This window comes from Diadema antillarum, unplaced genomic scaffold (genome assembly GCF_040938485.1).
Source record: "Diadema antillarum isolate AM-2024a unplaced genomic scaffold, OU_Dant_1.0 seq00000759_RagTag, whole genome shotgun sequence".
In the NCBI taxonomy this organism is placed as follows: domain Eukaryota; kingdom Metazoa; phylum Echinodermata; class Echinoidea; order Diadematoida; family Diadematidae; genus Diadema; species Diadema antillarum.
In genome coordinates, this window is record NW_027271650.1 from 934,353 (window position 1) to 1,078,531 (window position 144,179).

A 144,179-nucleotide genomic window follows, 5' to 3' on the forward strand; every position below is an offset into this window, starting at 1 on the left:
TGTGTCTTTTCCTTATTTCTTCTCTTTTCAGCTTTGCAAATGTTTGCTAAAATGCTGATTTATGTTGTGTGTTATCATTGATATGCCATGTTCATGGTTTCTACTTCTTCATAACTACATGCATCATAGACAGACAGAGAGGGGGAGAGAAAGAGCGGGGAATAATTTTCCCGATATTGCATTGCAATTTACTATGCATTTTGAATATGGCTGCTATTCAAAATTTCATTTTCGCAGCAATTTCATCACGTAGAGTTGTATACCATTTTGTTCAAAATAATAAGCCCATCAACTAGGATTGCTATTCAATTTGGAGAAGGGAAATCATTCTCTGCAGAGACAGACAGACAAAAAGACAGACAAACAGACAGACAGGTATGATGAGGAGGATATTTGTCTTTTATCAACCCAGTTGCAATGAACAGTTTTGGTTAATTTGTCATTTCCCGAGTGTGCGACCTTGGCGTGCCGCCGAAACATTCAGGTAATTTTCAGGCATCGAAAGATGTAGACGAGGGTCGAAAATTGCATTTTTAAAGCTCGATTCATGTTTGCAATGTACAGAATGTTACATTCATGTATCTGCTGGTGACAAAAAGGGTTTTCTGAGACTGTCATCGCACTAACTTCTCCTGCATGCATAGAACTGCCATGTTGGCGCTTGTTATGACTGGGACACGGTGTACAAGGAATTGGAAGGGATGTGAAAATTCAGGTTGGTTTACTGCTAAAATGTGTGTGTAGGCACACAAATTTGTATGCATCACAGAGACTTTGAATGCAATGGCGTGACCCACTTTGGCTGCGATTTTTTTTTATTTTTTTTTTTTACTTTCTCGTGATCCAATGCTGTAAAAAAAAACTTTGTGTACTCAGGGCAAAGTCTAGCAAGATCTTTTGCTCTTTAGACACTCAAGACCTTCATACTCACTTACCTTCTATAGTAGATGTCTTTAACTTTGAAGGTAAGGACATATTCTACAACACGATTGCTATCAAAATCCTCTGTAAGTATTATCTCCCTGCTGCATGTGGTATATTTGAAGAAATGATACTGGAATACTAGCAAATGGATTTGCCAAATTCAAGCCATGTTTTTTCTCTGAATCATATTCATTTCATTTATTTTCCATTTCCAAAAAAAAAATGGAATTATGCACAGTCATAAACACAACTTAATTGTCTGAATACAAAATACTTAAAATATCTACATCAACATGTGAATTGTTATAGAAGATCAATGAATGAATGAATGAATGTCAATTTATTCAAAAACGAAACATAAATAACAAGATAACACAAATGGCTGATACAAAAATTTACATGGTTTTTAGGACCCCGAAGAATTGATCAGCCTTGTATCAAATAATTTGTGATCAAATAGGCTGTTGGAAATAGAGGGGACTGCTAAAAAGCATAGCTTGCATATTGTAGTTCCCTTAGAGAGAGGAAAGAAGTGTAAGTGGTTAAACTGCAGTTTATACTGTAAAATTGCAGTTTAACTATTTTTCTTCCCTTGCAATCCCTTTTGCCAATTCTTTAATGATACTTTTTTATCTTTGCAGTTGTCTCACTCATGAGTCTGTTTCGGGTTATGAAGCCTTGCACGGTTTCACAGAAGTCATACGATGAAAGCCTCTAATCTTGTTTTTGAGCATTTCTGGTCGCATTTTGTCACACTATAAGCAAGGAACGCTTCGTCAGGCGACACGAAAATAGCAGTGGGATATTGCACGAGGGGGGGCCATTACTTTGCACTCTGCACGGCCAGTGGTAAACAATTACCTCCCTTCGAGATACCGATGGGATTCCTAGAGCTACTTGGGCCTCTGTTGCGGGACGGGATAGCAGAGATGCAATCATACTGGGATTGTCAGCTATAATTTCAGTGCTGCTCACTATTATGGGGATGGGGGGGCAGGCTGCATGGTAAAGCAGAATCGCGCCGACATCTCTCGGTGTTCTTGGGGGATCGGATGCTTCTTATCCAGATTCCAACCTAGTGGTCAAATTCTTGACCCTCATCACTGACTAATACCTCACCTTCGTCCATCCCCTTGTCCTTCCCACTTATTTTTTTTCTTTCACATTCTCAGTAACCTTCTGCCAGGGTTGAATTGGGGGGATGAAAGATTTTTTTTTTAGCCCTATTCACGTCCCATTGGGAATTCTTTCTAAAAGACTTAATTTTAGCTTCCAATTTCGTTTCCATCAGCCCCCATCCCCTGCTCCTCAAAACCAAGACTGGGATATCCCGGGATGACTCTCCCCAGAGGACCAGGGGTGATTAGAGTAGGACAGCCAGGTAAAATTCTATCCTTGGGTGCATGGGGTCATGCAGGGTTCATGTTCTAAAGCTTCCATTTCTTGTTAGCTGAATGCAGGATACTTTCTCTTCTATGTTCCATCATCTGCCTTGCCTCAACTCTTTTTTCTTCTTTTTAATTTTAATATCAGTTATGGCATAAATATGGTGCAAATTACATGCTTTGTTGAAACTTGCAAGGAAAAACAATATACACTTTAAGTTGAACCATATGGCAAAAAAAGGATGCTTTCTGTAATGAAAATTATTTCACATCTGCAATGCTTTAGATATGAAGCAGCATGAATCTATTTCACAAGGCTTTATTCTGCAACAGCTATCAGATGAAATGTCTCAAAACATGCAAAATACCCCATTCTTTGTTTCTTCCATTTGTGGGCCAAATTACTACGCCAAGTGCCATTCCATGCTTTAGGAAGATGGAGGAGAGAAAATTAAGTGCATGCAGAAACCTGTGCGGTATTAGTGGTTACAAAAACAAACAAACAAAACAAAACAAAAGAGATGAGGGCATAATTGTAGCTGCAGAGCTTGCGTGACAGGGGATGGATTCAGAGAAAGAGAAGGAGAGGATGGTGGGCTCATTGGCATAGATGCCCAAGATGTTACAAGCCCGAGAAGTCTCTCTCCACAAGCGGAATACAGTACCTTCTTTCTCAGTGATGCAGAAAGTGCAGTAAAGTGGGTCATTTACAGCCAAGGTGCATTTTTTTTTTCTTCTAAAAACTAAGTATGAGTTCATGAAATATGGTACATCACATTTATACAGACAGACAGACAGACATGAAGACAGACAAGTAAGGTTTGATGAATCGTACCAGGCAGGTGCGAATGATCAAGGCTGGTGCAGTAATAGTCTTCCAGTTGGATGAATTCAGGGCCCATTACGAGGCTCACAGCAAGCTAAAATAGGTCACATTATCTAGTGCATTGTGGGATACCTTCTTCTGTGCAAATTGATGTTTATGACAATCATGTTTTGCCTTGTCATGTGTGTTTGCAACCATGCAGTTTTCATGTAGTTACAAGGGAGGTGGGATGTTTGATCAAGCATGATGAATTCTAATGCGTGGCATATCACAATACCTGTTCATATCATATTAATCAGTTTTGATCAATTTTGCATGCTTCAGTTGTCACGTCTGGCAAAACGTAGCTTGCTTAAAGATCTGAAGTTAACTGGAATAGCCCTCATTTCAGAATTATTCTTCAGGTTGAATATCCTAGCAGTGAATCTGATCCAGGTATCCTGGAACTCGTCTGTCTGCTAATCGATATTCAACGTGATGCATCCATCATGGGGATTTGAAGTATTAAAGTAATGTGGTTTTTCAGTGGATTTATGGTGAGTCGTGATATTTACGCATGATACTCCACCACATGGCAGCCGGTGCAAAAAACATGTCACGCTGCCCACAGCATGAGTCGGGATGAAAGTCGTCAAAACATCTGCTGCAATGCATTATTCGCTTCAGAGTTTTGTATGGATATATTTTCCGTCTTTTTTTTCTTTTCTTTGCTCTTTTTTTTTTTTTTAGGGGGGATAGGGGTAGGGGAAAAGGTATGGGAGATGTACATGGAGAAGGAAAGAAAAGAATGGGAGAAATAAACTTTCTTTTGAGGATTCTTCACATGCAGGCTGTCATCAGAACATGTGCTCCGATTGACGTCAGCCGCTCATTCCCCTGTTGCATGAAAAGTCACAAACAGAGAAGTCTCAATCTAAACATTGCGTCAGCGTTACATACACATGTTAAGATTCCGCAAAAGTAGATCGATTGTTCTTAGCGCTCTCATTTTCCTAGTCCTCCTGTCCTGAAAACAGCGACAACAACATGAAAAAAGCGACAAAATCTTCCACAGGTAGCAGGTTCTGCGTCGTCTTTTTTCCCCCTTTTTTTCCTCTCTCTCTCTCTCTCTCTCTCTCTGTTTTGCGCTGATGTGATTTTTTGTGCACTCTCCATTTCTGTTGCGTCGTCCCACTCTCTCAAGTACGGGTTTAGTCTGGAATAAAATCTGACGTTGCACAAGGGGTTGATTATTAATCCCAAATTGATGTCGGTGTAAATATTTACCACGCTGTTTATCCAAGGCTGTCCGTTCGGCCAACAATACATCATGCACAACCAGGTGGGCCTCAATTATTTCCCACATTTTCTGATCTGAAGGGAGAGAGGGAGGGGAGAGAGAGAGAGTTTGATAGAAAAGAAAGAAAGAAAAATCATGCTCACTATCAATTTTATCTCGCCTCTCTGTCTGTGCCGCTCACGAGGAAGATGGCAATCTATTTCGTGATGGATGTGATAAAAACATCTTTTTGATCACGGTAGATTTGTGACCGCCGCCAGGAATTTACAGGTGATACTGCACCTCATTTCCGATTTGCGAGTAGAGAACAAGTCTTTAACTCCATCCTCTCAGCTGAACTCCTCCCTACCCCCTCCCCCCCCCCCCAAAAAAAAGAAAATAAAAAGCTGTGATACCTTCATGAGCAAAAATCGAATCTTGCCCTCGCTAATCAGCGCAGCGGGGCGGAAAGATGTCGTACAAATGTCGCCCATGTGAGATCTGAATGGAGTGAAGCGGCAGACTGTGAAATAGATTTTTTTTCGGTGGTGTAAGAGGGGCGGGAGAAGACCCTCATGCTGGGAGGGTTAGAGTGCGAGGGTCTCGGGTGGACCTGAAAAAAAGGATCGGAACCACAGGGGCTTCATTAATAGGCCCCTTGTAAGTTTTCATCCATTAAGCTAGCCACATATGGAGAGTGACACTGGTGAAAAGGCCTGAATACACAGACGGAGCATAGAATTTATTAAAAGGATGGTATAGTATTCGTTGAGATGAGGATCCAGCCTTTAACTTTTTGCAAGACGCTCTGAAACTACTGTATGAAATGTTAAAGAGCGTACTATTCTAAGAGGAATTCATTTGATGAAAATCAGTTTTGAAATGGCTGAGATATATCCAAAAACAAAATAAAGCAAAGCAATTCTAATAAAAGATAGGTCCCACATTTTATTAGGATTGCTTTGTTTTGGATATCTTAGCCATTTCAAAACCAATTTTCATCAAATAAACTTTGAATTCCTCTTAGAATTATTATGTCCTTTCATAATTTGTAAGAGGTTTCTTGTTATCTCAAAAACCATGATTAAAAAAAAATAAATTAGTGACCTGTAGCCCCATCTCAACCAAAATTGTACCATCCCTTTAATGTTCGTTTTTGTGCCTGTTCATGCGTAAGAACTTTACTTACAATGGCACCAGTGAACTCCTCTCTGCATGCAGCTTATGGGAGAATACTCCCAACAAACAGCATGCTGCCTGGAACCATGTTTTGCAAATGTTTTATTCTCCTTTTTCAATTTTGAAGTTGAAAAAAAAAATAAGTGCATGAAAATGAATAAAGAAGAAAGAGTGAAGCACAGAGCAATAACTCCCAAACTCCTTGATACAAATAGAAAAAAGAAGCCATATATATAAAAAATGTACAATCATGTAGAGGAATCAGGAAAAGTGCCATTTTGATTTGATTACCTGCTGACTGACAAACACTAATTATATTGTATTACTGCTAGTTGTTCAGAATTTCTTTTTGAGCAGCCTTCATATATTTTTAGTAAATGCATCTTTTTTAACCTTTCCTGGGCTTGTTACTTCAGTATTATTCAAAAACATGAAAGAGAGACACAAAGAGTAAATAATTAAGTGAAGCCATGAAGAACATGGCTTCACCAATGCAATTTATATTAGATAGATGCACTGAAATAAACATAAGGATTATATATTAGAAGAAAAAAAAAACCTAATGGTCATCACTGTACCTTTTCTGTCATTGCCATATGGTTTCAGAGTAAAATATAGACTGTAGCATTCATTATCTTATACGTTATGGCTTCCATAATGATTGTTTTTCAGGAAAGATCTCGCTGAATTTATCCAGGAAAATGTGACCAGTGAGATACGTTGACACGAGATGAAAGATTTTTAGTCCTGGAAGAGAACAGTATCAAGAATAGGTTCATATCAGCTCGATCATGCTTTTGTTCGCTACTCAGGGAAAGGTCCTACATTTCTGTTTGTTTGTTTGTTTACTTGTTTGTTTGTTGACAAGCTTTCACTTCGATTCAAGTGGATCACTTATAGACATATATGATATATTTTGCTATCACAAGCAAATAGTTCCTTGCAATGTGATGTGGGCAAAATGACAGATCTTTACTCCCCGTCCCCCCTCCCCTCCTTCACCATCACCACCACCACATCCTGCCCCCATACTGAGATGTAGTTTGTATAGTGTTTTGTTTTGTTTTGTTTTTTCTGTGGGGGATAAAGGTTTCAGGGGCCAAATTAGGATAGATACCTCGTTTTCAGCCTGAGCATTTTGCTCAGGTATCATCTTCAATTTGCACACCACCTTGTTTACATCGCAGATATGACAGACATCACCCTTGTGTGACGGCCGGGCTTTATGTGAAAGCAGCCTGGCAGTGGATGGTACGGCCAAGGATAGATTAACCCATTGAGGACAGGCTGATTTTGCTACAGCACACATTTCCCATGAACACCTGCCCGTGTATACTCGAGACTCATCCTCAATGGGTTAAGTTTGAAGAGACAAATTTGAGGAGATGCAAATTTATACACCATTGATAGTCTATGGAAGTGGCTATTCCTCGAATAGAAACCATCTGTTATGAAAGCCATTTAATGGATTTGGCGCAGTGCAAATTACAGCGATTACTGTCATTACTATCTCAACAGTTAGACTGTTAGAGACACCCTTTTTTTTCAAAAAACCATAGAATGTCACAGAAAATTCCTGCTATGTACTCTGCAGTGATTGCCATAATTACTTGCATAAAGGTCAATAGGCCTTTAGTCATTGCAGGATATATGCAGTTGACATATGAAATGGAGTAAAAATAAGAGGTTTATTTCCCAGAGGCACGGTGACCAAATCAAGTCATGTTCACAGGCACAATTGAGACAAACAAAAAACACATTAATTACAATCTGTGGGGGTTGGCTTCAGTAGATCTATATAGTGAAACATGAAGAAGAGTGGTAGGTTCTATAGCCACTGTATCTCCACGGCTTACTCATTTTTGTTCTACATAGGAGAAAAAAAAATATTTGAAGGGGCACACCATACCATCTTCAATCTGACTTTTGACCCCCCCCCCCTCCAAAAAAAAAAAAAAGTTTACTAGTACAGTACACAGACAGTTAGATTACAATTGAGCAGAAATGCACTTTAATTGAATTTAGATGTTTTCATATCTTTATGAAATGGTTACAGTCACCATGTTATCTGCAAATATCTATGTGGCTATAACACCATCACATCATATCCTTCTATTTGGTATCCACGTAAAGATATAAAATTTCACTTTTTTATTAAAATGTACCAAATATTTGCCTCTCTTTTTAACCCATGGAGGACGGGCTGGGCTGATTTTACTATAAAACACATTTCCCATAGACACTTGCCCAAGTATACTCCAGACTCATCCTCAACGGACAAGTATGTTATGATTGAAAGATGTTATTTTTGAAAGATCATGACACTCGAGAATGATTTGATGTAAAGAATGAAATCTATGTGGAAAAAAGATTGAAGTGAAGATTTGTATGATAGTAAATGGAAAAGTTGTAAGGTGAATGGCTTCGATCATAACGTCATTTATTTTGTGCTTGCTTGTGATCCATATTGTTTCGGGAGAACATCTGAAATTTATATTTTCAGATGATATTATGACTTTCTTATCTTGTCTGAATCATATCACACCTCTGTTTATTTGGTCGACTTCAGTCAGACTTTAAAATCAGCTTAAACCCATTGAGGATGAGCTGATATTGCTATAACACACAATACCATAGACAGCTGCCCGAGATTACTTGGGATTAGTCTACAGAGGGTGAAAGGGTGTGTACAGTTCTGGTCGAGGTGAAGATTTAGCTTTTAACGTTTTGCGAGATATTCAGAAACCACTCAATGAGATGTCAAAGAGCATGCAATTCTAAGGGGTATCAAAAGTTTATTCGATGAAAATCGGTTTTGAAATGGCTGAGATATCCAAAAACAAGGTGAAACAAAGAGATCCTAACAAAAGGCGTGGCCTGTCGCCTTTCATCATTATCACTTTTTTCGATATCTCAGCCATTTGAAAACCAATTTTCATCAAATAAACGTTGAATTCGTTTTAAAATTACATGTTCTTTTATATTTCATAAGAGGTTTCTCATTATCTCACTGAGAAATGTTCAAAACATGAACCCCCACCTCAATCATTACTGTACAGTCCCTTACAGTTCCTTTAACATGGAGTTGGAAGTGTTGATGCCTTCAAATCTGTTCACAGTGCCTGCACACCAAGCGTAGAAGGGAAAATAAAATTCAAAGCTTCGGCTCTGTGGCACAGAGGGCTCAATCTAACTGAACATTTTTTTTAAAGCATTATGCTGGAGGATGCAAGTCTATGAATATTACTTAAACACCATTGATTGAGATGACTGAATGGTTTGATTTTATGATTTCGGGTTCCATTCGAGGGTATTCGAAGGGAGATTTGCCAGAATTTTCATGAAAGGATAAAATTTCTTCAGTAATGGTGACCAGATGGTCGATATATGGATATGCATTTTTGTAAGGCTTCAGTCTCAGTGGGTTTAGAATGTGCTTTCTCTCTCTCTCTTGCTCTCTCTGTAAAGCGGGAGTGTTTATGTTCTATCCCGGCCGAGACGTTCAGATTACGAGTGGGTATTTGGGTGCGTTTATCTAAAAAATTTTCCGAGGCAGAAATATGATCCTAAACGCGTTCAAAGCATTTGGGGGCAATAGATAATGAAATGCCATTCAAAGGGCAATTTGAAATGTATTTGAGACCAGGATCACCTTTCTGCGAGTAGATAAATGCAGTGCTGTTTTGAAACGCATCTATATCCCCCAAGCTGTCAAGGTCGACTTCTAGTATACACGCCGTCGGTTACAAAAAAGCAAGGGCCTCAGTTGACCTCTAATTCCCTGGTCAAACAGCGGAAAGCAGCTCCGCAGTGACAGAACTTGCATCGCAATCATAATGTTTAGATAAACATGGCACCCCGAGAATCGCGTTGCAAACCATGTTCGTAAAATGCCTTTTTGAAATGCCTTTTGAAACGTGATCCTCTCTCTCAAGTTAGATAAACGCAGCCTGAGTAGTAGATGTGTTTATGCTCTATTCCGGCTAAGACGGCTCATATTACGAGTGGGTATTTGTCGCACTGCAACAATCAACTTGACGGCAACGACCAATATTTGGCATGGCTGAGATGATTTGGATGGATGCCATGGTTGCATACTCGCTCTTTATAACTCCCCCCCCCCCCCCCCCCCCCCCCTCTCTCTTTCTGTCTCAGTTTCGGTCTCTGTATCTATGTTTATCTTCTTTCTTCTTTGTTTTTTCTGCTAATGTATATTCTTTCTGCTGCTTCTTCTAATTTAGTATTTACTAACACATTACTCTCAGATTCCAGTAATGTGTTTAGGGTCTATTATCCTTTTCCCCTCCTGTCAATACTGTAAAACACGATATTTTCACGGCATGAAATTTTCATGAATGGGAGCCAACAGCCTTATTCGCAGCATGAAATCTTTGTGAGTTGCTTCTAACATTCAATGCATATAGTGTAGACAAGATCTTTAGCGTGCATTTTAGTTTCGCAAAACTTGGCCCTTGCGAAATTCGCGAAGATTAAAATGCATGTGAACATTCCTCGTTTTACTGTATCTTCTAAGTGTCATAACTGTATGTACATGTATATCATATGCTTTTTTCATGTAATGTATACACACACTTGATATATATTTGAACACAGTAGGTCATTCAAAGCACTGTTTTAACATGCTTCGTATGTTCAGCAAAAAGAACCTTTATAGACTAATATTCAGATAAACAGTTTAAATATCAAACTTTTTAATGTTAGGAAAAAAACATGAAGTTTCTTACTTGATAGCCAAACCAACTATCATGCAGTTTTTCATGGCTGAAATGCCTAGGATGCTGCATCTGTATCTGTATATTTTGATATATCTGGGCCCTGTTTTATGAAGAGTTACAATTGATTATATAATTGATTTCAACTGTAAGTCTATGGCAGCCTGTGTTGTAAGGAAATTTATAATCGATTATATCTTTTGATGAAATGGGGCCCAGAACTTTATTTCCTATATGCCGCTTCAGCGCATGGGAAAGTCACAACAAAACAGGTCAGTGTCACTCCCAGTGAGTCCCAAATGTTACAGGGTGCGACACTCGACGAATCAGAGTGATTGAAAATACGCCCTCGCTGGCCCGCTAACAAGCACTTTCACACCCCATTGCTGATGACATTTCGCCGGGTGCATGGCTCCCCTGACGCCTCCCCATAAACCTCGGTGATGAGCACCTCGACTACTTTGCCCACCCCTCCTGCTCTAATTGAGATGAGAGTCTTTTGCCACCCAGCAGGGAAAGGCAGAGAGAGAGTGTAGTTTCCAGGATTAAAAGATGCGTTCACACTGTTGAGTGCACTTCGCCTGAAGCGTATGTAGACGTAATACTGTAAAACCTGACTTTTTTTTCTTTCGAGTGCATGAAACTTTCATGAATTTTCCCCCGAGGAGCTCAAATTCGCAGAAGTGAATTACACGTGAAAAGGTTTTGTCTGTACAATTTTCCTTGAATGCCAGTGGCAACTTGCGAAAGTTTTATGCCGCGAATGTTTCTGGTTTTAAAGTGATCATTTTAGCTCACTTCTACTTCTCTGGGAACAGCACATATTCTTCCCACCCTTGCCGTCTGAAAAATAAATAGGATTATGGATCGGATACCCAATGGGGTGTATTAAACTGTTGAAATCTGTGCCAATATTCATATCAGGTTCCGTAATAACGAAGCAGAATTGCAGTTAAGGTCTGCAGCTGGAGCTTTATCAGATTATACAGTACATGTACATCCTTTTTTGTCATGACAAAGAAACAGTCATTATTTGTTGGATAGACAAAATCAGAGTAGACAAGGAGAAGGATTAAAGGAAGGTAGTGCTGTTGTCACGTACCATTTTCAGTGATGATCCATGTCTAATTTCCTCAGGTTTAGAGTTTCTATCCCATATCAGAGCTGTTTTCTTTTCTCCTTTTAAAGCTGCATATGCTCATTTTCTTTTCTTTTTTTCTTTTTTAAAAAGTTCTTATACATGTGTGTTATCGTAATATTCCATCGATCACATCAGTGCCAGAAATTTATCATAACCCATGACTGAATTCACAAGGGAATTCTTCCAATTACCATCTTTGATTAGTGAAATTGTTTCGAGAAATCTGTGAAAATCTAAAGTTTGCTCTCACTGATAGTCTCACATGAAAATTATAAATATTTCGATATTCATTTTGTCTTTAAATGTAACAAGCCAAATCCTAGACTGTAGGCGCAGAATAAAAGTTGCAAAATCAGACAATGAATCCCCCCCCCCCATATCACAGTGTGGAGCACATGCCGAGACATGTGATCCATGATACAATTAGTATTCATTAAAACAGAAAATCATTAGGAATAATCACAAAATGAGAAAGCAGACAACAAAACAGTTAACAGAAGCACCCCCATTCATTTCATTAAAAATCTATGAGCGGTGAAGATGCCTCCTAATATTGTATGCAGCAGAGCACGAATTAATCACACCTACACAAATGAGAAAGAGAGAATGAAAATGGAGAGAAAATGGAGATTATAAAAAAGATAGCGAGATAGATTGTAAGATAGATGGTAGATATATAGATAAGTAAATAGATATTTTATAGATAGGTAGATAAACAGGTATCTAGGTACAATGATATATAGATAGATTGATATATAGATAGATAGATAGATAGATAGATAGATAGATAGATAGATAAGTAGATAGATGGATAAGTAAATAGATATATAGATAGGTAGATAAACAGATATCAAGGAACATACAAAGATAGATAGATAGATAGATAGAGAGGGATAAGGGAGGAAGAGAAAAGGAGATATGAGCAGACAGAGTAGAATAGAAAGAGAAAGAGAGACAGATACAGTGGCAGACAGAATATGAATTTGGTAGGGGAATGTGTGAATATCATGCAGAGCAAAGTAGAAAGGTAGAGAGTCTATAGAATCCCACAAGACTGTGCAGCAGGCAGGGCCTCTCTTGGTGGAGAACATGTGGGGAGAAGAATGAGGTTTAATGTGAAAGAAAATAAAAATGAGAGACCGAGACTATTTTCCAGCTAGACCAGAATTTGTAGTGAAGGGAAAACAGAAAAGAGAGAAAAATATCACAAGAGAAAAGAGTAGGAATATATTACAAATTAAATGAAAGAAACTTATCCAAAAAAAAAGAAGAGATATCTCAGAAACACAAACAAAGTATCAAAGGGAGTAAGCTGAGAATTGTCCAAGGTATTACCAAGGGTAGATTAGAAAAGAGCTACGGCTGAGCCAGAAATTAAAACCCACGTGTACCACCGAGCTGTGATTGAGGGGAAGATATGGGGGGAGAGAGGGGGAGAGGAAGGGAAGCAGAGGGAACTGTGTATATCCTGAGCCTTTACACTTGCATTAAGGGCCTCACACCTCAAAAGCATTCATGGTACACACACACTCACACACACACAAGCTACACACCACACACGCACATACAGAGACATACATTAATATACATTCACACAAACTCCCACACAAGAGCTGCAACGGACACACACACACACACTCGCGCTGCAGTAGCTTAATCTCTCCCGCTTGACGTTGGCTGACAGACGCAGACCCAGCTTCCCCGAGATTCCCTCCCAAACAAGAGTCGTCTGCAGGGCGACTCAGACAGCGTCGCGTCACTGCCGGTGATGGATGTTTAGGAACGGATCACACCATCGGAGTTAATAGACTGCATCTTTCTCGAGATCCTCACATGTCTCGCGAAATCCTACGTGCAACTTCTACAAGCTCTCGGACAGCCATGCATCACCTGGAGTCTCAGTACTCTCATCACTAGAGCTAAAAGTTTGTGGGTGTCCTCATAGCAACAGGAGGAGAATTTTTGGAGCTAGAAGTCTTGAAAACATTGGTGGGAAAAAAGTTTACCAATCTGCTGACCTAATCTCATTTAGATCTAATCTGAAATCATATCTTTAATCTCCATTTGACTCGGTTCAGGATGGAAATCAAGAAGTACCTCGATATTTGACTGCTCATCTGTGGATGAAGCGAGTGGCCCGTCCCCAGTTCACCTCCGTTTCCACGGATACCTTTTAAGTTTCTGCCCCAATAGTTTTGCACTCCAGAGAAGTTGTGAGGGATCAGGAGTGTGATGTATTCTTGAGGTTCTTTTCTTCCATAGATGATAACAGCTCAACCTCCTCTTGCAGCTGTGATAGGAAAGTGATCATCATTGTGTTCATTATATGGGATAGAAGTCGCCTGTCCGTGCATTTGCATATCACTTGGAATCTTTATTCATGGAATACTGCAGTGATTTTTCAATACCGTTTTGAAGCACCCAACATCCTGGGATAACCTGGTCTTTGCTGGTAAGTATCTTTGCAAGAGAAACTCTATCGTAAGGTGATAATGTCGTTCATGGAGACATAGAATTTGCCTAATTTCCAGGCTCTCGCAAACACATCACTGTGAAGCTAACTTTCTCTAGATGGAAATGACATTCAGCTGTGTGCAATTTTTTGTTTTCTTGTAAATGTTGCCCTACGATTTGTTGAAGCCAACGAATTACGTATATGATTCAGGAGGGGGGGGGGGAGGGAAGGCAAAATTTGTACATTTTTCACTATTTCTCTCCCATTCTCCTCCCTTCTGTTCCTAATTCCTGCAATTTAGGAGTGCTGCTGTTAGAATATGAAGCATTTGTTGTAAGTTGCAGGGATTGTCTCCGACTAGTACAGTTTTTAGAAACCATAGACGTAGTAGGTCCATGTTGAAACAGAGCAATGGGCGATAAGCCTCGCCTCGCTTGTTTCCTTAACGACTCCTCCGGGACAGTGGGGGAAAAACTGGTGCCAATTTCTTGTGCGCCCAACCATATCTCTCTTCCTTTGTACAATCAGTTAAAACAAAGCTTTTCTTTTATCAGTCAAAACTGTCCAGCTCAGTAACAGAGATGTTATCTCTGCATCTCCTCTTACCCTCTCCCTCTCTTGCTCTTCCTCTCCATCTCTCCTTCTCTCTCTCTCCCTCTCTCCCTCACTCTCTCGTCTGTCTCTTGCTCTACATCCTCCATGTGTAGTAGCCGTATCAGGCGGATTCCCGTCGGTGTAAATTGAAATGTTTGTCATCCTCACCGAGCGGACAGCATCCATTTGGCTATCAAAACCATCTCGGAGCCAAGGCGGCACGTGGCGAACCAGCGGACGTGAGAGCTGCACAGAATTTTAGTACTTCCCGAAACAATTTTTTCTTTCTCTGATGTTGCCTCCCCCTTTTTTCCCTCTCCATCTTTTGCTCTATGATTGTAATGCAGCATTTCCCATGGTGGGAATGGGATTGGGAAACGCGAGCTGATGGTGCCGTTCCCCCTCATGGGGGCAGGCGTGCAGGTAAAATCAGTTCCAGATTTCCCCCTTGACAAGGATCGGTTTAGAGTCACGAAATATCCGCACCCGATTTGCGGCAGATGGGCTGATTTTGTGCATCCACTTTTAGATTTACAAGCTGCCAGCTTTATATAACTTGCTTCCCGCTTTGATTCAATCAGTTTGAAATAAAAAAAAGAACAGCATGCGCTGATGAGAATGGACATGACTTGCTTTCTGCTATACGCAGTCATGATTTAGAGGACAAATTAACACTGTTTTATGAATAACCCTTTAATGCCATTTCATAAGTTCTACTGTTCACTCTCAAGGTGCAATGTGGTGAATATTTAATGTAGTTAACTTGTAGAAGTGAAAATACTACATAATCTCAGGGCTATCTCGGTAATAGTTTTGAGAATGCATTAAATACAAGAGTGGGTTTAAACTGAAGGGGATTGATGTACCCAGCATTCATCAGATTTGTTTGGTGTTATCTCCTTGCATTTGTGCAAGTGGCAGTCTTAAGGTTGCATTTTTTTTCTAAATCACTCCATGAGAGTTTAAGTACTTGATTATCACTTGGGGGGGGGGGAGGAGGTCATTTATTGCAATTTTACATCATTCAATTCCTACTCGTATAGTCTATTTGCTTTGTCAAGAAACTTAGGTCAATCAAAGAGCACTGCTGCCCACACTACACCCTCACCTTAGGTTGCTGATGACATCTGCACATTTAGTCATGTAACTGCACTTTACTCATGTTTCTCCACATTTTTCCTCCTTCTTTGGGGGGGTGGGGGGTGGGGGAGGGAAGAGGGGGTCTTGGTTTGGAACTCTTGTATTGGACAGGAAGTGACACTAATGCACAATTAGGGAGGAAAAAAATATCCCATCCCCAAAGGAAATGTGATTTCTGGACCTGTCATGCAACCACCACTAATTGAAGTGTGCGGGCAGAAAGTGGTAAAAGCTGCTGAAACCCCCCAAAATAGACCCATCGTAGGCAATCCCCGCTAATCAGTTCCCTCTAATGACATCCAGGTATATTTAGCAAACGGATGGTTTCCATTTTGTGGGAGGGAAGGGAAAAAAAAGAAGTTTCCATAGATACAAACACATACACACACCCCTACAGAGCAGTGAAGCCTTTCATTGACGAATTTGTCATGAATTTTGGTTTTGTACAATTTAAGTGTCAATGATGTGATTTTTTTTTTCCAGCAAGGATTTGTGAAGAACTGTAGGAGGTAATCTTTTATGGCTAAATGATCTACAAAGGGGTTAGGGCAAAGTTGGTTGCATTCTGTTTCAGACAGAATATTTTCACAGTGTAGATCAGATGAACACTGCGGCTATGGCTAGACGGGGTTATAGTTTGGATTCAGTACAGGAATGACACTGTCAAAAAAATATTGTCATAGTCTTAACATTGTGGTTTCACTGTGCAACACAGGTTTATCACACTGTGGCCTCACAATGCGACTGCTCAGAAATACACAGTGTAACACACAACCTAACACACTGCGGCCCTCACAGTGTGACTGCTCAGAAACACACTGTGTAACACAAGTTATTCCAATGCGGCCATCACTCCCATTGTAATTGCTGAGTAAACTGCAGGATAAAGCTTAATCATATAAATCAGATTTGATTTTGTCATCATTTGGCATGTCAATAAAGATTGAACCAAATCAATCAGCAGTAAAACCGCAAGCAAAGGGCAATATTTACACAATCAGGTATTGTACTAAACCCTTCCGATACCACAACCGTAAAACATCACCGACATTTTACAGCTTGTAGTTGCCATGGTAAATGTAGAATTCAAACACAGATGAGTCATATACAAACAGTCTTGTTTGGGAATTATCGTCACACCCTTGGTGTCCTGGTACGTGCATGCCGTGCAGTGCACCAACACACACTCCCTTTGCTCACTTGAGCTTGAAAGCTTTCGAGCCATGTTTGCAAGACACTTTGCCTGTACATGCAGTAACTCAGGTGGATTGTAGAGATCAGTTATGACAGATGATGTTGCATCGGCTGCACACCAGGAGCAAAGGGTTGTCCTATCAGGAACAGGGGCTTTTCCGATTCAGGAAAAAGGTCCTAAAAGTGTTTGCCCTCATTTGTAAGTCATCTTGATTAAATTTGCCAAAGACATTTCCTTGTCTTTCCTTATTATTGATTTGGCAGGGCATAACATGACAAGTTGATGTATGAGGAATATGAAATTGGTGAGGTAATTCTGATGAGTTCAGGTTATAACATAATAATGTCCTTTTAAAAGAATTAGGCAGATATAATCTTGAGTAGGATTGTTTACTTCCAAAGTGGAAAGTATAGTTTAATCTATACTTGTACATCATTCAGTCTGGATTTTAGCATTTTGGTCTGCAATTTGATTTTAAAGCCGTGTGGTTAGTTAGTTTTTTATTTGTTTGTTTTTTTTTTTGGGGGGGGGGGTGGGGTGGGGGATGATTTGATTTAATGTTAGATAGGAGGTAGTTTGATATATACATTGACACATTAAATTCTAAAACCATTTGCTACTTGCATGGTACATGTAAGTTCAATCACACTTGTATGGGGGATTGGCCTACTTCTTTAAATGTTGGGGCCTGTTTTCCTTTTCAAAAGACAAATTAACAAATATTTAAAAAAAAAACACCAAGAGGATGAGATGACCCCCCCCCCCTTGGCTGACAAGTTGGCAGGAGCTGGGTTTTCTGCATCTGTTGCTAGCAGTATGAAGTGCTTTATATGATTAAAGCTGAATGAGTGATATCCACCTGAAAAGCTGCTTTTATCTTGTATTTTGTGTCTGGTGGGTTGGGTGTTGTTGTTTTTTTCTGTGTGTCTCTACCAACACTCTCTTTCTCTCAATAAAGAAAAGGATGAATAAAAACAAAAATATCACTAAGGAAAGGTTCTGGCTAGACTTCTCTTCCCTTTCACACTGAAACCCTGTTCACACCTGTTGTCGCTCCAAAGGTACTTTTCTACGGTGCTAACTTCCGCTGCTTGTGCACGATTCATGTTCTGCTACGAGAAATTAAAAGGGGGCTTGTCATTATTGAAACATCCGTAGGTTTAAGAGACCATTTTCGAAACACAACGCCCTCATCTTCGAAGTTTGGGGTCTCCTGTGAATGTTGTGCTATGCCTTGCCGTGCCATGAAGGATAGACTGCCTCGACGAGGTAGCTTGGAATGATGCTACAGCAGTCGAGGCAAGAGTTAGAAATGAAATGTCGCCCACCTGCTACTATCACATGTGATTGGGTCTCACAGTCTGGCAGTCTATAATTGGCTCAGACGGTCTCTATCTCGGGTTGCTAAAGATGAACCAAGAAAAGGATTTGGCACTTTTACCCTTTTACCAGTACCTCTCTCAGATGACCCAGATACATAGAATATGTTACTCACCTATTTGAATTCTGAGGGCTTTAAGGATGTAAACATTTTTTTTTTTTGGTTTCCTATCTATGGATTTATTTTGTATCTATTGATTAATTCACTATTTGTCTACTCATTTTTTCATCCATTCACATATCCATGAATCAGTCAGTCATTCGGTCAGTTATCATTTCATTTTGCATTAACATCTTTTCATTGATAATACTGAATCATTTGGGATTTACTTGTGTATGAATACATTCACTTGTGTATATTCTGCACAATTCAATCATTGTGCACATCTTTATCTATCAATCAATTCATTGATTAATTCATGAAGGACAACTAGCTTGTTCTTGCTCTCCCCCATGAAAAAAAGAGAGAGCAAAGGCTGATAATTTGAGACGTGGTTGAGATACTCCAGTGTCTGTATGAAGCCTAATTCACACAGAAATTTGAAATTGAGGTTGACAAGTGGCCTGAAGATTTATTTATTTTTTTCAGTTGCAGTGATCATGATGATTGTGCTTATATATGACGTTGTAATTTCTGTGTCACTACCAACAATACAATGATCATCACAGATGTGGAGAATGGTTAGAGAACATGAGATCACGTAACTGAAAAAAAAAAAAGAATACTTAAAAGAGAGAAAATTATGACCAGATTAAGTGTAAGTGTGAGCTGCCACTTTAAAGCTGTTGCACGCATTCTGTGCCACAGCCATCCAGCCACAATGCGCGTTCCCGCAAAGTCCCGTCGATCGATCGGCTGGGTGCAGAACGATCAGGTCTGGTGTTACAATTAATTATCGCCGCATCTTTGCGGAGGAAGTCGGCCCTATATTGTTTGCCCATCAACACATCCAGGGCTTGCCGAAGAGGGAGAAAGAGAGAATGGGGAGGGGGGGGGGGGGGGATAGAGTGAGCTTTATATAAAAAGGCACCTGGTATTTATGCATGTTTTGCCTTGCAATTTCTTCAGTCTCCCTTCTCCTTCATCCGTTTCTTCTACTATTTCATATTTTGCCCCTTTTGTTTTACCTCCCTTCTTATTTTTCTACCCCCTACCGCCCACACAGTGACATTGATAATCACACCAGCAGAGCTGCAGAGATTGTAGAGATGTGTATTTTATAGTATTTTACTCTTTTTGTAGATGTGGGGAAGGTAAAGACGAGAACAGACTTAACGTCATGTGTGCATATAAATACCACATCTGCAGAATCCAATGTCGATTTTTCCAGATTTTCTTTTTTTTTGTATTTGTAGGCAGCACGATTTGTCGTCTAAAAGAAGGTAGACGTCTACAGGCGGGCTGATGCAGTTCTTGCCCTTGACATTGGCATGCTCGCGCAACGCTCTGCGCTCGATGGATTAGTTCTTGAAAAAATATGCTCATCAATAGATTATTGCGAGGAAAAATATCTGCAGTGCTGATGAGAATTGACAGAAACACGGCTGTGATTTTCACATCTGGTTTGCCTCGTTAGCCGACTTTGTCTGGCAGAGGCATTGACGCATCTGCAAAGTTCCTCTACCTCCATATAACCCAGTCTCAAATGTCACATCAACATTAGGACTTGAAATGACATTCACATAGTTTACATTCTTTGGAAGCTTTTGGTCTCAATTTGGGGTTTGTTTGGTTGTTGTTGTTTTTTTCATCAATATTACTTCGAAATACATTCTGCTATTGAACACCTACATGTAGTGACAGCAGTTGTCTAGCTTGTTTTTTTTTTTCTGTGAAGCTTGTTGCTTGAAACAAACTAATTGTAAACTTGGGCATATTTTTTTCATGACCCCTTTCATGTTCGGTCCATCTGTGAGCATGTACACACTCTGTGTAGCAACCACTTCTCCAATACAGAAAAGAGTAACAGGATCACCTGCCAGATATGTGTACCTCCTACGTACTGTGACTAACCTGTCAGAGTCTAAAGAGGGAGTCCTTCAAAGTTAGCTGCTCTGTGTGGGGTATTTTTGGTGACTGTGAAGAGTATCACATCAGTTAAAACTGCTACTGTACTGCAGTCAACCCTTTCATAGTGGCCACCTGGATGCAGTGGTCACCTATTTCATGCAGCCATCGCAGAAATTCCTCTGGAGAATCAGAATGTGTTGAAGACCTCCATAGAGTGACCACCTCTTTGATGTGGCCTGTAGCTGTCCAGTTTGTCTCCCTTGGTTAGAAATTCATTATGTGATGTAGCCACAGTTGCTAGAATAGGCCTCTGTCTTTTCTTTCTGCCAGGGTTTTTTTTTTTTTCTTTATTTCACATAGCCATCTTTCTTTAGTGTCATTTACAATTGATTACTAAGATTAATAGAAAATAATACAAAGTAGTCCAAAGTACAGAAAAATGTCATTTCTTAATCTCAAAATATTGGTATTGTATACTTCAATTGAATTGAATATAATCATCTTAATCATTGCATCATTAGTCATAACCATCGCTTTTTCCAGGTCCCTAGAGCATGAAACCCAAACCCAAACCATAAACTGTATTGCAAGTCAGGAGCAATCAATGAATTCCAGACATGGACCAATCAGAACTGAGTATATTGGAAGTTGTAGTTCATGATCATATTCCAAAAATGTTTGGTGTCAGATGCAATTTTCTCTTCCTATTCATCTTCATAAGATTCTCATTTCTATCGAGCTGAGTTCAAGTTGTTAACTTTTATTCTCCCTTGTGGAGCCCCTCTTTGAAGTTTGGATTGATTATATGATCAATTTCATTCATCTCTTTTATTGTGTCCCCCCCCCCCAACTTGTTTTTTTATGCAGACTTCTAGGAGAAAAAACCCCAGCTACCAGAGACAGCAGTATCCCCTCCTCATGAAGGCCCAACAAAGATAAGGAAGAAGTCGACCGAGGGTATTTCTTTGCGAGGACCGAAAAAGTGCACTTGGAACTTTTCTCAAAGGAGGACAGAAGGACGCTCGAGAGAAACCGACAGCCAGCTCGGTACAAGATGCGAAGCGGAAACAACCACAAGGGCGCGCCCGGCCAGACACACGGCAGCCGGTCGCCGCGGTTGCGCGGGGCCCACGAGCGCTGGCTCCTGGCGCTCAAGAAGGTGTTGGGAAAGAATCGTCGCCTCCTGCAAGAGGTGACCGACACAAGCATTTCTGTAGGTGAGTAACGTAGGATGGGAATGATTGGCTACATGATCCGCACACCATCGTGAGAGATTGTAATGTCCAAAATTCATTAAGCCTTGCCGAGATCAAAATGCAACTTTTCACTTTTCTATTTCTTTTAAAACTGAAATTGGCCATGCATGATATACTGTAAGAGTGGATATTTTCACGCGACTAATTTCTTGCACTCGGCAGGGTGAGAAGAGTTTCGTGTGCTTTTAATTCCACGAAATCAAGACTTCAGCTATTGGAACATATGGGAAGCAAAAATATTAGCATGCATTTATTTTCGCGCTAGTTTCTGGTTGCATGAAATGCATGAAAATATCAATATGGTTAGAATTTCCACTTTTACAGTATCTCAGATTCAGGTGTAGCCCGAAGATGTTAGCATACTTTGAGAGACGGGCAGCCAGTTGTATTGAGTGTTCTTGGTGCTGCTGTCAAGTAAATGTCTGAATATTGCAATATCTAATCTAGCTAGTGTGCAGAGTGCATTATAACGCTTTGTCGTTTTTCATTTTAAAGAGAAAATCTTATGTTCAAATCTATTGCAGTAAAGTACAGTCAGACAATAAGCAGAGATGTTTTTTAATGAAAATTAATCTGTGAGCTAAAGATTATGGAATTGTAAAGTTCACAGGTTGTTATTGAACTTCTGATGTTAATCATAATCAGGTGTTACTTTAACTTCACTGGTTATTTTTGCTTAAAATGGTATGCTTTCATGACTCTGAGTAAGGTGAAATGTTTGCTGTATTTCATTACACCAGTTGTACATTTTGTGTGTTATCTGTTTGAATTCTTGGTGTGTAAATGTGCACTTGAAAAAAAACATGCTTCTCATGTGGACTCATGTGGACTTTGTGTGTGCATTTGTGTGTGTTTGTGTGTGCATGTCTCTCTTTTTGTGTGTATGAGCGGTTTGTGTGTGTGTGTGTGTGTGTGTGTGTGTGTCTGTCTGTCTGTCTGTCTGTCTGTCTGTGCCTGTGACAAGGAATGATGATAACATGTGTCTGGCTTTTACGACTCTGTCTCACCATTCTTTACGTGAACTTGACTGGAGACGGGCGTTTGAGCGTACGGGGAGGAAGATCATCATCTGTCGTCAATAGATATCGCGCGCCGACGCCTCATTAAACCAAACATCATGTACACGCAGAATGAAATATTGACAATGAAAATATGAGATGCAAACGATGCACAAACGACTTTAATTAGATAATGCAGATGGAATTGCAAGCCATAAAATGCGTCATAAAATGCCGGTATGATTACAACAGAATAGGGGGAAAAGGCAGTGGAGGAAAAAGAGAGAGAGAATGGAGAATTTCGCTCATTTTTGACATGTGAATTGGATATACCCTCAGGCAGAGGCATATGATTGGAGCAACAATTGACCAGAAAATGTGCAGTTGACACGATGCTACACACGTGAAGAGCGATGTGGAAAACAATGACACATGTGTATTGTTGCATCAGGGACTGTCTGTTGTTCTGCCATGCGGTAAACAAGACATGATGTCTTTGTTTTCTTCTTTCTTTTTCATGTGTTTTGTAGCTCTTTGTACAAGGTTTAAAAAAAAAATTGAGTTCATTTTAGTCTGCAGAAATAATCTCATTATTGTCTTACTGATACATTTATGCAATCCTTATGTTTACAGGTAATGAGGAAATACATACAGTAAACAAACCTATATGTTCCATAGTGAGACCACATGCGAAGTGGAAGTAGTACTTGTACTAGTAATATCATACTGTCTTTTTACTCCCTCTGCAGAAATAGATTAATCCCCATCTTTCAGTTTATAAACTATATTTCAAATTCAGTATTTGGAACATAGTACTTTCTCTATCTGTCTTGCTCTCTCTATATCTACCTCAATCATCAAGACTAATTCTTTTCTCATAGTCTTCTTTCTGTCTTGTGCATATCTGTCAATCTTTCTTTCTCTCTCTCTCGCTCTCTCTCTATCTATCTATATCCCTCAGTATGTACATATATTTGTTTCTCAACCATATTTCTCTCTCATTTTCACTCTGATTTTTTTTTTCAATTTCTGTGTTGTGGTGGTTGGTTTTTTTTTTTTCATTCTGTCAGCTAATCTGCCGACTAACCAATCTCCCATCTTTGCAGGAAAGAAAATGTGCAGCCGATTTAGAGCGGGCCACAAATAGATGGCGTCTTTTAGTTTCACAGGGGACCAGATTTCCCCGAAGCCGGGAGGAGGCGATACGCGATACGCGTGTAAGAAACGAGTCCCAGCAAAGCCAGTGATTGCGCAAGTCACGCAAGGCACGTGGCTCTGCACAGACACGCGTGCACGATTTCCTTCCTCCATGCTAGGTGTGTGCGCGTCATCGCAAAGGGTGTTTGTTTACTGTTTGTTTACTGTTTGTTTACTATCATGTTGCCACCTTAGTAGTTTGTTGCCATCGTTCTAATCTTTTTTTTTCTTTTAGGCCTGCCGAATATCATTTCTTTTGTGAGCTTTGAAAGGGGGTGTGTTTGAAATACTTGTAGTGCATTTGACAGCACAACCAACACATCACCTTCACCAAGGAGAATATGTTTTCCTCAGCGTTTGTTTGTTTGTATGTCTGTATCCAAAAATAACTCAGAAAGTTGTGCACAGATTTGGATGAAACTTGCAGGAAAATTTGGTAATGACACAAGGAATAGATGATTAACTGTTGGTACCGATTGGGGAATTTTTAAATGAATTTTTGAAGGATTTTTTCAATCTTTCGGCAGATAGGGTCAGTGAACTTGGGAGTTCAAGCTGCGCATATTTGAGGTTTGCATATGCCCCCTAAAGTGCTCGCTCTTCTCTGGTGAGGCACCGCGCAGCTTTCCTCTCTGAAAAGAGCAAAATGATGACCTGAATTTGTCAAAAAGTGCATTGAGAGCAATATGTTAATGATTAAGTAATTGTTTGCAAGAGGAACGGAATTAAATAAACTGTAACATGGATCGATGGTCAATTTAATTCAATTTGTTTATTCATTTCATTTTTCTGTTATTAAAAAACAACACAACAGTACTGAATTTTACAATACAGTACAAAAATTATCAATCATTTACATGTTACTGAAAACGAGAAAAAGAGAACGTGAATAAAGCCAAGAAGGCCTTGTAAAGTAAGTTCCTTTCTATGCATGCATGCACAAAATAAGTAACTTATGTACAAAATGTAAACATTGACAGAAAACAAACAAACAACAAAACAAAACAACAACAACAACAAAGGCAAAGACAAACCATATGATAGATAATGTGAGTGACTAAAATTTGGAAAAGATACTAATTTGAAATGTTTGTTTGCACATGTTTGATTAGAGTTTGTAGTGATGAATCGATCAACTCCTCCAGTTCATAGTTGAGCCCTTCTGTAACTACAAAGTGAGATGTTTATGCAAATGCAGCCTGGTGATGAACTAAAAAGTTTGAACACTCCATCAACTTCTCAAAAGCTAGTACTGTTGGGGGTAACTTCAGGACAAGCACAAGGCCATTTATCCACTTTGTGCTGCCTTTCTTGTTTCCGTCACAAGGTGGCGCTGTGCATCTCTGCTGCAGTGCGGTATTGATGCTCCACCCTGTGTTGTACTCACCTTACAAGTAGTACCTTCTTTCAGTGGAAACTATACACTCACAGCAAAGGAATGCAGCATGCCTATTGTGCTGTTCTGTTCTCTTCTGCTGTGATTGTAAGAGCTTGTCTTTGTTGTTTTAATTTCTCTTAATGTATATATTGGGACACAAGGTTCAGAGTGCAAAGGTCAGAGTACTTTTGTTGAAGTGATAATGAGTAAAATCTATGGTATAAGACTTTGCAAATTCCATCACCCTGATACTTTTCAGAGTGGTCATGCTGATGATGATTATATTGATATATGTATTGATTATAATTGATGTGTTGACCTTGGTCATGATCAAAATGATAGTGATTTGTGACAGAAATGGTGATGGGTGGATTTAATTTTTAATGGAAGAGATAGTGACAGTATGATAGTGGTGATGCAGAAGATTTTGACAATTTTCTTATCACTTTGTTACAATCACTATAGGTCCTGTTGCATTGTCGTCATTTCAATAATATTGCATGTTATATTTATCTTTCTATCTATCAATCTATTTATCTATTCATATCTTTCTTCATCTATTAATCAGTCCTTCTATTTATCTATCTATCTATCTCCAACTATCTAGCAATCCATCAATCTATCCTATTGATTTATCCTTCTGTCTATCTATCTATGAATAGATCGATCTATTTCTCCGTGAATATATCTATCTGTGCATATGTGTGAACATTATAACTCCAATACAGCATTTGTCTCTGAGGTTGCATTGCCAATGTAGGGTTGCACCTTTAATGAAATGTGCACACCAGTAGTCTGCTGCAAGCTTCTCATCGGCATCATTATGCATGAGCAGAGGCGCCGGGAATGAAACGCAGATGAACCGGCATGTTCAGGGGGGAACCATACACTACTTTGAGAGAGAGAAAGGTAGAGAGGGACAGAGTTAGGAGAGATTAGGAGAGAAAGAAAAAAAAAAGAAGAGGATAGAAAAATATCCAAGTGGGATAAATGACACAGACATAATTTCATCCCATCGAAGCGATGCGGAGCATGCATGGTTGGTTCGCAGCATCTCACGGTGCCGTCACGGAGCGCCGAGAGAGGTTGTCGAGTGAGGGGTCTGAGTAAACAGAGGTAGAGACACAAAAATGCTCCAAAAAGGGGGGAGAGAGAGAGATGAGGAAAAAAAAGGGGGGCAGGGAAGAAGGATGGTAAATAGAAGAATAAAGTATTGAAAATATGGGGGGGGGCGAATATCAGCAAGGTCTCTTACCACATACCTCTCTTGCAAAACTGATCAGCAGATGCAGAGTGGAGAAATAGTGAAAGTAATTCGTAGACACTTGCCTAAATGGTTGATCATCTTTATGTTTCACTTTCTTTTTTTTTCTGACTCCCTTCATTACCAATCCTCTAGCTTTCTCTGTTTTCTTTTCTGTCATTTTTTTTGCTCTCTCTAATTCCTCTTCATCCTCACAGGCTCTTCTTTTTTTGCACCCCTCTGTTACCCATGCTCCTCTTTCTCCTTCCCCTCCCCTCCCCTCCCCCCCCCCCCACACCCCACTCCCTCTTCTTGTGATAAATTGCGGGAGCGGCGCCGTTCAGCAAGCGTCAGTGTGCAATGGAGAGATGTAGCTAGGACCCCTGGGTCAGCCTCTCAAATCTAAACGCAAGGCTTTTTGAGGACACACTCTTCCCCCCCCCCCCACTTTATTTGGACGCACTTGCTTATGTGTGTGTGTATGTTATGCGGGGGTTGTGTTTATTCATGGACATTTGTGCTTTTAGGTGCACGAGTACATTGCTGTATTTGGGCTAAATACTTTTTTTTTCATTATCGTACAGATCCAATGCTTCACCTGCTAACTTCCTTCTTGTATACAGAACACACACATTTTTCTTCTTTTTTGTGATATTTGTGTGTATTTGAGGAAATGGTACAAACGTTTATTTGGGTTTATTTTAGGAAATAGTACAAATATTTATAAACCAATTTGCATGTATTTTTCAAACAGTTTTGGAACAAAAGTATCTGCAAGGCAACACCCACCTGTTTTAAGTGGGAGTTTTATTTTATTTATATATTTATTTCAGCAGCATCACCTTGCTTTGTAATAGGAAAATGCTGCAAGTGGGATCCCAGTAGAGATGGGTAATACCAAGCTGGACACTCAAATGTAAAGTAGCGGCTGTAGCGCCAGGGTTGTAGTAAGGGTGATTTGCATGATACAGCTCTGTCCTCGTTTTCTCTCCTGCGTCATCGATCTCATTGCGGATGTAAATCTTGAATCGAAGGTACTTTTGTAGTGTGTGATAGTGTTGATACTGTGCAAGAGATGTTTGAGTACAGGTCTCGTGTGTTCGTGTTGTACTAGACTTTGAGCTGATGTTAACGAGAGGTCAGTTGGTGAAAAATAGTGCAGTATAGTAGATTAGAAGTGGATACCACTGCTCAATGTGAAAGATGGATGATAACAGAGCATGGGGTTTAACTAGCATCAAACTGTGCGGAGAAATCATAATTAATTTGTGGATCTAGTCGATCTCAAGCTATTTTGGTCGACAGAGATAATCCCTGTCATGAGAGCATCGTGGATGGGATATGCCCCCTAAAAAAGGAAACCGAGTGGCTATTTTGAGCATTCATATCAGAGTCCCCAGAGGGGAGGGGATAGAGCCGTTGGAATCAAATATCTGAAGCAGCCCTTGTTGCGCCGCGCTATTTTGTCACGACAGAATTGTGGGGAATGTACCTTTTGTTTTGCAGCTCTGGTTCACCGAGTGGGATGTGCGCTATATTAAGGCGGAGCGATACCGGGAGAAGGCAGGAATTAATTGGAAGTTGCTTCGATATCAAAGAAGAGATGAGCAATGAGATAGTGTTACGCCGGGACTGTGAGAGCATCGGAATGTCACTCAATTTTCATTAATCTCATCCGACCGGGGACAGCTTTTCCCTGCTATATTCGCAGGATTTCGAAGGCCAGGGTATCTTTGTTCCATCTCACTTGTCTGACCTTGGTCATCGAATAGCCACAGCTACACTCCTTTCTTCCGAATATGCCTGTGAACTTTTTGTGTTTATGACACAGTTTCTGGAGGCCCAGTTCTGGTACAGTGTATGAAATCTTCTCTGTTTCCGTCCCTTTATTTCTCTCGTTGTCTCTCTCTGAACTCTCGCAGTAATGCATGGATTTTTGGAGTCAGAAAATGTACAAGTTACAACGAGCCATAGAGAATCAAAGTAGGGGTGAGGAGTGGTTGACAATTGCGAAAGATAGACAGGTTAATAGCCTGCTTAATCAGATTGGCATGTCGCATAATGCTGTGAGGATGCATACTGAATGTATGCTCCCAGGAGGAGCATTTCCCATCGGAGATTGACTCCCAAGGTGCGGTGGAAAAAGAAAATGGGATGGTGGATGAAGTATTCATCCTTTGATGGGCGTGCCAGATTAAAGAGAGGTTCATTTTTCTGGGTCTCTTCATCATTAGCATTTGGATGCGTCTCTTGTAAACATTAGTCTGGCAGTGTTATGATATGGAATAGTTGTTGGCGATATTTTGCCAGTTTGCTAGCAGGCTGTGGTGGAATTCGTCTCGGCAAAACAAACAACGTGCAGATGCGCAAGAAGATCGAAGACAAGTGTACCGTGTCATTGTGCAACTTCAATTATTAACTCTTTAACCCTAACTCTTAGCAGTTGCTGAACATGTTGAATATTGATAGGCCTTAGAAAGGCCCCCAAGAAAGAAAGCGCAGGCCTGTGATGTAATACCGTTCAGGGCGGCCGGATCCTGTTTTGACTAACATTTCAAAGACGTCACTTTTGACACTTCGACGTGCGACACCGGTGTGGTTCACCACCCTGGCAATTTGTGCAAGCCACGAGGGAGTGTGAGGGAAAAACTCGCGTCAAAAGTTTGAAGTCGGAGGAATATATGTGGATTGTGGAGAGAGCTCATTTTCAGTTCTCGGTGGCTGCTGCTCTCCCTCTCTTCATCTCTAAACCCACTCTCCCTCAACTACTCCCCCTATCTCTTTCTCTGTCTCTCTCTCTCGCTTTTACTCAGAGTTGAGGTTAAGGTCTCTGTCTCATCCTGGCTCGGGCTCTCTCATTGGCTCAAACATCACTGAGTGGAGTAAGGCACTGCGATGCCGTTGATGAGAAGCCGGCATCGCACAGACGGGCGAATGAAGCTGTTGTGTTAGATGTGCCAATATGAATGGAGTTTTATGGGACTGCCGTGGAGAGTTGTTTGCCCTTTTCTTCCTGAGAGATTGTGTGCTAATGAATATCATCCACGACAACAGGGATTGCTGTTAGTTCTTACCTTACCACTGTGAGATGGAATTATACTGAGAAGTAAAAAACAAGGATATATCATCTGTCGAAGCGCCACTGATATTGCCCCACCTTGAGGATCAGGGAAGACCATTGATGCGTCCCTTCCCTATCCGTCTTTGCGGAAATTTCCCCCGCGGTCGAGCAGACCGCTCTGGGACGATCGATTCATCTCTGGCACGCGTCCCTTGTCCTTTCCGATCCGGCGCGCCAGCAGAGAGCTTACCCCCGGTGCAGACGATTGGATCCCGCCTCGATGCCTGAGCCGAAGCGCTTCCCAACCACTCTGACCAGCAGCGGATGGCAAGTCGTCAAGCGCGAGATGAGTTTTCGGCGAAAGAAAAACAAGAAGCACATCCCACCTGCCATCAAAATTGCACCTTGTAAGTAGAAGAAAAGATGAGGGGGAAAGAGGGGAGTTGGAAGGAGGATGATGAAGAGGAGAATGATTTAGAGTGAAAAGCTCCATCATCTCTATGCTGGAATGGACATGTTTATAGAGATCATATTCCAATGTGTGTAAACTGGGTTGAAGGGCATCATTGTAACCTATTAAGTCGGGGGGGGGGGGGGGTGGGTATTGCTCATTTCATTATCAAATTGGCACCTTTGAATTTCAGTGGACATTTTAATATATAAGAGGAAGATTGGAGGTCACTTGTTGAATTTATCAATCTGAACTCTGAAAGAAATTCACATTAAAAAAAGGTTGCCAATTTGGGAGTCGGTTACAGCTATATTGAAAAAAAATGGTGACAGAAATAAACGATATCTGAACATCAAAGGGCCCCAAACCTTGTGAAGCACTGTTAGTGAATAGTAAACATTTCATTGAATGACACAGCACCAACCCACAAGGACTTTTTTTCTAGAATTTGATAGTTCAGAGGGTGTAAGGGATCCTTAGTAGTTGATATTGATGGCTTAATCGTTGGTCAAGAGTAGTAAGTGGTCGGGCGATGTCTAATCTTTCAGTATGGACACTCATGATTGAGCTGTGGGGTATGTTCTTGTTATCATCATCAAATCTACAGATTGAGATGATTCTGTGTTGATCTTAATCAATTGTTTCAAAGCGCAGCAACATAGGTTTTTTTCCCTGATGAAAGTAAGGATCTCTTCTCTTAAGATGTAAAAGGACATTGTATATGCATATGCCAGACGATGGTTCAAACATCTCGTAGGCATAGTAGTTAAGTCTGAAACACATTTTCTCAGTTGCCATCAATATTCCTCAGTTGACCGTTTGCTGAAGAAAGACAGCTACTTTTTGTACCACAACTGTAAGTTATAAAGGTGGTAATTTTACCGTACAGGCATTTATGTAATTGTGCATTATTTCCCCAATCGTGGTTTGCGATCGGCTGCCTGTGCACACTCACGTCAATGCATCAGTGTCTCATCAGCTAGTTATGCTAGTCTTTCCGAGTAGTGTAGGGTTCAACTTTTTTGAGCATAATAGAGATAAGCATACAATCAGTGACGGGATTTTGCATGTTCAAAAATATCTGTTATGTTTTAAGAATCAGGGTGTGTGTGCGTGTGTGTGTGTGTGTGTGTGTGTGTTCCTGGGTATCCGCAGGCAAGGCTTCCTCCAGAGCGAGCCGGCCGAATGTAACTCGCAATTGCGCACTTGACGTGACGTCAGCGCAATTCCCCGGCTGCCCGGGTATTCCTGTTTTTTTTTAATCTCCATTGTGTGGCAACAAGGATCATAGCAGACAAACATTTACGAGACGAGAAAGTAGGGGAGGATGACACGGGTCACATGTGGCATACTTCTCACCAAGATATCAGAGCAAATTGCAACGTCACATTCTCTGCAAATGTTCAAATCGTCCCACAGTTGCAATGGCATGGGGGGGGGGGGGGTAGGAGGGAGAATGCGGGCACGAGATAAATGTGTTCCACTTTTGTTGCAGTAAAGACTTTGTTTCTCCAATCTAGGGCTCTTGCTTCAAGTCAGTTTGATGAGATGTGTAGGGAGAGAGGGGGGAAGGGGAGGGGAGAGGAGATGGAAGGGGAGGAGGGGAGGGGAGGAAGAGGAGGAGGAGGAGGGGTATCGAAGCGTCAAGGGGTGCGTATCTGCATCAGTGTGAACTTTGGGATGCGTGAAAACATGGTTTAGACTGAGGTTATGCCCGTAGGTGCCATGTTTGGGGAGTTACGACCCTCTGCTGGTCAAGAAACCGCTTAAGTCCCAAAAGCTGAGAAATTGGAGACCTGAACATCTTAGTTTTGTTCAGATTCATATAGTTTTTGTGACAATAAACAGGAATGTTTTTTATTAGTGATCACCTTTTTGTCAAGATCATGGTAGTTTGTGGTTTCAACATGCCTTGTTCACAGAGTGTCAGCTTGAAGGTCTATGTATAACTTCTTCAAGAAATCTACAGATCTCTTAAAAATGTTGGGAGTTGGATGGCGTGGGGGAGGGAGATTGATCCAAGGTGGGGTTTTTTTCAGCTTGGAGCTGTGAGATTTTAAGGTACAGTCAAGCAATAAGCTACTAGTATATGTGAACAGACAAAAGATTACTAGAGCTGCTTGGGTACAATATCCTTGGATTCAAATGTTTGATTGGTTTGTGCTTATTGGGCAAAAACAAAGGATGTTAGCAACATGACCTACTTCTATCTTCTAGGTATATTTTAGGTGGTTGCAATCAAATACCATGTTGATTACTCATTTGAGACAACAACTGACAGGCTTTAGGCACTAGGTACTTTAGAATAACAAAACTAAACTGATAAGACTTCCTAGGCTCATGTAGAATCAGTTTCCTTTGAGGTGGCTCGAAACATAATTTCAATATTTATGAGTCCAAAACTTTGCTCAAAGAGGGAGTGCAGCATCATCATTCATATTCTACCCTTCAATTTGCCTGATAGTTAACCTGTGACAAGTGGGAGATTAAAACAGACAAACAAGCCAGTCTTGTTGACGAGACTAGTAAAGGGCGGAAAGGTTGCCCCACCCGGGTTCCTGGCCTGTGAGAACTTGCCCATCACTTTCCATGATTATCCCGGCGACCACGCCTGGATGACGCTTTTTGCGTTTTGCGGCAGGAGCGGCCGGGCAATGACGTGTGAGCCTTGATGAGATGGTTCATCACGAGCAAATTGTCATTAGTAACGCCAACTGTTTTATGACATGAAAGCGTCATCCATCCAAATACTAAACAGACAAGAAAAATGATGGAAGACTGGATTTTGTTTTTGCCTTTCTTCTTTTCTTTTCTTTTTTGCTGAGGAAAATCACACAGACCAGCATGTGCAAAAAAACTACAACAACCAAATCAAATAGGCTTCAAATTTAGCTGGAGACATGACGTTAAAGCCCCCGTTCCACTGTCACGATTTGGACCCCGATCTGTCCCGATCTAGCAGATCGGGAGAGAGCGGCAAAAGCGTACGGGGATCGGAAGCATCGTAGCAGCAGCGTGTGGAGGTCGGGGTTGGAGCGGGCAGTTTTTCAGATCGGGAAGAAATTTTGAACCGGTTCAAAATTTCTTCCTGATCTCCCCGATCAAAATTGACATATTTTTAATCGTACGGCAAGCGGGGAGAGCGTAGTGACAGCGTAAACGCAGCGGGGAGAGCGTAATGACGGCGTAAACGCAGCGGGATGAGCGTAACAAGGTCTTTCTGAGTGTAGTAACATCGGCACAAGAACGGGAAGTAATTTTAGCTGTAATTTTCGAAGAAGAAGAGATGAAGAAAAAGAAGAGAAGAAAGCAGCGAAGCAGGTACCCGAAAGGCGAAGAAAGAGAGACTGCACGTGATGCTGAAAGAGGAGGAAGAGGATATAGCAGAATTTTGAAGAATATGAAATCATCTACAACTGGAGGAAGACGGACTGTAAAAGCAAGGACATCAAGAAAAATCCTTTGAAAAATCAGCACGTCTTTGTTTATACAATGCATTGCTGCAAAAGAACCGTGAGTTGAGGAGGCTCTTCAAGTTCAAGTTCAAGTTGATTTATTTCATTTCCAACAAACAAATAATAAAAAATACAAAGAAACGCTCATATACACAGACGTCATGAAATCAGTACCACAATGCGATGAACAGAATAACATTGTAAAAGAGATGCAGGCAAATTATCAACAGAGATACAAATAACAGTTACGTCACTGTGGTAAATGCATACAAAATATTGCTGGAAATGGAGGGGACTGCTAAAAAGCAGAGCTTGTAGTATTAGAATGCAGTCCCCTCATAGAGAAAAATATATAATTGCAAAAACCAACAACAACAAATTTCCCTAAGCGGTAGCAAAAAAAAAGACAGTTCACCTTCATAAACAGAGTAATACACACATACATGCACACATACGGACGCACATTAACAAACACATGGCAGCTCTCTTGTAAGGAAAAAATTGATGAGAGGATAGAAAGATATAGTAGTGAAGAAGGTAGTAAGTCCGAGGTGGACAAGTCCGAGGGGGGGGGGGGGGGGAGGGGGAGAAGGGGAGAGGAGAGGAAAATGGTGGGTCATAACCAGGGCACTGGAGGCACAGAAGCACGGGCTCGCTGATGAAGAAAGAGTAGTGAGAATAACGAAGCAACAACAACTTTGAAAATCAAAAGTAAAAAAAGAAGAATGAATCTTCGAGGTCCACAGTATATTTCTTCGGTTCTGCATGCTAATAAGTTGACTGACTGCTGACCCACAGTCGAATCGGGGTACATCGGGGCACATCGGGCACTTTTCAGCTCTCTGAACGGGGGTAACAGCGTGATAAGATCGTATAGATCGTTCAGAGCGTAGATACAGCGTGCATTGATCGGATAACATCGGCAACATCGCACTAACAGCGTAGCTACATCGTTCTAAAGCGTACCGGCAGCGGCAGAGATCGCAATGTCTAAGTCCCGATCGTCGTAGTAAGAGCGTAGCAAGCACTTGGTAGTCGTAACTGCAGCGTACTTATAACGTTCTAACATCGTACTGTGTCCAGATCGGCTCAGGTTTTACCCGATCCTTCCCGACCTGAGAAAATTGTCAAATCGTAGCGAGAACGGCATAGTGGAACGGGGGCTTAATGATAGCCAAAGCAGAGATAAGCTGCTCGGTTGTTCAATTTTCTGTTTCAGTGATGGTGGGGGGGGGGGGTCAAGTCGTGGTCAAACCTAGTGTCATTATCACTTTATGTCTGTCAGTCAGTACCAGAAGCCTCTCGAGGAAAGCTAATGAGCACTACTGCAAATTTTATGGATATGAAAACAAAAAAACAAACAGGTTTTCCCCTCAATAGGAGGAGAGATGAGAGGGAAAATTTTATGATAAATAAGTTTTGTATTAGGGGATATTGCAGTGCCATCCTTTACCAGGTCATAATCTCATCGATTGATAGCATTTTTCTTGGCAGTGCAATCCATATTTAATTCCTGGCTTTAGCCAGACTCCATTTTGATGTGGAGCTCCTTAATCACTCGGTTGAATATTTATAAGGACAGCTTCTGACAGTTATTAGAATCATTTGTTCCTGTTACATTTTGATCCATGATGTAAGTATCGTTGATAAGTTAATTATCCATGCCATTCTCTTTGTGTTGCACACATACGCTCCTTTCTTGCCATTTTTATGCCAGTCATGTCGGGTGTATTCCACTCATAAGTCTGCTTCATTCGAGTTGCATGTTGCAGAGAGCCCTCTTTTGACAGCAAACAAAAAATGTGTCTTACCTGCTGTCTTGAGAAACTACCACATACCTCATTGCTACACTTTGCTTTAATCTCTGCCCAGAGGAAATCTTTATTCATATTGGAGTACAACGAGTACTGTGGGCAGAATTATTCTAAAGCTCAGTCCCACATAGACACATTGATGTTACTGCACCACTGGAGATACCACTGTTGTCATTGGTACCTTCAGCAGTAGATGTTAACTCATTTGCTGCTATTTAACTTTGTCAGTGATGAAACAGTGATTTGTGGGAAATAATTCACTCTTGAGGTAAACATGTAACCACATGAAGTTCATGGCTGTTCTTAAAACAGATTTTTTTTTTTTTGTGCATTGAAAGGCTGCTCAAAGGCAATTTAAACATTCAAGATATTATGATAAAAGTAGACATTTTTTCCCCATACAAACATTTTCAATCCACATTGTTTCACTTAGGCACACGAGCACCCATACACACACTCACTCACTCACACACACATGCATGAATATCTGTTGACAAATGCATGTACATCCATAGACACGTGCATGTACTTATGAATTCAAGCCTTTAAAACTTTACGAGCCATAACGATAGCAGTGATCCACCGGCAAATATCATCATGTCATGTTGACACCTCAGAAGCGACACATTTACCACATGTTGATTTTCATGTTGTGACACCTCTCCTCACGTATGTGGTGTCAGGGATGATATGATGATACAGTTTTTCCCCTAATGGGTGGTTGATCATCACCCTCCCCCCCCCCACCCCCCATCCACAAATGAGGCCGACCATCCGGGTGGAGTACGATGAGAGAAAGTGGTGTGAAAGCGGAAGAATCGTCATCATCCAGTACAGCCCGATGGTCTTCCCGCGATGTCGCCTCCTGGACTGATCTACCCGGCCGTGCGTGAAATTGGAAAAAGTCAATACAGCGATGAGCGTTAGCTGTCTCATCGTCAAAATTTGTGTCTTCTTCTCTCCCCCACCCCCCCCCCCCCCCCCCCCCCCCCCCCCCCCCGTTATCACTTCATTGCCAGTGTCAAGGTTTGAGATATACTTTTTAAGCAGGATTTGTGTCATTTGAAAGAAAAAAAGAAATTGTGGCAAGTTTATTGTGCTTAGCAGTGTCATTAGTTTCTGCTAGATGCTGTCCTCATTGGTTGAACCGCTCATCTACATTGTACCTCTTCATTTGTGACACACGGAGCGTAAAAGTCGGCGGGGTAATTGTACATGTTTGTGATTTATGAGTGTAATGGAAGAGGCCACCAAGGGAAGAAACAAGAAAATGCAGGAGAAATGTCTCATTTGCTGTAAAGTAGAAGGGAAGAATTTGATGTAAATTTTGGCATGCGCGCCATGTTGATTGCTTGCGAGGAATGGATTTGCGAAGCGTTTAGTGAAAATGGAGGAGACTTATTAACTCTTTGGCGTTCTATCAAGTTGGCAGTCCTGAGGGTATTAATCTTGTGTATAATCTTGTCTAATCAGAACATGATGGGCCCAAGTTCAGTAAGAAAGGAATTGGTAAATGTTGTGATTACAAGGCAGACCACCACTTTCTTTCACTATTTCGGGTTGTCGTCGTACTGCTTTTCCATTGTTGCTAATATTCTTAAACCCGGTTTTCATGCAGCCAGGCTGCCGTCAATGGTAGACTTTTGAATTTCTTCTCTTGTTTGTACTGGTACGTACACTCATATACTCATCAGAAGGAAAAAGAAGTCTGTTTTGAAGGACTAGGCCAGATTGCAGAGAAAGGTTGCTGGGTTCATTGTCGGCCAGTGGTCACTTGACCATCACGGCTCCTGACGATCTACCCTCCACGCCTGGCTGCCATGGCTAAATGAGCAACAGAGGATGTCGCGTACGCCTAATGAGATTGTTCATCACAAGCAAAGATTGTCATTAGTAAGGCAAATTTGTTTGACACCAGGCACAGCCATGTGTGAGTACCAACGTGGGAGAAAAGAGGGTGGGACTAAAGAAGGCTGTGAATTGTGACCCAAGTTTGTTATTACTTTTTTTATATCCAACCACTTTGTTAAGATAATGCATAGAGATTTCTCTTTTTTTTTTTTCTTGTTAGGGGGGGGGGGTTCAAAGAATGAGGTTGAAAATATGATATGTAGAAGGGACTGTTAATGGAGTTGTATGTGTTAAGTTTATTTTTTTTCTTGGGAAGAATGCATGTGTAACCTTGTTCTCATATGCATTTTTACTTTGCGAATCAGGACTTCCGAACAATTTTGCGAGTAGTGAAATTCACGATTTTGGTAGTATAGTAACGAAAGGAGATATGTACGCATGCACATAGCATTCATGCTGGGATCAAAGCTGATATTCTTGTGTGCTGTTAAATTTGTGAATGGCACCAAACTTGTGAAATTCACAAAAATAAGAACCCAACAAAGTATATGTCGTAGTTTAAAAGTGGAAATTTTTACGGTGTTGCATTTTTCACAAAATGGCACTTGACTTGTGAAATTCGTGAAAATAAAGTCCTACAGAACATATGTATGTCGTACTGTAAATGTGGAAATTTTCATGATGTTGCAATTTTTGCACATTTGGGGCAACCAAAAACTAATGTGAAAATAAAAGCACGCAAATATTTTTACTTGCCATATGTTCTAGTAGTTGATGTCTTGATTCTACACACACACACAAAAAATATTCACGCCTACAGTATACAGTAAGTGCGGAATTTGTCTGCTGCGTAATTATCTAGTGATCGTAATGCATTACTCTGCTCTGTGAATTTGAGGAATTTGTGGTCAGGTGTTTGTGCAGGGCAACAATCCTTTTTACGCCGTGTAAGTTTCTCCATCGTGTCTGTTGATGTAGGATTTGATGCAGTACTTAATTAGGGAGCAATCACAATATCATCCATCGGCAAATCCTTGATCTATTGTTGCTCACTTTTCCGTTTTCGTCACTGTCCAACCCCTTGCCTCTATTTCAGTTGGCCCATTTCCTGGACATAAATAGCATTCTTAACACCACACAGTTATTGGTCACTTCATCTTTTTTTTTTCTTCTTCTTTAAATGCACTTGTTTGTTTGTGCCAGTTTTATATTTAATCCATTTTCGTCACAAGTGGCCTTGTTTGTGCTCTTTAGGGTGTGTCTGCGTGTGTGTGTGAGTGTGTGCACGCCTGCATAGGTTTGTTTGCGTGTTTGTGTAACTGTGTGGTATTTTTGGGACATGGGGGCAAGCACAGATTGTCAACAGCTCTCAGAGGACAACAACGCAAATACAAACAATTTATTCTGGAATGTCTCTTAATACAGCCTCAGCGCCTAGCTGCTTGCAAGATCTCTCCGTACTGGGGCCATGTCTTACCTACTTGGCCTGAAAGGGGGGGGGGTTGGGGAGGGGGGTCCAAATGGTTAACTATTGACGACGGGCGAAAGTGGAATGTCTACACCCCACGTCAGAGCAGCTCGTTCACTCTCTTTGCGTGTGTTTTTATGCTGTCGTTGGTGTTGTTTTGATCTAGCGCTGAGATGAGCAACTCTGGCGTCCTAGTAACAATGATTCGCCAGCTTATGGTCAAAGCACAAAACCTAGAAGGGGGGCTATAGATATTGCAATGCCTTTCCTTTCCCTACTGTGCCCACAAATTACCCCTCTCCCTTCCTAAAAACAAACAAACAAACACAGCAACAACAACAAACAAAACAAAACAAACAAATTAATAAATAAACAAACACAAAACAAAAACTTGCTGCTTATCAGGGCATGTATGATTAGATACAAAGTTGAGAGAGATATAGTGCAAGAGATATAAAATGAGAGAAACAGAAAAACAGAGAGCTGTGTTGAATTGCTACATGCATATAGATATATATTATGATTTGCTTATTTCCAAATAAATATAGCAGTTTAGAACCAAAAGTATGTAAATAAACTACCACCAGTAATAGACTAATATTTAAAGGGATATAAAGGCAATAAGGAATAACGTATTTGATGTATTTGTTATATTTGTTATTCTTTGCAAATGAGGGAGAGAGAAAAAAAAGGTATATAGATAACAAGACAGATATAGGTAAATAGATTAATATGAAGATCTAGGTAAGTACATAGATCAATAAAGGAATAGATGGAGTAGGCATAGATGACAAGGTTGGGTTGCAGAGAGAGAAATAGAGAGAAGAAAGAGAGAGAGAGAAGATGTTTGTGGCTTAATAATGAAAATATCCCTGTTGTGACGTGAGATAGAATCCTGTCTTCAGGTGACGCAATGGTGCATTTTTGATGCATCACCCGGCTCTCTGGATGCCACACAACCTTTCCCTGCCAAACCCTCGCATCTCGTTTTCACACCCCATGAAAGATGCAACAACTTTTTCTGGAAGACGGGCAAGATGCCCTCCAACCGATGGGGGGGGGGGGGGGGGGGGGGGGGAGCATTTCATCTTAATTCCAGCTAGCACCGGGCAGAACGCACGACGAAGCTTGAAACGACACAGCGAGAAACAAACAAAGCACTCATTAACTCTCTCCCTCTTTCGCTCATTGACCGACCACGGGTGATTAAACCGCATTAGCCGTCAGGTGATATTATGACGTATTTGGTTGTGCGGACAGGTTAAAGGCCGTCAAGTGAATTCTACTCAGGGGGGCGTTTCATCAACAAGTTCGTCGGGGGTTTTCACCGACGAATTTGCAATCAGCCAATCAGACGCAAGGATTTACACTGACAACTGTTAAAAGCTAATGAAATCCTTGGTCTGATTGGCTGATAGCAAATTCGTCGGTGAAAACTCCGACGAACTCGTTGATGAAACGCCCCCCTGGTCTGCCATGATAGAACCCGTAGTTTAAAATTTGTTGGAGGGGGGGGGGAATACAAGCAAGGGTCACTGTAACTGTCACTTGTATGATTGATGTTTGCATTCTGGCAGTCTACTAAACACTGGGTGCTATTATTGTTGTACACTGTCTCTTTTTCCCCTCTCTTACTAATACCTAGAGGATTATACTTAAGTTGTTTTGCAGCATAGAAGTAGAGGACCTTGTCCTACTTGACCTGAGGTTCACTCAAGAGGATCCATTTGTGATGGCAATTAAAGAAGGATTACAAATTCATCTGATACTCTACTACAACAAACTCTTTCCTTTTCCTCCCCCCCCCCCCCCCCCCACAGCCTTTGGAAACTGGAAATGAGCGATATCATACTGTTAAGGAGATGGCGTTTATCTTAGATGAGCTTCCAGCTGTGCATCCCTATTTCGACCAACCCCCGGGCGAGGCCCCTCGTTACGCTATTGATAATTGTCGGCTCGTGCTTCATCTTGTTGGGAGAGTTCCACGGCCCCGCAAGATATAGTGTCGCCTGGAGATTTTGATGGCTCTCCGCACACGAGAAAAGGGAGACGCCGCGACGAATGCGTGCACCCCATCGCCGCGGTTTTATCTTTAATCATTAATGATGGCCTGGCCTATCTACGGAGGTTTGAGGGCGGCTGGATAACAATTATAAATCTTACCATGGTCAACATGGAGAAAATGCATGCATTTCTCTCACTTGAGGTGTTAACCCCTTTTTTCTTTTTTCCTTTTTTGGTGGGGGGGGGGGGGGGGGGGGGGGGGGGTGGGGAGAGGTGCTAGTTTTTTTTTAAAAAAGAGAAAGGCATGAATAAGGAAAGTATAGCTCATCTCATAGTTACGCTGCTGAATAGATTATCACTCCTTTTTCAGAATATCAGAGTTGATGTGGGAATACTGGACATAATTTTGAATTAAAGAATTATACCTGACCATCGAAAGAGGCAAGATAAGGAAATATATCTTTCATTGGCAAAAGTGAGTTTGTCTAGTGCAATACATTATAACAATTGGAAACAAGGAATACACTTTGAATACTTGTTTCAGCAATTTGCATGACATCATGATTGCTTTTTGTGATGGTTTTGTGTGATAGTTTCACAATCTTTTTTTTCCGGAAAGAATAGCGATCTGTAAATAGATAAGATATTGAACACAGGAAAGAATGGTGACATTTTACAACATCTTGACTAACAAACTGCCCAAGAAAAAGTGAAATACATAATCAACAGGAATACTTAATACTTGCTGTTACTAAGAGTTAATTCTCACCAAAACCGTAGAAAAAGTAACCCAACCTCCATTACCACACGCCTGATACACCAGTGAAATTTGTTTGATCGTCTGTGTAAAATCAACGATCACTTCCCAGGCGCGTCGGCACTGTGTTGATATGTCGTGAGAATGTGTAGTATGGAGTGATTTGATGTGTTTGTTCCTAAGGGTATTACCATGGTCATGGGTGTATTTATGCCTTGTGCGTCTATGCCATTACTTGGGAACCCCTTACATGTACTTCTTTATTTGTGTGTTGTATTCTATCCATGTGATAAGATAAGAATAAAACTTCTTTAATGCACTCCAGTCTTTCAGCTAATCATGATGGTTGGTCTGAAACTATTGTTCCACGTGTCATGTAAGATACAATTTTTGAGTCTGCATCTAATGAAATTAATTTCATGAAGGCCATATTGGTGAAAAAAAGTGGCAATTTACAAGCTCTTAAACTGTGGCATGCCATTAACGGGAGCCTGGTGGGGGAAAGAATGCGTTGGTCCATAGATTCTACCTCATTCAAGAGTATGGACCAGTGGCATTCAGCTGGTTTTAATTTGTCTAATGTTATTAGCGTCCAAGGCTGGGATAAAAGATTCATTGGACCGTTGGTAGTGGTTGCCTGGGAGGCATCACATAGACGTCGTTAGGCAGCAGCGTTCTGAGGGATTGAAGTGTAAAAATCATTTGTTGTGAGTGGAGTCGGATGTCGTACATACATTGGAATTTGATGGCGGTGTTACAAGATTGGGCAGAATAATTACCCATCCATTAATCGGCCTCGATACGAGGTCATCTTCACTGATGCCATCTACGGCCTAACTCCCCTCCTGGAGTTGGTGTCCTCCCCGTCATTTGCATACTTATGCAATTTTTCGTCAGTTTCATTCTCTTGATGCCGTATCAAAATAGAACTCTGTCAAATATACATTAGAAATTGAATTAGGAATTAGGAAGTGATGAAAATGCAAGAACTTTGATATTCTCTTATGGGTGTAGCTCTCAGAGGAAAGTGATGGACTTTTGCTTAATTAAGAAAGAAGAAGAAAAAAGAATTTTTATGAAGATGTAATGATCGATAGTACGCCAAATGATGAATAACTAATTGAACCTCACGAAGGTACAAGTCTAGATAGAGTTCTGTGTGATCAGTGGCTTTTTTTTATATCGTTGTACAGGTGCAGCATGGAGATTGGAGGATGAGGAGGAGGAAGGGTGCCTACCACACACCCCTTGTCTGGAGGACACGCCCTTTGCTCAGACGTCATCCCAGCTGTACTACCCCGTTCCCCCTCGACCCACGGTAAGAGCAGCTAACTTTTCCACCAAATTTAAAGTCGAATGAAACTCAAATCTACATGTGAGTCGAGGGAATGCCACGATATTAGTAAAACACATCGGCAAAGTTTGAGGGAAATCTGAAAATCTGTTCAAAGTTTAAATGAATTTATAAAGTTTTGATGCAGCCATGACTGAATGAGAAAACTACAATATTTTGTGACATTATGAATAGAAAACAATGTATTGGAAATTCAACATATTTCCACTTTTCTAGCAATATCAAGGAAAACTTGACTTTCCTCTTTCAGAAAGCAAGTGGAATGATATTACTCTTTAAATATTAATTTATTAACAAAGCCAAGGAAATGTCTACTTTTCATTTTTTTTAATGAAATTTTGTGGAATTCTGTATATATTTTCTTTATGTCATTTTCCATACATGATGTCACAAACTAATGTCTTCTCATCCAGCAGTGGCTGTACTGAAACTTTTCAAATTCATAACTTTTCAACAGATCATCCAATTTTCCTCAAACTTCGCTGATATTTTCTATTGAAATTGCTGCGCTCATTCAATTCATGTGTATATTTGAGTTTAATTCCCCTATAAAAGACCAAATACAATTTTTTTTCTCTTTTTAATGGATAGACAGACGATATATTAGCAACTGTGTAGCGTTGTCAACCATATCACAGAAACTTTTCTTTGCAAACTAGTTTTTCCTTTCATGATATCCACCCCATTTGCATCATAAAGGTGAAAAGGTATCAGCATCATTGTATGTTTGGCGATGGTGGTATGGGGGGGGGGGGAGGGGAGATGGGGATGGGGTAGGAGTTTTTCTTTCTGAATTTGATCTTTGTAAATGCAAAGTGACTTCCACTCTCGCAGACAGTGGGACCCATGAAAATTCATGAGAGTAGTGTACACGCAGTTCTTTCTGTCACTGTCATCATATATGACGCCTCTCCGTTGCTAACCTCCATTAAGTAGAGAGTGCGGTGTACCCTTCTCCCCATCGCCAGAGTTTTCCCTCTCAATGTTACCACGTTTAACCCCCACGGACCCACCATCTCAAAATGCCATTAGCAAGACACTAGAAACGACTCACTAGCGGTGATGGCAGACTTAAGCCCTGTTACCCCCGCTGGCAGGGCAGTAATGCAACAGTTCTTGCCTCGGTTGTGTCCTGATCATTTCTTTTCGTCTTTTTTGAAATATGCAATTTCCTGAATACTGTGGAAAGTGTCTGTGACAAATCTACACAAAATTGGGCTCGGAAACCTCTCATATCACATTCATATCTTCTCTCTTCTATTTTCTCTTGCTTCATCCTCATATTTTCTTGTATAATTTCCCTGATTTACTTAAAGCTCACATATTTTGTTTTTCCAGAGGCTGCCATGAAATATATAGCAACTGATGGGCTGTCTTGCATATTTTTCAATTATCATTTGCAAGGGATTAATGGCTTGATTACATGAAAATGTTAAGCATTGCTTGTAAGGCATATGATTATACAGTATTTGTTTCTCTTTTCATTAAATCATATTCACTGTGTATTGCATATATTGTTCCCTGTATTCAGTTACATATCCACTCGGTGCCATGTTTGAAAAATTCAGAAATAGAAAATAAACCAAACCAAACCAAATATATTGGTTTAATAGGGATATGTAGAACTATTCTTATTAGCACAATATTTTCCATGCATTTCCGGTGATATCAATGTCAGTGCACATATGCCTAGTATGGTTTCAGACACTTACCTAGCTCAGAACGTCTGCACACAAATGTATTAATGAATGTTTACATTTTTTTGCAAAGTGTGAAATGTTCTTTTCTTATGGTTTTCCCCCGGAAACAATTCATGTACTTTAATTGTGGTTTCCCATTTTCCCCCCACACATGGTTCAGACGCCCGAAACAGAGCGAGTGAGGACGAGCAGCAGCAATGGAGGCCTGGCCAAGCTGGCTCGTCGACTCAGCCAGAGGGGTGACCGGCGTGAGCGAGGGGAGAAGCCCCCATGCAGGCAGCGATCTGTCAGTGTGGACAGGTGAGAAATGGTCTCTCCTGACCCCCATTTTAAATGGATTGGACCATGAAATCTTAATAAATGTTTCACTCCAATCCCCTGTGAACTTCTCTCCCATTGCAATCATCAGAGAGGTTAATCTCCTCCTTTATTTCTTTCTTTATTCTTTGGGAAGCAAAAGAAGGTAAGGTTTGTTTGTTTTTTTAACTCTGGGACAAAAATGGAAGAGTCCACTTGTTTACAGAAAGCATACTAGTCATTTTATTTTTTTGTTCTTTCGTAAGCATGAATTTTGCATGGTATCATCATGAGCTTCACATTGCCTTGTCGACCTCTTTCTTCTCCTTACAGCAAGGCTGAATATTGCATGACCAATTATGCTTGCAGTTGGACGTTTTGGTGTTATTTTTGTGCAGCACTGTTAAAAGCATTTACTTTGATTCAATAATGTTCTGAAACAGAGATCAGTGCTTAATGTATATGCATGTATTTTTTTGTTTGTTTGTGTGTCTGTCACTTACTGGTTCAGTTATGTATATGTTTTTATACATTAAGTAAGCAGGGTATTACTTAATTCTTTTTTTTTTGAGGGGGGATGTTTTGCAGATCTGCTTTCTGAGCTTGCTTGTATATGCATGTACATGCACATTAGGCAGATTTGGAGTCCTTAAGGCTCTAGATAGGCTAAAGTGGTTCAGCATATTCAAGTGACACCCACACTAGCTGTGGGAAATGATTGTCAAAATATTTTGAGTTTTCGATGGAAGACGGCAAGCACCATGATGATGCATGTGAGCTTCCTTGTATTGATAAAACATTTAAGTTTGAGGTTTTTTCCGGAACCAAGTTCATTTGCAGGTAAACAAGTCAGGCAGGGCTCAGGAAACAGTTTGCAACAAAAAAATTGTGAGTTGCTCAATCAGTTATGCATATAAGACTGACGTGCTCTTCCTTTATATCAATGCTGTCTATCGCGAAGATAGGCCAGGTTTGAAAGTGGGCGTGGAGGTTAAAGATTTGAACAGCCTACACAAAAGATATCTTAGGAATGTCAGTGTTATTGTGGAAGTCGTCGAGCAGTTGGTATAGTATCATCAAGCTCTAATTATGAAACAGGAATTGGTCAAAAAAGTGCTAGCATAGCGGAGAGACAGTGATATAAGTGTAGGAAGGCGTGACAGGAAAAGGTAGGGCTATCTATAAAGGGACGCTTGCTCTTGATGTCTGTCACGTCGGCAAAGGCACTGTAAACTTCTGCCAGCAAGCTCACAGACAGATGCAGAACACTTACGCAGCGTGCTTTAATTTGGAGTCACGCGACAGCAATGACAAAATTATCCAAAGACTTCTTCTTCTTGAAGGTGTTTGTATCTAGGTATGTTACTGCAGTTACATATTATTTTTGTTTCTATAGTGATACAAAGGGTTTTGTTTTTTCAGGAATGTTGTTGGGTTGTGAGTAGAGAAGATTAGGGATAGAGAGGTGAGAATTGTGGGTAGGTATAAATTGTATGTTCTTGACGTAGCAGGTTATTGCATGCATGTGTTATTGTGTTACGTTGTACCCTCCGCGTGCAGCGACTACGAGTCTGACGTTGCCACAGGTGCCAATGCCATCCCCGACATGCTGTGGAGCCTGCTCCTCGCCGACGACCACGAAGTGCCGCGCAGAGTGTCCATGTAAGAGCGCCCTCATCACCATGACATCCTCCTCTTCCCTGGCTCCGCTGGGGGTCTTTGTTTTCATGTGATCATTTCTTGCTTTCTTGTGAAATTTTTGTGAGCCTTTGGGGGAAAGTCTGCTCTTGCATGGTCTATTAGCTGACTAACCTTTTCAGATGTTTACATCATATGCACATTAGAAGGATGCATATGTAGATTACATAAATGTGCTGTTCTTTACATTGTGTTTTCATCAATTTCCCTCTGTTTTTTTCTTTATGCATGATGATTTATCTGTGTATCGCTTTTACATCAAGTGTCATTTCGTTAGAAGCAGAAGGAATCATGAGACCCTCAGCTTTAATGACCTTTTGCTTTGTCATCTAGCAATACAGTAAAACATCATCCCATCCTCCGATATATATGCATACAAAATTAGTGTGGCTATGTACTAATGCTTGATAAAGTCCGTCTAACCTCACATAACGTCTTCCTCCTCTGTGTGCTCTTTGGACATAATTTCTGATGGTATTGCCAGTTTGGGAATTAATTGCTACCCTAATGAATCTAGACAACCTAAAGCCCAACCTGCCCCCAACTCGAACCTGGATTACATCAGAGAAAAATCGGCGGGGATATTCTGCTGGGCCGAGGTAGATTAGAGCCATGACGTGTTTTTCCCTCTCTCATCATGATCGTCGGTTCAAGACGATGACACAAACTCGCCCCTGATATGATGCTTGGCTCATTTCATGGAAGACTTTGTTGCACTAAATCTGCGGGGTCCAAGTGGCATTAGTCAGGAAGAAGCCTTGATTCTGAAAGGTCTTCCCCTTTTCTGATCTGTGAAATCATATAATGTTACAGAACTCAATCACTGCAGCAGTGATGCCAAATGTCATTGGCAGCTTCGAGTTTCAGTGTATCGGTCAGAATGGGTATTGATAATAAAAGTTTTAGATTATGTCATCTCCTCCACGAATAGGTCCTCAAAACTTTACTTCATTTTCTTTCTTCTATTAATCAAGAAGTATAAATAGTTAATGTGTCACATAGTGTGCTTAACTTTTATTAATGTATTCTTATTGTCATCATTTTTTTTTTATAATGCTGAATGTTTGGATTGTTAGATGTTTCTACTCTACGTTTATTTTTGATGATATCTGCTGTCTGTATCTTTGAGGGTGACTCGTGGTTCCAGAGCATTTGGCAATCTGTTTTGATATGATTAGCTCCAGCTGAACTAATATATGTGTCACTCAGTCTGAGTTTTGCTATATATGTGTGCATGTTCCTTAATATTCAGTTTGTTTTGCATTCTTCTTATCTCTGTTCTTCAAAGTGGGTAATTGGGAAGTTATCTATCTTTGCTTGTTATTTCTTTCCATATTCAGTCCCAACTAGTGGGTAAAAAGGCAGAGAGAGAGAGAGAGAGAGAGAGCATACTGATATGATTTTGTAGTCATTATCAAGACATTTTGATATTTTTCATTCATGCCCTTATAGGATGAATAGTCATTTTCTGTATATTTCTTTTCTATATCTTTCTGGCAGAAAAAAAAATCATACATAAAAAGCTATTTCCATGTAATCTCTCAATTTACAATTTAAGCGCAGTTGAGATATAAAGTATTTTGTACCAATTCTTAAAAGATTTTGTTTGAGATAAAATTAGTGAGATGTAAATCTTCACAAATTCACAAGTAAGTGTGCTCATTTCTTCTTGCATTTATTGTTTTGTTTTGTTCGTTGTACTTACTAATCCAAAGACAAACTTTTCAGCATCATGTTGTATTCAACTTTTTGAAGTTACTTTGTAGAGTTCCATCCACTGTGTGTACATAATTGTAGAATAGTAAGACAATTTATGTCAAGTCAAGACATTTTTGTCCCTTACCATCGTCTGCCGTTCTACTGCATCATTAATGTGACAATCTTGATACTTTCAGTCAGAAATTACCTTAATCCTTTCAATGTATGCATTTGTGTTTGTGTGAATTTGTAGGTTTGGGGTCGCTGTTTTTTTTTTTTTTATATCACCAAGAAACCATCATAAAAACATTAGCTCTAGCACTAGGAAATGGTGATATTTTATCCATATCTGTACAGTTTAGTCAGTTTGATAGAAAATGTGTTTTGATGTGATTTCACGAAAGCAAAATATTTCACCTCATCTTTAGATATGCTCATATATTTAATGTCTCACTGATTATATTTGCTTTTGGATCAAATTTCAATTGAAATCCATGTTTCCTTATATATATACAGATATATATATATATATATATATATATATATATATATATATATATATATATATATATATATATTTTGATTGTATGCCTGTATGTTTCCATCAGAGAATATAAAAGCAAATAAACTTTTTCGTATAATGTGAATCCTAAGTCATATGTACAATCCATGTATTTTCTGTACTTATGCAATTGTACGCTCAATATGTTGTGTAATTCATATGATCAATACTTACATTTATTTTTATGTTTCTAAAAGGTTAGGCATCTATGTTAATATATTTCACATATTCACGTAGGTGTATGTTATATCCTGCGTGTATGTGAGCATATGATTGGTGCATATATGTTTTTATGTTTATATGTTTATATATTTCCCCTGTTTATATTTGCCCCCTCCTCCAGTGGAGACGTGCGCAAGGCCCATAGCATGGAGAGCCTGGTGCCGGGCGGGGACAAGAGCAAATCCTCCTCCATCCCGCCATCCCCTCTGGCCCCCAACAAGCTCCAGCGGAGTCTGTCCGGCAAGAAGAGGGGCGCCAGCACCAACGAGGTGGACTCAACGGGCCTCGGAGGCCGGTCGGACAAGGACAAGGGCAGGCGGTCTTCTAAGTACATCAGTGACTTACAAGGTATGCTTTTTTTTTTCTTTTTTACCTCTGCCAAGGGGGGAGGTTATGTTTCGTTACCGTTTGTTTTTCCGTGTGCAAAATAACTCAAAAAGTTTGGAACCGATTTAGATGAAACTTGCAGGGGTGGTTGAGAATGATACGAGGAAAAAATGATGACATTTTGGTAGTGATCCAGAGACTTTTTATGGATTTTATGAAGGATTTTCGATATTTTGGTAGTTAGGGTCAATGAACTTGGGAGTTTAAGCTGCACATTTTTTAGGTTTTCATGCGCGCACTAAAGTGCGTGCTCTAGTTTCTGGTAGGGCGAGGCGCACCACGCAGTAGAGGGTTTAGGACATAACAAAGGCTTCAGTATTGGGAAATAGGGTGATTTTGCAGCATGCATACGTATGGGTGGAAATCACTGATTGCTATGGAAGAGCAAGATCATCAGTGGAAGTTAGCTGTTTGGCGTAGGTCTGCGCTCTCAGAGTGCTTCTCTAGTTTCTTTTTATTCAGATTTCTTGTCATTTCCAAGGTATCGACGTGACCACTTCAGCTTTATCTGCTGACAACTATCTCTTTCGTTTTCTTCAGGTTCCTTCTTTTTTTCCTCTTCTTTCATCAGTACTATGATACTCTTTCCTTTTACAGCCTCTTGCTATATCATCCATAGCTTCTTCAAAGCACTCTGCATCGATCTGTAACAACAAAATTGCTCCTAATATTACCATTCAAGGCACACATGTAAAGTTCACATATGCATTACAAAGAAACGGGGACGTCATAGAACAGTATGATATCTTACTGTGACGCAAAAGAAAATAAAACAAATTGCAAATGAGAAAAGAAAATAAAACAAATTGCAAATGAGAATACCTCACCTGTAAATTACAATGTAAATTGCTGGATATTTTCTCTTGAGTGAGGAAACCATTGAGGGTGATTATTTTCTCGCTGTATTTGAAAGCAGGCCTGCTGAAGTTGGGTTTTCCCCTTCTTTTTGCTTGGGTGTTGTTTTCCTCTCTCCATGTAATTTCTTTCTATTTTTGCATCGTCCTGGGCCTTGTTTGCTGCGTATCACTTTCCTCTGAGTGTTCTCTTTTATTCTACCCATCTCTTTGGCCTCTTTTTTTTCATTTGTCTACCTATGTAGCCATTATGTATTTGAAATTTGAACACAGGTGTGCCTGCACTCGAGTGCAACAAGGGCATATGTACACTAAAAGAAGTTAGAAAAAAGCAATGCCCCTTTGCCACTCAACAGATTGTTGAGTGGCTTTTTTTTTCTGTTCCTTTTATTTCCCTCTCAGCTTGATTTTTCCTCTCTCTCTCTCTGTCCGCTTCTCTAACTCATGGATTATGTAGTGTGCCTGTGACAAAATGGATTCCATCAGCAGCCACAATGTATATTACAGCTACAGAGCCTTTCTCCTTTGCTTTTTGGTGCATTTGCAGTCCTTGAAATCCCTATACGTTTGACATCCCTGGTTTTTTTTTATCCCGGCTACTTTCACAAATTAGTGAGCAGACCAGGCTTAAGTTGATTGAGTATGATATGACCAAAAAAAAAAAATCAATAATAAAATAAAGTAATGAAAAAGGAATCAAGTACAGACATACAAATATCAGAAAGAGAGATAGAGAGAGAGAGAGAAAGACTGACTGAAAAGACATGAAATGATACTGATAATATATGACATGCATTCCTTCCATGTTTAAAAAACTAAGGGGAGTACATTGACTTATGTAACCTTGGTCTTCCATCAATTCTGTCTAGCTTTGGAGGCGGGGGGGGGGGGGGGGGGGGGGGAGGGGGAGTAGGCAGAGTGGGGACATCTTTTTTGCAGCTTTCATGAATATTCTATGTGCACCTTCCAGTGCAGAGCCGGTGAAAGAAATGTCATTTGATGTAATGGTGCGATGTTGGAAGGATGATAGTATCTTGGTTTTGAGAACTATTTTTAGTTCATCTATGGACAATCAAGGCCGCAAGCGAAGAGATCTGCACATTAAAAAAAAAAAAAACGGGAAGGAATCAGACGTTGAAATTCATTTCCTGTGGGAATCTAATTATGGTTTTCATGCAGAAATATGCATCAACCTAGACTCTCCATATTTTTTTTTTTCTGTTATGGACAAGATTTTTCAGATAAAAGAAAAATCTTAACCATGAGTTTGAAAATATATTGGAAGTGTGCTGCACTGAAGTATTCCTGGTGTCTATTTAAAGAGAGGGTCAGCAGTACTTCAAGTGGGTGTCAAGAGATATAAGAGTCAGTACAAATTTTTACCACCAGCATAATGCACAGCTGGTTACGCATGCTCATGTAATGTATGGTGAAGTCTCCAATTTTGTCATGGTGTGAATGTGCTATAGTAACTGTTCACCAAGTATGATTGCCATAGGTGTCAGCTTTGTATATCAAGTCAATTCATTTAACTGTGAAGTCTATAGCTACTTCATTAAAGTTCTATTTCCAAAAATTGCAAGATGATTTGAAGTCAGTCTCATATATCTATTTCTTTCCTTATTATCCCATTTATCTTGCTCTCATCTCTGCTTTAAAGTAGCTATGCAGAATTCTCCACACTGGGGCAGCCATGGCTGAGAAAAATATATAAAACTTCAGATATATATTGTAAAATGTGTGATTAATTTCCTGCAATAAAGCTGAAGAAATGCCTCATATATCAAACATTGATGGGGATGGGGCTAGGAAGAGAAACCAGTGACATGGGGTGCATATCGATAGATGGAACCAACAAAAGAAGATGTACAAATGATAATGGCTCATCTATCTGTTTTCCAATGTGCTTATAAACTCCAAAATGATCATCATCTCCCCTCTCAGCTCTCTTTGAGGCGGTCGAGCACCAGGACCTCGATTCGGCCAAGCTCCTCCTCGACTCCGACGGTCTGGACCTCAACCAGCCCAACGGCGACGAGTTCACCCTCCTCGACATCGCGGTCATGACCAACAACATGCCCATGTCCAGGCTGCTGCTGTCGTACGGCGCCCGGGAGAATCCTCGATGTGAGTGAGGGAACGATGCTTTAAATGAGTGGTGATAGTGTTGATGGTGATTGGATTGTTCACGAACTAGGAACATCAAGATTCAATTTCCGTAGCAGGATCATTTTGGGCTCATTGGCAGCCTTGAGCAATCCAGTAATGATGATGATGATAATGATGCTGGTGATGGTGAAAAATATGGAGGTGAGGAAGACGTTATTGCTGATGATGGTATGATGTCGGTCATGGTGGTAAAGATGAAGGTGACAGAATATGTGATGAAAATGGCCATGGTGATAGTAATGATGAGCTATTCCTCCTCCATAAACAAGTTTTCAGTGTGATTATTCTGAGGAAATGTCTGAATTACCTACCTCTACAATGTATTAGCTGATAAAAGGAATCTAATGATCAGGGCTGCAAAAGGGATGCATGAACTTTAGGCTTCAGTCCTTGCATAACCTGCTACCTTTTACTCTCACCAGAGTCTCTCTCTTTCTCTCTCTCTTCTCCAACCACAGTCCTCTTGAAGGACGTCCGGTTAAACAAGCTGAACACCCTCATCAATGAAGCTGAGCAGGTCATCCAAGACCTGACCACGCGAGTGGTCAACGGTTCCGGCAACAACAACGCGTCCACGTCAAATTCCAACAAGGTGAAGACCGCGCGGCTGTGCTCATCTTTTTGTGGGCAATAGATCCACAGATTGGAAGAGTCTGTTTGTTTGTTTTATGCAGTTTAACTGAGTCACTGTGCCCCACAAAAACTCTCTCAACAATCTCCATGGTTGTTGAATCATGCCGTCAATCTAGACATGGAGGCATCAAAGTTGAATATGTTGGCATGTCATCCTACTTTCTCCCAACTACAGTGAGCACAGCCTGATTTTATTGTTGTGATTAATACCAAGTACCGGTAAATGTTCAGTGAGAGTATTTGGGGGTTTTTTGGGGATGTTTTTTTGATCGGGATGATTTTTTATCCAAGCTATGTAATGGAAAGGTGATGTGGCTTTGCCCACTTCATGAGTAATACTCTATTCTAGTTTATGTATTATTCATAAACTTTGTGATCAAACACACGCACACAAGAGCTGTATATATGAGAAATTGAGCCTTTTTTTTTTTTTTGGTTGTCTCCAATTATTGCAATGAAAAGCAATGATCACTGAAAATGGTGAAGTGTTGTTATTCCCGTCTGGTGCCATCTCGTGAAGAGGAGGCAAAGCGCCAGACAGATAGCAAAGTGAGAGATTGTGAAAGTTCTCAGAAAGATATGTCCAAGGGAAAAACATCATCAGATCTTTCAGTTGTGCATAAGCCCTTCTACTCCAATGGAAGCACATTTCAATCTCATGCACTGTGCAGAGATGGTACACCAGTGCACTCCACAAAGTTTAATTTCTTTCTACTTTTTAACTTTATTCTATGTCATGACTGCAAAAGATGTTTTTTAAACACACAAAATCTACTAATATTTTCCAGTCTGCTTCACATTTTGAAACCAATCATTACAAATATTTCATTCAAGACATGTACTGATCATGATGATAATGATGCTGAACAGCATTTATATAGCACCATTCATCTGTATAGAACATTCAGACGTGCCCTGCTTCCACAGTATGTCACACATTAATTGCTGGAAAGTTACTGTAAAGATAGGTCTTTCCAGTAGTTCAGATTGTGAGGTATTGAGGTCTTGTGACAATTCTGTAGATGTATTCTGTATAACCTTTGGTGTGAAGGAGATAAATTACTGTATACGCCAAATATTTCGTGAGGTTTTTACTTTCACGAATTTTGAAAGTCAGGCGCTATTAGCAAATCTAAGGACATGAGAAAATATTGACTCTGATCCCGATATGAATGTGACATGCACACTGTTCTGTACTGTACTCCACGATCGCAAATTTAACCCCTCATGAAATTGTTGGGAAGTCCTGATTTGCGAAAATCTAGACTCGCTAGATATATGGCATATACAATATGGGAGAGCGTTCTAGTCACTTTTCCGCATGTTTTCTTTTTGAATTTCGCAGGACGCAGATCGTCAGCTGATAGACTGGGAGTGGAGATACAGGTTACTCAAGAGAATGAAGACAGGCTTTGAACAAGCGAGTGAGTACTTTGCATGTATGAAAGTGTGTCTCTTTTGCTCCCACAAACATCCCTTGCTCTCTTTTTCTATCTCTTATTCTCTGTCTGTCTGTCTGTATGTCCATCCTTGTGTCCGTCAGTCTGTCTGTTCGTCCGTCCTTCCATCTGTCTGTCAGTTGCTGTCTGTCTGTCTCTTTCTATCTTTCTGTATCTGTCACTCTCTCTCACACGTACACTTACACACATACACCCTCTCTGCTACGCTCTCTCTCCTTCGTCTTTGGTAGGTCGCAGAAATATCACAGAAATGTCATTTTTGTGCCCTGAAGATGAATGCAGGGAAATGGAATTTGTGTGCATATTGCCAGTGTTGTGGGGTAAAACAGTCAGGAAAGCAAGCAGTGTCTGATCCGTCATATTGATATCTATATACATATCTTGTTATTCATGCTTTGACTTTTCATTTTCACGCGATGCAAGCACTTCATGGATAAGATGAAGGATTGTTTGTCAAATTTTGATAAGTTTAAGCAGTGACAGAATAGAATTATTTATGAGGCTCCAGAATACTAGCAGTTTTTCCTCGCATTAAAAATAGCACAAGTAGGAGTAGGAAGGACAGAAGTATGGGGGGGCAGTTCATGTTTGCAGGGTTTCAGCATTAAATTAGATTGATCTACAGATAGCCTCAACAAGGTACTTTGAGTATTAATTATAGGTGAAGGAGCAATTGATTGTGGCGAATAGAAGCTGAGAAGAGCTATTTTTGGTCACATGACATGCGCAGACAGAACGAGCCTTGGACTAGAATACTCATTTCATTGTCATCGCTCCATTTTCCCATTTTGATCTGGCGGTCCTGTTATCTCCTCGCACAACATATGTGTTTCCTCCCAATCTCTTCTCTTTCCTTGCTTTATATCTCCCTCATTCTGTAATGATGTCCACCAAGGAGATTATGTTTGTGCCAGTGTTGGTCTGTCTGTGTGTCTGTTTGCAAAATATTTCCAAAAGTTGTGAACGAATTTGGATGAAACATACGGGAAAAGTTAGTTGAGAATGACACGAGGAGCTGATGATTAGATTTTGGTAGCAATGTGGACCACTGTCTGGATCCAGGAAATTTAAAAAAATGTTCGTTAAGATTTATCATCGGCCAATAGGCAGACAAATGAGGGAGTTCAAACTGCACCTATGTAAGGTGTACATACTTGCACTGAGTACACACTCAAGGTACAGCATGCAGAAGCTGATGAGGTAGACTCTAGGAAGGCTTCTTTATCAGTTATAGGAGAAAGAAAAAAAACTGACAGATCAGAGGGGGGAGGGTAGTGGAGAGATATTGTTAATTCAGATAACTTAGACAGACTTGCCATAACACTTTGGCGTAATTGATGTTTTGTGGCTCATTCGATATGTGAGTGTGTATAATCATGCCGATTATGAAGTAATAGAGAAGTAATTGAGTAAATGAATAGATAAACGAATGATGAAAATCAATCCTGAGAGAAAAGAGGAGCGATAGAGAGTGGGCAAATTCAATTTGTGCGAGCAGACAAAGATTGACAAATGTACGACTCTGATTGCTGCATTTCCTGTGTGGACTCTGGCAATTATCACGTCTGTAAACTGCTTGTGACACGTACGGCAGTCACACGTACGGCAGCCACTCATGCAATTGATAACTTCCTGGATATATGAATGTATTACCTCCAAGCTTGTTTGTTTGGTTCGGTTCAGTTTTGTTTTGCCTTGTAAGTTGCATCTGAGCACCTTGTTATGCTGTGGGTATCTTAATGAAGGAAATTGATTGTATGTTCGGTATCTGCCACTACTTTGGCTTCTTTTCAGACAAGTGTTATTTTGTTTGGGGAATTTAAAAAAATCAACTGTCCGTTTTAGTTGCAATATTCTAGCAGGAAGTCACTGCCATGTCAATTCAAACCACAAGGAATTGAGAACTTTGACAAGAAATTCATCTCCATTTTATTAAAAAAAACAACTATACCAATTCTTTTTAAAGCCCCTTTTCTACATCTGTTTGATACTTAACAACTCAAGCAAGTTTAGCTAAGAGAGGTTGTGACAGTGTGATCTCACTGTCTAAAATCTTTTTTTTTTCCCTCGTATTAAAAATTTGTATGCTTTCTTAGATAAACTGCAGAAGCAAAGCACATGAGTAGCCACAGAAATGTAGAGGCTTTCTGAATACATTCAACCACAAAGTGAACTTTTGTTTGTGCCGAGAATTTAGAATCAAACTTACGGGTATCACCTTTCTCCCCCTTCCAGGAGTACCCGACGTACCAGCTGGTGTCAGAGTCTACACGGCCAGCAGCTCATCTCTGCTCGTCACGTTCGAGGAGCCGCTCAACATGAACGGAGCAGCGGCAACAAGATACAAAAGTGAGCAGCAACCTCCTTGTTTTATATCTCTCTCTTTCTTACCAAATAATTCCTTTATTTCTAACAGCCTGTGGGTGTTGTATTTGTATTTGTGATTGTAATTTTACCTTAGCCAAGGAAGATGTTTTTGCTGGTGTTGGTTATAAAGAGCTTTGGATGAAACTTGCAGGAAAACTTGATAATGACACAAGGAACAGATGATTGATTTTATCATTGACAGACAGGGCAAACGAATGAGGGAATTCAAGCTGCGCATACATATGTATATATATGAATATCCTCATCTCACTGTTTGTCTTTCTGTATGCCAGTTCATAATTATTTGTTCATTTTGTTTCATCTAAATTCTATATATTCATACATCTTTCTCTTTGTCTATCAATCTGTTGGCTCTTTCTCTCTGTTTTCTACCTCGATGTTATGCGTTTATCTGATCTCCATCTCTTCCTTCTAGTTCCTTCCTTTCTGTATCTCTGCTTTGCTCTGTCTCTCTTCTCTTCTATATCTCACTATCTTATCTATTTCCCTCATCCTTGTTCAGTCTGTCTGCTTCCTCTATCTCTCTCTCTCTCTCTCTCTCTCTCTCTCTCTCTATATATATATATATATATATATATATATATATATGTATATATATCTCTCATTTTCCATAATGTATCTCTCACTCTCTTTTAAGTCTCCAATACTTCTCTTTCTCCTCCATATACCTTTTCATATCTGTGCATTGTGTGTTCCCTTCCCGCCTGCCAGTCTGTTCTATTTTCTCACATTGTGTTTACAACATGTTTACGTTAATCTCTAGAGTCTAGGAGGAACATCCCCGCAGTAAGGGTTCTTGATGGGGTTTTTTTTCCCCACTTTCAAGTGTGAATGCTCAGCAACAATGTATTTATAGTTTCTGTTATCTTCATGTTTTTCTCCACTTTCAAGTTTCCTCTATTCCCTCATCATTCTAATGCTGCAAAGTTTTTTCTCTTCGATTAAGTTGCCATTTCTATGAAAAGTTAGACTGGAATGTGAAGTCTTTGCTACGCTTCCCATCTATTCTATTTGTATCAAATCATAGTATTATTCCCTTGTTAATTCCTCCTCAAGTACTCCTCACGAAGACTAGACACCCACACCACTAGCCATACCCCCGCACACTTGATGCAGAATTCTTGTGACGGTATTGATGCAAATCTGATCGACCCAATTCCTGGGGAACTCTCACCCCGCACCACTTCTGATATAGTGTGCCCATCTCGTGCCGGTCCCCACGTCACGCGCGAGTCAGGGCTGACACCATTTTTCTCACCCCCAATCGTGTCTTAAGAGTAGAAGAGCAACAAGCCTGTTTATATATATATATTTATTACCTGCCTCTCTTCTCTTACTACCTCCTGTTATTGGCATCTCGGATTTCTCCAAGTACTTCCTATCAGCCTCTGGTTGTTTTAGATTGTTGCGGCGGTGGGTAGCAAACAGCACTTGCACAAAAATAGTCCTTATTGGCCAAAATAGGCATTATCTGTTACTCTCTCTCTCTCTCTCTCCCTCTCTCTCTCTCTCTACATCTCCGTCTAGTCATCTATCTATTTATCTATATAGTTATCTCTCTGTCTATGTAGTTATCTATCTATCTATCTATCTATCTATCTATCGATCTATCTATCTATCTATCTATCTATCCATCCATTTATCTCTCTATTTCAATCTTATTGACTCGCTTACTTCATGAGACCAGAAGATGTATCCCAGATATTACCCTTTCCAGTCTGTGGCAGGTATTTTCTCTTTGTGAAATAAACATTGAAACAGGAATATATTTGCACCCCTGTTTCTTTTTTTTTTGGGGGGGGGGGGGAGGGGTTGCCCGTTCATGATGTCATTATTCTTGAAACATGAAATTTGAATAACAATTACAGAATATCACTGATGTTTCCACATTACACAGAATTTTGTGATATTCGTGGCAAGAGATTGAAAGAGAATAAACAACCTTGAATTCATATCATCATCAAAACAATGCTCAAATTCAGAGGCCCGTATTCTGCTAAAAACTTAGACCCGAGTTTAAACCCACGCCTGGGTCTAAAGTGGGTTTTTGGGGTTTAAACCTGAGTTTAAACCACCAGTTTAGACCCAGGTTTAAACCCAGGTTTAATTTGTATTCTACTAAGTCCAGCTGTGGTCTAAATTGGGTTTAAATTAAACCTACCATGGAGGAGGTTTATTTCGAGTTTAAATCGAGTCTAACGATGACTGGTGCAAAGGGTACCAGCACACGGATCAATGCCAATGGCACAAAACGAGTGGCTGGCTGCTGGCCACACGTACGCGAGTACACACGAGATACACCTACTACTCGTGTACTAGTATAGTATATACTTGTAGCAAATTGTACACTTAGAAGAGACTCGAGATCTAAATGGTAGCAATACTACTACCTAGTACTACCTGTACTAATACGTTAGTCTAGATAAGCTTTAATACGATGAAAATAACCTGAAGACTAGACCAAGAACTCAATGTAGGACTAGAGGGTAGAGCCTGAGGTCGATTTGGCATAGAATCTAGTTTCTGTTAGATCGAGAACCTAGATCGATCGTAGGACTAACGTTCGGACTAGTTAGTAGGAGTAGGGTCCTACTAACGTTTATAGTAGAACCTATTCGAATAGCTAGAGTACATTATTGTAACGTTAGGACTAACGTTAGATCTATTAAAAGTTAGGTTAGTGTGGTACGGTAGGTAAAATCTAACGTTAGGCCTACTTCTAATATCGAGACAGGGTTGATAGTAGATCTAGGTCTAGATTTAATTCTAAATTTTAGAATGGTTTCCATTTTTATTAACTGACAATCTTAAGAGAAAAGCTTTTATTCAATTTCCTACCTCAAAGTCCTGGTTTGATCAATTGCCTGTCCATTCCGAATTCACGATTCAATCAACATAAAAAGCCATGTCCCATCCAGCGCACACAGCAACTGTGCCGCCGGCCGGCGCGGCGCGATGGATCTGCTGGTACTGAGCATTCAAAGCTAGCTAGCCAAAAATATGATAGCGCTACGCTATTAGACGCTTACCATGTATCCTGAGATGTGCGTCGCACACGTACACAAACTGTACAGTATAATCACAGTGCTTCACGAGTCGTCGCAAGCAAAAATACAGCATGCCCTTATTCGACATAAATACCCGTAAAAACTATTCAAAATCCAAGAAAGTCACGCTCATGTGGCTGATACACTGCCAATAATAAATTTAAGTGGATTTGCGGAGAGAAAAGTACTCAGAGAGGGAGAATTTCTTCTTCCATAGAGGGCACCATGGTGGCTTGACCCAAGACTATTTCGGGTTTAATTTAAACCCGAAATAGACTTGGGTTTAACTAAACCTCGCTAGCAGAATACAAAATTAAACCTCGGGTCTAGCTAAACCATAGGTGAGTCTAAAATGGGTTTAAACCTTGGTCTACAGTAGAATACGGGCCAGAATGTTTATGTGTGTTTGTTGGTGCTGTAAGGGTCAGTGGAATAATGTCTTATCAGTTAAAAAAGCTAAAAATTTGTGCAGAATGTCATGAAAAATGGCATCAATAAGGTAAGCTATTGAAATAATTCCCATTCAAATTTTACATGACACTTTTTGTTTTTTCATGTCTCCAAATTTATGAGGAAATCATCTCAATTTTTGTATCATATTTTCTTTTTTTCAGTTGAATGGAGCCAGAATGAAGACTTCTGTCCTCTGTCTGGGGAACATATACTCTACCATTTCAGGAGCCTGAAATATACCGTACAAGGACTCTCACAGGTAAGAAATATATTCTTCTACTTTCTTCCCTCTTTCTTCTTCTTCTTCTTCCTGTTTGTGCTCTTCTCCTCTTCTTCTTCCTCCTCCCTCTCCTTTTTCTTCTTCATAATCTTCTACTTCTTCTTTTCCTTTTCCTCCTCCGCCTCCTCCTCCTTCTCCTCCTTTTTTTCTTCTTCTCCTTAGCTTCTACTTTTCACTATAAGCTACCAGGCATTTGCCTTCTTCGTTTCGTTCAGAGTTTTGTTTTGATTGTTCTTTTTTTTGTCGGTGAAATCTTAATCATTTACCCCTTTGAAGAAAATGACAAGCTAGAGTAGAGAGACAAGGTTTGAAAGAATGAATGATTTTTTGTTTCCTCTGTGTAAGAAATGATGTATGTTGTGTGTGTGACTGCAGGATTGCTGTTGTGAATTCACTCAGTTTCAGTAGATATGCATTCTTTGGATGTTAACTTGTTAATTCTGGATATTTAGTGCATAATTCGATTAACTTATGAAAAAATGTAGAGATGTTCTGTTTGGTTTACATGGATAGATGTCATTTCGTCATATGAAAAGTTTGATTGCTTAAAACTTATGTGGATTATCAATCTATAATGTGTGTGTTGTTTTTGAATTCTTCACCAGTAGATCTGGAATAATTTTACAGTGAAAAAGAGAATTTTTAAAAAATAGCTTTCTTTGATACCCACCAATGACATATTGTGCTCATAATCCCTTTGGTACAACATATTTAATTTGATTGAATTGATTTAAAGTTACTTGACTTTGTGCAAAACTTGAGGGAAAAATGCGTACATTCTCTCCAAATTGAATTGTAGGTGATCTGCTACATTTTTGGTGAATGATTTTTTTTTTTCAAAATCAGTTTTAGAGTTATGTGTAGATGAACTAGTATCATGCATTGTGCAAGAAGCCATTATTGGTATTGGATGGGTTATTGATCACAGCCTTAACTCGAAGAGTCAATCATTTTTTTTTTTATTAGCTGTTGTCTGGTGATGTTTGATGTACTTATTGAACCAGAAATTGAGTAACTGAATTTAATTTGGTTATACGCGACGTGTCAGATACGTAGAAGAGCGTGGACTCAAATAAAGAAGGGTGTGCAAGTTAGTTCTTTCAGGCTGAACAGGACGTTAAAAAAGTGATAATCCAGGAGAGCGGGTCAACATTGTTTAGAAGAGGATTAGATCATTAAACGAGAACCAGCCCATGTGGATTTCCTGTTGTCACTATGAATAGACACCACTCGGTTTACCTTCAATTAATTGTGGGCCCTGGGAGGTTCGAACACCAGCACTCGCAGCGTCTGTTAAAATATCACTGGCGAATATCACCGTGGTCCATTTTGCTATCTGAATTTGTAGAATTCTGCTGGTGCTTGTGTCTGTCCAAACACAATGCTGTGAGCTAGTCTAGGGTGAAAGTGACAGCTTAGACACATGTGTCCTGTTATTAAGCCCTTTGTCATGCTCCCACCCCCACCCCGGCCATCAAGCAAGTTACGCCCTTTTGCCACAGTCCTAAACTGCTAAGACTCAACTTCATCCTATCATGCTCTTGGTCCCTATCGTGTCAGTAATGCCCTTTTGCCATATATCCAAAGCTATCAATTTATTCTGTCCTTCTGTCATACATCCCAACACCCCCCCCCCCCCCACCAAGTCAGTAATGCCCTTTTGCCACATTCTCAAAGCTGTCGAGGCCCTACGTCCTCCTGTCGTGCTCTTGATTCCCATTGAGTCAGTAACGCCCTTTTGTCACACTGCCAAGCCAGTGGAAAGCGGATATCTCATTCCCTTTCCAAGAGCTGCCTCCAAAGAGCTCATCAGCTTATGACGTCTGATATTTAAAAAGAAAGGAAAGGGAGAGGGAGAGAGCGACTGTGTTCTGATCCCCGTCCCTCTAAGCCGCCTAAACCCATCATGGAAGCACCCTGGCAGAACGGGCCTTCTAAGTCATCCTGCGGCGCAAGATGATCAGCCGCAACAAATCTCTGCACGTGCGGCATGCACTTTGCAGGGTTGGGAGTCAAGATTGGCGCTAGTGTGCTGTGATATATTGGGACTTTGAAAAGGATGAGGAGAAACAAAAAAGAGTGCCCACCCATAGCGTGTAAAACCTCTCCCAGACATTTTGAATACCAATTTACTAAAAAGATTCTTTTCTTCTTTTGTTTTAATGGGTCAAGATGCATGGTGTTTGTAACGCAGAGCGCTAGCAAAACCTGAGAATATTCAATGTAATCAAATGTGAATAAGTTTAAAAGAAAATGAGCCTACCAATGTCATCAATAAATGTGACTCTTCAGAAATAGATTATCTGTTATATTTCACAGGGAGAGATAAGCCTAGATTCTTCATAAAAACTTTGCAATCAGAAAACAAGGGAGATATGTATATTTTGTGTCTGAGGGTGAAAATAATTCCAAGCTGTAATTTGCCATTTCTGCTGCTAATTGTGTAATTTTGTGATGTTGTTCAATCTGACTTGTCATTGCAAATGCTATTGTGGCAATATTAGAGTGCATCACAAATGGGTATGTCCCTTTTAAATTTTATAAAGTCTGTGTGACTGGTCGGAACTTTGAATGCAATTAATTCAGATACAGCTTTCTGCTTGTCAGGGCATGTTGGTTTCAAATTGCTGCCATAGCCTGATAGAGAAGATCATGAAAGCACTTAGAAAGTTTGTTTTTGACCATTTTTTATGCTCTCCTTTTTTGTGGGGGGTCACTCTCAGCACAGTAAATATAGCAAGGCAGTTTAATATTGGATCCCGGCTGCTTAAGAGGGCCAGAAATAGCCTCTACGATACTGGGGTCATATATCACTGCCTTCCTGTTTAGGTCGGGGTATCACTCTGACTTCTTTGATCTGTCCCATTGGAGACAGTATTGCCACCTTCGAAATGACCGAGCGTAAACAAACATACACGATTTCTCATCCGTCTTATGTTCTCGTGCGAGGATTTTTCTCTAGTCTCCTCATTAATAGCTGATAACTGTCAATCGATGAAATAACAACTTGCAATCCAACAGGTAATTTTGCGATGGTGAATAAACATTCAGATTTTTAAGAGATATTCCCACCTCGCTCTCGCCAGTTTCATGCAGACACCTATGCTCCAAGAAAATGTCTGGTCTAAATATAGTCCTATGGACGTTTGCTCATCTATTGCCAGGTTTGTCAGTATCAAGTTTCCAAATTTTGTGGGCTCCAAGTTGCACTTGGAAAATTTGACAGAGTGGAACTCAGAGAAATATTTAGATACCGAAACAGGGGGGCCCATTTATACTTACGATGAAATACAGTGAAATAAGTTGAAAAAAAAAATAAACGTGGAATTTGGGGTGGTAATTCAATCTTCACACAAACTATTCGCATGAAATACGCATGTCACACACAAAAAAAAAACCATCCACAATACAGCAGCATATTTCTCTTGTGATCTGACAAATTTCCTTTCTTCTGCCTGAAGGAGATATGTATATCTGTGCAGTGCTTAACTCAGAGGGATGTACTTTTGGGCCAGAAATACCATGGTATTTTGTCAATGAGAATGGTCCCAACCGAAATACCATGTGGTATTTCGTCACTGCGAAAAAGTGACAACAAATTACTGTGGTACTCGATACCACAGTAATCTTAATGTGAATGCAGCAATACTGTTACATGTAGACAGAAGAAGGAGGGGGGGGAAGAGAAAAGAACGAAAAGATGTGATAAAGGAAGAGAGACAGAAGGAAAAGAAGGAGAGCAAGAAAGAAGGAAGGAAGATAATGAGAAGAAGAAATGTAGCTGGAGAGAGACAGACACATTGAGAAATCTACCGAAACAACCTGCAAGATCAAAGCAGTCAGACCGGCATAGATTTTATCGACTGGTGGTTTGTGTCCAGCAGGCTGACTCCAATCCTTCCACCAATCCTTGACTGGAAGGGGTGAGCGACATCGTGTGCTCCTGAACGAGCGCTGTCTGCGAAATCTGTTGGGAGTAGCGTATTAAAAAGGAGGGGGGTAGATCACTCATAAGGAAGGCAAAAGGAGACAAGGTCTAAAAGCTTTGAATGGGCACAGTGGATGTCGCAGGCCCTTTTGGCTCACTATCGTTGGGTTTCCTCCATTGTTTGGCAGCTCCTTTGTCTGGCCCGGGTAGCTTTTGTCAGTGGTACAGGTTAGCCAACTGTGCCTTTCATCTGATGGAGACTTAAAGGAGAAAAAAGATCAGACAGGGGGTTTGGTGGCATTGATTGGGGCGAGAAAGCTTTTGGAAGGGTGTAGAAACTTAGGTAATGGGGGGAATAGAATCTTGTTGCAGTGCCAACAGGTGAGAAGAAAGGGCAAAATTGGTTTCTCAAAGGGAGAAGAGAGAAGAAACAAGATTACACTCTCAAGGAGATCGTTAGGTGTTATTAATTTTTTTTCTCTCTCTTTTGGGGAGGGTTGTAATCAGAGTGAACAAAATGCAGAATGAGATTGTAATGTGTTGCAGCCATTGATGGAATCTCATTTGTATTCGGTGCAGGTGAGACTGTAAGGTTTCAAGGGTTGGGAGTTGAAATAAGAAAACTGCTTTTAGGTTTTTACTGGTACTTCTTTTTTTCTCCTCTTTCCTCTTCTCCTTTTTTGCCATCTTGCTCTTATGCACCTCCTTCTTCTCTTTCTCATTCTTCTTATCATTCTTCCCTATCACCACCATCTTCGTATATTACTTCCCTTTTTCTTCTTCTGTTTCTTCTTCTCCTTCTCTTTCTTTTCCTTTTCCTTCTTCTCCTTCTCTTCTTCTTCTTAATTCTTCTCCTTCTTCTTCTTCTTTTTCTTCATCATCTTCATCATCATCATCTTCATCTTCTTCTTCTTCTCTTCCTCATGTTGTTCTTTCTCTTTTTTTCTTCGCCTTTCACTAGTGAATGTGACTACCTTGAAGGTGAGAGAAAGAGAGGTCATATAGCCAAAAGGCAAATCTGTCATGCATGTCTCATGTCGAGTAGACTACAATGCTGATACTTCAAGGTCATTTTTATGTCTGCGTCGCATTAAGCACTGCTTTGAGAAACACTCAGCAATGAAAAATATTTGTGGAGACAGAGAGACAATGGGTCGATGAAAGATGCCAGACAAAAATGTGTCAGGATCATGGTTGGCATTTGGCAAGACAATAGAAGGGAGTATATCATGAATCATAGTGGAAGGTGATGAGTTTTAAAAGAGAGACAACTGATGTGATAGTGAAGAAACCCTTAGAGATGGCTTAGGTAATCCTCATTTGCCATTGACCAAAAGGGTTGGAGAGAGGGCGACATATGATGCTATATTGTATAGAGCCATCTTAGCCGTGTCCATCGGTCCATGTCTAACCGATTGATTGGGTGCGGAAGAAGAAAAAGATAGAAGGAGAAAGAAAAGTGCCTCGGGACACGGCGATGGAGGGGGTAGGTCAACACAAAAGGGTGTAGTCACATAGGAACGGTGGCGTACCCTTCTTTTGTTCCACATTGCCACTCCACAGGGGCAGAGGGGACTGCGATGTGCAATATTTGTTGCCGAGCTTCAGCCCCACTCTTTGGAGGGGCTGTAAATGTCAGGCGGTAGTCGGCAAACAGTGAGTAACTGCTCACTGTGGGACGTTATTTTTGGCGAGAGCCTCGTTCCACATTTAGCAAATAGTGACGTTTGGCGTGTTTGCGCAAACTTTCAAAACTGTCGCCAACCCGTGGAGTTTATGCCTTGTACAGTGAGAGGAGGAGGAGCAACCCTTTGCTATTTTGGTGTGAAGTGAGGAACTTTTACAGAGCAATCGCTGGGAATTAGTTTGCCGGATAACCACACTCTCTTCCGAACATGGGAAGGCTGTGTATGGATTTTCTTTCCAGCAACGTCAAGTTTTTGCACACAGGATGAAGCGCTCAACGAGCTGGTCGGGAAAGGCAAGTAATGATTTGAATGAGCCAATGCTGAGACATATAATGGCATGTTTATTGTTGCCTTATACTCCCCCTTTTGAGGACTGTACATTGAGAATCGGCCATGTTCTGTGCCACACGTTTTTCCCCCATAGTGTGTTTCCATCGGTGCATGCATTATGATACCCAGAGGGAGCTCTATGTCACTGGTTGCTCAGCTGGACAATAGAAATCATCCTCTACCCCCTCCCCCAGAAAAGAAGTAAATCTTCTTAAAGATCAGCATCACCTTGTGGGCATACAAGTGTGCTTGTATCTGATGGTATAAAACTAAAGTGGGTCATACTTTCTGTACATACAAGATCTTCAAAACTTACTTTGGTGTCAATACTAGAGATTAGGCATTACTGTATTACATGCTCTTGGCCTTGAGTCTTCTTACCCTCGTTACTACTCAGCACGAACCAGGGTACTTTGGGATCCTAATTTGGCAGCCCTTCCAGGTAGCACAGTAATGGACTTCTGATTTCACAATGCTCTTTTCTTTTCTTTTTTCTTTCTTTGGGGGTTCTTTTTTTTTTTGTTCATCTTCTTGGTCACTCACGTATTCCAAGCTGTGGCCTTGCATGTGGACCCATAACATTTGATGAACTGCATTTGACATCATGATAGCGTGTTGCAGATTTCAGATCGAACCATGTCCTGGATCTGTCATGATGAATAAAACTTTCTTCTTTTCTTTTTTTTTTCAGTCACCAGAGATTTATTGCAAGTGTCTGTTGCATATTATCACTCACACATAGGGCAGGTGGACAAATTTCTTTGTCTGACATATTGCGCACTTTACAAATCATGTTGTCATTTTGAATAGATGACACGACTTGCTGACATGAAAAGTGTGTGTTCATGTTCGTTCTTCTCTATTCAATATCGATAAAGAAGAGGTGGCAGGGGATCTAGGTTCTAAACTACAGTCACTGGAGTGTCTGTTTGTTGGGCTAAAGTATGAGAAGACGCATAATTGTATGACAAAATATAAACATGATATGATTGTACAGTGATGTGTTGTCGAGTGATTTGCAGTCATTACTGCAGACATTCACTTAATGGAGTGTATAGGAGTCCATTTTGGTGCACATGCCGTGCCAGAGTGACATATCTGCAAGATATTATGGCACAGAGCCATTTTCACTGTCTATGAACTTATGAGCCCTATCTCTCTTTTCTTTTTTTTTAATAACGTGGTTCATTTCATTATTGATGTTGTTCCTGTTATGTATTGTTTGAAAGTTGTTGTTACTGTTGTCATCTGCTGAACTTCTCATGCCTATATGCCTCTATACCTATCATTATATGTTTCTCACACTTGATATATTTTATTGCCAATCCTGTATAAGTCAGTCATTTCACAATTAGGTGACACAATTCAAGTCCTGGAAAATATTAGTGTATCTCTTTACGTAGATTGTACAACATTTTGATTGATCTCATGGTATATACCTCTAGCACCTGTTGTTTATTGCCAGTGAAGGGAAATGAAATGTTGTTGATTTTATAGGCACTTGATTAACATAAAGACCCTTTCACAGTGCTTCCCTAAAGAGGGATATAAAGCCTAATGGAGAAGAATATTGATTGAGAAGTACCATGTAAAATCAGGAGGCCTAGCTTGGGAGGGGGAAGTTGAAAGTTACCCGAGAGAACTGGTCGATTGTCGCGCACTGGAGTGATGATCAGAATCTGACTACAAACACAGTTGAGTCAGTGCATTCTTGAGGGATTAGACTGACAAAGGGAAAGGGATTAATGGCCAGGTAGTCATTGATTTAGGAAGACTGACTTATGCAGCTGTCATATGCCGCTAGTGGATTAATTGGTAACCTACACCAGGATGTTTAACTTTTTCTACTGTTTTGTTTTGGGTTTGTTTGGGTTGAGTTTTTTTATGGGGGGGTTGTTGTTTTCTTTGCATGGCATTTTTGAGGAAATGTTCGGCAAGGATGAAGAAGCTGAATTGTTTGTAAGGTTTGAAGTAATTTGGAGCTCATTTGAATCCCAACACTTGCCCCCAAGAGGACGGAGAATTGACATTGATACAATAGATAGAGGCGATCAGAGAGTAAAGATTCGATCCTCGCTTGATGATTCACAGCGCATTGTGTAATGACGTCAGTTGTGGTGCATCTTGCGCCTTTGCTAGGTCGTCATCATGCAGTCTCGCATAGGATTTTTATCTTTCTCGGTAATGTTTACAAAAGTTTGTATATTTGGGGTTCCCCCCCCCTTTTTTTTTTCCTGCCTGCTCACGCTAGCTGTTGAAAATCAAGAGAGAATTACAAATTCTTGATGCCTCTGATAAAGAGCCATGGTGGGAATCACTTTTAACAAAAAGATGAAGGTCAAAGACAGGTCATCATGGACCAAATCTAGAAAGTTCCATATATGCTTACCCTATATATGGAAGATATATCTCCAGGGTACTGACTGTGTGTGCTTTGTTTGAAAACAGGCAGAAACAACCTCTTTAACTTCTTTTATTCTTCTTCTTCTCCCCCGTATTTTGCCTCTTCTCCCCTCATCTCTTCGCCCCCCTCCGCCCAACCCCTTTTCTTCTTCTACCCCACAGGGTGCCAAATACTACGTGAGAGTGTCGGCGTTCAACATGAAGGGCTTCGGACCGTCCCAAACGTCCACTCCGCCGTATGCCATTCCTTCTTGTAAGTATGCCCCGTGTACCCCACGGGGAGAGTGTACCACTGGTCATTGTCTTGTCTCTTGTTCCCCGTATTGTTTCAGCAGGCGAGGAATTATTGGAAAAGCTAATAGTGGAGTGTCAGCGCCTCCCTCTATCTCTGTGAAATACCTATCGTCATTCCTATAGTAATCCCCATCTTGTCTGGATGTGGAATATCATGCCGATACCCCTTCCATCCCATTTTAGTGCTTCTGTGAAGTGAAGTGTGGATTTGTAGAAAATCTACTTCAGATCAACTTCCAGAAATTTTTTTCTCCCCCAACTATTGTTTTTAAGTACAATTTTCCATCACAAGGCGCAGGCAGTCTAGCAAAAGATCAAGAAGTTTAAGATATCAGGGTCTTCGGATTTTTTTTTTCATCTAGTCAGACCATTGGAAAACGATCAAGAAGTTTGTCGGGGGTGGCATCGGGGGAGATATCCCCAGTTGGAGTGGGAAGTTTCAAAAGAAGCTTTGTGGGAAGTTTTTGGGAAGTTTGTGGTCACACTGGCAAAACTTTGAGATCTTAAAGATTGCGATCTTAAACTTCTCAATCTTTTGCCAGTCTGATCACGCCTAGAGAGTAGTTATTGAAAGTACCTGCATCCCTCCGTACATTTTAGGATGATGCTAATCTTTGATGCATTATTCAGGCTCTTCCTCTGCTGGTTTCATAAGGAAAAGAGTGGAACTAACAAGAGGAAGGAACAAAAAAAAAAATTACATAAGTAGAAAGAGACAGAGTGTAGGGGAAAAAATATGATGAAGAGAAGGAGAAGAAGATCTTAGCCCAAATACAGTAGATGTATATTCTTGCTGTCTATAGGATATATAATACTTCACAGTAGTTTGTAACTTCACTTTTTTGATGCACAAATTTTAGTGGTTAGCAATGTATTTACACCCCACCAAACCCTCCCCACCCACCTCAAGAAAAAAAGAAAAAAGAAAAAGGATGATAAATAAATCATACATCACCAGGAAACATCAAATATTTGCTGGAAATTATTTGCTTTCATTTTCGTCATGAGAATATACGGAGCTGGCAACGTGAGCGGAAGCACAGATATTAACTCAGTCAACCAGCACGATGGTGTGCTGAGGGCCATCTGAGTGTGCTTGATCACCGCGGAAAATTCCAATATTTGCAGTTTTTCTGATTAGACATGATGATATTGTATGATGTCTGCTCCAGGGTATACGGTGTAGACGCAGGACAAATTCCTGTTGATGTACGACATCCCCATTTTTTTTTCTCTATTAGAAAAGGAACATTCATGAATTATTACGTTTTTAATTGACAATCGTTACATATGTATTTTCCTTCTTGTTTCAACTGTAGAATAATTCTTCTTTTTAACCAAAAATATTCAAAATTGCGATATTGAATATAGTGAGTTTCACCACACAAAAAAAAAGGAATAACAAGAAAAACTTAAAGGGATAGTACAGTTTTGGTGGAGATGAGAATTGGGTTTTTAACTTTTTGCGAGATACCAAGAAAACACTTATGATATAGTACAGAACATACCATTTTAAGAGGAATTCAAAGTTTATTTGACGAAGATCGGGTTTGGAATGACTGAAACATCAAGTAAACAAAGTAAAACAAAGCGATCGTAATAAAGTGTGGGTCCCACACTTTATTAGAATTGCTCTTTTTTTGATATCTCAGCCATTTCAAAACCAATTTTCATCAAATAAACGTTGAATTCCTCATAGAATTACATGCTCTTTCACATTTTATAAGAGGTTTCTCATTATCTCATCAACAAATGTTACAAACCTGAAATTAGGTCTCAACCATAACTGTACAATCCCTTTAAGCTAGAGTGCCTTTGAAAATTAGCAGCCATCTTTGATATTTAAAGAGCATTTGCACAAGGACCGTTTCCAGCTCATCGCATTGATTATAAAATGTGTGCCATTTTATATCTCAAATCAAGACTGGTATTTCAAAGAAAAAGGGAGAAAAAACAAAGAAAAGAAGAGGGAAACAAAAGGGAAATACAGAGAGGGAGTATATAGATGTTTAAGAAGATTTAGATGTGAGCAGTGATATCTAGCTCAAGACTCTATTGAAATTGAGATTACACCCCCTTTTTTTCTTTAACTTGTCCAAAATAAATTTGTGGTTATGTCTAGATAACTATCGCAGTGGTTTGGCATTGCAAATGAGAAACCTTGTTTCAAAAGATAGGATAGCTACTTGTATCTCCTTTCCCTTCCCTCCCCCCCCCCCCCAAAAAAAAAAGAGAGAAGAAATAATGATTCCTTATATCTTGGTGACGAGTGTAGTATGTAAGGGAATCTGTCTGACGGGAATTTGTAAAAAGAGATCCATTCAGGACACCATATGCTGTGACAGCATGCTTGAAATATGTGCGACATATGCCACAATACAGGAGGGGTGCAATGATGATGATGACGAAAGCTGGTGGTTATGTGTAACAGGTGGCCACTCTGCGCAGGTGATGGTGGTCCACGTCTCATTGGCTCATGCTTTTCCATCATGAAGAGGGCATTAGGGAGAATGGGTTACTTGACTTCATTTTTGTGGTGACTCCCATAGCTTTTTTTTCCTCTCCGAACAACTCTTGTCATTCCTATAGTCTCAGTGTCAGACTGCTCCCTACTTTGTTCAAGCCCAGCGAGGTCGGGAAATGCCATACGTAGCACGTACACTTCAGTGATCTTGCCTCCGGGGCAGTAAACCATTTCTTGAGGACACTTTGGACGATAGAGGAAGAGTTTAATTTCCCTCCCTAAACGCACTTTCCCTTGTTTATATAACCTTGTCTTACACCTCCAGTGGCTGGTCAAGTCAAAGCATTCAAGGATATGATTACACAATGCCCTCTCTCGGAGCCAGCTGGGCTCACCCCGGGGAATAGAAATTAAAAGAAGAAACTAGGTCTGGGGAGATTAGACTACACACAGCGAGAAGAGGGAGGATGTAGTTAAAGGCACTAGCGAGAAGGAGGAATCCCCAGTTGGTGCAGTGCGAGTCGATTACAGCACACGGTGGCAGCACGCCGCTCCGTGGATACTTACTATCCATTCAGAGACGGGCTCCAGTCAGCCGGTGACTCTCTCTCGCTCTCTCTCTCTCTCTCCGCCCGGAATGTACGCACCGTGTCCGCCGTGTCTCCATTCGTGTCTCGAGCAAGCGAGCGAGCTGTACGCATCTTCCAACTCTTTGACATCTCATTAGGAAAAAGTCACAGGAGTGCATTACAGTAGGAGGTGGCTCCAATGGCACCCACATTTTGGAAGAAGAAAGGTATCATATTTTCAGACCAGATCGCTGACATTTGTGCCATTACACTGTGTATCTTGTAGAATTTGTGATACCAGTCCCCCTTTTACTGTCCCCAGAGATTACAACAGTATAGGTACATCACAATTCTTTGTATTTGCTCTTCTTTTTTACTTTCTTTTAAAGTTCCTCCATTACTAATTGGTGGGTAATTTGATTTGGTTCTTAACCTTTTCTATTTTTCAAAATTTCTCGCCTTGGCATCAGGTTGGCGAGATGTGGATGGGAGTAAGCCGAGGTCGTGGGGAAGATTAAGCATGATCGACGAGCTCTTTCAGCAAGTGAGGGACGCACGACCGGCTGACTCTGCCGAAATCAAATGTGAGTATAGCACAATTTTTTTTTCAATCTCTTATCATAAGCTCATTATAAGCTCATCATAATCATTTTTGTATAGTGTTATTTTGAGATGGTGGTTCTTGGGGGGTTGGGGATTTGAAAGTTTGTTTTGTCAGTGCTTTCAATGAAAATGTGTGATGTGATATGATTAGATATGCTGATTCAATTAGTAGCTGCTTGTGTAGCTTGAAATCATTTGATTACCTCTTGTGATACGATTTTTAAAAAAATCTTTGTGTAGATTGTGTTACTCAGTCACAAACAAAAAAAAATCTATGCAGCTGTCCCTGACTACTTTGTCTCTACAGTGTTTTTCTGCACTTTTCTAATGAATGTGTCTTTTGGTAATGAATGTGTCTTCTCGTTTGCCCCCTGACAGCGAGTTCACCGCGAGCATCACCCAATCAGATGAGGAAGACGGTGAGGAAAAGCCTTAAGAACCTCTTTCAGTCTGCCCCGAAATTCCAGAAGCATCTACGAAGGTGAGACTCTTGTCTTGATCATTCCCCTTCTCTCTTATCGATCGAGAGATGATAATCATTAGTTTTCGTGAATGAATCACATATTAGATTATGCTGCAACTTGGTTTTGCATGGAATTCTTTGTGAGTTAAATTGCACAGACACATTTGTTGTTGTTTTTCGGTCAGTCCCTTGAGGTAAAGATTATGCAATTCTACTTGAATGCTTTTGATGGACATATATTACGGTGGATCCAGCACATGTGCTGAAATCGTTGAAGTAGGGTAATTTTGGCAGAGAATTGAAAACTTCAATCTGACAGTATTCATTTTTGCATGCCTATATCACTACTTTGTTTGATGGATATGTCGTGAATGCTGCTGTTGTTTAGTGCAGAGTGACATTATGAGGCATCTATTGAAAATATTCCCTCAGTGTAAAAGAAGATCAGGGCTCCATTTCATGAAACTTGTTATCAATAACAAGTTGCGATAGTTTGTATATAGCTACTGAAATCCTTGCATCTGATTGGCTGAGAGCAAATTTGTCATAGAAATGTGGCAGTTGTTACTGATAACAGTTTTATGAAATGGGACCATGGACAGCCAAATTAGTGTGCATGACAATGTTATGGAAATGCCATTTTAAGACATCCCTTTGTTAAAAGAATTGGAGAGCAGAAATTTCAGGGCATAAAGAATAAGTTATTTAATGTGTTTCACTAAGGATGAGATGTGAATGCATGCTGTTTGTCTGCTGTTGCTATGGTAACTGAGTGAGTCAACAAGCTGAGTGCCATCATCTATGACATGTAATTTCACTTTTGTTGTTGGTATTTATGGCAGGGTTCCTCCAGTCATAGTAAACCTGGAAAAGTCATGGAATTTCGTAAATGTTTTTCCACACCTTGAAAAGTCATGGAAGAAGCAGAATTTTAAACATATCATGAAAATGGAATTTAATGAATTTGAATATTTTTTGCCTTTTAGTGATCTTCTTTTTTTGCGATATGATCTTGTTTTTACAGAAAACATTTTTTCAAATCATGTCGGACCAACTCATCCACCACAGACATTGTTGATGTGGTAGACACACTGTCTGATCTTTTGCGTGGTCACTGTTTATCTAATAGTTATTTTCTGAGAAGCAGAATCCTGGATTTCTAAAACTTTACATGGAAAAGTCATGGAAAAGCCATGGAATTTATTTTTTTTAAAGGTGCAGGAACCCTGTCATACATGTAGCAATTTTCGTGTGTACTGCCGAATGTATACTCAATATACTCTGGTGCTCTAGAGCATGGGTTGAGAGTTACCCCTTTTTGACAAGCAGTGTGGGTCAGTGCAATCGTGTCGATCAGGAGTGAGGTTGACAGTGTGATCACATCCGCACATTGAGTCTGTTTACATGTCCCCTAAAAATAAGTGAGAGCGATACGCGGTGTCTTTACGGCTCGAAAATAGAATCAGCAGGCGGTGCAGGATTGCAGAATTAGTATTCATCACTGCTAGTCGGTGCCCTGAGACTCCAATTTAAGCAAACTTTTCCTCTCCAGTTGCTGCGAAAGTAGACATGATTTTGGTGAGGAATTGATCTGTTTTGCTGGTCTGTTGAAGAAGAAGGGTAGCGAGGGTAAAGTTTTTCAATTTTTCCCTTGATCGTAAGTCGTAGGGATGGTTAGGAGGTGAAGAATTTGGGTCACTTGTCTGCCAATTTTGGAGCTCTCTGTTGTTGTTTCCGGCAACAATCTCTCGTGGCACAAAATGCAGCACAAATCACGTCGTCTGATTTACAAAGTTGTCCCGAGCGTGATTGTAACCATGTACTTGCGTATTCTCCGGTCACACATCCGAGAATGTTTGGTGCGTAAACACAGTCATCAGGTTCCTCCCAACCCACCCCTTCCCCCCCCCCCCCCACCAAACAAAGCTCTACAAAATTAATGAAAGAGAAGGCACAATGTAATAGAAGAAGTAAAGAGTGCCATTTTTGTATTCTGTCCTTGTTTACATGCAATGTTTTATTGGAAACCTTGCCATTTGCAGCATCGAATGCTGATTGGATTGAATTTTTCCCATCGTTATTTTTTTTCTTTTTCTTTTTCTTTTTAACACCAGTCAATATGCCTTAAGTGAATTTATTTGAAACCCTACTCAAAAGCCCTTTTAGTGACATGAACGAGTCGTGCCTACTTTAACTCAAGTGTTCAAAAAGTGTTTTCGTCGATCGTTGTCAAGAGTTTTGAATAACTGGCATCAGCAATTATGCAATGAGAGAGCTGGTAATCCAATACCTAAGTAAATGGGGGGGGGGAGGGGGGTGAAGTAGAGACGATTATAGGAAGCCTATGCTGTGTGGTTTTTGTGTTTGCAGCAATGAGTGATAATTGGAGCAGTCATGAGTGGACAAAGAGGAGAGGGTGGTGGTGAGAAGGAGGAGGGGGGGGGGGGGGGGGATAAGTTAAGACCAGGGGATGGGGCAAGGCAATGGAGGGGGAGTTGGCGGTCACTGTCCCTTAAAGCGTACTCCACCCAAACTTAACGAAATAAATGAACAGATTGCAGGCCTTTCCCTCTCCGGCACGTTTCGGTTGCGGACGGCGGTCGTCACTGAGCAACGCGCGTCACATCATACATATAGCCCACACACATTTCTGCCAAACAAGGTTGTCATTTTGATGTGGGTGATTTGACCTCTACTTATGGCATCAAAACAAGATACTCAACAAGCAGGAAAATGTCATCAAACATGTTTTGCAGTGTCATATGTCAGTCAACACGAGTGTTTTCATGGTTTCGTGGCACAATGGTTTGAGGTAGGGAGGGCAGCTAGGACATATATGAAAGCTTTATCTCTACTTAATCTTACTTTCGTAGGCAGAGATAGAGGCACTTTCCACTTTACAAAAATACTTACAAAAACCTCATAATCCCACCTCTCCCCCACCCCCTACCCACGTTTCCATTGAAACATCAACAACAAAGTCACAGTGGATGTTTCATTGGCCGTATATGTCAAGAGGTGTGCCATATTTGGGTGGAGGGGGATGTATTAGGGAACAAAATCAGAGCTAGTGTAACAAGAGACTGTCTGCTATGCCTTGGCAATATTAAACGCTTGGCAGACGAGTCACAGACGTTTGACAGAGGTTTGACGACACTCCGCATTCGGAGATCGCCGGTGTTTACGGCACTATATCCCTTCCTTCCGTGAAGAAGGCCTTGAACTTCCATGACGTCATCTACTCTCCTCTGCGCCTAGAGTATTTACTCGAAGCCATCAGCTCTGTGAAAAAAAAAAAGGAAGTGCTCAGGTTTCACGTCGATCCAGATTTACAAGTTGTGTTTTGTTTTCCCTTCACGTATCGATCCCAACGCGGCTTTAATGTGAGGTTGTGATCTGTATCAGTAACACGTACAATGCGCATGTAACCTTTTCTTCCTTCATTTTTCAAGCCCCCAGAAATTTTGTAAAGGTCATCGCATGCACATTTCTTTTTTATATTCTCCGGCTGATTTCATAAGCGTGATGTAAATTATGGCAAGCAATTGATTTTTGGGATGGAGATAAAAATCTCTAAATTGATGGACATTTGTACCCGCGCTTTATTCAGCTACCGCAACATGATTGATATCTGTCGAGTTCAAAAGCGTGGCCCTCATTCAGCCACAGGGATTGTCAGGGCATAATTAAATAGTCATGTCTGACTGACAAAAGGCAAAAAAAAAACTCAACAACAACAACAACAACAGCCACGATCAGATCATGGTGCTCCATGGTGACTTACACACAAAAAAAGGAAGACTGCAATGAATTAGAACCAAGTGGCCGGTAGCCAGGAATGAATAAGGGAATATTCTCATTATCACACAATTACCAATTTGTGTCCACTGTGACCGCCGAGATTTCCCAGAGAACAAGAGGGAAATGTCCCCTGATGAATTAGTTCCCCCTCCGCTAAATCTGATGGCATTGGAAACACACATAGCCAGGGGTGGCAGGAAGGAACCACAGAGGGTTTTAAGAGTTAAAGGAAGGGGGAAGGGAGGTGAGACCGCGTCAAGGATTTGGCAGACGGCAATGCGTCAACCGAACGTGGTGTGTGATCACATATCCATGAGACTTCCTCCCATAGTTCCTAGCCATGAGTTGTCCCCTACTCATCCCCCCCCCCCCCCATTAAGTCTTTCACTCCCATTTGGGACCATCTTGTGTATAATATCAGTGATGTTTAAGATGATGGGTTAGAGAGGGCGATGGATATGGATACTTCATGCTATTGCATGTCTTACATTTCTTTTGTTTTCACATGCTCCCTCTCTCATCTCTTGGTTTGTTTGTTTTTCTTCTTTGTCAATTCTTCATATCGTTCTTCATTTGGTGTGACCAGTTTTTCAGTGGCTCATGTCTGAGTAATTCTTACATTCTCACTGTCTCTATCTCTCTTTGTTTTTCCTTCTTGAATATGGCAACATTTCTTTCTCTCCTTTTCTCTCCTACACATGTGTTTGTCTATTCATTCATAATTTTCTGTCTATCTCTGTGCTCTATGCAATCATTTGTTCCCTACTACAGTTAACAACAAAATTATTCATACCCCTGGGAAATTTTTAGTTTTGAGCAGATTTCTTACAAGTAAAGAATGGAGTGACAGTGATTGGGTGTTATATCTCAACATTTCTATTGTTATGCAAATGAGGTGAAACTGGAATTCATGTCAATTTATAGAGGACGAATAAGAGTAAAAAGTTAACACCCAATCACCATCACTCCATCCTTCACTTGTAAGAAATCTGCTCAGAACTAATAATTTCTCAGGGGTATGAATAATTTTGTTGTTAACTGTATCTATCTATCTAGCTTTCTTTCTATGTACCTGTCTATCTATATGTCTGCCCTTTTCTGATTTAGTATATCTCTTTCCCTTGTTTTACCACTTTCTGACATTTCTGTTACTTTTTTCCTTCATTTGCAGTCTTTCCACTTATATATTCATCTGTTTCTTATCTATCTCTCCATCTATCTATATTTGTCTTTCTCTCTGTCTCTTAACTGTTTTCTCACTTTTCTGATTTATTTCCATTCTTCCCAGCTATTTTCAGTCACTCTGTATTGTTGTTCTTCTATCTCTCTTCTATCCTGTCTCCTGCTATCTTATCTCTGTCACTCCGTTTATTATACCTGTTCTCCTTTCACCTACTCATATTCCTCCCCAGTAACATTCTCTCCCATCCTCCTCTTTCTCTCTCGTTCTGTCTGTCCGTTATCTTTCCCCACTTCAGTATCATAATTTGTCCGTCTGTCACTCGTGTTCTTCCTTGTCTGGCAGGCAGATTAAGCCTTTATGAGTTGGGTGTTTATTTAAGACTGCTAATTATAGGGATGATAGATGTTTGTTTGCTGAGGATATGCAGGCAATGACCAACATATGCCACAGCTAGGGGTGACTGACCTGCAGTAGTGTTCCATAGTACTCTTTTTGGCGTGGAGACGCGAGGAGTGTTAACCGTGACGGTGTAACTTTGTGCAGACGGGGTGCAGGGTGTAGGGATAAACTGATTAGGGTCGATAGCAGATGTCATTCTCCAGGCAACATGAATAACGACATTTTGAGTGGGCTCCCCTTCGTCAGACATTTGTCGCCCACAAAATTAAAAGAAAAAAAAGGAGTGAAACATTCGCAAGACACTAATGGACTTTACATTAGTTGGGCCACAGGGATTGATGATGGTGTTCCTCTCACGACACCATTATTTACATGATATGCAATGACACGCTCCAGAATCACGGTGTAAATGTCAGAGTTAGCACTAACAAAAAGAGACAACCAAACCTGTTTTGCCACGTGCCTGTGTCTCACGATTTTTCCATCACTACGAGAGAGTACAGTATTTGCTTTTTTTTTTGGGGGGGGGGGTCTCTTTTTCATGGAAGAACAAGAGATGTTTCAGGGATTTCATCTGTGTTAAAGGACTAGGGATGTAAACAGCGAGTTCAGCATGTTAAATGGTCATATGCAAACGAAGTGATTGTCATTGGAGAAGTGATGTTTTGCCTTCACTTTCAGCAATTGGCTTATTGTGCGTGGTCTTTGCACATATTAAACATGCTATATTTATGTACATGCCCGGGTCAGCTCTTTGCAAACAGTCATGACCCAAGTTTCAACATTTTTTACAAGTGAAAATGATGAATCAAAAAGAAGAGACCCTGCCGTGATCACGACCCAAATTTTGAAAATGTTTTTCCAATGATAGCGTACCTAATGTGGCAGCTACAGTCATCATAAGTTGCAGTAATCACAAGCATATGAGACCCGTACAGATCTCTAAGGATGGTGAGAAATTATTTTAGTATTTGCCATGCACCACTGCTCACTTGATTTATTCAGTACGACGCATGTCTCGATTCTCTTCTCTCCAGGGGTGTGTACATCGCCTCCGTCATCTACAATGAGGACAAGGTTTTGGTGACGACGGAAGATTATCTCCCCATCGTCGAGGTGGACGAGAACTTCCCCAGCAACATTCAGCAGGACTTCCTCTGGTTCATGAAGGTGGGTTGGAGTGTGAATTATAGTAGGCATTATTATGAGAATACATGTAGATGTGACTGAAACAATGAAATACACCATAATAATTATGCCTCCTGTAGTGTGTTATAGTTCCATCTATTCTGTAAGGAAATTAGAATGTTGTCACACTTCTTAATGAAACCTTTCCAATGATTTCGTCAAAAATTTGTACTTCCAGAGGAATACGTATGATATAAAAAGTACTAATTTTGAAAGAGTAGGCAATCTTTCCTCCAGTGTGACATTAAGCTCCTACAAGGTGAATTTGAACAACATCTGTGAAATTGTTCTATTTGTGATGTAAATGTCGTGTGCAGACTGAACATACTTTTTTTAGTGGCCAAACCTGCCAAGAATACTTCATAAGCATGTAAAACCGATCACTAAAAACTTGTATATGGCAGTTTTTGTGTGCATTGCGTTGCATCAGAATTTAATGTTGAAAGCTGATGGTTATAAAACAAAACGATCCCAAAGAGACTCTGAATTCCATTAGTACTGATGGCATTTTTACCATTGTCTTCTCCTCATATTCAACAGGTGGCCCAGACGTGGGAGGACGTTGACCTCCTGCGCAACGACCTGACCCAGTCCACGGCCTCCTCCCCGGTCGTCCTCTTCCGCAGCCGCCTCCTGCAGGCCGCCGCCCAGCTGCAAAGCATCCTGGGAACGCAGGACCTGGGCAAGCTCTACTACGAGCCCGTGAGGGACAGCCAGGGCATCCTCATCTTCACCCTCATCAATAGCGTCAAGGTAACTGGCCACACCCACTTCCACTCACTGACAACGCATGGTGCTCTTAATGCCAGCCGTAGAAAGGTCAATGGCCTCTGCTGGCTGCTCCATGTTCTCTCATAGAATTCCATTTTCTTTCATTATCTCTTTGTGTAGTATCTCTCTCTTTTTATATATATATTTATGATATATCCATGTGATGATATCCTCTCAGCTTTGTTGTTGTTTTTTGGTGAATCTTTTGCATTTTAATGCGAGTTTGGAAAAAAATGAAATGAAATGAAATAAATGATTTAGTGTGCAAAGAGGCACAGGTCAATGGAGTCATGCTTTCAATGACACCTTCATATATTAATTGATTCATTTTGAATGCTCATGGTGTTCAAAACTTACTTTTATCCATAAAGAGCAGTGCAAATTGTGGGTCAAACTGTCTCCAAGAGGTGAGGGTTTGTTTTGTTTTCCATCTGGAGAATTGGAGCTGTGAAATATGCATTGTTCTCTCACTCGTTCCTCTGTAGGCAATTGTCATGGGGAGACTTGACTATTAAAGGAGGATTTGTCCTCCTGAGCCCCGTTTCCATAGCAACGAGTAGGTAGGGGTATTAAGTGATGATGTTCTTTTAATCATTCCCTTGTTCTTCTCTCGCAGGACCCAAGGACGATCCAGAGTGCGGCTCTGAAGTGGGTGAGCATGACGAGAGTGCAGAAGAGGAAGTCGATGAGCGTCGAATGTCCCGTGGCAGCTGATCTCCTCCTTACCTCATTACCGGTGAGTGGGACTGCACCAGGGACTCTAAGCTTGTCACCAGCGAAATAGTGTTCTGATGTTGTTGTTTGGTTTTGTTTTTTTCCCCACATGCATTGCTGATGATAGCAATGGTATTGCTTATACACTTCAATATGATGAGAAACGTACTGATGATGGTGTTAATAGTGGCAGTATTTACACATAGAGGAGAGATCTTTGGCAAAGAGTGGCGCATTATTGGTATGTGTTCATTCTCCAGATGAATGCAGTGATAAAGATGTCACAGTAATTGCTTTATTTTTAAAGTCATTTTGAAGACTCATAACATTTTTCCATCATGTCAGGTGCTAATGCCAAATGCCATTTTATCACCGTAGTCACTAGATTTGATCATGATGATGCTTAGGACAACCATATCCTATTCCCACATTTCAGCCATAGAGACATACTGGAATAAATTTGTAATCAGGTGACAGAGGCATCAGGAGCAAACATGATGAAAGCTGTTTGAAAGAAAGAGAAAATACCATAGTCCCAATTATAAATCTTGAAATGGCCTACACCCTGACTATTCTCCCATTCTTGAATTCACCTTTGACCTTTGCAGGAGAAGATCCTGCACCACCAGGTGTGCAACACCCCCCTCTCCCGGGGTCTCTACGTGGGCTACCTCAAGCTGCGCAGCTCGGTGGACAACATCCGGGTGCAGGTGCCGGAGAAGCACCCCAGCATGCTGCCCCACATCAAGGTGCGCGACAACCACAACGTCTCGCAGGAGGAGTGGGACTGGCTGCACAGTCTGGACAAGTGCGAGGTACGGAAGCGGTAGACTAGGCTGCCAAGCTCCTGTTTTGTTTGTTTTGGTTTTTGTTTTGCTTTGTTTTGTTTTTCTGGTTTCCTTCCTTCACTTGTTTCTGATTTGTACAGATTTCTTTTTTAGATAATGTTGTTTTGTGCCAGAAAGATTTTGGATGGATGATGATAAAGTTCACTGAACAAAACATCATATGGGCAATTCCGCAGTTAGGTGGACATGACATGGATAAAAGAAATGTGCCTCTTTATCTTACTCTTTAATCTAGGTATCAATTAATGCCATGGATGTTCACCAATCATTAAGGTCTTTCAAATTCAGTAGATTTTATCTTTCGTATTGATTGATTTCGCGAGATCTAAAACCATCATTTAAAATGTACATGTGGGACTGGGGATGCTGAAATTCACTTAAATGCAAATTACAGTGTGTTCCTTTGAAATTTTTTACTCAAAGTTTTTGCTAAAGGGCAAAAGATAAATACATTTAAATACTCCAGAAGTCATGTGACATTTTGTCAATTACAAAAGGGTGAAATGACCTGCGGAATTACTCCGGACAAATGTAACGTTACTAACCGTAACGTTACTAACCATGCTTTTGGGGGTCTAGCTAAGAAATTATTGGTCGAACTGCTAAAAAACATTATGTGAACATTTGTCATGATGCAATAATTGAAATTAATGCAACACTTTGTTTGAAGTAACTTGAATTTTTGCACACGTACTTTTTGTTACAAGACATTGATTTTTTTGTCATGTCCTTTTTTCGTAACGTTACTAACCAGCCCTTTAAGTTGCCATAGCAATTCTAATATTTCTTGGATTGTATTCATTCTTTTCTGTATCATAAACCTGGGAATGATGAACATGTTTTTGACATAATTTTTGCCTTGAAATGAATAAATGGTAATTTAGTAGTAAAAACAAATATCTAAATTTGTTCAAATGTAACGTTACTAACCGCGGAATTGCCCATATGCAAAATATGAGTGAATGTTGAAGCATGCGGACAGGTTTTAATATAAGGTATTTCACTCCTTTTTCTCAATTTGCTGACACCAGGTAAAGAGGAAAGCGACCAAAGTGCAAGAAGACTTCCAGCGTCAGCTCGCGTCGGCCACGAGAAAGCTCCTGACGAGAGTCGGGGTGACGGAGGAAGAGGCCATCACGCATCGACTGTGTGACCTGGAGGTCGTGGAGCTCAGTGATGAGGTGAGACACATTTAGGCCTTATTACACTGCTCTACTAGGAGAAGTACTAGGCAGAAGTGTATCAGAGGGTGTAGAATAAACCATTGCATTTATACCTTGCTGTAAATCTACATACAGGGTCCTTGTGTCTTGCTGAATATCAATGAATTTGTTAAAGTTGAAAGTTTTCTACTCCTACCTCAAAATCTGACCAAGATAACGCTATTTGCATATTGAACAAAGGGGTTTATAACAGACTTTTGGGAGAGTAGCATCAATTGCTAAATGTTCCTCCCTGCCACTGTAATTAGCAGTGTAGGAAAAATGTTGTAGCAGCTGACGAGAATCATAGCATGACATCACATAGACGAGTCTTCATCCCTATCATTCTCTTTTCGCTCTCCCACCTTGCTCCACAGATTGCCTTCATTTTGCTGCTCCCGCCGTTGGGAAGCGTGTGCATAGGACCGGGGACACCATCCGATGACTGGATCATCAGCCGAGATTTCACCTCCATCTCAGTGCCCATCTTTGAAATGAGTAAGTCACCTGACATGCCCTTTAGAAAAGGTCACCTGATGCTGTGTAAACAGAATCACATGATTCTGTGGTATGTGAAAAATTTGTTGCAGGATGAATCCAAATATAAAAAATGACCTTATGCTTACATTAAAAAAATGAATTTTCATGAAATGGAGAGATATTCTTCTCATAAATATAGTCAAGTATGATCTTAGAATTCCAGGCAGCGAAATAGAAGTGGTAGTTTCCAAGTATACAAGTGGATTTGCTGTGACACATGTCCGTTTTCAGGAAAGAGGTTCTCAACAAAAACATCAATATCACCAGGAATTTGCTCCTGTTCAGAAAAGTACTTGGAAGCAAGCGTAGTGCAGATAATACTAGCACTGATAACTTGAAGAATCAAACAACACATAAATTGAAAATGTTGAACTCCTGTCAGACCTGACAGGAATGAGATATCCCAATCTTCCAATTACCTAATGGCATGCATGTTTTTGTTCTCCCCCCCCCCCACCCCCGCACTGAACAGTTCACATGAGCACATACCACGGGGACTTCATCCGACGCTACGCCCGGCTGTCGTCCATCATGGAGACGGAGGCACTCATCACCCAGCAGCAGCTCCGCGAGGCCTTCTCCAACGACGAGCTCAACGAGGCCAAGCAGAGGCAGACTCAAGTGGAGGAATTCCAGAAGGTGAGAGCGCCCTCGTAATTCACTGCATCATGATTATGATGATGATGACAGTCTCAAGAGTGGCAGTGGGGTGCCTCAAAGCCGGGCAAGGAGTAATCTCAAAACCATGCAAACGACCTCTCTCTGCATATTTTGTCTATGATGAGCTGGAAAAAAAAAGCTTGTATTGGTAGCTTTTTTTGGCAACCTTTCTTAATGCTAAATACTAGAGAGCATGCCTGAGCTTATTCAAATCAATGACCACTAATATAGTACCTGCTGCTATAAGGGATAAAAACCAACACTTGCTGTTGGTCGAAAGCTTGATAGTCTAGTGGATCTATTTATTAATCAGGAGATCTTTGGTTCAAGTCCATTCTGAGTATGTATGCACATGATTTTCTATCAAGGCTACTACTGAAACACTGAATAAATGGTGCTGATATATAAGTCAGTTGCAATAGGCCCAGGCAAGTTTGATTTTGTATTTTTCTCCTTTTTTTTTCATTTTTTTGTGTGGTGGTCTTCTGCCATAAATTCCTGTCATTGGATATAATGTGGGGTCTAGTGGATAAGACTAAGCTAGAAAAAAGAAGGAAAGAAAAGTGTTCAATTGAACTCTAGAGGGCAGGCTAACACTTTACTAAATTGTGGTGCATCATACTTGTCATTCCGACCTCCCAGTCACTGGACATGATGTGGAGAGGGATGCGATGGATCATGGACATCCTCCAGTACGCCAGGGACAAGCAGATCAAAGGGGGCGTGCCCCTCTCGGTGCTCTATGCTCCTCCCCCTTCGCCAGTGGACGCTTCCGAGGACATTCTTGCCACACTTGGGCAGTGTATGAAAGGTGGGTGATACCATTTCTGCATATAGGGAGAGAAGTTAGAAGTTCATGAAAGTACATGTATATGTCATGATGGGAATTCAGCAGTCTCTCGTTATTAAGAACACTGATATTACAAAAGTACCGTTTTAGCATAGTATTTCCCTCTCCCCAGAGTTTCTGTGTTTACCATTGTTTGTCAAACCCTGATACAGCAAAATTTCAGTATAACAAAGTGCTTTCACTGGTCCCACTGAATTTGTTATTGCCAGAATCCATTGTAGTAGTAGTAGTAGTAGTAGTAGTAGTAGCAGTGATCATAATTGGTGATGCAATTGTTAATTGTGCTCTGTTTTGTGCTCTTGCTTTTTATCCTCAGATTCACAGAACCACACGTTGCTGCCACCCCCTCCCTGTAGTAGCAGCATCGGTTGCCAGACGTTGCCCCTCAACGTGGAGACTGTGGCAGACAGCACCCTCAAGTCTGGCATCCTCAGAGTGTTCCCCGCCTACAATTCCGGTCTTGCCAAAGGAACGAGTGTCAAGGTAAAAGCATAATGAAGTGATTGTCATCCTCGTCAAAGATTTTGTTCAAATAGGCCATATCTTTGGGAGTCTAGGGACTTATTGTTTGCAGTTGAAATGCACAATGCCAACACAGATATCATAATAGTAATATCAGGAGTTGCAGTCATAGTATTAGTGGAATTGGTATTGGTATTGGTATTGGTAGTGGTAGTAGTAGTGGTAGTGGTAGTACTAGTAGTAGTAGTAGTAGTAGTAGTAGTGGTGGTGGTGGTGGTGGTGGTAGTCATTATAACAGTAGAACTAGTTGTAGTAGTAGTAGTAATCACAGCAGAAGTAGTAGGATTGAATAAGGATCAATGCTTAGTCTGGTTATAAATGTCCAAACTTTCTTACCTGCTTATCAAAATTGATAATAATCATCATGATTGGTTATTTGCCGAAATCATTGCAGCCAGTCTAATATTTTCTTGTCTTCTCAATCCACAGCTCCATGTGACGTCAAGGACGACGTGCGAGGAGATCGTCAGCCTCGTCGTCCAGCAGCTGAACAAGGCCATGGAGAGCAGCGGGGTGGAGACGCCCGCCTTCTCGCCGGAGGACAGCGCCCAGTTCTGCCTGGTGGCCATCATCGCCGCCAAGGAGTACACGCTGCAGGACCACTTCTGCCCCCTACAGCTCCAAAACCCCTGGACCAAAGGCCAGCTTTTCGTCCGCCCCAAGGATTCGGAGAGGGCGATCCTGAACGTTGGACCCTCGACGGAGGTATGATGCCGGGATTGCCCCCAATCCATCTCTCTCTCAAAGAAAAAACACATCCACTTTGAACAGCTCTCTCTGCCTGTAGCTGTAAGTGTGTGCATTCCTCAAGAATCATCAGTGCAATGGAGATCAGGAGGATGAGGATCGGGGGAGGGGAGGGGAAAAGGCGCGCGGGGGCAGAAAGATTGTACATTGGTTCCAGTTCTGCCATGCCCTTTGGAGTCCTGAAATGCTGTCAGGTGATGCAGACGAAGACTGATTCCCCCCGGTATTGGAGTGTGTCTACGAGTCAATCTCACCAGCTGACTTGCGTGGAATTCCTCTGTGTCATTTCTGCACAAATTGAGAGGGACTGCTGGCGACAGCAAGGTGCCTTGTGGTACAAAGTGGTGTTTTTTTCCTGGAAATGGGGATTTTTGCACCTTTTCTTGCTCTCTCTGACCAGAAGGGGTCGCAGACTGGACAGAACACTTCCTCAACGGCGCAAGCAATAAGAAATTATCAAGCGGTTACACTGCTATGCAACAGAGGAATGGTGCTCTTTGCTGACAAGGGCAGAGAGATAACTGATGGAGAGGCCAGTACAGTGACTGCGGCCGTACCACGGGGATTGCATCGCTGGAGAATGGTTGCTCATCTTGGGACTAGGCAGGGGAGAGCTATGTCCCCTTCAACACCAAAGAATTTCTGACAAACAGAACGTTTCTCTGCCGTGGGCAGAAATTGACAACTAAAAATCATTCCCTCTTTTTCACCAGTGACTGAGGTTTAACAGTCAAGACAGGTTGTCACTTAATATTCGGGAACCAGATATTCAAATGTCAAGGTTATGGTGGTGTCTGGTAAATCTCTTGCCATGTGTATAATTTTCAGACATATATTATGCCTTTAAGATAGTTTGTACCCCATATTACCTGATGTACTATGAATTAGATTGCCATGGCCTCCATACATTACTGGGGTTATTTTTAGGACTTTATCTTATAATAATACTTTTCTTTCCTGGCAGTATAATACAATGAGGCTCCTTTTAGCCTAGTTACTTTTTTTTTAAATCTTATATCCATTGTTGTACTGATTTTGACAACCTGTTTTCACTCTCTCTTTTTTAATGCCAATTTAATCAAAAATTCTTATAATTTGTGAAATAAATCTCTGGCAGTGTTTTTTTTTATTTACAGCCATATTCACATTTACTGCAAACATTTATCTTGTGACATAATGTATATCGACTTTTGTCAACCTAGGCCCTTTACAGAGAAAATCACTTTGGCTGATGTATTCATGTGGTTTGTTAAGCATTCCAGAGGTTTTTTTTTTTTTCTGTGAGTAATATGAGCAGATAGAAAAAGAAAAAAAACACAATTTCATGGAAGACTAGGACATTCAGTTGATTTCTAGTCGTATTGGAAGGTTGCATTTTTCAGCTGAGTTTTAGGTGACATGGAAACTATGAACACTGAAGAGGCTAGAATGGATAACAGAGCTTGGTCGTTATTTTCATTTGATGTGTTAGATGATGTAATGTGCAATAAATCGTAGCCATAATGAAGAAAATCGAATGCACCACGAGTCATTCAGTATCTTTTAAGCGGGCGGGAACAAAAATGACCTGCAACATTTATCCACTGCGTATTGTTGCAGAAGCCTCAGTATGCATTCATTGCACAAACTATGTTATTAAAAATAAGGAAGAGGGAAATCCATTGATCAGTTCCTTCTGATTTCATGACTGTTTTGTCTCAACCAAATGTTTTCCATTGTTCCACACTTGTATTTGATCCAAGCTGAGAACTAGAAAAGTGACCTTACGTGTACAGTGTACAGCAGAAATAGAAGCCAGAGAAAGCTATCTAGAACATTCAACGGCTTTGCTATCAGGAAGCGACGTCGTATGATAACGTTTGTGTGCTATGCAATGATTGAAAAGTTCTGAAGAGGAAGGAATAGTAAAAATAACAGAAGTATTTTGCAACTGTCATCTGATTCATTGGCAGGTCGTGGTTGCTAGACTTCTCTCGGCAGTCTTAGATGATTTGAAGGAAGAAAAAAATCTGTGGTGAAATATTCCAGTGTGAACGTGTTCTAAGAAAAGCGTGTGTATGTTATGATTGATATGCCGTTGCACATTTCTTTGACCAAGAGAAACCAGACGTTTCTTGGAATTAAAGCGTTTTGAGTCAGTGTGCCATTTTAAGAAGAGAGGGCTCCCAAGTGACCATGGGGAGCATGCCATATTGGGTTTGGAGTGTCATCAATACATAGTGCCGAAAGCTGCACGCCAATTGCCAAGCAGTTTGTTTTATTTTGTGTTATTTTTGTTGTTGTTTTTTTTGCCAGCATGCCAAGTAACTGTAGTTCTAGAGGAAGCTCAAGATATTGCATTACTTTTAATACTGTGACGAATATGATCCCACTTTAACCTTGTTAATGAATAATACAGGTTCACAAAGCTCCCAAACTGATAATGGGATGTATTTTAATCATAAAATATATGTTACATTTTTATTACAAGTATGATAATCCATTCAGTTTTATCCAGTGATTTTACAAATTGTAGGGTATGATAATGCATTTTACTTACGGCGCAAGAAATTATGTCGCATATCATAGAGTTTACCTGGAAATATACTTTAGTCCAAAAACTTACTGGAAGAGCAGTATTTGTGGCAGTGGTAATATGATAGTTTTTTTTTTTTTTAGCGAATTGCTCAAACTTGTTCTCAAGTGTCATTTAACTTCAAATTCTTGTCGATTGTTATTCTGTGCCAAAGTCAGATGTTTCATGTTGTGATTGTAGAGTTGAATTGGACCTTTAAAAATGAAGTACTGTTGTGACCCGATGTCAACAGTAATATCAGCTTTATTTTGCCTTGAGTCTGAAAAAAAAAGTGATCGTTCAAGATCACTTATCATCATGTCTCACTTAACTACCACCATCTGATACTTAAATTTACTAACTGAAACAAAAAGGATAAATAATCGCTTTTGTTAGCAATTTCATTTGATCTGATTGACAGGAATGCCATGTATAAAGGATTGTTCGCTTTGACACTTTATAAGGATAATCTACCTCATTTCATTGCAGGATGGTGGATGTGAGTGATGAACAGTGGTCATTCTCTTAAATCTTTTCTTTTAATTTTTCAGTCTGCCTTGTTGTTGTTTTTTGTTTGTTTTGTTTTTTCAGCTGCAAAGCTTAGGTACATGGGAGCTCAAATGGTTTTAAAAAAAAAGGAATCTGCATTACAACTTACAAGATTTAAATTTTGCGAAACTAGCCGACAAGAAAGTGTTTGTTTGCTTCTGTCATTATTTACTGGCAAGATCTACAAATTGTGATATGTACGTGGTTGCTTGTCTGTAGGTAATGTAAGGAGCAGCATGTTATACTGATTTGCTACCTTTACACTCTGCGATTTATTTTGAAAAAAAAAAATACAACAACAGAGAAATAAGGTCACCACAATTGTTAATGTCACTGTCAATTTGCAGTAGATGTTTCATCCCAAACCCATCATAAAGAGTTTCTATAAAAGGTTCATTAGCTGATATCTAGCTTATGTAAATTTAACAAGGTGCAAAGCCTCAAAAAAACAAAAAACAAATATGGTAATACTGTGAAAAGGAGAATGTTTTCCCACTTAGCAGCAGGTAGTTTGTTGGTTTTTTTTTCAGCATATTTACCAACCATCTAAGACTTTTTGAACGAGACTCACACCCGTACCGTCACCTCCAAATAATCCACAAGTCTTTTTCGTCAGATTTTGAGCAATCTGGCAGTATTGTAAAGAAAACAGGAATAAACATTTAAATACTTCTGCATTCTGTATATCAATCAGCCATTGAAGGTGCCATCATGGTGGCTGTGTGTGCAAGTGATTCTATAATGAATACTCTCTTAGGTTCTTCTTGTAGTTACAGGGTGATATTCATACAATTTAGATCTTACCTTACCTCTTGTCCTGCGTCTTGGCTGGAAATACTTCAACAACCAGAACTTTTTAAGTAGATTCTTACCTGCTCAGTGTGGCATTATGTGCAATGAATGCAGTCAATATTCAAAATACCTTCTTTTTGCAATATATGTATTTATTCCTTTGTTTCCACTACACTACTGTCTTTATGCACGAGCAGAAAGGTGTGGTCATGTGTAATCATAGTATATCCTCTATGTTCTTTCATCAATCAACGTGTAAAGTGGCTGAAATGTTTCCCCCCACTCCGTGTAACGACGTTCTGCAATTGTAGCATCTCCCACTTGAAACCAAGTGATAATAGCACTCTATGATATGAAGAAAGTGTAGATAAGCAAAGAGAAGAGACGTAGAAATTATTTTTTTTTTCATTATGTCCTCTCTGGCGTGCACCAACACCCTCGTTCAGCTAGGAGATGGTCAAATGGCAAGAGACCAAAGTTATCGTGTTCTCTGATGTATCTATCTCAGTGTGTGAAACAGTGAACATCCTACCTACTACCCTACCATGGTTGCCAGCTTTGTATGTGTGTCTGTATATGTGTGTATGTGTGTGTTTGTGTGTATGTGTGTACGTGTCGTGTCAGAAATATGTCAGGTTGTGACAGACCTGTAGTTCTCATTCAAGGTCTTACGTTATTTGCTCATCTTCAATTGGAGTGCTCAGAAAACTAGACACCACACAGATGTGATAAATTATACCAATAGCCAAGACTGCCAATGCTTGTGTTTTTTCTCTCATTTTTTATGAATTATTGGAATTTAGATCGTGTACATAATCCCTCTTCACAGATCAGAAGAACGTTTTCCTGGATTGTACATATCATGCAGTACAACTATTATCTGGTGTGCATGGACAACATTGTAAATACTGAGGAAGATTTACTATTTATAATATCACATTGGAATAAATCACATACAATTGAAAATGAATTAATGGCCATCGTGTCGCTGTCTTTCCTTGTGGTCTCTCACTGAGGCAAAATAGCAACTGTGTGTGATTCCTGGTGTATGACAGACAGACAGACAGACAGATAGACAGAGATGATTGATGTGATGTGTTTGTTTTATTTTTTTTATTTTTTTTTATTAATTGTTATGGTGTTATTGGTTTTTTGTTTTTGGTGTGTGTGTCTGTGTGTGTGTGTGTGTTTTGGTTTTGTGTCGTTTTGGGGTTTTTTATGGGGCATTAGTTAATTTTCAGGCTGGAGAAAACGAGTTTTACACCAGTGGAGACACGTAGGAGAATCAAAATGAATAAGTAAGTTGTAGTGATTAATGAACACAGGCTAGTTCATCAATATATCAAAAATTGAATGAAATTACACTTGCACGAAGACAGAGGCAATGACATTACAATGAACTGCTCTAGGCCAGTTGGAAAATGTCCATTTTGTTGAGATACATTATCATAACATGATTCCAATCACCTGTGCAGTATCATGACATTGTCTTTGATATGAAAAAGAAATGATACACAAACACAATTATTGAATTTCATGTGGGCCAGCAGCTTGCGTCAGGAGAAATGCAATTTATAGGGCCTACTGGAATTTAAGAAAGAGAGAAGAGTCAAACAAACGAACAGTGAAGATATATGATACCAGATGAAAGAGTAAGGCAGAGCAGGCGCAGTGTTTTCAAAAGTGTGGGGGCCCACTTCCGGGTTTCATGAGCTAGCAAGCAAAAAAAAATAGAAAAGAAAAAAAGCTCATCTCTTCTCCCCGTCCACTTCCGGGTTTCTTCAGCTGACAAGCAAAAAAAAAAAAAAAAAAAAAAAAAAAAGGTCCTCAGCTCATCTCTACCCGTCCATCTTCGGGTTTCTTCAGCTGACAAGCAAAAAAAAAAAACATAACCTTACCGCCGCCATACTTCAAGATCCCTATCTATTTCTATTTTAGTGCCACTTACGTACTTCCGGGTTAAAACAAGTGTGGGGGCCCAAAGTGATGACACCTTATGTATTCCTTTGTATGGTGCACAAAAAGTGTGGGGGCCCGAGCCCCCACGGCCCTCACGGCTGCGCCGGACATGTAAGGTATAACATTTTATAATATACAAAAAATAATAATAAATGCATATTACAGAGGGCATCAGCAAGAATTATCGACCCAATAATAACTTTGGAACAGTCTGATAAATGTGTGACAAAGCCGAGTGTGTTTTGGACTGTTCCAAACTTATAGGCCCGAATTCACGAAGGTGGTACAAATGAAACCATGGTTTAAACCATGGACAAAAACCATGGAGCGCCAAGTGTCGCATGGAATATTTCCGTTATGAAATTGGTCATTTTGTCATTGAAATGACCGTTTCGTTAACGAAATTATCATTTCGTGGGCGAAATGTTCACTTCGTTGCAAAATGTTGTCATTTTGTTACAAAATAATTATTTCATCAATGAAATGACTGATTTTGTAACAAAATATTCCATGCAACACTTGGCGCTCCACGGTTTTTGTCCATGGTTTAACCCTGATCAGACTGGGCTTTTTTGGCTATGCTATATCGGGGGGGGGGGGGGGGGGGGGGGGGGGGGGGGGAGCGGATTCCGCACCCCCCTTCAGATCTCGCCTATGGAACGCGTGATCGCGCCGAAAATCGGCACACGCGACGCCCGTGACGTATACTATCAAAATGTATGGTTGCTTTCTCCGAAAAATTTTTCTTATATTTTATATTAATTAATTATTGTAATTTATGCATAAAATCAGTTTTGGGCTCTAAATCACTTATTAATGCTCTAATTAAGCTAATTTCTTTTTTAAAATGTTTCTTGTATCATTCTCCTGAGACATACGATAAAAAAAATCTGTATCGAAATTAATTTCTTATGTATTTGATTGTTTTTTGAATTTCTTATGTATTTCTCTGTTTTTCGACCTTTTGTTTTTGTTTGTTTTTTGGCCAAAATTTGTCACAGACATTTTCCGAAGCTTTTTTATGCTGAAATAGATTAATTTCGTCCATTCTAAGTCAAGATATGAATTTTTATGTGAATTAATTGAAAAAACACAATTTGCATTGGATTTGTACACAAAATCACGTTTTGGAGCAATTTTTGGGTTGACAAATTTTTTTTCGAACGGGCGTCGCGTCAAAACGGTACGCGCGGGCGCTACAATTTTGGTCTCAAAAGTTGCGCGATACTTGAAAGAAAAAAGTCATGAAACATCGCGGCGGGAGCTTATCGCGCTGCGAAGGTATTGCGCGAAACGTCGGGGGGGGGGGGGGGCGGATTCCACCCCCCCCCCCCCCCCCCCCCCCAGCCTGATTAGGGTAAAACCATGGTTTCATTTGTACCACCTTCGTGAATTCGGGCCATAGAGAGAGGATGATTCTTACTAACGCCCGACTAAATTAGTGCGGGTTTTTTTTTTTCCTTGTTTTTTTTTTTCTTTTCTTTTTTCTTTTCTTTTTTTTTATGGTGATACGGATCCTTGTCATTTCATAATGCAACTTAATTATATCCTTGCATTGTGCTGTACAGAAATTCCCAGGCCGGCCACCAACAGCACCTCCAAGCCGTATACAGTGCAATATAATACAGACTATGCAGCCTAGCGCAGACGATCGTTACCCTGGAAATTAACAGGTAGCGAGAAAGCTCGACAAATAATTTCAGCCGAAAGTTAAAATTCTGCCCGCATATCATCCGTATTCAACACTTCGTGGTCCAGTCTTCTATGGTGGACATGTAAAGGCATTTGTAGATTACGGCAAACCGCTGAATGAACAAAGTCACGTATTTGAGCAGTGATAGCAAGCTTTAGATCTGCGACGCGAACGCTACGACGACGCAGCCTCCTGGGTTGGACAATTATTGAAACAGCTGTCTCGCGCATGTGCAGAACACCATTGTTTGCCTGATTAGCGTTGTCTTTGTAGCGTTTGCGCCGCAGATTTAAAGTTCGCTACTTTTTATGAGCGGTCGTTACGAGCGTCACAAGTACCAGTCATTAGAGAAAAAAAAATCAAACAAACTTATATCGGCCGCGTATGTTACGCAAAAATATCGTTAAAAGATATCAAATAGGTAATCGTTTGATTAGGATTCACGTCAACATTTTATATTTAGTCATATTTTTACGAAACAATGTCATCGTAACCCTTCAACATCTTATGCCGATAGCGCGCATCCTATTCATGACGTCAGCTCTACCAGACAATGGGAACGCGCGCACCTGCCATTGGCTTCTATGGAAATGATCCGTCATTATGGTTCATGTGTTATATGCGCTAGAGCAGCGTGTTTTCACTGTATGTGAAGTAAACAAATGGGTGTAAATACACATACACAAAAAGAATGGAAACTCGTATTTCTGAAGCAAATAAAACAGTATCTGACGGAATAATCGAACATGGGAAACAATAAGAAATTAAACAGAAAAACGAGGGAATAGCTGCCTATGGCATCGCTCATTCATCCCGCATCTCCGCGTAAAGTCCGGAGTTTTACTGGCTGCAGCACGACTCGGCACCACAATGTCAGGCAGCGCATTGAAAACTCCAAAGGGATACCGCAAGTACAGGAAGCCGACCCGGCTAGCCGCCCGGATGTGGAGGTGGAGGAGGAGGGGGAGGGGGAACGTGAAGTACTCTACAAAAAGGCGTGCGTGTATCTGCGAAGTCGGCCTAAGCGTGTCATGTTCAGCGTTAACCATAAACTTTACCAGACGGGCAACCTAGAAGACGACCTGAAGCGACTGAAGAACGACAGGTATAAGGGCGTGGCTCCCCCAGCCTCGCTGGTGTGGGGGGAGAGGTTCGACATGGATGATCTCCAGTCCAGCAAGACTCTCAACGAAGGTATGGTCGAATTTTCACAACATGAGTATAAATCATACATGTTCTCATAGCCTACCTAGGGCGGATCCAGGAATTCCGTGAAGAGGAGGCGCCTTTGCAAAATTAAAGGGGGGCGCACGCATCCCCCCCCCCGCATTTTTCCCTTTTATTTCTTTTGTTTTAACCAAAAATAAAGAGGGGGCGCGCGGTGCGCCCCCTCTGGATCCGCCATTGCAGTGTACCTGTACTGCATATCTGGGAGGTGTGTGTGTGTGTGGGGGGGGGGGGGGGGGGGTCGCTTTTAGACCATAATGTGCTACTCACCCGTGTCAAGACACATGTGAAATGGATCCTAACTGGCGTATTTTGTAATGATACCAAGTACAATACCCTAAATGACCTTTTGAATAAATGCTTTTTTACTCTTCTAGTTGGAAAAAAACGAAAAATTTGACTTTCCTGAAATAATTATAACAATGGATTCAGTTAAAAATCTGTCAGAATTAATCGCATTCGATCAATCATTGTCACTTTGAATTTGACTTTATTTACATCCTCGTGTTAGGAAACAATAACTGACATCAACACTTGCGTTATAACACGAATACAGGGTGGGGCTTTTCTAACTCCTGTATGGATATCTACAGAGAAAAAAACACACAAACAAAATAGACAAAAGCAGCTTAGAATATATTAAGCTCTTTAAGTTAGGAATCATTCTATATAGGGTGCGTCGCCATTTTTTTTTTAAATTATATTCTCATGCGAGGCTAGCGAACAGTGATTCGACGGAAAAAACTCAAGGGGACGTCAGGTGTCAGATCCAGAGGTTACGTAACAATTCGTACTTGTACTTCCAATATAATATAATATCTATAATAAAACAAAAGTCCATAAATTCTAAAACACGTAATATTACTCACGCATCTTGTTTTTTGCATATCTTTTCCCGATCTTAGAGAATTTTTGGCCGTTCGTACACTCGGTGGCCTGGCGTAAATTCAGCTCAATACGAGTGACAGAGGGCGCCCTACTCGACAGTCTGCTCTTCGCCTATTACTCACTGCTGACGGAACGGAAACTCTTCTCCTTCGTCACCGATGTCTACCGCCGCAACGTTGCGACGACACACCCGTCAAATCACCCAAAGAACAACGACAAGGTGACATGCTTCTCACCAACAAACAGACGAACAAAGACAAATTCACGATAATCGAAACAAGTCCCTACGTGCCCTGAAAATGCATGTAATCAGAAACTGTATTTCATTATCACATGATGTGTTAGTATAAAATACATTGGCTCCCAGTAAATCACGGCTTATCATTGCAATTTAACTTTCAATTTAATATATCATAATGAATATTATTTGATTTGCTCTATTGTCGGCTTCTGTCTTCTACTTAGCGCCTTAATACATGCTATCGTCCAAAGGCTATCGCAAAACTTTTTGTAAACTCGTATGAATAGACAAGTATAAACTCTAGATGACCGAATCTGCTTGGTAGAAAATCAAGTCTCTTTGATTTGTCCTACTGATTTCCAAGAAACAACATCCAACATGATTGATCTCTACAAGGATAGCTTGTCTTCTCTCTTGATGAATCAAGCTTCTGCAGAGTTAAAGGTAGATTACGTCTACCTGAATCATCTACTTTCTCCCACTAGGATGGAGCTGAAACGGTGAAGATAACATTCACGTACTACTCGGCGAGTCTACAGGAGTTGAGTGACGTCATCTATCGCCACCATGGGTCTAGAGTAGGCATCGACACACTAGCTGAGAAGAACGAGAGCTACCTCAAATTGACGGGCGAGTCGCCCGACACCATACTCGACTTCGGCTGGACCCCGGACCAGCGACAGACAGCACTAGGCGACTCGAGCAGGATGACGCGCGCGACACCCGCCACGCCCGTGAACCCGCCAAACTCGCCAACACCGTCGCTGGTACCAACTCACACGATGCTAAAGCGACGGAAAGAGCTTTCATTGCAGGGTAGCCCGCGAAATGTCGCCCCAAAGTACCCTTCCAGCTACTACAGCCTCCCGCTGGTTCTACGCAACCGCTTCACACTCGGTATAAAGTCGTATGATGATGACGAAATGACCGTTGAAGGAAAGTGCCTCCAACGTCAGCGAGCCAACACGCAATGCATGCCCTGCAGCACCGTCTATTTCACGCGGGACTCGTCTAAATCCTCAGGCTACAAATCGTCACTGCAGGTGGTTCGCGCGTCGCTTGGAACGCGGTCCCAACCGCTGTGTCTCCCGTCCATTACACCCACGGCACGAAAAGACGAGTTGATGTCCGCGCTCGATAAGCGCGGTGATAGCCCGTCTCCACTGCGCAGCTGTCTCGCTAGCCCTAACATTGGCAACGCTAACCCTAACCACCGCAATCACGCTACGAAAGAGAAGGACAAACGTCCGCAAGACGCGGAAAAAACGGATTTACAGCGAGGCGATTCCAAGCGGCAACTCACGTTTTCGCCTAACCTGGAGTACATCAATGTCGTGCAGCGGGTCACACCCTGTTTATCCCAGCCCAGATCCACTGCAGGCAACGCAAAGTTTGACACCAAGAAGCTTTTCATTAACTGGAGCTTGGAGAAAGTGCGCCAGGTGCGTCGTCGACGGAAGAAGAACAAGCGCAAGCAAAAAGAGCCCACTCCAAAGGAGATTATGCGAAAACTTGATATGCAGGGGACTGACAAGGACTACGTCCTTGGCAAGTTTCTAGCGGACCAGCCAACATGTAGCTCCATCACCACCGCCATTACTGGCTCTAATGCTTCCCAATCCGTCTGTCCGCTGCATGGTATCAAGAGCGCCCAGTGCGAGCAGTGCCTGCAGTTGGTGACGCGCGCGACCAGCCCTCTCCCTTTCGTCACCAAGCACAGCGAGGTTCGCCGACTCCGATTCGCTGACGTGGTGGAGGACACGCCCTCCTCCTCTCAGGAAGCCACGCCCAAATTCCCGGCGGGGTTCGCCGACACCGTGTCGAGCTTTAGGCACCAGTGCCAGATGAGCACGAGAGAATTCATCATCAGAAAGGAGCAGATAACCACGTCTGGAGGATACCAGACGATCACCAGCATCACCATCAATAAGATTCCCGCCGGTGGGTTCATGAAGTGGCAGTACAAAACGGACGAATACACGCTGGAAAAATAGCAGCTATTCTGCTGACTGGTTTGAATACTGATAACATCATATCTAGAAAGCAAAACATTTGCGATGACGAATCTTGGATCTAATAACAATTTCGTCACATTTTTGAAATGGACTTGGCTGATATTTAATGTTTATGGTTATCATTTGCCTGGTTTGTTATAAGGCAAACTGGGTAATAATCCACGTGATTCGTGCCTCCAAATCTGTCACTAGACTTTCCAGTATCTGCATTTTCACCACGAGGTTTTAAGTGGAGGTTGATATGGTACATGTCCGTACACATAGCCTCTTCCTGAACACTCTCTCATCTAACGCCGTTACAGGAATCATCACAGTAAAATAATGTGAATGCAACAAATAAACACTCAAAAGAGCTTGTCAGCTATGCTTTGATTGCTTGTCCTTGCAGTTTATTTATTCATTTTTCATTCACTCTTTTTTTACTGAATGAGAAAAATTCACGACTGGTCTTCAGCAATCTTAGAAGCAACACAATAAATATGACAATAATTGTACAACATGATCCAAAAGTTAGATCAGCAATAAATGCATCTGTACTCAATGCATTTTTATTTAAATTTCTGAACTCTCTTTTACTGATTCATTTAAAAACTCGACATTTCTCTACAGAGAAATGTTAGCATGGATGTACTGCTCATATGCCACAAATCACAGGGTTGTTGCTTTTTCACTTCTTATGGTCAAGTTCTTCACAGAGAAGTTACACTACTGAATGAAAACTGTGGTTAGCACATTTTGTTTCTGAAAGAGTGAGGCTTGATCTAATCTCACAGCTTGTCCACAGACTCAAGAACGTACGATTTCTAGCACGTACGACTTCTAGCACACCAGTAGAATAGGGAGGCAAAATCAAGTAACAATGCTGAGAAGAAATTAGACATTTTTACACACTTGTTGGATCACAACTTAATGCTCACCCATTCCTAGTCTCCTGAGAGAATATGAATAACATGTGTAGTCATCTGCTACAACTTGTACGTAGCAATAGATTCCATATCAAAGGTTGCATCTACATTTACTCCTCGATTCTAGACAGACGGCATCAACCAGCAGAGAATTTATCATGGCCTTGGTCATGCTGCTGTACAGGAGATTGTTAACAGATTTTTTATGAACCAAGGGTGCTGGAATACATGCAGTCTGGAAAGATGAGCTACCTAGATAGTAATAAAGGTAGAAGAAGAAGAAGAAGAAGGAGGAGGAGGAGGAGGAGGAGAGGGAGGAGGAGGAGAAGGAACTGAAGAGGAAAGAAGAAGAAGAAATAAGAGGCATCCATGATGCAGTCTGTACCCCTCTTTAGAGGGGCTAAATGAAATTGACAACTCATCTCAGTGCATGGTTTGAGCTTCTTGGCTTTTCTGTTCTTACAAAAAACACACCCACCCACAAGAACCCACCAAAGGAACACCCTGGAACCAACCAAAGCTACCATTCTTGATGTGATAAGATGCCTACATCGGGCATGTACCTTGAAATGTCAAGGTTATTTGCACCTAAGGTTAGGGTATGTCCATGCGAGAAACCGAAAGGAAGCATGTCTTGTGAGTCTTTCAAATAATAACTTTTAAATCACAACAACTTTGACAGTCTTATTGTAAAGATATTTCTACCAATTATTGTAAAAATATTTCTACCAGGATACTGACCCAGACTCTTGGGAATTAAACACAATTTCCTTTGGAGTTGCAAGCCAAGTTACTTGCTGGTTTCTTTTTGGTTTCTTCTTCACAATTGCTAGTTTTTCTTCATCACCACGACCCTCAGAATAACAGAAGATCTTGTCAAGTGTTGTCATTTCTTATCCTACTTGGCTATGCACTGTGGCTCCTTTACATGTGCAAATTTTGCAGTGGGGATTTCAGAGTCAGCAAAGCATATCTCCCGTGATAGTTTCTGCAAAGAAGCATTGCTCTCTTTTGAAGTCTTTCCACCCAGTGGATGTCGGGGCTTCTTCACCGTCACCTGTCACCGTCGTCAGCATTCATCGGGACGCGCACCCCCATGGAGTGGAGAATGTTGGAGGCGGGGCCGGCTAGACCCTGCTGGGAGCTGTACGACTCTAGAATGTTCTTTAAAAGGTTCAGATCCACTTCTACCGGTCTATATGCATCATCAGCATCACCATCTGCTCCTTTATCTTCATCCTCCTCTTCCTCATCCTTATGCCTTTCTCTCCTCCCTGCCAGAGAGTGGGATGGTCCCACAGCACCTGCAGTGCCCAGTGCTTGGCCAGCTTGATCCATTCTTGATTGTAGGGGCTGAAAGAGGGAGGAGAAAAAGTTGATAATATTGGTAACATGGAATTTTGCTGTTTAAACAAGGGCATTTCATTCCAACTTACTCTCATGACATCACTTCATGTATATGCACATTTAGTTTGTGGGCTGATAATCACAGGATTTCTATTCCTCACAGCAATCTCGGGATTGTCCACATCATTGCACAAACAACTGAGTACTGTTACTCAGTTTTTGCCTGTGTGCTATACATTAGGGAATTCTGCCCCATGACTAAACCCTTATACAAGAGAGGATGTTGCACCCAATTTGTCCTTCTCGACCCATACATATACTGGAAAATCTCTGAAAGTCAAGTTAATTACCTTGTTGTATCAGGTTTCTCTCTCAGGGTACAAATATAGAGAAATACGAGAGTTGGGACCTGCAAAAATCACCTTGCTATAGGAAGGTTTGTAATATCTGACGTTGTACATGGATACCTGAAAGTGTTGGGACAGTAATGATGGTAGAGCATTCTGGGAGAAAAGTACTTACCCTGGAATGTGACACTACTGAAATAATTTGGTTATCGTCATCTTCATCTATGATGAGACATGCAGTTAAAATTCAGCAAGCAAACGAAAGTGCACACCCCATACCTCAGAGTCTCCAGTGGCCACTGGCTCCTTCTCAAAGCTCTGTCCAACCTCGGTCCTGGCCAGCTCCTGGTCCATCTGTTCCATCAGCTCTCTGATCTCCTCATCATCTTCACCACCATCATCATCATTCTCAGCTTCGTCATCATCGTCGTCATCCCCATCGTCGTCTGCTGGATTGTGGAAGAGACAATGCTGCAACCATTTCACCCTGAACTCAGTTTATTTATTCTTCTCTTTTTTTTTTCTTTTTTTGGGGGTTTTTGCACGGACTGCTGATGTAATTACTATTGTCTACCAGATATCTCTTGCATCTTAACCTTAAATGCATTATGAGATGATAAGGATGAGTTCGGAAGACATTTACCACACTTATTTTCACTCCGTAAAGTAGTGAATTTGTTACTGACTTTGACACGTTTAGTTTTGAGTATTCCTTTGTTACACTTGATTCTTTCCCTCTAATAACATGATTCTTTAATCAAATGTATTTCACTCAACCTCATTCTGTTATGGTACTCTATTCTTTTTATTGTACTTGATTCTGTAATCAATTTGATTTTTCATCAAACTTCAGCATTGCCACAATGATGTTTGGTGTCCAAGCACCTTTTTCTTTTATGCTTAATTCAGACTACTTCACGGTTTAAGGCAAATTCTCAGCCCACTTATCACCACAAATAATGGAATGGTGGCAAAGATGAAAGAGTCCTACCTCCCATCTGGTAGTCTTTGTCACTCATCAGATCAGAGTCCGAGTCATCTTCCTGCCGACCCGCATCCCGGAAGTCTAGAGGGAGATCAGAGCACAGCGAAAGAAATAGGAGACGTTAAAGATATTGGACATAGGAGACTGAGGTATCTACAACTGCTTCCAAATGATAATCTTCATAGGTACATTGTCAGTTATGATCACTCAGTGACATTTGACAGTCAATTATGCTGCACATGTTTTCCTCACAAATTTTTATGCAGTGTCATAGCTACTCACACAGTTCAATTTCTGTAATGCTTTCATGAAAATGTTTTCTGCAAAATCTCTAAATGGTGCCATAACTTGTATGCTGTCACATGATTTACAGCTTACTGATATTACTCAACCTCTCGTCATAAAAAAAAAACACCAAAATTTTAAAGATAGGTGAAGTGTATCTATTAGGCACAATTTTATTTTCCTACATGTCTACAAGAATGGAAGGAGAGAAAGAGGTGAAACCACACTTGACAACTCAAAGTTAAATTTGCAACACAGGGCATTATCATATCATTAGTAAAGTCCTCTATCAATCAAACAGGTAAGTTTGGAATGGACAGAAAAAGGGAGAAAAAGTAATAATGTTGATCATCTAGGAAGGCAAAGGACTTTGGCCTTTTCGTAGGTTTATTCATATAATGAACAATTGTCTTCCTGTTTGTTAAAACAATGTAGATTCTCACCCAATATATTCCACATGGCCCGCTCAAACTCGCTGGCATCGAAGTCGATGTCGCCGTTTCCAGCTCCAGCGGGAAACTCTGCGCCTTTCAAACCAGACATCGCATCGACGAACGACTTCAGGCTCTCAGTGACTCTACCTGGGTCAAAGTCAACATCTGTGCTAGCATCAGCTTTGGGTTCATGCCCCATCAATGCCCCACTGCCATGAGCAGACGACGCAGCCTCTTCCTTCCCAGAAGCCTTTGCGATCATTGCATCAAGCTCTTCAACACTGAGTTCCATCCAGCTATCACCTTCAACAAAATAGAGATCATGGTGAGTGTCACATTCAAAGGTGCAACATGCTGATCAATGTAAGAGTCTATTGAACGATAAGTTTTAATCTTAAGTGGGTATTGAACTGTCAACAACTAGTGCATTTACACAGTGCAATTTCTGTTTAATGCTTCGAAAATTGGTTTCCCATTCTCTCTACAAAATTTCGCATAGAAATGACTCCCTTCTGAACTCAAAAGGGTTACTACAGACAGATGAATACCTGGGTAGTACCTCTCAGCTTTGTGAGGCATTCTCCAATGGTTACATTCAGTTCTCTTAACACTTTAGCTATCTGCGTGCATTCTGAACTTATTCAACCTTGCTGGACTTCACCTCTCTCAATGCAAATAATACCCCGTTAAGAGTCCCCCAGTCTAGGAGGTTCTCAGGAGGACCTCCTGGGGACAGGCCAGATGAAAACAAGCATTTTTCAATACTAACTCAGCAAGAGTGAGAGAGATCCCCATTCAGAGCCCCCTAGTCATCTAATGCGAGGTCAGTATACATTTCTGTGGAAACCAGTGGGCGGGTGTTTCTCCTTGAGAGAGGCGGCAGTTTCTCTTGCGGACATATGTTATACATACGTCACAAACAGCAGCACAGGTCACCAGAAGTGTGTGCCGTGTTCACCCCATGACCGTTTAGAGTCCCCTCATCTAGTGCGAGTCTAGCACAACTCATGAAGGTTGAGCTAGACGCGTGCTAAGCTATCTTGTGCAAACTTTAGCACAGACTTACGCCAGACTCACCCTTGATTTGAGCTTTGTGTTTTGTGCCACGACCGTTGTCTGGGGTAAACACAGCACAACTCTCCGAAGTTGTGCCATGTTTTGGGGGACTTTCAACGGGGTATAAGAATGAGTTCAGTTGACTCTGTATAGAGGTTCTGAGTTTTCCTTTAGCTCAAAATCATTTTCGAAATCAATATGTGCATTTTAGCAAAGGAACTAAAATTTCACTTATGCAATCAGAGAACACATCTTCTTTAAACTTGTGCAACCTGGAAACCAGTGTTAGTCCCTCCTACTTGCAAGAGTTATAGGTCTCCATTGCACATCTGTCAAATCAAAATCTACTTCTGATGTAGTTACAATTCCTCCAAAGAGCATTAAGAAATGCTATTTCCTCAGTTTCCTGTGAATTTGAAAAAAACAAAGTTTGTTATTACTGTGTGACAAGTTTTAGCCCAACACACAGCTATAAACACCAAACAAGAGGGAGCAGGGTCTTACTGTCCAGAGGAGGCAGGTTTTGTTCCTGCTCCTTGAGCCTCTGGAGATCACAGGGAACAGTCCTGAGGATATTGAAGATCTGTTGAGCTGGCTCTCGCCATGATGATGATGAGGGTTGGTCGCTACGGAAACAAGGAAAGCAAGAGAGCAGTGCAGTGAAATTCATTCAGTAATCGGCCATTTATAAGGCTACCACTAACCTTCACTTACCCCCCACTGGTGTCATTACTATCATTCCACAATCGATGACTGACCAGCACTCTGGAGGTCAAAAGAGGTCAATCTCTCATGCTAGAACATGATTGCAATTGAAACCTTCCCCATGGTTTAATTTCACTGCTATACTTATGAAGGCATAGGGCATATGTATGTTACGTTACATACATTGCCATTTTTGAATGTTTGTAGCAAAACAGAACAGTGCAGCATTATGGTGATTCAGCTTGTGATTTTTAGTTCAAACAGAAATGCCATCAAAAAGTATCTTGGAGAGACTGGGAAGTGCTATAATACCCAGTTTTACAACAAGGAATAAAAGAATTCACTCTGCTTGAAGCTTTTAAGAAATTAAGCAAGATTTTGTGAACTGTTATTAATGGAGGCCTTTTGCAGAAAGTGGTGTGCCCATGGTGTGAATGGCACTTTTAAGGTATAAACAATGTTGCTACAACACAAGTGCATCAAATTATGATGTGATTTGTAACACAACATCCATCCACAAAGCCATCCCTGTCTGGCAGGTTGTAGGCTTTCGATCATCAAAATAGTGCATCAACAAGCAGTATTGATGGTGTACACACCGTGTGGGAACATGAAACACATCTGACACATGTCCAGATGTCATGTTAAAGCAAACAAAAACCTCCATGTACAGGGCTTCTGTCCAATGAACACACTTACAAAAAATATCATATTACATTGAAGCAAAACTTCAGGTCCCAAAATAATTGTCATTAAGATCTATGGTGCAGAATTTCCACTGGTTATGAAGACATTTCTGTATAAAGGAAGAAAGCTGCCAGTCCTGAGGACTTCATTATAATGAAAAAACAAAAAACAAATACATTAATACAAATCATCATTACAGACAAAGATGCAATGCTTTTTTATTATGTTACCTAGCAGAATATCAATACCAAACAATAATATAACTTACTGTGATTGAGTTACTACAGTCTCTGCATAAAACCTCTTGGCAGATGTCAGCAGTTCTCTGTGTAGTCTGGATCCTGCTAGTTCCCCCTGCAGTCAAAACAAAAAGTAAGTCAGTCCACATTACACCACAGGGCACTTCTGTTACACTGAACATGGTTATAGTGAAATTACATTACAACAAAGCAAAAATTCAGGTCCCAATAACATTATCAGCAAAGTCTATAGTGCAAAATTCCTTTTGGTTACAAAGACATTTCGATATAAGGAAAAGAAAATTGCTGGTCCCGATGACCAATGAGAAGAAAGCCTTGCAAAGTGCCCCTCCATTTGCTGCTCTGGGGTTTTTCCCCCAAGAACTCCAAATATCAATGATTTCTCTAAGAAACCTGGATGCATGAGTAGCCACTAGCATCTTTGAATCTGCTTCAAAATCTGGACTCACTCATTATGATGAATATCAAAAATCTCATATCAACAATTTTATTATTCCTCTGACTTTCCATAATTCTATTTCATGACTTTCCAGGATTTGTATGACTATTTGTTGGTCTCTGTCTTTCTTCCTTTCTCACCACTGATTCTCAAATATGAGTATAAGTTGCCTGAAATCGCACAATATAAAAGGTGATTTGCTGCATATCTTTATCTAATCTTATCTAGGACAAAGCATCAATGAAAAGCAGCATTACTCACCCTGAAAAATCCTTTCTCCCTAAGACTCTTCAGGAATCTTTCCCACCTCACTCCACTTGCCACATCATCTGGGTCAGGGGTCATAACCTTTGACTCATTGACCTCTGCCTTTTTGCCCTGGTGGCCATTTGCACATAGGATCTCAAATCCATGGGCCTTAGGTGTGAAATGGCAGTAAAGAAAGAGAAATTACACAGTTTGTGAAAGATGTATATTGGTATACTCATTATCAGCAAGTAATTTTTTTTTCCAAGTCGTTATGCCCAATTTTATCCCAAGCTTCTCAAAAATTTTCCAATTTGGTTCTAAAACTGCAAACATTTCTTGAATCTGTCACACCTGATTAAAAAATTAAAAAAATCAACTTTTCTCGTAGTTGCACTCAAAGACATCATTGCCATTTCTGAAAGAAAGTTAGCTAGCATGCCTGTAATACAGAGTGTCTTACAGCAATAAGCAGCACATCAAATCAATCTTTGCATGATGCTAATTTATTTTCCGTCTTTTATTTCTTCAATTTGAAAAGGATGTAGACCTCAACAAATAGCACTCTATATACCACTATACATGGAAAGACTTGTTTGATAGAGTGGTGAATTTTAACCTGTGTGATTTACTTCAATTAATAAAGGATAAAAATTGTTCTGTCAGTTCACAAAAGATTTTTGTTTCAAAGCAAGGATAGCAGAAATGAAAATCAAGTTTATTAGAAATGTTGAAAAAGAATTTACACAAGAGCAAGTGTATTCAAGTTTACCAGTTTCATGCCGAGTTCTGCTAATCGGAACTTTGGACTGGATGAGGAGGGTAGCTTCCACCCACTGCGGCGATCTGGGGTGAAGTGTTGTTGTGACAGTTGGGCATAGAGGCATCTGGTAAACTTCACCTGGTTTTCAATAACAAGGTGAAGGCAAGTTTTATTTACTGTCATGTGTGGGATATTCATATGATTCTTCAAGCAACACTGTATATACAGGGCAAATTGACACAATACGGAACCAAAACAAAAATGTTTGTGATGCTACTGCAAAGTCTTCTTACCACTGAATACCAGCAATTCCATAATCGAGTTTGGGAATAACCTATCTCTCATATCTGTCAAATGGATAGATGGAACAGGAAGATGGGGAAAGGAGCACAGAACATGTATGTGGTTGTGGTTATAACCAAGTCCTTAAGGACTCTAAGTATCATTACATCTTATGTGCTATATCTGTCTGTCCATGTTGATGTTTCCTGTACCGACTGCCTGTTGCATACAAAAATAACACTCTGCATTAGTCCTGAATCTATTAGCCGTATATTATAAACAGACAATTATATTGATAAACTTGAAATATACCTCAACAGCGACATCGTTATTCCGAATTGGTACCAGCAGTCAGTGTTATTCTTTCTCACTATTTTAGTCAATTCTCAAACTCATTGATGCAACCACTTTCTTGGATATTCTCCTTTAAAACAGTGAGGAATATAGAGTACATGTACCTCTGTGGCTACCACTGATAGCATGCTTGTATGCAAAATCAGTGCCATTTTAAGATATGATAATGAAAGGGGTATTTGATAACGACATGGTCCCAGAAACGAGGATTGAAAACACTTGAGTGACTCACCGACATCATCACAAGGTCTTGAGGGGGAAAGTGTTTCATTACTCTGCAAGCCTGGAAGGTGAATACAAGATCAAAACGACAGAATCACAGCATGATCACAAGATCCCAACAGGGTCGAAACATGATCTTATAATGATCGCAACAAGATTATAACAAACATGACCGTGATCTGATCACTTCATGATTAACACATGCTTCACACAGAGCACACATCCATCAGCCAAACAAACCACAACAATAGGTGAGAGAGAGGGAGAGAGAGAGAAGTAAAGCAAAGCCCTTACCTATTAAAATATCTCCTTCTAAATGTCAATAATTCTTGGGGGTTAAGGGTGATGATAATGACAAGTTATTCATACAATGGACGGGTTAAAAATGTTTCTCACCTTCAGGTCAAGTGGGTCTCTCTGGTAGAAGGCGTCCACTGCTGGGGCCACTAAGCCTGGCTGGTGGCCCAGGACTGTGGCCAACTTGGCAGGGACCAGGCAGTGGGTGTGGTGAAAGTTTGAATATATCTTTCCTGGAAAACTGCACAAAACATGAAAAAAAAAACAACTTTACTTTAAAAGCTACCATGAAACAATATTTTCTTGTGTTAACTACCATCACCAACACTAAATTAGATGTCAGTTTACTATAACTTCCTCAGATGTAACATTTTACATCTCCAACATAGTATATAATTTCTTATTCTAAAAAATATCTTCGATTACTGCAAAAGCTGTTATTTTCACAAGGGTGTAATTTTTGCGAATTTTGCAAATCACTGATGGGTCACAACTTTAACAGGACGCAGAAATATTGCCACCTGCTATTGATCACAATAAATTTAGACAGGCAGGCATTAGTGTGCTTATGATAGCCTCTGCGTCAAATTGCAAAAATGACATCTCGCGAATATGTTTGTGACCTCCTCCTTCGCGAAAATATCTGTACATGACAATAACAACTTTACAACATGGTGTTAAAGATGGTTAAAAAAGTCCTTGAGCGTACCCTCTTATTCTCTCGCTGACCACTTCCCTGATAGCAGAATTAGCCAGTGTTCTCTGGGAGTGGTGTCTCACAGTCTGAACGGCATGGGACTTGGTGGGGACCCCTACCGGGAGGAAGGCCAACTCAGCCGGATTGTTCGGCTTGGGGATGATGTGGAGGGAGCCATCATAGATGAACACCTGTAGGCAGGAAAAACAAAAAACAAATATGGACTGCACCACTGAAATCAAATCATGAAGCTCTTCTTAACTGTAACAGTGACCAGGAATTGAGTACTTGCAAACAAATGATGAAAAAGCAATGCTCATTGTTAGACTGAGCGATGCAATACACTAACATCCATGCTAAGCAAAATTTTGCGAAAATTTGTATTCTCATGGAAAATAAGTCACTCACATTTGAAAATGAAGAATAAAATAAAAACAAAAAGTTTTTCTTTTCAGCTCATCAAATCAAGGCCTGGACAGATTTGTCAAGATAACTGCTTTTGAGAAATACTGCCCAAAGTTTGTTGAGTATTTGATTGGATAAAATCTGAGTATCTTGAAACTGTGTAAAACAAAATTCAATAATTAAAAACTTGAAGATTTTACACTCGCAAACATGAAAACACAGAAATGATTGTCTTCATGCAAAACTTGATCACAAAAACCTTTTGCTTTCATTTCTTTTATAAATTCTCCTTCAGAATGGTAAAAGGAAAATAAAGTTTTAAAGCATTTTCTGATCTGATTTATGAAAAACAAAAACTGTGCAAAAACTATAATGACTGAAGTCTGTGTGTTACCCTGTTGATGCTAGTCTCTGGTTCCAGCCACTTTGGGAGGTGGTAGGCTGCCTCAATGAGCAGAAAATCACCATCGTTGTCTTGGACGCTGTGAACATCAATGGGAATAAGATGGGTGTCAGTTAAGATAGAGTTCTGTATGCAGGCTTTAAAAATTCAAGTGATTTAGCCACTGGGTGAATAAATGAGTCAACTATTCAAACTGAGTGCAAAGTTCACTTTCTGCATATTATATCTGTTTAAAATGTATCAATTACATGTGTTCAAATGTTCAAAGTCAAATTTATTCAGTTTTCCGCATTGAACGTATCACAAATAAAACAGTCACTTTTTCCACTTGTTATAGAGCTCACCATGCAACTAATCCAGGAAATGCAGCTGTGAGTTGAGACAAGAAGTAGACTATGACCCATTCATCATCCACATTATCTCCAAAGTCTGTAACACCATGCAAGTGGGGTGGACAATCTGGAAGCCAAACAGAAGTAAAGATTATTGATAAATTAACATATAGTCCAAACTCATTACATTATCTTACTTTTTTTTTCACGCACAAGTACGAATATTAAAAAACAGTGCAATAAACAAAAAATGAAATCTCTACTGAGTTATCATGGATCCTCTGGGGCAGCATTCTGAAAAAAAAAGGCTCACTTTGTCTTTTTGGTATTGTCATTTCATAAAACAATAAGTGCGCTAACATAAATCCTCATATTAAAAGTCATTTCACCACAATGGATTAGTAATAGGCTAGCCCCGGAGACCACGCCGCCAGGCGCGGTCCTGGTGGCTTCCCCGCAGTTTCGCTTATGTTAGTTCGATAAGTACACGTGTATTCTGTGCGCTTGTGCAAGTGATTGTGAATTCTGTGAACATCGGTGAGCTGCTTATAAGACATCATTTTGTGCATCACAAGCAATGAAATGCATCAAACAGTCGCCGATGATAGTCATTTAGGTTTCATCGACCCATGTAAGTATTCCTAGTAGTTTCTGTTGAAAAATTAAGGAAATATAGCGCCGCAAAGGCACCCGTTTGTTCAACATGAAGATCTTTTATGGGAGCACGGCGCAGCCGCCACACGCAGGTGTGTGTGGCGGCTGTCGCAGTTAGTAATAGGCTTGCCTTGGAGAAGCTACACTACGACATACAGGCGGATTTTACAGCAGCAGCATCATATTTTCTTATTTTCTTTAACATTTTAAAAGTTAAAACACAAACACACACACACACACACCTTTAATTGGCTTCAAAATGGCATGCACCCATCAAATCAGATTGCAGAGGCGGCAGAGGGTGTATTTTTAACCAGTGTTGTAAATTTACTGTCTTACTGATACTGATTCAAAATGTGAACCTAAACATGACAGAATGCATAATGTACAGTAGGGTACACAGACGAAAACTGATGTTTTGCTCACTAACTTAACGATTAAGCTTTACCATAAGATAACGTCAACAAAATCAAGTTGCATTGTGTTTTTGTAGATTGTGTAAGCCGTTTCAGGGCTGGTCATGAAACTCAATATATGGGACTAAGCTACTCACCGCCTCCTGTTGGAACAAGAAGAGTGAGATTAAATTGATCTCTCTGCCAAATATAGTCGACAAGAAGAGGAGATATGTGTGTAATGAGCTGCACCCTGAGTTCTTCTAGTTGTGACCTAATGACATCTTCTCTACCTTCCTGAAAGGTGACGTTTGGAAATAAATCGTATTCCACGACGTTTTGCACGTGATTTACGGACTCCATGTCCAAGCCTTCAAAACACACGGATGGTAACCTTTATCGCTGGTAGAAATTGTATGAGGTCTATGCTGTGCCAGTACAATAAAAGGGTATCAGTCTCGGTGTATCACATGACACCTTCACAGTGGTGTACATTCACATTGCATTATCCACATACATACATAACTGTACGTAGACAGCTGACCTATCTTCTCAGGATCAACACTGCTAGTGCTACGTTGTTGCGGCGGAGCGAGTGAAGGGAGCATCGAGCTCGAGAACAGCCGAAATCGTTCCTGTTTCCAAAGCTTGTGATTAGAGAGCTTCCATCTATTTGCCAGGATGTTAAAACCCAAGGCACTAACCCAGGTTCTGAGCCAAGCCAACACAGGAGGTGTACAAAGTTCTCTGTGAGTCCATAAATATTCGTATTCTTCAGATTTGTAGAGTATCAACGACCGTGTCCCAAGAACGTGACCACGGTCCAACCAGGATCAAGGACAAAACTGCGACTAAATTGCAACTGCAGTCTTGCAATTGAACCAGAACCAGAACCAGAACCAGAACCAGATATGGATTCCACTAGCTAAAGAGGTTCTGACTAACTCCAAACATGTAAATCTAAATCAGTTCGGGAAACCCACTCACAAGGGGGGCCCCTCCTTATAAGTAACCCGTCCCCCTTATAAGTAACCCCGTCCCCCTTATAAGTAACCCCCGGGGCACCCCTTATAAGGAGTCTCCACGCTTTTTTGCAATGCAATGCGAAAATGAAAGGACTGCGGCAATTCGCTTGATTATGTCCATAAAGCTTCACAAGTTTCCTAGTTACTCACGAAATTTGAGCAAAATCGGTTTGAGGCATCATATCTAAAATCATGGATTTAAATGCGATGTCAAACGACCCATGCGAATGCTGAAATGCGAGCGATTACTGGCGCGAGTGTCGCCAGGCGCGGCGGCGCGGCAATGCTTGAGTGCAGACGTGGCGACTTCAGTCGACTTCAGTGGCGACTTCAGTCGCCACTCAAGCATCGCGGCAATGCTTGAGTGCAGACGTGGCGACTGAAGTCGCCACGTCTGCACTCAAGCATTGCCGCGCCGCCGCGCCTGGCGACACTCGCGCCAGTAATCGCTCGCATTTCAGCATTCGCATGGGTCGTTTGACATCGCATTTAAATCCATGATTTTAGATATGATGCCTCAAACCGATTTTGCTCAAATTTCGTGAGTAACTAGGAAACTTGTGAAGCTTTATGGACATAATCAAGCGAATTGCCGCAGTCCTTTCATTTTCGCGTTGCATTGCAAAAAAGCGTGGAGACTCCTTATAAGGGGTGCCCCGGGGGTTACTTATAAGGGGGACGGGGTTACTTATAAGGGGGACGGGTTACTTATAAGGAGGGGCCCCCCTTGTGAGTGGGTTTCCCGAACTGAAATGTCGATGTCAGCCGTCCAATCAGTTCAAAAGTGTTTCAATTTTGGTTGACCTTTTGCATTGAGTTTGGATGTAAATTTTTTAATGTCTCTTTCCATATTTCATGATATGGTGATAGAATAGAATGCCTAGCAATGTCCTCAGACTAACAACATCCATATCCACTCACTTGGCTCTTGACCAATGTTGACCTTGACTTCCTGTTTCATTCGTTAATTTTCTTTCTTACTGATCTTAGTTGTAACTTCTATCAGTAAATTTCTCTGTTCAAAGAGATGCATGCCATCAGGATATTTTTTCCTAATTAGAGAGCAGATATTATAAAGTTTAATTAGATTCTATTCTTCAATTAGTTAGCATGTACTGACTTACCTTGTTTCAAAGGACACTTCAGAACATCCTACTTTGACGGGTATCATAATACACAATTACACCATCAATGGACTCTACATCCATATTTTGCGAGTGTGTGTACTTTGTTTGTTTGTTTGTTTGTTTGGGGGGTTTTTTTAATACAAATTTGGACATGAACAATGTAAGACAATGTAACGTGTCACACAGTGTGGTTGGATTTAAGACTGAGAATCACAGTGACAAAGTAAGAAGTATACATCTAGTAGATTTAGTATAAGCCCTTTCAATCAGGCCTCAATCCGCAATAGATTTGTGATTTCCCACCTTTCATACAACCCAGTGCCATTTGAAAAAAAAAAAAAAATGTTACGGTGTTGAATTTACCTTGAATTTACCTTGAAGTGCCACACCTCCATCTTCACGTAGATAGATTGCAAGTGTGGCAGGGTTGGTTGTCATCTATGATTCTGCTGAGCCGTGAAGGGCCAGCAAGACAACATTAAGGCATAATACGAAATGCAGTGAAAGCTTACAATTTATAAACATCCACAGCTTTGGTAGTACATGTATCTATGCAGTTTCTAAAAAAGAACAAGAACAATGACAACAACAATATCACATCTCTCATACACTGTCTGTTCTCTTGTATTGTACAAATGTACATTCAATTGTTCTGATTTCACTTGTCAATGAATATTCTTTGTATGCTAAAATTAAAACCCTTAATTCTTATGGCATTAAGCTTAATCTTAGACTCCTTCATTTGATAGACATTAGCATACACTGATGATCAGTGTATGCAGATGCCATCCCCAGTAGAATTCAGACTTCAGAAATTGCTTCTGTTTTTGTTTGTCAGTTCGTTTAATTGATGTTTTCCTTTGTTTTAATGTGCACAAAATCTGCCCTGAAAGTCATCCTCGCATCATATTGCTTTATTGTTTCTGTAGACTTCTGAACAATGAGGGCTCCCTTTTGGCCTACTCTGGGTACGGTGACAAAGATGCGAGAGTCACAGCCGCCATAGCAAGCAACATCTGGGCAGCGTACGAGAAGAACGGCAAGGTGGCCTTTTCAGAAGATTCGCTGAAACTGGTTCTAATGGACTGTGAAGTAAGAAATGCTGGCTATCTCTGCAATGTCATCTATATGATTCCTGTATTGTCCTATAGTGTGCATCAGAGCCATTCAAAACTTGAGCACTAATGATTGAATTCCAGTGTCACATCAAAAAAACAAGATTTTCCTCAATGAGAAGTCTGTTATTTAAAGAGGCAGAATACCGGTAATAGAGTTTTTCCAGCACTGCACATCAGGTAGCATACACTCCTGTTGTTCTGTTTCATCATTTTAAAGCTAATTTTTGTTTGGGCGCTTGAAAATAAATATCAATTTGCTATTGCTCCTTGTATCAATATGTCTCAAGTTTTGTTGTTAAGATTTGGCAAATATACCAAGGGATGATCTACATGTACTTTTAATGTGAATGATTAGGAACATATTCTCTCTCCTCCCATCTGCCACATTTCCTTATCACACATGAATTCTAAATATCATTTGAGTCAGCAAGCCAACAGGAACATGATTCTATATCATCATTATCTTTTAATACTTCATTATTTGCTGGATTACATCTTGGATATGTTGCCTGGCTGTAAACAATTTGGTCTATAATACATGTATTGCAAATTAAAAATGGAATGTGTCTACAACTAATCTATGGGTTGATAAAATGATGAAGTATCACAAATTTTTACCTACTCTTCTCTTTCTGCACTTTAGAATGGGAGAGTTGCCATCACCAAGGTTGCCAATTTGCTGCTCTGCATCCACGCAGAGACATCAGTAGGATTCGGCATGTTGAAGAAGAAGGTACCCAAGCTCATTACTTTATTTCACAGTTTGATATTTACCAAAGTACAGTAGTTGCACACTCACACACACACAAAAGGTTTTCTCATCTTGAATGGTGAGAAACAATGTATATATATTTACTGTAAAACTAGAAATTTTCTAATGCACGACACTTTCACGAGGAGCCAAGATTCGCGAAAGTTTTTGCGTACACGATGCATTGATGCTAGTAGCAATGCGTGAAAGTTTCATGCCATAAATGCAGAATGTTTCTGGTTTTTCAGTAACCAGTTTTGCTAGAATGTATACAAAATCTTGTTTATTTCCTCTTTCCCTTTTTTTTTTTTTTTTTGGGGGGGGGGGGGTAACTAAACAGTTGAGTGGTTTGAGCAGGTATGAGCAAAGTGTGTATTGGTAACAGCTTGGGACTGAAGTTCATCTAGTACTTTTGAGAGAGCAATTTTGTTTTTGTTTTTGCCAGTATTGTAAGTGCAGTACAGGGACAGTCTGATTCTCTAGTATGGTTAACAGGTTATCAGTCTGCATCATACTTGTACGAATTGCATACTCTTTGTATTTTTCTCTATAGTAACATATACTGTACTAAGTGTCCATGACAATCAGTTTATGATAATCCTAAATCGCTAGAGGTCATCCAGTGAAATTGTGGCAGAATTTTCATACCGAAAAGCAAAATTACTTTTGCATGTAAGAAGAGAGAGAGAACTTGAAGTTGTGCCCATGCTGAGTCGGCAGACAAGATACCACATCTATACTGTACAGTTATTTCAGATTGAGAGATATTCAAGTTTCTTATCTTAGATAATGCTATCAAATTATTTCTTAGGTTATGACTTTTTTTTTTTCTTTAGAAGGTTGTTTTTCTTTTAATCAAACATGACCCGTGATGATTTGATTGATGGTGAAATAGAAGTACAAATCAGGAGACTGATCATATTGTCTCTATGAATATACTTTTTTTTAAATTCTTTTGCAGAGTATGATATGACTGAGCGAGGACTTTGAATAGTGTATGATTGAAGTGGTGTTTTCATATTTTATTAATGTAATCAGTGTCTTCTGTCTTATTTCTGTCTCCTCCTCACAGATCACAGCCCTAGCAGAGTACCTTCAAGAACCTCTACAAACAGTTGCCGCAACATAGCCAGAGGCTGAAATTCTCATTTTTTATTCTTATTTTTTATTTGATTTTTTTTTTGTATATCATGCTGTATAAGCTGTTATTTTCCCGTACAGATATTTTTGCGAATGAGGAGGTCACAGTCATTTTTGCGAGATTTTGTTTTCGCAAACTGACACCTAAGTTGTCGTAAATGCACTATAATCCCAGCGCATGGCGACATTTTCATGTGTTGTTAACTTTGCAGTCAAACAGTGATTCGTGAAATTCGCAAAAATTAAACCCTTGCGAAAATAACAGCTTATACAATAATTATGTGACATAAGTACTTTGCTTTTGTGATAACAGAAAAGAAAAACAACCCATACAGTGCTTTGTATATAAAACCACTACATATATTTTTGGGTGCAAAATAATCTTTTGGATGTAAGTCTTGAACAGCAGTAGAGTTTTAAAGATCTATATGCAAGCTGATGAGTTAGTAATGTGGACTTCTCTCAAATGATGGCAAATGAGCTGGGCATGAATCAGGACAGCATAGTGGAAGATTCTCCCTGAAGATGTGGACATGTGGAAAATCAGCGCAAAGATGGTGCCAAAACTCCTGAGTGATGACCAGAAGAATCGGTGCATGCAAGGTTCATGCCCAGTTCATTTGCCATCATTCAAAGAGTCAGCCGATGATCGCCACACACCATCTGCCTGACGCGCTCAATGTTGACCTCAGTCTTGGTCATTGAGGGCCTTCTGCTCCTGGGATCATCTTCCATGTCCTCTCATCCTTCTTTAAACCTCTTTCACCCCTAAAAAATACACTGTATGTGTATATGACTTCGTCTCATCTCCGTACACTTGCTGCAACAATCTCAGCGCTTCTGACGAAGTTTTTCCCAACCGTACCAGAAACTTCAGATTTGTTCCTTGCTCTGTGTTCATTGCTGAATGACCTGAAACAGAGGATACATGTGTATATAAAATTATGTAGAAAAAAATCTGATGGCTGCAGAGAGCTAAGATCACAGTTACATACTCCAGATAGATTACTTTGAAGGTGAAACCTCTTAGTGTGAAGTTTGGGTTTGAAATAAATCTTTTATGACACCAGTCTTGGAACTTTTCTGACACACCTCGTACAGTAAGTATGAACTAGCTATGTTGTCAGGCATTTTGTGCTCAGTCGTTATGACTGAGTGCATGCGGGGGTCAGCGACATATCAATCAACATTGCATAATTGCATCTAGTGATGTATCATTACAGAGTGTCAACCAGTCAAAAGATTGTACACATGTTGTCCTATTGTGGAGTTGGTAGGAATTTTTTAGATGAAAAATAAATGTGATACCATGGTACATGCATGTATTTATAAGTGGCGTATCTGCTATAGAGCAAAAGCAAAGTTCTGGCCTGGCAATAGCGTTTGAATGCCTGTTGCTTTGTCAGGGGAAAATACAAAGAAGTGAGCTGTATGCAGTGTATCATGATGCTCAGGGGCTCATAGCGAAGATTCTGTGTTTTTCTTGTTGCAGTGGAATGAAAAAGTCTCTGCTATACCCTACAGAACTAGGGGCCTAGTTTGCAAAAACACTTTGCAACAAGTGGAATTGACAATGATTGCAGCAGCAGCTAAAATGCCTTCAGTTGATCAGTTTCTCAATTCACCTGTGGCTGCTGCAATTATTGCAAGTTTTTTCTGCTATTGTAATGAAATTTGTTTATTATTTAACAGGCCCTAGTACTGCTTGCTGATGATATGTTTATCATCTGGCTCAATCTGGACAACATGTTCTCAACCCAAGAATGGTAATTGCAAAGCGATCAGCAAGTTTCTTTTGTATGTGCTCATGGTACTTGTATTATGACCAAAAAAGCAAGCAAAACAAAATGTATTATTTATATTCACATTGACTGAAATTCAAGATTTACATTGTCACCCTTGTTTATGTTGAATCTGGTATATCCAGTTGATGCTGGCTTCAGGTTAAATCAGTTTGGATGATGTCCTGTATCATCAGTTGACTGTCTACTTCACAGACCAGTGGATGGCTGGGCTGTAACTAAAATGCATCCGAGCTTAGTGTATAAATCAGAATCATGATTGTAGAGATGATATTTAGCCTAAACGTTTTCGTTTGTTTTTTGTGTTGTTTTTTTTTTAAGCTGAACAGCTCAAGGCTCCAGAGGGGTCCAGAAAATGATGTTAAATTCATAAATGTGATTATGGATCATCTGAATTGCTTATTATGTTGAATATAAGCAATATTCTTGTTTCTTTGTTTGTTTTTCTTGTTTTGTTTTGTTTTTTTCAATGTAGTCATCGCAAGGGTGACCGTTTTATCCATTGTGTCTTGGGAAAGCAAAAAATATTGTAGTTTTACAAAATGCCCCAAAGTGGAATATGCATGAGAGGTTTCCCTTATTGATAGAATATGTGTGTAGAAACCTGTACTGTTAGAGCCATACTTCATGCTCACTGTAGATTGGAGTTCAAGTGATGTTCATGTTTATGTTCATCACATGTATGCATGAAATATGCAACCAGGGGCATTTAGTAGATGTATTTGAGAGAGAGAGAGAGTGAGTTATAAAACTGTATCAGGAAATGTATGACATTTGAAGATGATGTTAGTCTGTTACAAAGACATTGTGCTTTCTAGTACGTAGACATAATCCTTTGTGTTCTTTTTGTCATTGTTCTTGATGACACGTCCAACATGGGGTGATGATGAGAAAAATTACGATATGAATTAAAAGGTAATGCCTTTATACTATGCATAACTGTACATGTATTATTTTGTAGAGTATTACTGTAAACAAATGTTCTTTGCAGAGTTGTGCATTTGTTTTGCACGTGTGTGTGTGTGTGTGTTTGTGTGTGTGTGTGTGTGTGTGTGTGTGTGTGTGTGTGTGTGTGTGTGTGTATGGTGCTTTAACCCTCTGCTTCAGTGAAAGTGTGTAACTGTTTTATTCATTCTGATATCTGAGATAAAATGTGAACAAAGAGTAGACAGATAATGGATTTTTAACTCTTCAGAACAACTTGTTCAGTGTAAACGTACTAGACTGGAAATATCCATACAGATGAGAATAAAATCTCCATTAAGGGAAATAAAGCTACAAAGTCAAGGTTACATAATTGACTTAACTCTGCGTGAATGATTAAAACTGAAGGCATAGAGGAATTAAGACACGATGGTTCTGTGCAAACAATCAAATTTGATCATGTCGAGTGTACTGTTATCGCTCATTCCCTGGAGTTTTGCTCATATTTTTATGTATCAGTTTTTATGCTGACAACACCCCCCCCCCCAAAAAAAAAAAAACAAAACCAACAACAACAACAACAACAAAAGCTAGGATGATTACAAATACAAAATTTGAAAGGAATGTGCGTAAATTATGCATCAATTTCACTGTCAAGCTACTGCCGAAGTCAATTCACCTAGTCTGATTAAATTCACATGATCTGTATTCGAGGATAGCTCAGGCTCCCACCTGAACATAATGGGCTCACACCCGTAAATACAAGGGAATGCCCCAGGCCCCTTCACAAATTCGTACCAAAGATACCAAAATAAATGAAGAAAAAAATTGATTAAAAATCAATGATGTAGTTTGGCAAAAAACTGAATAGCTGTAGATATTGAGTATGAATTCCTCTACAAATTGCATTTTGGTTGGAAGATGAAAGCTTTTCTGGTGGAATTTGAGGGGACTATATTTCATTGGGTACGTGTACGGAAAATGGGTGATTTTTTGAGTGATAAGAACTCGTAGTCTGGCTTTGCGGACCCCTGGACAGAATTTGAACTGAATTATCCACCCCGATCATTTGATGGATGAAAGGGTATATCTAACTTATCCAGGTTAGTGAGGCTGAAACACCTCATTTCTCCCAGCTGTTTTACAGAATTTTTTGAAATTTGATTTTTAACACACATCCCTATGGGGAAATATTTATGGGTGTGAGCCCTAATGACCTCGTTGAAAAAAGTGCACCCTCTACTGGTTAAACGTCGCACATTCGTGAAAAGACTGGTGGCAGAATACATTGCATTTGCTTAGAAATTGATCATAGCATATTATTTTGTTATTACTTAAAAACCGATGGCGAAATTTTGAAATAACTTACCAGTGAATTTCAGTCGTTATCCGATCTTGAAAATCAGGAGGTGTGGGAATTTACCTTTCATGACTTAAAGGTCGTATATCCTCTTTGCAAAGGTCAAGAAATTTTGCATGGTTGAAGAATATTGCCCCCAATATCGTGTTTGAAATCTTACAGTAATACACGTAAGAGTTAAAAAAAAAAATGAAAAGCCAACCCACGTCACTTGAGAATACGCTCCCCTTTTGTACCGAAAATAATGGTTGGAATTTTCGGGGTCCGAATAAACTTACTGAAAATCTGTAATATCTATTATTTATTTCCCTTCCGACATTGAAAACTTTCGAATTTTATTACAATGTAATCTGAGGAAAGGTCTGAATTAGCTACCTGTAAAATATAAACTTTACCAACTTTGAAAGGAATTTCATTTTCAGCGTTGCAAAAAGGACACGGGGAGCTGGTATAGCATGTTTGTCCCATTGATGTAAAAGGGTCTCCTATATATCAGATGATTTCTTGCAAGTTCAATTTGTAATGAATAGAAGTTAATGCTTTCTGTCTCTGTCATTCACTCATTCTTCCCCTCTCTCTATCCCTCTATCTATCTATCTATCTATCTATCTATTTACCTATCTATCTATCTATTTATCTCTCTGTCTATCTATCTATCTATCTGTCTATCTATCTATCTACATAACTTTGTGTATCTTTTCATCTATTTTCTATCTATCGTGTATCTATCTATATCTTCTGTCCATCTATCTATCTACCTATCTATCTATCTACATATCTATGTGTATCTTTTCATATATTTTCTATCTATCTATCATGTATCTATCTATATCTTCTGTCCATCTATCTATCTATCCATCCATCCATCTAGGCCTACACAATGTCTGTACATTTATTTTCTTCATCTCTCTGCTTTATCTCTTTCTCTCCCCATTTGAGATTATAAGACGAAGGAAGTTGTTGTCTTTAATGATAACCGTTGAGTATGTGCAAGACCGCCTATCTAGTAAAGTAGATGATTGCATGTGCGTCGGGAAAATCCCACCTCCTGAAATATACAGTGATAAAATGAATGTACCGCCAGGGAGGTGAGCCACCTGACTCATTGCATAACGCATTGAATTATCTTTTCTTCTCAATCTGCCCCCCGGCAAAAAAAAAAAAAAAAAAAAAAAAAAAAAAAAAAAAAATATATATATATATATATATATATATATATATATATATATAGATAAGTTGCAATGTTTTACAACCGAACAGATCTATCAGTACAAGTCGAGGTGTTTTATTCGAAAATAATTTTGAACAGCGTGCCAAACTTGATTTCTGAGCGATTGAATCTACATTCTTTTATGTATGGCTACGGGCGTGCCTACTATTCTATTTGGTTCAAATTCATTTCAAATTTGTCTTGTAAAGAATGGAATGACACTAATTTCTCGAATTGCGACAACACTACACTACACTAAGTTGACAACTTTAACGTGATTCTACAGAAAATGAGTTAAATGCGATCAAAACATACGATCAGGTCTAAAGGGATCGTACTGGTGGAGATGAGGATTGGGTTTCTAACTTTTTGCGAGATACCAAGAAACTACTTATGAAATAATACAGAACATACCATTCTAAGAGGAATTCAAAGTTTATTTGATGAAAATCGGTTTTTGAATGGCTGAGACATCCTAAAACAAAGTAAAACAAAGCGATCCTATTAAAAGATGGGTCCCACCTTTTTATTAGGATTGCTCTGTTTTGGATATCTCAGCCATTTCAAAACCAATTTTCATCAAATAAACGTTGAATCCCTTTTGGAATTACATGGTCATTATTTCATAAGAGGTTTCTCATTATCTCACCAAAATGTTCGAAACCTGAAGTTTGGTCTCAATCAAAACTATATGATCCCTTTAACTAATAAACTGCTTTTTTTTAAACACACGAGTTCTTTTTTAATCATTGCAGTTAGGATGTGAATATTAAAATCACAATTATACACGGATGGTTTCTATGACCAAGTGTCTCGTCACTCATGTTCTCTTTCGTTCAGATTGATGTAGATTATCAAACACATCCAGTCGAAGCGTAATCTCCAAAATTCTTATAAATCACAAACTGGAATGGAAACTTACGACGCAAATCATTAACGACGTATAAGTTTCCATTCCAGTTTTGTGATTTGTAAGAAATTTGGAGATTTTTCTTTCGATCCTGTGCGAAATTCACGGCAAATTATGTCCATAAATGGCAAAATGTAGGCTACTAAACAATTTTAAGCAGTTCAAACCTCCGTAAGTACATAGTTCGACCATGATTCGATATTATCTGATAAGGAACGTCGTTGGTCTAAAATGAATGCCTTTAAAGATACAGAGGAAAATGTCTCAACTCGCACCGAATCCCACGCATAACTTCCCATTAATACATAGATGATTATTATTATGCAGGAATGGAAAATGATCGACAAAAAGAATCCAGTTAACAGTCTAGTGATTAGATCAATATCATAGTCGATGGGCGTCACCAGGGGGGGGGGGGGGTGCGTTGGGTGCGAACGCATCCCCCTTCAGACCCTAAAAAAAAAAAAAATTAAATAAAAATAAGTCTGCGAGGGACCTCAACGCCGGACCCTAAATAATTATTATTTTCTATCTATTTATTTATTTTTTTTTTTGCATCGGGGACAACAAAAAAAATCGTGGGCAAAAACAACTCGCACCCCTGGTTCTGGCAGCACTGATCTTATACATATCTACTACAATGTAGTACAAGTGTATTCTATACAGTGTTTACTATCTAGATAGATTTTGGACATCCTTCCCATGCTTGGTCACTTCGACGCCACCTCGCTGGTCTGATACCTCCCTCAGTCATGAACATAAACCGACACCCTTGACTACCAGTGGCGGATCCAGGGGGAGGGGCGCACCGGGCGTCCCGCTCCCTCTTTTTAATTTCCAAAGCGAAAAAGTATAGCTACAAACGGCAGTTTTTGGACTGTAAAATGTCAAAATTGTCAAGCATGCTCGCTCCGCTCGCTGGCATTTAGTCGTAATGCCATTCTCCTGAAGTTGCTGCCAGTAATTGCCGGCAGTTCCACCCGGTGCGCCCCCCTCCTTACTGCAAAAAAAAAAAAAAAAAAAAAAAAAAAAATAGCTTCAAACGCCAGTTTTTTTTTACTGTAAAATGTCAAAATTTTCAAGCTCGCTCGCATTTTATCTTTATGCAATTCCCCTGATGTTACTGCCAGTAATTGTCTGCAGTTGCGCCCGGTGCGCCCCCCCCCCCCCCCCCCTTACTGCAAAAAAAAAAAAAAAAAAATATATATATATATATATATATATACATGTATATAGCTACAAACGGCAGTTTTTGGACTGTAAAATGTCAAAATTTTCAAGCTCGCTCGCTCCGCTCGCTCGCATTTATATTCTCCTGATATTGCTGCCTGTAGTTGCCAGCAGTTGCGCCCGGTGCATGCGCCCCCCTTAATTTCGAAAGCAAAAAAGATATAGCTTCAAACGCCAGTCTTTTTACTGTAAAATGTCAAAATTTTCAAGCTCGCTCGCATTTTATCTTTATGCAATTCCCCTGATGTTACTGCAAGTAATTGACTGCAGTTGCGCCCGGTGCCCCCCCCCCCCTTAATTTCCAAAGCGAAAAAATATAGCTACATACGGCAGTTTTTCTACTGTAAAACGTCAAAAATTTGCAAGCTCGCTCTCTTCGCTCGCTCGCATTGAATCGTTATGCAATTCACCTAATGTTGCTACCAGTAATTGCCAGCAGTTGCGCCCGATGGCATGCGCTCCACCCCCCCCCCCTAATTTCCAAAGCGAAAAAATATGGCTAAGAACGGCAGTTTTTGGACTGCAACATTTTCAAGCTCGCTCGCATTTAATCGTCATGCAATTGTTTGTTGCTAGTAATTGACAGCAGTTCCGCCGGGTACGCCCCCCTCCCTAAATTTCCAAAGCGAAAAAAATATAGCTACAAACGGCAGCTTTTCCACTGTAAAATGTCAAAATGTTCAAGCTCGCTCTCTTCGCTCGCTCGCATTGAATCGTTATGCAATTCACCTGATTATGCTGCCAGTAATTGCCAGCAGTTGCGCCCGGTGGCATGCGCTCCACCCCCTTAATTTCCAAAGCGAAAAAATACGGCTAAAAACGGCAGTTTTTGGACTGTAAAATGTAAAACTTTCAAGCTCGCTCTCTCCGCTCCCTCTCATTTAATCCTTATGCAATTCACCTGATGTTGCTACCAGTAATTGCCAGCAGTTCTGCCCGGTGCGCCCCCCTCCCTTGATTTCCAAAGCGAAAAAAATGGCTAAGAACGGCAGCTTTTGGACTGTAAAATGTAAAATTTTCAAGCTCGCTCGCTCCGCTCGCTCGCATGTAACCGTTATGCTCTCCTGATATTGCTGCCAGTAATTGCCAGGAGTAGCGCCCGATCCACCCCCTTTAGATTCCAAAGCGAAAAAATATAGCAACAAATGGCAGTTTTTTTTACTGCAAAATGTCAAAATATTCAAGCTCGCTCGCTCCGCTCGCTCGCATTTAATCCTTGTGCAATTCACCTGATGTTGCTGACAGTAATTGCCAGCAGTTGCGCCCGGTGCTCCCTCCCCCCTTTGTTTCCACAAGTGAAAAAATATAGCTCCAAATGGTAGTTTTTTTTTACTGTAAAATGTCAAAATTTTCAAGCTCGCCCTCTTTGCTTACTCGCATTTAATCGTTATGCCATTCACCTGATGTTGCTGCCAGTAATTGCCAGCAGTTGCGCCCGGTGCGCCCCCTCCCCCTTAATTTCCAAAGCAAAAAAAAATATGGCTACAAACGGCAGTTTTGGGACTGTAAAATTTCAAAATTTTCAAGCTCGCTCGCTCCGCTCGCTCGCATGTAACCGTTATGCTCTCCTGATATTGCTGCCAGTAATTGCCAGGAGTAGCGCCCGATCCACCCCCTTTAGATTCCAAAGCGAAAAAATATAGCAACAAATGGCAGTTTTTTTTACTGCAAAATGTCAAAATATTCAAGCTCGCTCGCTCCGCTCGCTCGCATTTAATCCTTGTGCAATTCACCTGATGTTGCTGACAGTAATTGCCAGCAGTTGCGCCCGGTGCTCCCTCCCCCCTTTGTTTCCACAAGTGAAAAAATATAGCTCCAAATGGTAGTTTTTTTTTACTGTAAAATGTCAAAATTTTCAAGCTCGCCCTCTTTGCTTACTCGCATTTAATCGTTATGCCATTCACCTGATGTTGCTGCCAGTAATTGCCAGCAGTTGCGCCCGGTGCGCCCCCTCCCCCTTAATTTCCAAAGCAAAAAAAAATATGGCTACAAACGGCAGTTTTGGGACTGTAAAATTTCAAAATTTTAAAGCTCGCTCGCTCCGCTCGCTCGCATGTAATCGTTATGCCATTCTCCCGATATTGCTGCCAGTAATTTGTCGTTTCACACCGTCATTCCATAATCCATTTATAGGGGGACAAACCACTCCCACAACCTCCCCCCTTGCTCGTTCCGCTTGCTCGAGCTCGGTCGCGTTCATGACATCAGTGTAAGAATTATTACCAGAAGTTTATTTGAATTATACCATTTATAGGCAAATTGTTCAATAACAATTTCTTCAAAATGTACTGATGCCTTAAACAAATGGGACTGTTTCAAGTCGATAAAACACGCAAAATAACTGCCTCAAATTGCACCATTTACAACATCAAAATGCAAAAAGTGCTCACCGTGGGAGGTGGACACTCCCTCCCACATCCTCCCCCTCGCTCACTCCTCTCGCTCTAAGAGTTGCTTGGCCGCGTTCATGATATTGAGTGTAAATATTAGAACAGGAAGTTTATTTGGATGATACCATTTTATAGGCAAATATTCGATAATACTCTACATCAAAATATACTGCTTTACTTTAAACAAGTGGGACTGTTTCAAGTCCATAAAACGAGCAAAGCATGCATCAAATTGCACCATTTACAACATCAAAATGCAATTTCAGTTCTAACTTCCACACCCTCCCCCCTCGCTCACTCCTCTTGCTCGGGCCCGGTCGCGTTCATGAAATCAGTGTAAGAATCAATACAAGAAGTTTATGGAAATGATATAGTTTATATAGGCACATTGTTCAACAACAAATTCCATCAAAATGTACTGCTTCCTTAAACAAGTGGGACTGTTTCAACTCGATAAAAAAACACGCAAAAAGCCTGCATCAAATTGCACCATTTACAACATCAAAATGGAAAAAGTTCTCACCGTGGGGGGGGGGGGGGGGGGGGGGGGGGGACAACAGGCACTTCCCCCCCCCCCCCCCTTGCTCGCTCCCTCGCATACTAACACCCCCCCCCCCCCCCTCGATGAAATCCTAGCTACGCCGGTGCCCTTTCCCCGCTCGATTTTCCCTCAAAAACAGTAAAAGTCTTGGGGTTGAGAGCTTCCTATATATATTCCAAATGTCTGTCAAAAAAATCTCGTTACATCAGGGTCAAAACGCACCCCCTTGAAAAAAAGCTGGTGACGCCCGTGTAGTCCGACGTTGGTTTTCTTTTTGCAAATATCAAATGAAAAGAAAAGAAAATTAAATGTACAGAAATGTCAACAAGGCATGTGTTTGTACGGCGCCATCTGTTAATCAATAACTTGTGCTTGGCTGACTCGTAGCGTGTGTCGGTACACAAAATCACCTGTTCGAATACGTAATATATAACTCACAGCGCCTGCTCAAATCTCCGAAACAAAAAGCTGCATGCGCACAGCCATATATCGTGTCCTGATTACACCAACTATGGTCATCAAATTACCATTAGCACCCGATCAGTTCCGCCTTGTTTTAGGTTCCCCCACAGTTTGGAACACCAGTCTCAAAGAGTATTCAATGATAAGGCCCTTGTAAAAGAGAACAAAAACAGGATGAAAACAAAAAGAAAAACTACATGCCCGGCTAAACGCTGAACCAGATTTATTTGCTGCAATCCCAACCTGTAATAATTCATGACTCAATCCATTTGTCTTTCCCTGCTAGGTTCTAAGCCAGCATTTGCCAATCATGAAAAAATGTCTAACACTGCTTCTATCTTAACCTGTATTTTACATATGAGTCGATCCCTCTCTCCCACATCAGTGATGAAACGATGTTAAAGGTCTGAGTCAACAAAAGTAAAAGTTCTCAAAGTCGTATGTGATGGAGTTTCACTCAAAGGGGGATGAAAAAAAAATGAGCAGTAGGAAAAGGAGTAAAGAAAACACGATCCCAGCTGGACTACAGCCCACAACAATGCCATTCTTCCCGCCCATTCAGCGCTGAGAACAGACGGGCCAGAGTTCACCTGCTCCCCCATTGTGGGGGCATCTCAAGTATTTGTGTCAATGTGTACATTGCCCGCTCGAGGATAAATGCCGAATATCGTTCGCTTGTATACTACTACCTGCCATTACTGCTCGACTCGGCTTCTCAAGGCTCCTTAGCCGGCGTGCTAAACATGCCTTGGTATACAATCGCAGACGACGGAAACCATAAATACGTCTCGTCAAGTTTTGGAATCTCCTGGTATCCTGACAAAGTTTGTATGATTTCCACGTTGATTATCACAACCACTTGAGCGACAGCACCATCATTCCCCTTGGTGGTGAGTTCTGCGCTGGAGACAAGCAAGGGCGGCTCCCGGCATACAGGGACCGAGATCGGACCGCCGAGACCACGTCGCAGGGTCACATTTTTTTTTTGTGGATTACATTCATCTTACTCCATCGCCCAACTCCTAGGACTAATATGTGGCGAGCTTGTTCTCTGCTGCTCTGGATAACATACGCTCAGTACACATAACATACAAGTACTAGTAGTTTGTAACTTTGTGACAACCGTACAGACAGGAAGAGGTCAAGACATGATTTAGGAATGTGGACGAGCTGTTTATACTACCAAGGCAGTGTGTGATATATCCTTAAATTGATGTTATACCTTTTTGCCACGCTACATTTGGATTTGGTCTCCTGTTTTATCTACAGCAGGAAAATACATTGTAACTTACTGAAGCTGAAGTGCTGTCCTGAGTGCTCTGAAGTTTTACCCTGAAGTGATGACTCATGTTATCACGATTTCTAGGGACTAGCTGCCTGGACAAGCGATAGTATAGACTATATCCTCGGGGAGTGTGCATACCAATTATTTAACCTATCCCTACCGAAGTGTATATTAATATATAATTCTCCGTTGTGCATCTTCTTCCAGAGGACTGCTTTCTGTGATATCTTTTTTTTCTCCTCTGTTTGCGCGAACCCTTGGCAAAGTTACTTCGCGAAAAAAGTAATAAAATGGAGGAGACGTTGTGTGGTGACATGGCGGCGGCCAGAAAGTCCCTGCTGGAGAATTGTGATAATCTCGAACAGGTTGCAAACTACTGCGAAGACAACTACCGGCAGGTGAGTGACAGAAATATAACAGACGAGTATATATACTCGATCTCTCACTGCCCTGTTCCCTCTCTTTATTTAGCTTCCCGATCTGTCATTCATGAGAGCGATCACCGAGTCTGTCAATATAAAACAAGACGTTAGTGCAACCCACGTGTGTATATACACTTTGCAGCACTTATCACAAGAATTGTGTTTTGATGTATGGGTTTACTTGATTTAGTTTGGTTTGGTTTTCCTTTTGTTTTTGTTCTGTTTTGTTCTTTTTTATGGCCAGCAATTGGCTTCAAGTACTATATTGACGACGTGTCAGATAGGCAAAAAGAATGGCTCTAAGCTTGCGGTTTGGATTTTATAGTTTTGGTTACCTATGACGTACTTTCGCATTAAACTTTAAAGAAATTCGTCGTTGCACGACGTTCTGTCATCGTATTGAAAAAAAAAAAAACCTGCCAGATTATATTATTATTCTACATTGTATTCCCCATCTTCCTGAATGAATTCCAACTGACTGTGTTCAATTCCCTTCTCCTATACTCGCCTCCGCCCCCACAAAAAATTACAACATTTTCTTATGCTCTGATATAAGAGCTCTGATATACCGCTTTTATCGTCGTTATAGGTTACAAAGCCCACTGAAAAAAAAGTATATGGATTATGGAGAAGTTGCATATTGACAAATCTCAGAAATCTTTGCAGAAACTTCCACCTCCAAAGTCGAACTGTGTGTTGATAACGAAAGATATCTCTTGAGTAGGGATATGTTATTACGTTCCTTTTTAAATGAGTGATTAAGCAATGCCCTATATGATAATCTGATATAGGAGATGAGCAAACTGAAGCGAAATGTTTCAGTGACATTTCTGAAGAGAAATTTGATGACGCACAGCACGGTGGGAATTCCGAGATCCCCGGAAATGTTCCAACATCCACAGGGCAGCGAAATTAAAAGAAAACCTCACTTTTCCCGCATATGATGTACGTGTCGGGAAAAAAAAAACAAAGTGGCGTAGTCTTTTCCCTCTTTTTCGGGGTGGGGGAGGGGGAGGCGTTAAATATACGTTTTTCATTTATTCTCATGTTTGGGGTAGTTTGTTGAACGAAAATTATTCTCCCATAATGGGGACCAGAATGCTTATAATGAAAAAAAAATGAGACAAAATAGTGTTGGATCTTTTATCATTATCATTATCATTATTATCATTTTCATTATTATTATTTTCATTATTATCATTATCATCATCATCATCATCATCATCATTATCATTGAATTATAGTAGAAATTGGACATGATCAAAATTATGTATATACATAGGCCTATATCATATACGAAGTCTGATTAACTGATTAAGAATGCCATGACTAACCTGTTTGGTACTTTGTTTCTAAAACATGCGCTTCCCCGGCAGGATGCAGCGTTTTTGTGCCATTTTAGGTTTTTCATATTAATGACATAATACAACTTGAAGTATTATACATTTCAAAGTTTTAAAGACGTTGAAAATGATCACCGTAAGGAAACAGAAAGTGTGTGTGAATCTCTTTCTTTGATTCGAACTACACATTTTTCCAATCTGATGCTGAGAGCATGTGATTTATGAGGAAATATGAACTTTGGCCCAGCAGTCATGGCCATATAATATTTCATGCAGGAACTCTGTTTGCCTTCATTTTGTTTTTCTGTGTCTGTCTGTCTGTCTGTCTGTAACTATACTGTGTGCATGTCTGTTTGTGTGTATGTGTGCATATGTGTGCGCACCCAGGAAGTAGATTTGTACCATTATATATCTTCTGATTACATTGGATATGTAAATGTTTCAGATTATTCAAATTTTTCTTTCCCCTGCGAGTTCACATAGAGAGCTGATGTCACACATGCGCCCACAAAAAGGAAGTTCTTGCTGTCCAAAGTTTTCATTGCCCATATCGTTTAGAGTTATCCCATCAATGATTTATTTGCTGATTCAATATGAGTTCACAAACATTAGCTTATATCACGTGGCTTGCATATCATATTGATTTGATATTCTGAACCTGTTCCTTCGCAGTGTGTTATCTAACCTTACAGGGGCCTGAAACCAATATTATGAGTGTGTGGAGTGAGTGAATGTAGAAATATTGGTAGAAGATATCAGTGAAGTTTCGAGGAAAATTTGACAGTCTGTTAAACATTTATGAATTTTTAAAGTTCTAGGTGCCACCATCGCTGGATGAGAAGACTACATCAGTTCATGACGTCACTGCAGGACAACAATATAAGGAAAATCTAAAGAGAACGCAACAAAATTTTATTTTTGTATAGAAAGGTATATATTTCCTCGACCGAAATTTCATTTTTGCTTTTGTCATGAAAGGTTAACCTTCCCTTACCTGTTATTCTGACATTATTATGTTAAGGGTAATATCACTCCTGTTTTATGAAAAAGGTGTTTAGTGCTCTTTCGTTATGCTAGAAAATGAAATGTATTGAATTGTCCTTATTTTTTTACGTTGTTGTCCATACTATAGCTGTTGTTACCTTCTCATTCAGCAATGACGGCACCGAAACTTTTAAAACCCATGACTTTTGAACAGCATCGTCCGATTTTCCTCCAATATTACTGATGTGTTTTACTAACATGCTGCACTCCCTCAATCCACATACATTAATCCTATAATATAAAAGATAATTGGGTTTCATTCTCCTTTAGCAAAATACTCAGTGGACGGAAAAACATTGTCCGGGTAAAAGGCCTATCTTATTTCAGAAACACTTGTAACACTTCAGAAACACTTCAGAAACACTTGTCAATCGTGCTTTCGTTATCAATAACCACCACCAAGAAAGAAAAAGAAAATGCTCGCATATCTATCTGTCTGGATACAGGTACATTGGATTGATAAGAGTATGTGATGTCGAATGATTCGGGAAATCATTGGAAGAAAATTCATGCATATTTTCAAGATGACCTCTTAGGAACTGTTACACCGATATAAGCAAACATATTATAGATCGCTGTTGATAATGTTTACAGCTCTCGCCAAACAAAGTTAAATGTTATCCTTCAGATGCACGTAAGTTATTCATTGATAGACGGGGGAATTGATGAAATAGCACCAACATTAGCCGTACTATTTGTTCAGTGTCTCTTTTTTAGGGGGACGACTACGTTTATATATAGCCCTCGGGAGTCAATGGAAAGAGATTTAGCACCTTCAATTATTTTTTTTTATTGGCTCATGCGTGAAGTACACCTGAAGAGTTTTTGCTATTCCGGTTTTTCTTTTTTCCGAAGGTTCGTTGAACCACAAGTCAGATAAGCTTCTTCTTCTTCTTCTTCTGCTTCTACTTCTTCTTCTTCTTCTTCTTCTGGTTGAGTCTGCCTCCTTCAACAGGCTGAAGATTCTTGCAGAGCGTGTTATTTACACTATAATACAGTTTATTTACAGAAGCTTTGTTATTCCGAAGGTTCGTTAATCCAAAAAGTGAAATAAAGTTTGTTATTCTGATACTGTGTGGTTTTTTTTTTCTTCTTCTTCTTCTTTTTTTTTCATTTTCGAATGAACGAACCTAATATCATTTCAGATGAATGAATCTTCGGAATAGCGAACCTTTTTGCATTTTCGGATTAATCCGAACCTTTATTTCATTTTCAGATCAACGAATCTTCGAAATACCGAGCATCACCACGCATTCATGTCATGAATTCTGACAAAAAACGCATAATGGCACACTTCATGGTACTCAAATTAAAGGGTGAAGTTGGTAGCCGGGTAGTCACACGTTTAAGGTGTGCTGTTGTCTTGTCGATAGCCATGAGTATTGAAATAAACTTGACTTTGAAAGTATTCAGACCTTAATTCGGGAGGGTTAATTGTATCTGTTTTATATTCAAACGTGCTAAGCCTCTTTAACAAACTATGGAAAAGTCTTCGGTAATCTTTCGTGTAATCTCGCTGAGAAGTAGACATCCCTGAGGTATATTGTGATACCATCCAGCGTCAATATGTTATGTAGTGAAACGTCGTGAATATGATCAGTAACTTCTTTTCGTTTCTTCCGGGTAATATCAACGGACAAGAGGAATCAAGGATTATCGATTTATAACTCTGATCCAAAGTCGATACTTTTTTTTTAATTCAGTCATTCTCATTTAGGGTTTTTTGTATAGAGATCAAGAAGAGATTTTTTTTATGGCTTTACTCTCTTAATACATGTACGTATGTCTGCGGCGAGCTTCGACACACCAAATCAGTTCAATGTTCAAGGGTCAACTCATTTAGATCGTTGTTAAACACACGCACGCACTCACACATGTGACCCGAATTTAATGCAATGTTAGTCTTGCATTGACTGAATCCTTTCCCCTCCCCGTCAATGTCATAATGACAATGAATTAGAAATGCTCTGAACAAATCGAAACAAGAGGATGTTGAAATAAAACCTAAAATATTATGCCCATGATTTATAAGTATAATGATTATGATTGGTTTCGATAACACGGAGTGGACGTGATTTGTAGAAGCCAGACACGACGATGTGTTTAACATGATATTGATATTATCACGCTTGAGCTTGAACAGAACGAACATTTACCGAATATCTTTAGCCAGATTTGTATGCAATTTTCACAGATGATGCACATGCACACCAGACACTCACCAAAACAAGAAAGCAAAAAACAAACAAATAAACAAACGCGAACTATTTTTATTGTCGTATGATCGCATTGTGTGTTTTTTTTTTTAACTGTATTTCTTTGTCCGCTGTGTGTTCTGTGTATAATAGGCGTGACTCATTATAATATTAAACCAGACTTATCAGCCTGTATCTATCGATTACACGTAAGTGATACACATCACGGCTTGGTACTGTGAGCCAATCAAATACAATGTTGGTAGTGCGTCTTTGTTCACCCACCTGTTAATGCTAATGTTTTTTTTTTTTTTAATCGTAGTTGACAAAACAGCTCTTCTAATCTCACTTTAATCTTGATTCTAGATCACGTCGCCTACGCTTCTATAATCTGTCCGATATTGCGTTATTCATATGAATTAATCACTTCACACAATTTTAAGAGGATAAAGGGGCCCCTCATGTTTTCCCATACATTGTTGACAAACTAACGTTATTTCACAACTACTAGTAATGCCATCCAGACAAGAATATAGTTGTATAGCATAATAATATTATGCTTGTCATGAGAACACAGTGTGCATATTGCATGCTCTCGTAAAATTCACATTCTTGATCGTTGGGAACTATCCTTCACTATAAAAGTGATGATTATAAGTATAGATTATGATTAGATAATATTTCTTACATCAAATGTTTTAGAAATGATTGAAATTGAATTAATCTGAAGATATTTTGCCTTTACTAGTCAGTCACTATCACTATTTAATCACTATCATCCTGAGGACATTCAAGCTCCTTCTGGAAAGTGACAAAAATACGATCGGATCTATTCTTCTACCAATTTTATAATAAAGAAATCCTAATGCAAGGTTTCCCTTTCACGTAAGTGCCCAGATATTGCTCATATGGGACTTTTTTTTTTGGATAAAAGATAAATGATCTGACTGTTAATATATCTTGATTTGCTAATGAACAGTGAGCTGTGTGCATTGAAATCTCATAATCATGTCGATAAAGATAATGATAATAACCATGACAAGCGATGACATTAGTAATACTGTAGTTATATAGCAATAACATGAAGAAGAATGATAATGAAAATGGTAATTTTAATGATAATGTTATTTGGTCGTTGGGAACTTCATCGTTTATCTCCGCTAGAACGGAGAAATATGCTCTTGTATACTGATAACTAAACACCGCTGGGAAAGATAAAAGTAAAGACACAGAGAAAATGTTTGTAAAGTAGGTCGAGAGAACCATATGCGATTGATAGCAGGTAAACCTCATTTTGTTTCCTATTATATTATGGGGAACAGATTGCTCTTATGTGACACGAAGAGTACATTTTCTCTGAGTTGTATTTGGGAATCAATAAAAGATACAGGTTTTATGTTTTGCTATAGAAACTCGATACCGCCATGTACCCGGGGTGAATGTTGATCTCCACGTAATCGTCACATTCTATGAAACACTCTGAGGCTGCCACCACTGTCAAGCACGTGCTTAAAGACGGCAGGCTTCTGCATTTCTTTCTCTCTCTTCCTCTTTACCTGGAAACAAGAGTATCGTCGATTCCTTTAATATCATTGTTTTAAAGATTGTGATAATCATTCTATGAATGATATATTGTTTTTTGCAGAAATACAGAAATAAAATCGAACTGAACTGAACTGAACAGTTAACATCATTACAACAGTGAAAACAAAATCACATGATAAATTATATTCATGGATTGTCCAATTGCTCTTTTGGGCTTATCTTTGCATGACGTATTTTATGAGTAAGAAGTGGGGTGAAAAAAGAAAATCCATAACATAATATACACGCATGGGATGGGAGAGTTTGCAGAGCATCCATGGAAACGTACACTATACGGTAAACAGCACTGACCTGTGCAAAGTTCATCATTCAATTATTATTTCCATTTACAATTTGTTCTTCCTTCTTCCGTCTAATACATGTATATGTATATGTATATGTATATGTATATGTATATGTATATGTATATGTATATGTATATGTATATGTATATGTATATGTATATGTCTATGTCTATGTCTATGTCTATGTCTATGTCTATGTCTATGTCTATGTCTATGTATATGTATATGTCTATGTATATGTATATGTATATGTATATGTATATGTATATATGACTGTACCCATGTGTTAGTATCAGTGTAAGTATGTGTTTATATGTATTTATGCGTGAGATACATAATGTTGTATGTCGATGTATCAAAAAATTCAACGAGATGAATAATCTGTTAATATTTTTATCGGTACATTTCGGGTCTAACTTATTGTCTTAGTCGCTGTGTACAGTGTCGCTGCTTTTTCTTATCTTTTTTTTTTAATTTTCCTTGCGTTTTTTTTTTTTAATCAACGTCCTTTTTTAGTCACCTGACAAGCGAGGGGCCCTGGAGTCAACCAAGAACTTTACCACGCAGTCCCTGGCCAGCGTGGCGTACCAGGTGAACACTCTGGCCACTACCCTGCTCCAGATGCTGGACTGCACTGCCGCACGAGTTGGCGATATGGAGTCCGCCCTCAACGGTATTAATCTGGTAAGAAGCATAACATTTTGACATGGATTGCATCGTTGAGTATTATGCTTGCTGTCCTGACGTAATCTTTACCGAAACCTCCAGTTTTTAACTTTTTTCGAGATAATTTGAACCCACTCGTGAATTATTACAGAGCATGCAATTCTAAGAAGAATTCAAAGTTTATTTGATGAAGATCGGCTTTGAAATGGCTGAGATATCCAAAAACAAAGTACAACAAAGTGGTCCTAATAAAAGGTGGTTCCCACCTTTCTTTTTAAGGACCTCTTTGTTTTTGGATATCTAAACCATTTCAAAGCTGTTTTTTCATCAGTTCAATTTTGAATTCCTCTTAGAATTGTATGCTGTATTGTATTTCACAAGAGGTTTCTCATCTCACAAAAAAAAAAGTTTGAAACCTGAAGTCCCATCTCAACCAAAGCTGTTATACCATCTCTTTGAGTTCAGGATTTCACCGTTTGCCAATAAAGCTGAAAATATAGTACACTGTATTAGTGGTAATGAAAGCAGAAGTATAGGACCCTAGGAACAATAATATAGATGTCGTTGAAGAAATGATAGATGTTTAAAAGAAACAGTGTGATAGGAGCATAAATTGTTGTACATCCGGGTTGTACAATAAGTGAGATTTTTTTAGGGGGTATAGGGAAGAGGGAGATAGTCAAATGTCCTACCAGTTAAAGAATACTCGTAAGCTCATTTGAAGTAGTAGCAGTATGGTGATTGAAAAAGTTGAAGTAGTGATTCAGACAGCAAGATAAATGCTACTATGCCATTTATAATGTTAGAAAACACAGAACACGAGAGTGACTTCAAGTAAGTTTTTGGTACTCTGGTTGGGACAAAATAGCTTGAGTCATCAAGTGTAGCATACGTATGGTGTGACTCGGAAACATGAACTGGAACATCGTCTGCTAACCACAATCAATTCATCCGCAGACAATCGACATACGCAACGAGCGGATCGGTCGGCAGACGTTCCGGAGCTCGCTGCAGACGCCGAAAAACTGCACTCGCACGCAGAAGGTAGCCAAGCCCAAGTCGCCATCGTCGACTCACAAGAAGGCGGGCTACGTGTCGCTGCCCATCGACTACTCGAGCCTGGACGACGTCGGGCACGGCATCAAGATTGGGCTGGGAAACGCGTCACCCAGGAACTCTAGATCGGGATCGCTGCGGAGTATCTCCAGCACCGGAAGTCCGCACGGTAGCGTTAGGAAGCAGAGGGTACGTCCAGACGTGTTAGGGTATATAGGGATAGAGAACAACCGGCGATTCGATTCCGATTCACAATACTCGGGAATAACCAATATACAGCATGTAGACTGGAATGCATTCATGTTTTTGATAAGAATGGTTGTTTGTGACCACTGGAAAAAACCTTTCCATAATATTTTCGACATAACAACAATCAGTGCAATGACGACTCCAAATACTGAAGTGTACCATCTCCTGAACCACGTCAAAAATTAGTGTGAACGTGTCGTATTCTACAGGATAGCAGACAGGAGCAAGTGTGATAAAAGAAAAGATAGACATACTGCTTTATATTCTTATTCCTTGTGAGTCTAAAAAAGGCCTTGAAGCAAGTACATGCAATATGTAAGGAATGTTATTTTAAAGGATGAAAGAAACAAGAGGGGCAATTCACTAATAGTGTATCAGTAATGTAGTACAGGAGTTTGCCACTTATTTTAAATGATTTCAAGCAGGTAGCGGGAAAAAAAGCCATATTCCAGACCTCTGCAGTTTTCCTAGCTATCACGATTACACAGCGTCGTCAAGAATGTATGGATAGTTATAATTATGACGTGTGATTTACAACTGAAACAAGCATGAAAAGATGAAAAAAAAAGTTGAAGAGATACCATCTACTGCGATGAAATTAATGTCAGTGATATGAATTGTCATCGATATGAACGAAGAATATAAGAAAATGGAGAAATAGCTAACTTGTGAAAACGGTTGACAGAGACGTTAGAGCGGTTTTGCTCCGTTCTGTAAACCTTGTATGTATACATATATATATATATATATATATATATATATATGTATATACAAGGGGTTGGTTTTTTTTGTGTGTGTGTCTGTCTGTTTAAAATGGGTATTCTTATCTTTGGTTCTTATCCTTCCAGTCGTCTTCTCGTGCGTCGATAGTACCCGTGTCGTCGCCCACAAGCCCAAACGCTGGATCACCTCATCAACACAGGCCCTCAGCAAAACGAAGCATGTACCTATCCGTGTATGACAGCACGCCGCCGGGTTATCTCACACCTTCGCCGACATCGTCATCGGCAGCATCGCCTCTTGCGACAGCTCAGTCTCCTCCGCCTGCTCCACCGCCGCCGCCGCCAGCACCAACGACCCCAGCGCAGCAACCGCAGTCAAGTGGCGTCAAATCACCGGAGCAAGATCAGGAATCCGACCAAGCTAGAATGCCGGTGGGCGCTGATTCGGAGTTGTACGCCAATCTTCCTCCACCGCCACCACTTGTGGATGTGGAGGTTGATGCAGGATCAATCAAAGAAGATCGCTCGGCGCCTGAGCGGCCGGCATCACTGCTGATAACACCTCCTTCTCCACTGGCTCCCAATTCATCATCCTCGTCCCCGGCGCCGCCTAATATTGACGGCAATGTAATGCACGTACCCGGAAGTGCGCAAGAGGTGCCGTCACCATCTCCTCCCCCGCCGACAACAAAGACACCCTCGTCTGCTCCAAGCAAACCACATCGAAGAAATATAAGTCGTCGTACCAGCCGATCCCTGCGTCCAACTAGGAGGCCCCCACCTCCGCCTACAACGTCCCCTCCACCTCCACCCCAGTCAGCGTCACCAGCACCACCATCCAGTGGTGTCCCAGAGCCTACACCACTTCCCAGTGGTGTCCCCGTGCCCCCACCGCCTCTAAGTGGTGCCCCCGGGGCCCCACCACCTCCCAGTGGTGCCCCCGGCCCCCCTCCGCCTCCAGCTGCGGCTCCTGGAGCCCCACCACCACCTCCACCACCTCCGCCTATAGGTGGGCAATCTTCCAAGGCTAAGACAACTGCGACAAGTAGTGCGCCTCGCCAAGGAACACCACAGGCAAAGTCAAAGGCCACAAACCCCGATATCGGATTCGCGGAACAACTGCGGCAACGCTTGGCTAGGATGCAAGAATCTGCGGAGAACACTGCAGGTGACCAGTCGGCAGGGGATGGAACAGACATGCAGACCAATAATAATAACATACCACTCCCATCACCGGCATCAAAGAGTAATGTCCAAGGTCAGTTTTACTTTTCGATTACTCTAAAAGCAATTAATCAATGATTATCTGAGGAGGTTACGGATGGGCAAATGTAATTTCCCCATTTTTTCTTCCCGCACTGGAAAGCATCTTGCCGGTTGTTACACCAAATTCTTAGGCAAATGCTGGTTGTAATCTTACTTAATCTTAGCGTAATCTTAGCTTCAGCATCTTACTTACCCCAGAGGGTTCTATTTGCAGTTATTACTCCCGTCATTACGAGGTTCATACATCTACAGTAACACATCGGTCCAAGAGTGACACCGTGGGTAGAAAGTTTAGTCCAAGAATGTGTATGTACCCTTGTGGGATTTGAACTCTTGGTTTCGTGTTTCAAAAGTCCGGAGCTTCATCCACTATAAGTACAAATGGATAAGGACAAATCCACTTTCACATCCATGAATCACTAAAGGGTCACAATATTCATACCAGTAAACGATTTCACCGCAGTGAATATAAAACCTGAACTTGAAAGAATGCAAAGATTCTCCTACGAGTGGGGGCGCTGTGGCAAAGTCGATACGATTCCCGACTCCCTATCGGAGGATCTGAGTTCGATTGTCGCCTAGAGCTTACACCCTTGGACAAGATGTTTTTACCAACCATGTTCCTCTCGACCCAGGTGTATAAATGGGTACCTGGCAACGCTAGGGTAATGATAATGGCAGGGCTCTCTGGTAGAGCAGTGGTAACACTGAAAAGGCTACCCTGGATAGCCTGGATAAAGACCTTATTATCATTATTACGTCTATCTTAATCTTATGATGGTATTTCGTTCTCTAATGAGTGAAACATTATTGCACAAAGTGATTTACAGTCAAAAGTATGAGCATCCATCTACATTCAATTTATTGTCTCCCTTCCTTTGTTTTATGTTTATCACGCTTGCGCAGACGGTGGTCCAGCTGTCCTCACAGCGACGGCCGAGGAGGCAAAGAGAGAGGCAACCTCGGCTTCACGTGGCAGTATCACGAACGCACCGAAAGATCACGATTGGGCACCGAAGGAATACTTGTACACAGGTTCGTAGGAAGAAGAATCATTTACGTACATGCTATACTCATTTCGGCATTTCAACGTGGAATTGCAATCTTTTCTTGAAGAAATTATTATTTGGAATGATTAGTGCAATATACATATCAAAATGGATTTGTTGCCTATCCCGCAGTGCAGGTATCGTGACTTGATGTACTTGGATTTATATTTTTCCCCAAGATCATAACACTGTTACATCTCATTTGCAGGCAAAAGATATTTGACGTTGATATTTTGTTGATAATTTTCCATCTCCAGTGGAAGTATTGATATTGATAACAATAGGCCCAGTACTATATCTTCTGTCTGTCTGTGTGAATATTATATTCCTCCATCCTAGCAGGTCATTTAACAGGTGTATCTTTTAAAAAGTAAAGTTGTGGATTATGGATTATTATGACAGCTGACTCGTAGTTTCTGGGTTGGAACAAACGTTATCCATCCCTCACAACAACAACAAACATGTCTCAATTTCAATTCAATTCAATTCATTTATTTTCATTCTTCTTTTTTTCTTGCAACAAAAACATAACACAAGATAAATCAGGTATTACGTCATTAACAAAAAACATTTGCCTTTGCAATAAATAAATGATGTCGATAAACATAAGAGCGCATACTGGCAAAAAAAAATAATACAAAGTCATGCTTCAGTTGAAAAAAAAAAGGGAGAAAGAATAGAGAGGTCCACTAAAAAGCAAAGCTTGTAGATTGTGAGCCACTCATAAAACTTATGAATTACTTATTTACAAACACTTGTGACAAATATGATAAACGACAGGACGGGACAAAACAGAAGAAACACAACAACATGACACAACTTGCCAGAGTAGATGAAAAGTATGGAAGGAAAGAAAGAAAAAGAGAGAATGAGAGAATGCCTACACGCTGAACAAGGGAAATGGAACAGGGGATGGTAGAGAATGTGCTTCATAGAGTTGGCGCTGCATGCAGCTGTGCAAGGATTGTGATGGCTACTTCTTTACGTAATAATGAATCAGTGATTGAATGATTGGTGGGTGGGTGATAAACCTTGAGGTTGACGAAACCTATAGCTAAGGAAAAAAAAAACATATCAGAGAGGATTGAATAGAAAAGATTTCAACTTGCGCTTAAAAGAATACAAAGATGGGGAATTTTTTATTTCACAGCTCAGTGAGTTCCAAAATCTAGGACCGGTGTATATAAATGTATTCTGAGCCAATAAAGTTCTCAGGAGGGGTAAATGAAACTCATTAGATTGTCTAGTGGGATAATCATGACAAGACTGGTTCTGTGGGAACATTGAATTGAAAATACTGGGAAGTGCATTTACATTGTAATTAAACATAAACTGACCAAGTTGAAAAAAATACAAATCTTTAATTTTCAAAATCTTATATTTAGTAAATAATGGCTGTGTATGGGAACGTGGCGGGACGCCACAAATAATACGAATAACCTTTTTTGTAATAACAGTAGTTTATCTAGTAAATTTTGATGGGCACTACCCCACGCTAGGAGTCCGTAATTAAGATAAGGTAAAATTAGAGAAAAATACAACGTCAACAAAGAGGACAATGGAATATGAAACTTGAGTCTATTAATAATACCAATATTGCGTGAAATTATTGTACTAATGTTTGTAATATGCGGCCTCCACGAAAGTTTATCGTCCACTGTGATACCAAGGAATTTTATATGAGAAACTCGTTCTAACAAAGTGTCATCAAAAGCAATACCTGTGTCTAAATCTTCTAAAGAATTACTAAAAAGCATATACTTAGTTTTCTGGAGATTAAGTGATAATTCATTAGCTCTTATCCCCTGAGTTACTTTTTTTTCAATTCGGAATTAACGATGCGTACAAGAGTATCTGGATTTTGGTGAGAAAAGAAAATATTTGAATCGTCAGCAAAAAGCATAAATGAAAGTATGTCAGATAATCTGCAAAACTCATTAATATAAATGATAAAAAGTAAAGGTCCTAATAAACTACCCTGTGGGACGCCACATTTAATGAATTCTAAACTCGAGCTGTACTCGTTCAGAGATACATATTGTTTTCGGTTTTGTAGGTAACTCCTGAACCACTCCAAGGCCTTCCCGCGTATTCCATAATGAGACAGTTTATAAAGTAATAATTCACGATTAATTGTATCAAAGGCCTTGGAGAAGTCCAGGAAGATACCAATAAGATGAGAATGATTATCAATAGTATGCGCAGCGTGGTCAATAAACTTTAAAAGAACATGAATGGTGCTATGTTTCTGACGAAACCCAAATTGAGAATTTGTAAAAACATTATGCAAATTCAGAATATTAATTGTTCTTGTAAATATCAATTTTTCCAATATTTTAGATAAAGATGAAAGTAAATAAATAGGTCTATAATTACATATATCAGAATCATCTCCTTTTTTGAATAAAGGGAAAACCTAAGCTATTTTCATAAAATCAGGAAAAACACCACTTGATAAGGATTTATTGAAAATATATGAAAGTGGGTCAGCAATTGAAGATATAATTCCCTTTAAAATGAAATTACTGATATCGTCATAACCGGCATTTCGCTTGTTATTCATTGCGGTAACAATATCTATTATTTCATATTTTGTTGTTGGAACAAAAAAAAATAGAACTGGAATTAGATTGACCTAAGAATTTAGAAAAATGTATATTTGACTGCGGTATTTTTTCTGCCAAATTCTCTCCAATCATTGAAAAATAAGAGTTAGAAATATTGACTATATCATTGGGATCTTCAAAAACTTTATTATCATGTCTTATTTTTATAATTTCTGATTTCTTTTTTTGATATATTCATAGCCTGCTTCAACACCTTCCATGTATTTTTTATATCATGTTTAAATTTTTCTAACTGAATCATATAATATTTTCTCTTTTCCAACCGTATAATCTTCGTTAAAATATTTTTATACGAAGTGTATTTATTTTTTGACTTCTCAGTTTTTTTTCATTTTGAATTTATAATAAAACCTATTTTTCCTATTTATTGAACGAAGAAGAGATTTTGTAATCCATGGTAATTTGGGGGAAGTTTTATAATTAACTGACTTTTCTTTTAATCTGGGAATATATTCATCTAAATATCTATTAATTTTCCCTGAAAAATTCTCAAACGATACATTTATATCATTATTATCATAAACACTGGACCAATCAGCCCTATCTAAGTTAGCACCAAGGCTAGCCAAATTTTCTGGTGTAGCTCTACGTCTGGATGAAGAAGAATGAAACTTATTAACACAGTGTTTAAGGTCAAAACATGCTATAATGGGAAAATGATCAGTAATATTAGATAAGATTATAGAAGAATTTAAAATCTGCACAGAATTAGCAAAAATATTATCAAGGAGGGTGGCGGAATGATTTGTAACACGAGTTGGCTTCGAAATTAATGGCAAAAAAGAAGCTGACAAAAACATTTCAAGAAATTCTTGATATGTATTATCATCATTCTTAATCAAATCAATGTTGAAATCACCCATTATGAAAATGTTTTTATTAATAAAAAAGGGGCTTTTTAATAAGTTTGTTATACAATCCAGAAAATCTTTAGGACTTGAACTTGGGGGTCTATATATAAACAATACCAATCATAATATCTTTACTTTGCGGAATGAAAATTTCCACAAATAGGGACTCTAAAATATCATTCATGATATTAAATTCATCACAAACACTATATTCAAATTTTTGAGATAAATAAAACGCAACCCCACCACCCGTCCTGTTCACTCTGTTATTAACAATAAAATCATAACCATTTAATGCATACGGCAAATTATCATCAGATAATAACCATGTTTCAGTGAAGCCTATTACTGAAATTTGATGTTTATTTTGGTTATCTAATAATATCTGTAATTCATCAAAATGTTTGTTGATACTCCTTATATCTAGATGTAACATAGAAAATGTGCATTGTCAAAAACTCTTTGTAAAATCTTTGAATTGATCAACAGTGACATACTTAGAAGGAGTTTGAGTTAAGTCATATTCAAAATCAAAATCATTATATAATTTTTTTGAAGATGAGTTAACATTGTTGGCAATAAGA

The 144,179-nt window shown here is 40.1% G+C and overlaps 4 protein-coding genes across 4 annotated transcripts in view; 3 read left to right on the forward strand and 1 right to left on the reverse strand.

Annotated features, from left to right (window-relative positions):
• The first annotated feature begins 21,089 nt into the window (after nucleotides 1-21,089).
• LOC139738610 (ankyrin-repeat and fibronectin type III domain-containing 1-like) lies at nucleotides 21,090-90,086 on the forward strand. Its single transcript, XM_071649226.1, has 23 exons — nucleotides 21,090-21,438; nucleotides 42,348-42,472; nucleotides 44,369-44,508; nucleotides 46,066-46,167; nucleotides 48,807-49,033; nucleotides 51,871-52,053; nucleotides 52,554-52,687; nucleotides 54,074-54,152; nucleotides 56,424-56,537; nucleotides 60,238-60,335; nucleotides 68,868-68,958; nucleotides 72,503-72,616; nucleotides 73,014-73,116; nucleotides 79,519-79,651; nucleotides 80,210-80,422; nucleotides 81,057-81,176; nucleotides 81,763-81,969; nucleotides 83,034-83,183; nucleotides 83,582-83,702; nucleotides 84,217-84,383; nucleotides 85,047-85,215; nucleotides 85,571-85,737; nucleotides 86,206-90,086. Exons 1-23 carry the CDS (start codon nucleotides 21,276-21,278, stop codon nucleotides 86,485-86,487), a joined length of 3,402 nt encoding a protein of 1,133 aa, XP_071505327.1. The 5' UTR covers nucleotides 21,090-21,275; the 3' UTR covers nucleotides 86,488-90,086.
• Nucleotides 90,087-100,367: 10,281 nt separating this feature from the next.
• On the reverse strand, nucleotides 100,368-111,304 carry LOC139738623 (protein ecdysoneless homolog). The gene is made up of 14 exons (XM_071649239.1): nucleotides 111,100-111,304; nucleotides 109,905-110,019; nucleotides 109,552-109,639; nucleotides 108,765-108,943; nucleotides 108,155-108,296; nucleotides 107,769-107,819; nucleotides 106,910-107,038; nucleotides 106,153-106,308; nucleotides 105,461-105,546; nucleotides 104,305-104,426; nucleotides 102,754-103,047; nucleotides 102,032-102,112; nucleotides 101,309-101,486; nucleotides 100,368-100,685 (listed from the first exon to the last, which is right to left on the reverse strand). Exons 1-14 carry the CDS (start codon nucleotides 111,302-111,304, stop codon nucleotides 100,400-100,402), a joined length of 2,112 nt encoding a protein of 703 aa, XP_071505340.1. The 3' UTR covers nucleotides 100,368-100,399.
• Nucleotides 111,305-111,516: 212 nt separating this feature from the next.
• Nucleotides 111,517-116,091, forward strand: LOC139738624 (ragulator complex protein LAMTOR2-like). Its single transcript, XM_071649240.1, has 4 exons — nucleotides 111,517-111,690; nucleotides 114,023-114,185; nucleotides 114,855-114,944; nucleotides 116,035-116,091. Exons 1-4 carry the CDS (start codon nucleotides 111,623-111,625, stop codon nucleotides 116,089-116,091), a joined length of 378 nt encoding a protein of 125 aa, XP_071505341.1. The 5' UTR covers nucleotides 111,517-111,622.
• A 12,390-nt stretch (nucleotides 116,092-128,481) lies between these two features.
• LOC139738600 (abl interactor 2-like) overlaps nucleotides 128,482-144,179 on the forward strand; it is a 17,282-nt gene continuing 1,584 nt past the window's right edge. The window contains exons 1-4 of the mRNA XM_071649216.1: nucleotides 128,482-128,614; nucleotides 135,626-135,793; nucleotides 136,733-137,020; nucleotides 137,929-138,811. Of these exons, the coding sequence (XP_071505317.1) occupies nucleotides 128,507-128,614; nucleotides 135,626-135,793; nucleotides 136,733-137,020; nucleotides 137,929-138,811 (1,447 nt within the window). The 5' untranslated portion in view covers nucleotides 128,482-128,506. The remainder of the gene's footprint in view (nucleotides 128,615-135,625; nucleotides 135,794-136,732; nucleotides 137,021-137,928; nucleotides 138,812-144,179) is intronic.

Bases quoted from the DNA above. Each gene is read 5' to 3' on its own strand.
- LOC139738623 (XM_071649239.1), bottom strand. From the start codon at position 111,304: ATGGAGTCCGTAAATCACGTGCAAAACGTCGTGGAATACGATTTATTT. The intron at 103,048-104,304 runs GTAAGACCCTGC...ATTTTGTTGAAG, and splicing joins AAACCTGCCTCCTCTGGACA to GTGATAGCTGGATGGAACTC. The intron at 100,686-101,308 runs GCACTTTCGTTT...CCTACAATCAAG, and splicing joins GACTCTGAGGTATGGGGTGT to AATGGATCAAGCTGGCCAAG.
- LOC139738624 (XM_071649240.1), top strand. From the start codon at position 111,623: ATGTTAAAACCCAAGGCACTAACCCAGGTTCTGAGCCAAGCCAACACA. The intron at 111,691-114,022 runs GTGAGTCCATAA...TTGTTTCTGTAG, and splicing joins GGAGGTGTACAAAGTTCTCT to ACTTCTGAACAATGAGGGCT. The intron at 114,186-114,854 runs GTAAGAAATGCT...TCTGCACTTTAG, and splicing joins TGGTTCTAATGGACTGTGAA to AATGGGAGAGTTGCCATCAC.
- LOC139738610 (XM_071649226.1), top strand. From the start codon at position 21,276: ATGCGAAGCGGAAACAACCACAAGGGCGCGCCCGGCCAGACACACGGC. The intron at 42,473-44,368 runs GTAAGAGCAGCT...CACATGGTTCAG, and splicing joins CCGTTCCCCCTCGACCCACG to ACGCCCGAAACAGAGCGAGT. The intron at 68,959-72,502 runs GTAAGTATGCCC...CCTTGGCATCAG, and splicing joins GCCGTATGCCATTCCTTCTT to GTTGGCGAGATGTGGATGGG.